Source organism: Rana temporaria, chromosome 1 (assembly GCF_905171775.1).
Source record: "Rana temporaria chromosome 1, aRanTem1.1, whole genome shotgun sequence".
In the NCBI taxonomy this organism is placed as follows: Eukaryota; Metazoa; Chordata; class Amphibia; order Anura; family Ranidae; genus Rana; species Rana temporaria.
Window position 1 is genome coordinate 328,476,936 of NC_053489.1, and position 144,179 is coordinate 328,621,114.

Here is a 144,179-nt window from a genome sequence, read left to right on the forward strand (position 1 = left end):
ACAGATGTTTCAGGAAACTGTCTGCAAGTGTTTTTGGGTATCCTGCATGCTCATCTCTCCTCCCTGTATTTGTTCAAGATCTGCAAATAAAAACTAAAACGACCCCTGGACTGAATTAGAATTTTTATAAATATGTTTTTTATTGAGATTTTCATTGTAAAAATGTATAGAAATTTACAAAAGAGAAAAAATAAATACAATTAGCAACATGGAAATATACAGTAAAGCCCATACAGGAGGTACCCTAAATTTATTTAGTAGTATACCCAATTAACATTAACATAGATTGCCATGAAAAATATTAACATTTACTTGCAAGTCCACATTAAGGATTAAGCATTAACCGCTTAAAGACCGCTCCACGTACATTTTTTCCTGCGGCAGAGCGACCCTTAAGCGCAAAATAACGTATCTGTACATGATTCCTTTCTTTGGCTCTGGGGTGCACGTAGGCGCTGCCCGAGCCCTGCCCGGCAATCGATCAGAGAGAGGCAGAACGGCAGTCTGCCTTTGTAAGCAGGAATACAGATTTCTTTCTTTCTTCAGTTAAACCATCCCACACACAGTAAGAAAGCACTCCCAGGAAACACAGTTAACCCTTTGATCGCCCCTGATATTAACCCCTTTCCAGCCAGTGTCAGTGCAGCGACTGTGCATTTTTTTAGCACTGATCACTGTATTGGTGTCACACAGTCCTGCTAAAAATCCCTGATAACCACAATTATTAGTAAAAAAAATGTAATTCAATTAAAAATTGATAAATCTCCACTGTGCGGTAGGAACTACCATAGCCTCCTCAATTCCCATGGCACAAGATACGTCATGGTGTATTAAAAATACTATTCTCTCCTACCCTTCTCACTGTCTAGATATCAACGTGGCTATCTATCTAATAGTGCAACAGACAATATCTCTGCTCTGACACCTTAAGAAGCCCACAAAGCTGTCATTCGGGGCAGATCGATCCAACAGGCAGCGTCCCTTAAATGGGACCGTAACATTTTATTTAAACAACTAGAAGCCAACTTTAATGCATTCGATACAGCATTTCAGTCCACCTCCCACGGTAACATCAATGCACGTCTAGATAAAGCCTGACTTGACTTATTCCTTACTGACTCTGCTGATAAACGTATCTGCAAACGCCAAAATATATCCTACCTCAAAGTCAACAAACCAGACACACCTATGGCATGCACATTACAAGTGATCCTTCACCCTAAGACGTCTATACGCCTAAAAACGACTCAGTATATGTACACCAGCAGCCATGTTAAAATCCTTGAGGTGTTCCATTCTAGCCTTCCCAAACTTTACTCCCCTTGATAGAGACTCATTAATTAATTGATTTCCTGATACAATCTCAGGGCTACCCATTCTGCCGTCTGATTCAAATTACTATGGTGAAATATGTGCAAATCTATGGAGGAAACATCTCACCGCTCTCTGCTTCAATCCCAACAGGAAGGCCAAACCCATTTATTGGTCTTTTTATAAACAATATGACATCACACACACAAGCACATTTGATAGGTCAGTCCATACATGGTGGTTTCTTATTACACGCCCATTTCAGCTCTTCTTCATACTACAAAACAGTTTTCGTTACATAAAAGTTCCTTCCAAAGTCACGAGACACAAATTCCTTCAGTGATTTGTAAAGACAGGATGAGGGGGGAAGGGTGACTTCCTCTTGAAAATTCACACAAGCCTCAAAGAAAAATGTCCAGGAATCCAACATAAAGGAGGGGCCGTAATTAGGAGTGAGGAGGTTCGAACACGTTTGAAACATATTGATAACTTCTTTGCCTTCATTTCAAACAGATTTGTAGTCGTAACTTTAAAGCATTATCTGTTTCTTCATGTAAGGATAATAACAGTATTGATCATTCTCATACATACATATGCATATATAAAAAGAAATATGGAAATATAAACCGAGAAACATTTTAGTGGTTCTAATAAAAGAATAAGCTCAACTCATCAAATATGAATTTTTTTTGCCTAATCCACCACAATCTCCCCTAAAATGTCTATTTGAGAAGTAACGTCCCTACATTCTCTTTGTTATTCTTAACAGACAAGGACGGTAATGGAGGACATGGTCAATATAACAAAACATTATCGTAACCAATATAAACAAAATTGCTATACCTGAGCACAAATGTGTTATCACCCAAAATACTGTCCCCAGGTGACATTCTAAATGCACCCCCCTTGTTTACTAGGCCATATGTTTAGGGTCATGCAATTTTAACAAAGACGTTTGTGAAGTGGCCTCTAGGTGTTCAGTAATATACTGGAATGCATCCTTGTTTATAGTTAACGAACCTCTGTTGACCATAGCAAACATAATTTATCCAATCTACATTCCCATTACTAAGTTACATTTCATAAGCATCCGTTTCACCTAATTACTATATTTTCCTTCATAAGCATTTTAATTTTATATTGGGCTCTTCCCTAAATATGTTATTCCTAAAGGAACTTATTCATTACATTACACTAGTTTTCAGAACTGATCATACAGCTTGAATACTCTTGTCACATGAATGTTTAAACAAACATAGCAGCCTTTGGTTCAGTCTTAAAGATTCATTGTGTCCCATATTGACCCTTCTACAAAAACACAACACCCCTTTCCCACTGAACACATTCGTCACTCCAAAACCTGGAAGAGGACCTTTTAATCCATAAATATGGCTGTATCATGTATTCATGTTGTATCTTCATTTTTAAACTATTTTATCTGACCTTTCTTAAACTATGCAGATTAACACCATATTTCATTCTCTTTGAAACGACACCCTTAAAGTAAGGTATTCTTCAAAACAAATGGTGCAAACACCCACAGTTTAGTAAAATATGAGAGAAAGAAAGAAAGAGAAAAAGAAAGAGAGAGAAAGAAAGAGAGAGAGAGAGAGAGAGAGAAAGAAAGAGAGAGAAAAAGAGAGAGAGAGAGAGAAATCTCTATTTCAAACAAAATCTATTTTATTAATAAGGGCTTTCTTTCAGATCTTCAAATGATTGTGTACAAATTACCTTTTATTATTAACCACTTCAATACCGGGCTTTTATACCACCTCCATACCGGGCCTATTCTGGCACTTCTCTCCTACATGTAAAAATCATCATTCTTTTGCTAGAAAATTACGCAGAACCCCCAAACATTATATATGTTTTTTTTAGCAGACACCCTATGGAATAAAACGACGGTCATTGCAACGTTTTATCTTGCACGGTATTTGCGCAATAATTTTTCAAACACCCTTTTTTTGGAAAAAAAATTGTTTCATGAATTAAAAAAATAACAAAACAGTAAAGTTAGCCCAATTTTTTTGTATTATGTGAAAGATTATTTTACACCGAGTAAATGGATACCCAACATGTCATGCTTTAATTATGCGCACACTCATGGAATGGCGCCAAACTTTGGTACTTAAAAATCTCCATAGGCAAAGCTTTAATTTATTTTTACAGGTTACCAGTTTTGATTTACAGAGGAGATCTAGTGCTAGATTTGTTGCTGGCACTCTAACGCACGCGGCGATACCTCACATATGTGGTTTAAACGGCGTTTACATATGTTTACACACAAGCCTCAAAGAAAAATGTCCAGGAATCCAACATAAAGGAGGGGCCGTAATTGGGAGTGAGGAGGATCGAACACGTTTGAAACATATTGATAACTTCTTTGCCTTCATTTCAAACAGATTTGTAGATCGTAACTTTAAAGCATTATCTGTTTCTTCATGTAAGGATAATAACAGTATTGATCATTCTCATACATACATATGCATATATAAAAAGAAATATGGAAATATAAACCGAGAAACATTTTAGTGGTTCTAATAAAAGAATAAGCTCAACTCATCAAATAGGATTTTTTTTCCCTAATCCACCACACCCTGCACAGGACTTTGACTCTGCGAATGCTGACGCCCTCTTCTCCTGTACAGCCCTTCCAACCCTTAATCTGGAACAGCTAGATTTACTTGAGCGCCCTATTACACACTTGGAAGTCACAGCAGCCATTAAAGCGTTGAAACCAAATAAAATACCAGGACCGGATGGGTTTTTGGTGGCTTACTATAAACAATTTGCGCCCATTTTGATGCCTATATTGACTAGAGCCTTCAATTCTCTACTAGCAAGCACTCATTTCCAACTGAAATCCTAACCTCTATAATCTCTATGCTACCCAAACCTAAATTGAAATCGTAATCATGGACCAATTACCGTCCTAGCTCTCTCCTTCACCTAGACATTAAATTGCTAGCCAAGATAATTAATAAACAGTGACCAAACGGGCTTTATGCTAACCCATCAAGCAGGTGACAATGTTAGACAAGCCCTCCTGCTCTCCCACGCAGCTAAAACTAGATGCATCCCAACCTGACTCCTATCCCTTGACATTAGGAAAGCTTTCAACTCGGTCACCAGCCCATATCTACAATACACTCTACAGCGATGGGGTTTTGGAAACCATTTTCAGACCTGGGTCTCCTCCCTATATAACAACCCGAAGACATACATTAAATATGCAGGCTACAAGTTAGCCATGATCAATATTAGGAGAGGCACTAGGCAGGGGTGTCCCCTTTCCCCGCTGCTATTTGCCTTACTCATAGAACACTTGGCACAACTAATTAGGTCTGACCCTAATGCCAAGGGGATAGAATTGGGTGGTCACCATCATAAAGTGTGCCTCTTCGGACAATATTCTCATCTTCTTAGCATATCCCCACATTTCCGCCCCTAATCTGCTCGTTATATTAGATAACTTTGCCTGGAACTCTGGACTGCATGACAACCCCAAAAAATCGAATGCATTCCACATTTCCTTATCACAATCAGACCTCCAACAAGCTAGGTCCTCCCTGCCATTCACTTGGGTGACTCATCCACTCCCTTATTTAAGGGTACAAATCACAGCCTTGTTAACTGACCTCTTTGCGACTAATTACTTACCTCTCCTACGACAGGTAACTAGTCTCATGATGCAATAGCCCTCCCTTCACTTATCCTGGCTAGGTATGGTCAATGCCACAAAAATATTGATTTTGCCTAAATTCTTATATCTTTTCAGGGTGCTCTCCATCCCAGTACCATCATATTTTTTATGCCTAACGCAACACAGAGTTATGTCCGACAAATGGGGTGTTACCAAACCTTGTATCACTAAATCAACTCTATACCTTCCTAAACTAAGCGGTGGTTTAGGCATTCACAATATCTCATCTTTTTATTATGCAGCACAACTCGCACAACTGCCCAGGTACCACAAAACAGCACAAATGCCACTGTGGGTAGCTGACGAATCAATCGACTGCGACCCCATTTCTGTAGCAAACATGCTGTGGCTACATCCGACAGACAGAGCTTGCATCTCAAACCCTGTTACTGAACACTCCCCAACCACCTGGGACAAATTTAGGGACACTCACAATCTTCAATTCCCTCATAACCCTCTCCTTCCTCAGTAATCCAGCATTTTGCCCAGCTTGGGAATCTCCTACGGCATTCACAGCATGGTCTGCCGGGGACGTATTCAGACTTCACAAGTTGGTCTCTAACTATGCTATTCAAGCGTTTCCTACCTTATGTGAGACTTTTGGACTCCCTAGATCTGAATTCTTCCGAACCTGCAAATATTTTTTTTTATATGCCCTTCCTTGGAACAGGATTACCACTGAGTCAGCTGACACAATTCAGACGCGTTTGCAAAAGTGACCCACACATCAGGGGACTAATATCAATCCTATATCAACATCTAAATGCAAACCCTAACAATGCACAACCATCGTACACCACTAAATGGGCACAAGATATGGAGTGCACATTCAAAATCGCAGATAGGTCCACTATCTGGATGGCCACTAAGTCCTCCTCTCCTAATTGCTCGGCATTTGAAACTAACTACAATGTCCTAGCACAATGATATCTTGTACCAGCGAGAATCACAAACTTTGTCTTATCTTATCCAGGGAGGCCAAACAAACAATAGCTAAGGCATGGAAATATCAGACTTTGGTTGTGGCTGAAGCCAAACATAGAATGAATAGGGCCCTTATCTTTGCTAAAATTACAGCGATTGAATCTGATAAATGTAAGAAATTTGAAAAAATATGGCAACCTTGGGTTAAGCACTGCTTAACTACTTGCCGACCAGCTGCCGCAGTTCTACGGCGGCAGGTCGGCTCCCCTGCGCAAGAGCCCGTAGCGAAGCTAGCCACTAAGGGCGCGTGCACGCCACCAGAAGCGCGCACGCCCCCCGCTCGTCCCTGACTCCCGTGCGCGTGCCTGCGCGCGATCGCCGCCGGGCACCCGCGATTGCTCGTTACAGAGCGAGGTCCTGTCAGGGGAGAAATGCCTGACCTACAATGTATGAACAGCGATCAGTCATTTCCCCTAGTGAAGCCACCCCCCCTACAGTTAGAACACACCCAGGGAACATACTTAACCCCTTCCCCGACCCCTAGTGTTAACCCCTTCCCTGCCAGTGGCATTTTTATAGTAATCCAATGCATTTTTATAGCACTGATCGCTATAAAAATGCCAATGGTCCCAAAAATGTGTCAAAAGTGTCCGAAGTAGCCGCCATAATTTCGCAGTACCGAAAAAAAATCGCTGATCGCCGCCATTACTAGTAAAAAAAAATATTAATAAAAATGCCATAAAACTACCCCCTATTTTGTAAACGCTATAACTTTTGCACAAACCAATCAATAAACAACGTTTATTGCGATTTTTTTTTTACGAAAAATATGTAGAATACGTATCGGCCTAAACTGAGGAAAACATATTTTTTTTATATATTTTTGGGGGATATTTATTATAGCAAAAAGTAAAAAATATTCATTTTTTTCAAAATTGTCGCTCTATTTTTGTTTATAGCGCAAAAACTAAAAACCGCAGAGGTGATAAAATACCACCAAAAGAAAGCTCTATATGTGGGGAAAAAAGGACGCCAATTTTGTTTGGGAGCCACGTCGCACGACCGCGCAATTGTCAGTTAAAGCGACACAGTGCCGAATCGCAAAAAGTGCTCTGGTCTTTGACCAGCAATATGTTCTGGGGGTTAAGGGGTTAACCCCTGACTTTGACAAGTCTTTACTATTGCCTTGGTAAATTTTCTGCACTTCTAACTGCTTAGAGCGTTTCCTGATCGAGAGCAGCACCACTGTGGTGGGAAACTTCTCCCTCCCCTTTTTCTCTCCCCCCCTCACTCTCTCTACGTCTGACCCCTTAAATGCGGGCAATGTATGGAAGCACTTGTTGCCTATGAACTTTGGTGGAACCCTACCCTGGCACACACCCGCATTTTCTTCTTTCACCCCCCTCACTTTCCTACTTTATCCTTAACCTATAGCATATCTATATGGGATATCCTTTTATGTTCAAAGCCTGTTAATGAGGTTGAACACTTACCAATCTATCACACGTTATCGATTGAGACTTACACACCCTAGTACGATACATAAGGATAGGTAGTGGTACACGTGGCATACCCCTATAAACCCTCTTTCCTTGACTAACCCTTGTCGAGGGCGAGATTGCTTATACGATTATTCCTTTAGACAATTGATCTATGAGGGTAGCCTGTTAATTCTGTACCTATATGCCTCTTGTATCACACCTACTTTTTTGGAGAAGGTTTGAAATGCAATATGATGGATATGCCCCCACCCATTCACAGTTTTTTCCCATCAGGGGTGTTCGGGTGGACCCGAGGCATATTCAGCATTTCTCAGGGACTGTCACAGTCTTTGTTCAAGTCTTGTTTGGGGTCCAATTGTTTTGATCCTTCATCGATTGCTTTGTTTAAGTTCATCCGATTGCATATGATCTTGCTTGTACCTGTATACATAATGTAATTATCCCATCTGAAGGTTTGTATACTTACTGTCCTACTCCTGAAATTTTCAATAAAAATATTGAACAGAAAAAATTTATGAATCTATCCCATAGTTTGTAAACGCTATGGGCCAGATCCTCAAAAGGGATACGCCGGCGTATCTACTGATACGCCGTCGTATCCCTGTTTCTATCTTTGGAACTGATCCACAGAATCAGTTTCCCAAAGATAGACAGAAGATCCGGCATGTGTAAGGGACTTACACTGCCGGATCTTAGGATGCAGTACCGCATCCGCCGCTGGGGGCATTTCGAGTCGAAATGCAGCTTCGCGTATGCAAATTAGCACTTACGGAGATCCACGAAGCGGTTTAGCTTCGTGAAATCTCCGTAAATAATTACGTTGCAATCGTAAAATTAGGGCTGCTTTTACAAAGTGTAAACTGTTTACACCTTGTAAAAGTAGACCCTTCTTTGCAGCGACGCAGATTTTTTTTTTTTTTTCCGCCGTATCTTTTTCCCGACGCAACTTTTTTTACCCGGCGCAATTCACAAAACACGGCGTAACGTAATTTCGCGATATGCCCGTCGGGAAAATGACGTCACGAGCATGCGCAGTACGTCCGGCGTGGGAGCGCGCCTAATTTAAATGGGACTCGCCCCATTTGAATTGGGAACGCCTTGCGTCGGCCGGATTTAAGTTACACAGCCGAAAATTTCTAGGTAAGTGCTTTGTGGATCGGGCACTTAGGTAGAAATTTTGCGGCAGTGTAACTTAAATCAGAATATTTAAGTTACGGCGGCTCTTTGTGGATCTGGCCCTAAAACTTTTGCACAAACCAATCAATATACGCTTAGTGGGATTTTTTTTTACCAAAAACATATAGCAGAACACATATTGGCCTAAACAGGTTTTTTTTTTATTTATTGCATGTTTCCTATAGCAGAAAGTAAAAAATATATATATTTTTTTCAGAATGGTTGGCCTTTTTTTGTTTTTCTAGCGCAAAAAAAACAAAGCAAAAAAAACACAGAGGTGATAAAATACCACCAAAAAAGCTCTATTTCCCTGTTCTGCCTAGTGACATGACAGGGATCTACTGCTCCCTGTCATCGGGAGCAGTGATCGCTGTCATGTCAGTGGTAGCCCATCAATCCCACAGTTAGAATCATGCCCTAGGACACACTTAACCCCATGATCGCCCACTAGTGTTTAACCCCTTCCCTGACAGTGTCATTTACACAGTAACTAGTGCATTTTTATAGCACTGATCGCTGTATAAATGGCAATGGTCCCAAAATAGTGTCAAAAGTGTCAGATGTGTCTGCTGGAATCGCAGATCCCCGCCATTACTAGTAAAGAAAATAATAATAATAAAAATGGCATAAATCTATCCCCTATTTTGTAGACCCTATAACTTTTTTGCAAACCAATCAATATACGCTTATTGCGACTTTTTTTATGAAAACATATCGGCCTAAACTGAGGAAAGAATTATAATAATAATAAAACATATGCAGTGCTGGTGTAATATGCAGAGTATCTCACAGGAACATATGCAATGCTGCTGCAATTTGATTTGTGAAGCAGGACTGACTCCTATATATTTCTCTCCCTATAAGAACAATCAGGAACCTTTGCCTAAAGTATCTAATGCAGAGTATCTCACAGGAACATATGCAGTGCTGCTGCAATATGCAGAGTATCTCACAGGAACATATGCAGTGCTGCTGCAATATGCAGAGTATCTCACAGAAACATATGCAGTGCTGGTGCAATATGCAGAGTATCTCAAAGGAACATATGCAGTGCTGGTGTAATATGCAGAGTATCTCACAGGAACATATTCAGTGCTGGTGTAATATGCAGAGTATCTCACAGGAACATATGCAGTGCTGGTGTAATATGCAGAGTATCTCACAGGAACATATGCAATGCTGGAGTAATATGCAGAGTATCTCACAGGAACATATGCAATGCTGGTGTAATATGCAGAGTATCTCACAGGAACATATGCAGTGCTGGTGTAATATGCAGAGTATCTCACAGGAACATATGCAATGCTGGTGTAATATGCAGAGTATCTCACAGGAACATATGCAATGCTGCTGCAATTTGATTTCTGAAGCAGAACTGACTCCTATATATTTCTCTCCCTATAAGATCAATCAGGAACCTTTCCCTAAAGTATATAATGCAGAGTATCTCACAGGAACATATGCAGCGCTGGTGTAATATGATTCCTGTAGCAGGACAGTCTGACTCCTATCTAATTCTCTCCCTCAGATCAGATCAGCAGCAGCCTTTCCCTACCCTATCTAAAGCAGAGTGACGAGCTGTGCTATGTCCCTCTAGCTTATATAGATTCTGGGTCACATGCTGGGTCACATGCTGCACTGGCCAATCACAGCCATGCTATTAGTAGGCATGGCTGTGATGGCTTCTTAGTCACAGGAGTAAAACAAATGGTGATTGGCTGCCCTGCAGCCCGCCATTACATTGCCGAACACCGGACCCAAACCCGAACTTACAGCAAATTGTCCGGGTTCGGGTCCGGGTACAAAAACCCAAAAGTCCGTACCGAAATTTACAGTTTGGGTTCGCTCAACCCTAGTCATGGACAGATAACACTGAAACTGCTTTGCGTCAGGATGTCCCCAAGGAAAATATAATTAAAGCCTTGGAAGAGCTTAGGCTGTCGGCAGACTTTGTTGGGGTAGCAGCCATTGACATGATCAGGTGCTTGGCAAGATCCATGTTGCACTCAGTAATGGTGAAAAGAGCCTTGTGGCTGAAACCCTGGATGGCTGACCTTTCCTCCAAACAAAATTGGTGCAAGATCCTATTTGATGGGAAAGCACTATTCGGAGACAAAATGGATAGGGTGATCTCCAGGCTGTCAGCAGGGAAGTCTGGTATGCTTCCACAGGATAGAAGGATACAAAGTTTCATAGGCGGTCCCTCTAGATTCTGCCGTTCAGATCCGAGGGATTCGGGGCAATTCAGAGACAACAAAAAGGTACTCAGCAATCCTTCTTGAACAGGAAGATGAAGGCCCTTCCGGCCCCTTTGGGAGCAAAAGCAGTCTTTTTGACGACCAAAATACCCCAGCCACTCCCGGTGGGAGCCAGGCTAAAAAATGTTGTCCCAGTCTGGGCCACCCACTGCCAGGACCCGTGGGTTCTGTCTACAATTCAATGAGGGCACTTTTGGAATTTCTCTCAAACCCCACCTCGAAGCTCTTTCAAGGGGACAGAAATTCCATCCTCTCCACTGAAGGCTCAAGCTCTGGAAAATTTCCAAACGTCACTCCAGCTTCAGGGAATGGCTAGTTCCCTCGGCGGAGCGATTCGCAGGTTTCTACTCCACCTTATTTCTAGTCCCAAAAAGGACGGGTGGGTGGAGGCCTGTAATAGACCTGAAGAGGCTCAATCAGTATATAAACACGGAAAGCTTCAAAATGGAGTCCCTGCAGACGATAATTCAGGCAGTCCAGCCATCATATTGGATGATTTCAGTCGATCTGCAGGACGTGTACCTACACGTTCCAATCCTGCCTGCATTTCAGAAATACCTAAGATTCGCAGTGGGACAGACTCACCTACAGTTTCAAGCCCTGCCTTTCGGGTTGTGCAGCGCACCTCTCCCAGGGTGTTCACCAAGATTCTAATATCTGCTCTGGCTCCCCTATGGGAGAAGGGCTTGAGAATATATCACTATCTGTACGACATCCTACTCCTAGCAAGCAGTCTGGGTCAGTTGGTATGTCATCAAGACACTCTTCTGCAGACACTAAGAGAGCTAGGGTGGTTGATAAATTCAGACAACAGTCAACTTACACAAATGCAGCAAATGATCTACCTGGGTGCAGCATTCAACACTCAGGAGGGGACAGTGTCATTACCACCAAAGATAGCGATTGTCATCCAGAGAATGACCAAGGTCACCTGGAGCATGTTTCTGACGGCCTCACAATACCTAAAGCCTCATTGGCACAATGTCTTCCTGCATACCCATGGTGCTGTGGGCCCATTGGCCCCTGAGGTATTTCCAGACTGGTTTCTTGGCGCAGTAGAAGAAGCAAGGACTGTCCCAGACGATCCTGCTGACGGGAGTGATGCGCGGGAGTCTTCACTGGTGGACAATTCCAGAGAACCTCTCCAAGCCTCATCACTTGGGCTCCCTTCATTGGATCACAATTACGTCCGATGCAAGCGGACAGGGCTGGGGAGCCCATTGCGGGGAAACCAGAATACAAGGGTGATGGTCATGCTCCACCCAGGGCTTGGTATCCAACATCTTAGAGATGAGGGCAGCCTTTCTGGCACTGACTTCTTTGGCATCCCAGACCAAAGGCCAGAGGATACTTCTATGCCTAGACAACAGGGCAGCTGTCGCTTATCTACAGAGGCAGGGAGGCACGCGCAGCAGGTCACTCCTCAAAGAGGTAGAGCCAATCATGCTCTGGGCAGAGGAGAACCTCCTGAACCTCCGAGCAATGTATCTGCCAGGCAGATTGAACACGGAAGCAGACACATTGTCCAGAAACTTCTTGGACAACGAGTGGGCTCTCCACCCCCGGGTATTTCATTCGATTTCCAGCATTTGGGATCCCCAGCAGGTAGACCTGTTCGCCTCCCTGAAGGACTCCAAACTGGACAGATTCTTCTCTCGGTTTCCGCATTCGCAAGCCAAAGCAGTGGATGCCCTGTCATGCCCCTGGAGGTTCACCACGACATATGCCTTCCCTCCCCGGTCATTAATATTCAAGTTCCTCCTGAGACTCCTCAGGGAGTCGGTTCAGGTGGTGGCGGTACTTCCATATTGGCCGAAGAGACCTTGGTTTCCGCTAGCCATGCGCCTCATTGTGGGCCCTCCAGTCAGGATCTCTCCTTTACCTCAACTTCTGCTGCAGGGCAGTCTACTTCATCCAAACCCTCAGAGATTGGACCTTCGAGTCTGGAAGTTGAAAGGCGAAGGTTCGAGTCCCTAGGGTGTTCTCCAGGAGTCATCTCAACCCTCTTAAAGGCCAGGAAGCCTACAACGAATGCCATATATTCAATAATCTGGGACAAGTTCCTGTCATTTGCTCCCGATAACGGTTTTGATCCAAGTCTTCCCTCTACAAGCCATGTTTTATGATTCCTTCAGACGGAACTTGAGCTGGGTCTTAGTCTGAGCTCCCTCAAAGTGCAGGTAGCTGCAATCTCAGCCGCAACAAATAGGAGATGGGCAGAGGATCCTTTAGTAATCACTTTCCTCAGAGGCGTTTTGAAGATCTTCCTACCTGTCAGACGATCCTTTCCTAAATGGGATCTGTCCTTGGCCCTCGAAGTTCTGGCGATCCATCCCTTTGCTCCAGTGGAACAAGTAACAATGTGGAACCTGACATTGAAGACGGCTTTCCTGCTAGCCATTACATCTGGAAGAAGGATCTCGGAACTCCACTCCTTAGGGATAGGGGACGACCACATCTCCTTCTTCCCTGATAGAGTGGAACTTTGCCCCCTTCGGGGGTTCCCGCCGAAGGTCACTAATCCAAGCCACCTGTCGGAACCCTGGGCTCTGCCAGAATTTACAAACACAGATTCAGAGTCCTGTCACGAGCTGGACATATCCAGAGTGCTTAGGGCCTACCTAGAAGCCACCGGTCCCTTCAGGAACTCTGAGGGACTTTTCATCATACCTTTTGGTAAATACAGTGGCAAAGAAGCTTCCATCAGAACTCTGGCATCCTGGGTTGTAAAGTTGATACAGCAGACCTACAGGGTGAAGAATATGGAGCCTCCATCCCGAGTGAATGCTCACTCTGCAAGGGCAGTCTCAGCTTCCTGAGCAGCAAGGGCTAATGTATCGCTGGAGATGGTGTACAGGGCCGCCACTTGGTCTTCTCATAACACGTTCCTTAGGCACTACCATATCGACCCAGGAGCTCTTACTACGGTTGAATTTGGAAGAAGGGCAGTTCAGGCTGCTATGTCCTCTTCTAATTAAACATTTATTATTAAGCATTATCCCACCCGTGTCAGCTAGTTATTTATCACAGGTATGCTGCCATGGAGGCACCAGGAAAACGGAAACTTGCATCATACTTACCAGTAATTTTCCTTTCCTGGTGCCTATCCATGGCAGCATATGCTCCCACTCTCAGTATTCTATATTACGGAGAATGTTGGGGGAGGGACTATGCCTTTAATTTATGATATTCACTAGTCCTGAAGGAGGAGTCGAGACGGAGCTCTATCACAGGTATGCTGCCATGGATAGGCACCAGGAAAGGAAAATTACTGGTAAGTATGATACCATTTTCCATTTTTGTATACAATCTCCAAATACGTATGACATATAGTATGTGGAAACAGACTGATATACAGTATACATATCAACAGTTCTGCAGCTTTCATAAATAATTCTTGCTACAATTTGTAAACTTCTAAGGAACTTCTAAGGAAACGTTTTACTTTTTCATCAAAATGGTATTAACTTGTGAAAAAGAAATCATGTCAAAGCACATAATACAAACACAAAGACAGAAAATCTACCATTAAGCCAGTTGTGCATGAAATTTCCTCACATTGTTTTATAATCCTCTCTCAAGTAGCACAAACCTAATATTTAGTGTTCTCATATAATACTGTTTGAATGACATCTGCATAATCATTTCTGCAAATCCATTGTTATTGGTACAAGTGAAGTGCTTGACATGCACAATATTTCTCAAATCATACATTAATTGCACTTGGATTTTTCAATATTAGTACAACTATAATTAACTTGAAGCTTTTATGTTAAAAAACGGATATGAGTTCAATTTTCCCCTTTATTTATGTTTTGTTTAAATTCAAAAGTATATTCTTTTTTGAGTCATAGGGTAGGATTATCAAGCAAGGCACTGACAGAATTCGAAAACTAACTTAAATCTTGTGGGCCCCTGTAACACTAATTCCGTACAGCTACTGAGACTGTTTTGGAAACATATGTGCGGTATTTATTGTGATACTTTTTAGATTGTAAGCTCGCAGGAGCAGGGCTTCTCTAACCCTCTTGGTTTGAACTGAACTGTTTGAACTGTACTGTTGGTGTAGTTTCTCCCTGCATTGTAAAGCGCTGTGCAAACTGTTGGCGCCATTTAAATCCTGTATAATAATAATAATACTAAAACAGAGCCAAAAAAATATGGTAAGATGCATGTTTTATTTATATTAGTGCAGTGCTTTGACTGAGCAGTAAGGTTACATTTATCATTCAGAATGCATTCCCATAGTAAATCCCATGGCATGCCATTGTTCCTCTTATGTACTGCCTTGCTATAGAGAAAAGTGAATAAATACCCCCCCCCCCCCCCAAAGCTTTAGATGATTGGTTCTGTGTGTTTACAGTACCAAATATACAAGCATTTTGATATTTTTATCAAAGTACATGTAAAACAAACAAGTGTAATAAAAGGAAAGACAGATAAAAGAGTGTATGTCTAAAAATGTGCTATTCTGGTCATTTGTCCAATTTTCTCCATATGTCTGATTTGCAGCATAAATATCTGCCATAATTCATATATTTTCCTCACTGTTCGCTCACATAGGGTTGCAGTGTTTTTCATTTGGAAGATCAAAATAAAAGTCGACTTAAAAGAAGACCTTTACTTTTTGGACCCTTCAAGCCCTGTAAGATCAACTAGCAGCTGTGGCAAACTTATGAGCAAATTAAAGGATTCAGTTGCAGTGCACATAGTACATGGAGGCAAAATATGGGGATAATAGTGGCACAGTTTGATAGTGATAGAACAGCAGGGGATTATATATAAATAACACGCTCCTCTAAACCAACAGAACTGGCCTGACAATTTGTAGGCAAAATGGCAATCCTGACAATACAGGGACAACAAAAGTGTAATTGTTACAATACATGGCATTCATCATAATGCACTTTAATTTGTACAATATTTAATGTCCTGTTACCAGCTAATGAAGTACAGATTCAATATAGTTGAAAAAAGATTGCATTGCTACCCGAGAGTTATTTAAAACCCATCACAACCCCTCTTAAAAAAACAACAAACACCAACTTAAAGTAATTGTAATGTATTGTTCTTTTCTTTCCTTAAAAATAACAAACATATTATACATACCTGCAGTGGATTTGCACAGAGCAGTCTCGATCCTCCCATTTTTTGGTCCCTCTTCTGTGCTTCTGGCCCCTCCCTCATGTTGAGTGCCCTAACAGCAATTAGCTTGCTATGGGGGCACCCGAGCCAATCCGCACCTCCCCTGTGTCTATTCAGACATGGAGCCGCGGCCCTGTCCCCCTTTTTTCCTCACGTGCTCACTGACTTTTAGAGCCCTTTCACACTGGGGCATTGTGAGCGTCGGCGGTAAAGAGCCGCTATTTTTAGCGGCGCTTTACTGTTTTAGCTGCGCTTTTCAGTCGCTAGGGGGGTGATTTTAGCCCCCACTAGAGGCCAAAAAGGGTTAAAAGCGCCCACAAAGCACTGCTGCATCAATGCTTTGCAGGCGCTTCGGTGGCGCTGCCCATTGATTTCAATTGGCAGGGGGGCTTTAGGATCGGTTTGTACACCGCTCTTACAGTGCCTCAAAGATGCTGTTTGCATTACTTTTTTTGAAGTTCTGGACAGCACACCACTTCAGTGTGAAAGCCCTCGGGCTTTCACATAGGAGAGGCGCTTTACAGGCAATATTTTTAGCACTATAGTGCCTGTAAAGCGCCAGTGTGGCAGGGGTCTTATTGACAGCAGCAGCAGTCAATGGCTCAACGCTGCTGTTCCCTCCTCATTGTCTCCTGCCAATGAGGAAGGGGCCCCCCACAGCTAAGTCTCTCGTGCAACATCACTGGATCTAGATAGACCTCAGGTAAGTATCAGGGGGGCTGAGGGGGCTGCTGCACACTGAAGACTTTTTATGATAATGCATAGAATGCATTAAGATAAAAAAAAACTCCTGCCTTTACAATCACTTTAAAGTGAAGTTAAAGCTTCCCATTATTTAATTAAAATAATAAACATGTTATACTTACATGTTCTGTTCAGTGAATTTGCACAGAGCAGCAATGATCTTCCTCTTCTTGGATCCCCCTCCTGGCCCCTCCTCCACCTAGTGCATTAACGGTTGGCCTGATGTGAAGCCACCAGGCTTCACAGCTGGTTTCTCTTAGTCAAGATGCTGGTGCGTGGATGTGCAAAAACAATAAGGATATGGACAGCCGCACTCCAGTAACTTGAAAAAAGACGTGCCCTTTATTGGGTACAGGAAAAAATGCACTACAGATATCAGCACACAGTGGGATAAACAGCTGACGCGTTTCGCATTGAGTGTCAATGCTTAATCATAGCTATAGATAAAATAAAAAATAACAGGTATACATATACACACAGAAATCTATGCTTAATTGGACCCACCCAGCATGTGATTGACTACAGCAATTAGCCAGTATCCAACACACATGCGGGGGGTGGGGAGAAAAGGCATAGGTGAAAAAAAGCACACATAAAACAAACTGGCTTGCAAAGTGAAACAAATCTGTGAATACAAGTGTGGACAATAATAATTGTGACCAAAAAGGCAACACATAATTATGTAAAAATATAAATAGTAATCAAAGACATATTAAAAGCTGAGGTATGACAGGGATGTGGTGTAAATATAAATGTGAATAAAGAAAGTGAGTTGATGATTAATAAAAATGTATTATAAGCATGTGCTAAATGAAGACCGACAAGCCCATATAATCGAAGCATGTGATGTCACTTATATTTAAAGCAAGAACAGAATGATGTGAGCAAGGAACCAATTGCAATATATATTATGATAGAAAAAATTGTGATTATTATGTTATGTTAATAAGTATGTATAAAATGTGAAAAGTATACATGGGTATAAATACACAAATATATGTGTAAAAGATATATATGTATAAAAAGTGTCATAAAACTAATAATGAACCAGTAAAAGATTATATAAATGCAAAGGTGCCCAGTAGTGTGTGGTGTTGGAAAAAAGTAATAAGTAAAAGAATAGACAGAATTTCGAAAGGTACATCACTAAAGGGATGTATCACCTCCCTCAGTGTATGTGTATATGTATAGAGGTCCATTACTGTGTGCTGTGGAAAAGCCCAACAAGGGCAATAAAAAATATATATGTAAATAAATACATATATATATATGCACAGAACGTATGATGGCCGTACACATAAGGAGAGGGGGGGAAAGGGGTACCAAATGAAATGTGTCTTTGGAAGTAGTGAAATTTTCCAGATAAATAAAACCATGTTTTCTTCATTTTTGAAATTATAAGTAAAATATTAAATGAAAGTAAAAATGAATGAGTAGAACCCTCTGAAACCAAAATCGTGTAAGTGGTAGGTATATTGAAATATTGTATAGATGATGTAAAAATTACAACACGTATATAAAACCATACCAAATAGACAATTATGGTGGATAACCTGTAAATCATGAACCGATGCCAGAACCCAATAGGTACATGAAATGAGATCTGCAGTTAATCAGGCTAGTGATGGATATATATATATGCACATGAGGGAAAACCAAAAAAACCTCCAACTGCACATGTATATAATATGCATGCATGTGAATGCATGTGTATATGTGCTCAGCTAGGGCATATACTAGTCCTTACTGCCAATGATATCTGATATTGAGGCGCTTGACCCCACTAGTACTAGAACAAGTGTGAAAGGACCCTGTGTGAAAGGGCCATGTGAAAAGAGGTTACATATGGGAATCGCGTCTAAGCAAAATCTCAAAGCATGAAGGGTTGGAGCGGGGTACAAGAGCTATATATAGTATGTATGGTGGGCTGAATAACCACACACATGAGTACCCACATGCAGATTAGTAAATACTGCATGCGGACAGCCATTTTAGTACTAGTCATAAACCGTTACCAAAACCCAATAGGTACATGAAATGAGATCTGCAGTTAGTCAGGCTGGTAATGGATATATATATACACATAGGGGAAAACCAATCGAAAATAAAAATGAAAAGCTCCAACTGCACATGTATATAATGTGCATGGATGTGAATGCATGTGTATATGTGCTCAGCTAGGGCCTATACTAGTCCTTACTGCCAATGATGTGATATATCTGATGTTAAGGCGCTTGAACCCATTGGTATTGAAACAGGTGTGAAAGGACCCTGTGTGAAAGGGCCATGTAAAAAATGTTCAGTGAATTTGCACAGAGCAGCAATGATCTTCCTCTTCTAGGATCCCCCTCCTGGCCCCTCCTCCACCTAGTGCATTAACGGTTGAATTGAAACCTGTGTATATACACACACAATGACCTACTCTTACTGCATACTAGGGATGCACTGATACCAAATTTTTAACACTGTGTACGAGTACAGATACTTTTCTTTAAGTACTCGCCAATACCAATTACTGATACCTATCAACTAGGAGTAGTGGGTAGAGGGTTGGTTTTGGAGGTGGGGGGGTTAGGGAGTTGATTAAGGCTGGGGTGAAGGCAGGGTGGGGGGGAATAGGGGTTGAATGGGAGCAGGGAGGGGGGGTGAGCTACAAGTGACTCTAGGAACACAAAGGACAGAGAGAGCAGCACCATCTAGGTGCAGTATGACCACAATTTAATGTATAAAAGGTAAGAAATACACTCACAAGGTAAAAAACTATTTCCCTCATCCTCCTGCCCCTGGTTTGGTGTCAATTACCCATCTTCTCATGCCCCTGGTATCTTGCCAGTCCCATTGTCCTCCCACCCATGATGTGCTGTCAGACTATCCTTAGCTTCCTTCCCCAGGTATGGTGCCAGTCCACTGCTGCCTTTCAGTCCCTGGTACATTGCCAGTCACCCCCTCCCTTGTACCATGCCAATCACCCTCCTTCTTCCCATATCATTTCCCTGGTATAGTGCAGGTTCCCCCCATACTGGGACTATAATGATGCCAATTCTCCACCACCTTTTTTGCCCCTGGTACAATGACCCCCTCCTGTCCCTGGTATGGTGAAAATCACCTGTACCTGTGGTACAATGGCAGCCCCCATTACCTGGTTCAATGGCAGTCCTGCTTCTGGTATAGTGGCAGCCCCTCCAACCCTATCCTGCCCCCCATATGGTGCCAGTTCCCCCATCATTCTGCCCCTGGTATTGTACGAGTCCCCTCATGCCCCTGGTATAGTGCCCCCACCTTCTTTTCTCTCCCTGATACAGTGTCATTCCTACCCCCTAGTGTAGTGCCAGTCCCCTTGCCCCTTGGTACTGTGCCAGACCCTCTTCCCCGTATAACCCAAGTATAGTTCTTTTCCACCATCCATCCCCTGGTATAGTATCAGTCCATCCCCTGGGACAATGCCCCTCCTCCTGTTTGAATCATTCTTCACCCCCTTTCCCCTGTCTCTCAGATGGAGCCCCAGGCAGACGTCACTTACCCCTTAGCAGGTAACCCAGGCCACAGAGCAGCAGGCCCCTCAGCACGGCACTCCACATATTGTATTACCAGTGGAGCTCGGACATGGTGGCGGCTCCTCAGTGCTCCCATCTGCCCCTCTCCGGCCTCTCCATGATTAGCGTGAGCTTCCTCTCCTCCCCCTCTCCTGCCTGGTTCCTCCCTCCTGTCATGGACTGATACTTCCCCTTAGATGGATTGGATGGACAGCGCTTACAGGATATTGATAAAAACACAATTATATAATGTGTCCAAAAAACATTGACTGATACTGATAAGGATGGACTCTCAGCTTTGCAGTCTGGGATCAAAAAAGCTGTGATCTATGTGATCCGGTGTATGAGGGATGAATTCTCAGAAGCCTCTCCATAGCGGTAATCCATCCCTCATACACCAGATCACATAGATCACAGCTTGCAAAGCTGAGAGTCCATACTTATTGGTGAGTGGGGTCACAAGAGGGGAGTGTGGCACACTGACAATGTATATCTCTTGAAGCACTGATGCACTTTTTTGGAGGACTTGAATACAGACTATAATTTTTTCATATGTCACAGTCAATGTTTTTGGGCAAGTCATATAATTGTGTTTTATCAATATCCTGTAAGCGCTGTCCATCCAATTAATCTATTTTTAAGGTTTTAACACCTTTGTGATAGCCTCTGCAGTTACAGCATATTTCATATTATTATATATTTATTTAATTCACATTTTTGTTGGCACATTACCTAGCGTGATTTTTAAATCGTATATTGATATTACCCCTTGTCTCATGGTACCATCCACTCCAGGAGCTGGTGGCTCATACTGTACTTCAGGACAGAAGGTTGACAGCTATAAGGAGGGGAGGAGACAGTGGGAAGGGGAATCCCATGGACAGATAAAATATCATTGGTCTATAAGCATGCGGCGGGACCGCACCTTAACAACCAATAATTGCAGGCATTCTTTTCTTTACATTTCAGCTGTTAGTGGGGAAATCCCATTGACAGTTGAAATAACCGAGCCAGAAGGTATCAGTTTCGGGTATCGGTGCATTTGCAAAAGTACCGATACCCACGCAAATGCCTAATATCGGCACCGATACCGATTCTGGTAACAGTATCGGTGCAACCCTACTGCATACATTAACCAATGTTTTGGTGATGAGCCTGTTGAAAGCAAATACCCATAAGTACCTCAGATCTTTTGTACCTCTTTTTATGGTTAAATTCCTGATATGTACAGTATGTAAAATAGAATACATGAAATGAGGAGTTTGGTTACAATGCAGCAAAAAACTGTGCTCATACTGTATAAGCTAAATAACCTTATTGTGGAAGGAGCATCCCATGGCAATGCTCCTTTCTCCAAGTCTTAAATTTAAATGAACATTTTTAATAGATCTGTATTAGGAAAGACTATTTGAAGTGATAAGCCATGTTTTTCTTTGTAAAACCAATTAATGTTTGATATGAGTGAGACAGGCATTTGTACATTCAAAAAGTTCCCCTAACCTTTCTAAAGAAGCTTCTTTATTACAAAGAATAAAAAGAATATTAAATAAAATACCAGCTTGAATGTTTCTTGACCTCAGTATACCTGTAAAGATACCTCTCTATGGAACCATTATGACTTTTATTTTTAAACCATTTCTGATTAAGCGTTGAAGTAAATTTTCTTAGAACTCTATACGTCTATTTAATGGGCAACGTCTCTTAATGGAATGCTAATAAAAATGTACTGTACATGTTCATAAATTATTGGCTTTACACATATTTATGCCCTGTAAAATAATGAATTTACTAAACTATTACTCTTTTGGTGTTTCAAAAGATCATACCTTAAAAGCACTTTAAAACTTCATAATGACAACAATGGGTTTGGAAATAAGGATATTTAAATGCATAAGCATATTCAGTATGCTTCCCAGTGGAGCATATGAGCAGCATTCATCCATAGATTTTAAAATAAATTGGCTGTGAGTTTTGTTGTGCTATGTAAAAGAAATATGCAGTAGAGTTTTCTCCAATGTATTTCAAGCTAATATTGTCTGCTGCTTGTTGCATCACATTTGCCATCTTAAAGAGAAACACAAACCTCCCTTTCCCTTTTACTGGCTTAACTAATGCAGTATACAGTGACACTTTAACAACCAACCCAGTCCCAACCTAAAGCAATACCTGAAGCATGTAAATCAGAACAATGCTTAAATTAGAATTGTATATTACACATAACACATCATTTATAGTAACGCTGTCCATCTAAAAAATACCTACTAATAGTTTCCTGCAATTGAAGAAGAAGCACCCTCCAGTGACTCATGTCCAGTATCACTGTTCTCTTCCTATGATGCAATCTGCATGGAGTTTTCAACATTTAAAACTTCAGGGAGTGTTGAATGCCTGTGTCGCCCACTATGCAACCCCTGTGCCATAACAGGGCACAGTGAGGTCATGGTGGCACATGTCTCTGTCTTGGGGCTTCTGGCATTTGTGTATGGTTTAGATATTTCTCATTTAACGTCTACAGGTTGCCAAGTACATCTTTGATTATAAAATTATTCCACAACCTTTTAGGCTGTATGTACAATCTGTTTGTACTGTCTCCTATGGATCTACCACTAATGGATTGGTGCATTTGGGTTTATCCTCATAATGCACAATGTTGGCAATTGTTCAGAAATTGTACAATAAGATTACATAATGTATGGCTTGTACTTTACACATATTAATTTTTAGATTTTTTTTTATTTATGTATTTATTCTTATTAGTTTCATATTTTAATCAGTATTTAGTATTATTATTTTAATCATTTCTGTTTTTAACTCATGAACTAAAATGGTATGTTTTATTATTTATATTCATACTAGGGATGAGCTTCGAGTTCGAGTCGAACTCATGTTCGACTCGAACATTGCCTGTTCGCCTGTTCGGCGAACAACGAACAATTTGGGGTGTTTGCGGCAAATTCGAAAAGCCGCGGAACACCCTGTTAAAGTCTATGGGAGAAATCTAAAGTGCTAATTTTAAAGGCTAATATGCAAGTTATTGTCCTAAAAAGTGTTTGGGGACCTGGGTCCTGCCCCAGGGGACATGTGAGTTTAATAATGCTTAGAGTGAAACAATAAAAGTGAAATATTCCTTTACATTTCGGACCTAGGGGGGGAGCGGTGTAAATTAAGCATGTGAAATAGCGCATTTTTCCTGTACTTATAACTGTCCCTGCACAAAGTGTCATTTCTGAAAGAAAAAAAAGTCATTTAAAACCGGACTCGCGGCTATAATGAATTGTCGGCTCCCGGCAATTCAGAGAGAATTCATTCATAAAAAAAAAAAAAAGTGTGGGGGTCCCCCCAAATTCAATTACCAGGCCCTTCAGGTCTGGTATGGATATTAAGGGGAACCTCGCCGTCAATTTAAAAAAAATGACGTGGGGTTCCCCCCAAATATCCATTCCAGACCCTTCAGGTCTGGTGTGGATTTTAACCACTTCAGATCCGCGCTATAGTAAAAATACGTCTGCAGCGCGGACCTGAAGTGCCAAGTGGCTGTGTTTAAACGGCCTGCCGTTTCTCTGCTGAAAGTGCGTCCCCGCGAGCGCGCTTCTGCAGAAAACTGTGTTGGCCGTGTCCCTCGGACACAGCCAATCACAGATCGTGCTGAATGGCCAATCACAGCGGCCATTCAGCACTCGATCTAGCCGTCCAATGAGAGATGATCTCAAATGTAAACAAATGAGATCATCTCTCATCGCTGGCTATCTCTCCTCACACACAGACCGCGTGTGAGGAGAGAGAGATCGTACAGTAAAGATACAGTGAAAAAAAAAACTAGTGAGTGACACAAACACTGCCCACAGTCCCTGCCAGTGCCACCTTCCAGTGCCACCTTCCAGTGCCATCAGCCAGTGCCACCAGCCAGTGCATTCTCATCAGTGCCACCTGCCCCTGCCATCAGAGCCACCTGCCCCTGCCATCAGAGCCACCTGCCCCTTCCATAAGTGCCACCTGCCCCTGCCATCAGTGCCACCTGCCCCTGCCATCAGTGCCACCTGCCAGTGCCGCCTGCTCGTGCCATCTGCCATCAGTCCAATCTGCCATCAGTGCAATCTGCCATCAGTGCCACCTGCCAGTGCAATCTGCCATCAGTGCCACCTGCCAGTGCCACCTGCCAGTGCCACCTGCCCGTGCCACCTGCCCGTGCCATCTGCCCGTGCCACCTGCCCGTGCCATCAGTGCCATTAGTGCCATCTGCCATCAGTGCCATCTGCCATCAGTGCCATCTGCCCGTGCCACCTGCCATCAGTGCCACCTGCCATCAGTGCCACCTGCCATCAGTGCTACCTGTCATCAGTGCCATCTGCCCGTGCCATCTGCCAGTCCCATTTGCCATCAGTGCCACCTGTCAGTGCCATCAGTGCCACGTGCCATCTTTTGTCATTGCCAATGATGGCTAAAAGATCTTGTTCACTTAAGGAGGCGTACGAAATGATTGCGGCCGACGAGAGCAACGGGGAGCTCTGCGATTCGGATTCCTCCGCAAGGTCAGACGCCGAATCTGATGTTGACTATGAGCCGGTAGTTAGCAGTGAAGAGGAAGAGGAAAAAGAGGAGGAAGAGGAGGAAGAGGAGGAAGAGGAGGAAGAGGAGGAAGAGGAAGAAGAGGAAGAAGAGGAAGAAGAGGAAGAAGACGAGGAAGACGAGGAAGACGAGGAAGACGAGGAAGACGAGGAAGACGAGGAAGACGAGGAAGAGGAAGAGGAGGGTCCGCCCGCCAGACGAAGGCGTATTGCTAAGGAGGCAGTGCCATCCACCAGCACTGCTGTGCCATCCACCAGAACCGCTGTGCCATCCACCAGAACCGCAACACCTCGTCAAGCAAGGTCACGTACCAGTAGGTCCCATGCCAGCCTTCCCTATTCCCTTCAGAACCCCTTGTGGCTTCCTCCTAATTCAGGAGAAGCCAACATTCCCCCTTTCTCTGCCCAGCCAGGAGTCCAGGTGGACACAGAAAATTTTGGCCCAATAGATTTTTTCAATTAAATTTTTACTGAGGACATGCTTGCCTCAATTGTTTCCCAGTCCAATCTCTATGCCGAACAATTTATTTCCAGTCACCCCACATCCTATTATGCCCGTCCCTTCCAATGGAGACCCCTAACAGTGAAAGAGTTTAAAAAAATTTTGGGCCTTGTATTCTGTATGGGACTAAATCATAAAAGCCAAGTACGATCATATTGGTCAAAACGCCCCATCTACCACATGCCCATCTTTTCCTCAAAAATGCCCAGGTCCAGATATCAAATGATCATGCGATTCCTACACTACAGTGATAATACCCAGTGCCCTCCCCGAAATGACCCAAATTTTAACAAACTTTATAAAATTCGGCCACTACTTGATTATTTTTCCCACATTTTCCCCCAGTTGTTTACCCCGGACCAAAACATATGCGTGGATGAGTCCCTTATAAAATTTTCTGGCAGGCTCAGCATAAAGCAATTTATTCCCTCCAAAAGGGCCCGCTATGGAGTGAAGCTCTATAAATTGTGCGACCGAGCCACCGGATATACGTATGCCTTCAATGTATACGAAGGAAAGGACAGCCAGCTACACCCCTAATTGCCCAGACTATGTAGGAACCAGCGGGAAAATTGTTTGGCAACTCCTAAACCCACTCAAGGAGAAAGGCTACCACTTGTATGTGGACAATTTCTATACAAGTTTGCCCCTTTTCCGAAACCTGTATAGAAAGAAGACACCAGCATGTGGCACAGTACGGACGAACCGGAAGGGCTTTCCTCAAAGCCTCGTCACCAAGAAGCTAAGAAAAGGGGAGACGGCGAGTTTACGGAATGAGGAAGTTCTGGCCGTGAAATGGAGGGACAAAAGGGATGTGTAAGTGCTTTCTACCATCCACAACAATACATGCGTTACCATCAGAAGGAGGAATGGGCAAATCCAGAAACCTAAATGTATCCACGAATACAATAAGTTCATGGGGGGTGTAGATTTCAATGATCAAATGATCGAGCCCTACCTTTCCACAAGACGATCATACCAGTGGTATAAAAAAGTTTCCATTTACTTATTCAATTTGGCCATATACAACACCTACGTATTATATCGAAAATCCACTCCAAGACCCAAATCCTACCTTTATTACCAGGAGGAAGTCACCACTGCCCTTTTATACCCCAGCAACCCACCAGCAACCATTCGATCCGATGTGGTAAGCCGACTCTACGAGCGCCACTTCCCAGATAAAATCCCTCCCGGACCAACAGGCCGAAATTCCCAAAAGAAATTCCGGGTGTGCTCCAAAGAAGGAGTGAGAAGGGACACCTGTTTTTATTGTGCCCAATGCCCTTCCCAACCAGGCCTCTGCATAGTTGACTGTTTCCGCCGTTATCATTCCTTACTAAATTATTAGTCACTTCCTGCCATTTACCTTTACACCCCTTATGCCTCTGCTTGCTCTGTATTTGACCCTGGCTTGTTATTTGACCACGATTCTGCCTACCGATTCTGTTTATACCTCTGCCTGATATGGAACTGACCCTGGACTGTTATTTGACCACGCTTATGCTTACCGATTCTGTTTATACCTCTGCCTGATCTGGAACTGACCCTGGACCGTTTAACCATTCTTTTTGCCTGCCTCTTGGACTGATCTTTTACCCTGCCAGTGGACTAATGGGATTCATAGCACAGGGGTCTCACATGTGAGGGGCTCCAGAATTGTTTTTCTGGATGAAGAAAACTATTGTTTTTGTTTTCTCATTCTAGATTAGGGTCTGGTTGCCCGGAGGCTTCAAAGAGATTTGGGTGGGAGAAGCCTCTACCCCTGTCCCCATTCTGTCCTGAACGGGGCCCTACTTCTGCCTGCTGCCTGTAGGACCTATGCCATCATGCCTGTTGCCTGGACAATTGCATTTTCTTTTGCTGACCAAGTCCCTGCCTGCTGCCTGGACCAGTGCTATCCTCCCGTGGACAACTGCGCTACTAAAACCACAGGTACATTTTTTGTTTACCCTTTGCTTAGCATAATGTATTTTGGGGTGTAATTCTTGTCATGTGTATGCTATGTGTCCCTAGAACACCTGTTGGTGTTCCTTGCATGTTGGGCCTCTGTATGTGGTCAGGCTGTGAAAAAGTCCCACACATGTGGTATCGCCATACTCAGGAGTAGCAGAATGTATTTTTGGGTGTAATTTTTGCTATGTACAGGCTATGTGTTGGCAATATCTTATAAATGGACAACTTTGCATAAAAAAATTGTGTTTTCATTTTTTTTCCACATTTTCCAAAATTGTTTGAAAAAAAATGAATCGTTCAAAAAACTCATTATGCCTCATAGATTATACGTTGGGGTGTTAGCTTTCCAAAATGGGGTCACTTTGTGGGAATTTCCATTGTCCAGGTGCTCCAGGCCTTCAAAAGTGTAATAGGTAGTCAACAAGTTAGATGTGTAATTTATGCTCCTAGAACACCTGATGGTGCTCCCTGCATATTGGGGCTCTGTATGTGGTCAGGCTGTGAAAAAGTCCCACACATGTGGTATCGCCATACTCAGGAGGAGTAGCAGAATGTATTTTGGGGTGTAATTTTTGCTATGTACAGGCTATGTGTTGGCAATATCTTATAAATGGACAACTTTGCATAAAAAAATTGCGTTTTCATTTTTTTTCCACATTTTCCAGAAACGTTTGGAAAAAATGAATTGTTCAAAAGACTCATTATGCCTCATAGATTATACGTTGGGGTGTTAGCTTTCCAAAATGGGGTCACTTTGTGGGCATTTCCATTGTCCAGGTGCTCCAGGGCCTTCAAAAGTGTAATAGGTAGTCAACAAGTTAGATGTGTAATTTATGCTCCTAGAACACCTGATGGTGCTCCCTGCATATTGGGGCTCTGTATGTGGCCAGGCTGTGAAAAAGTCCCACATATGTGGTATCGCCATACTCAGGAGGAGTAGCAGAATGTATTTTGGGGTGTCATTTGTGGTATACACATGCCATGTGAGAGAAATAACCTATTACAATGACAATTTTGTGAGGGGGAAAAATAAATTTAAAAAATATTAATTTTGCAAAGAATTGTGGGAAAAAATTACAACATCAAAAACCTCATCATGCATCTTACTAAATACCTTGGAATGTCTACTTTCTAAAAAGGGGTCATTTGGGGGGTATTTGTACTTTCCTGGAGTGTTCAGGGCCCCAAGAAATTAGATAGGCACCGGTACAACAGGTGTGATAATTTTTTTATGATTTGCACCATAGCTTGTAGACTCTCTAACTTTCACAAAGAGCAAATAATATCCACTAATTTGGGTTATTTTTACCAAAGATATGTAGCAGTATAAATTGTGGCCAAAATTTATGAAGAAAAATTAATATTTTGCTAAATTTTATCGCATAAACTAAGAAAAATCCTTTTTTTTCTACATTTTCCGTCTTTTTTCATTTATAGCGCAAAAAATAAAAAGTCCAGAGGTGATCAAATACCACCAAAAGAAAGCTCTGTTTGTATGAAAAAAAGGACAAAAAATTCATTTGGATACAATGTTGTATGACTGAGTAATTAACATTCAAAGTGTGAGAGTGCTGAAAGCTGAAAATTGGCCTGGGAACGAAGGGGGTTTAAGTGCCCAGTAAGCAAGTGGTTAATGGGAACTCCACCCCAATTTTTTTTAAAAAATGGCATGGAGTTCCCCCAAAAATCCACACCAGACCCCTTATCCAAGCATGTTAACCTGTCCGGCTGCAGAAAAGAGGGGGGGACAGAGTACGGCCCCGCCCCTCTCCTGAACCGTACCAGGCCACATGCCCTCAACATGGGGAGGATGTCCCCATGTTGATGGGGACAAGGGCCTCATCCCCACAACCCTGGCCGGTGGTTGTGGGGGTCTGCGGGCGGGGGGCTTATCAGAATATGGAAGACCGCTTTAACAAAGGAGACCCCCAGATCCTGCCCCCTCCCTATGTGAATTGGTAATGGGGTACCCCTACCATTTCACAAAGGAAGTGTAAATAGTTGTAAAAAGCACACACACTGTAGAAAAAAGTGCCTTATTAATAAAAAAAAAATAATCCAGCGGTGGTAATCCACTCGGTCCCAGCTCCCTGCTCCAACGTTGTCAGTATCCAACGATGGGTGATCTCCTCTCCGGTCCAGCGATGAGAAGATCGTCCAGGATCCAGAGCGCAGCATCGCCGACCGCCTCTCTCCACCGGAGACAACCCGGCGAATGACGCTGCTGAAGCTGTGACATTTCTTATATTGGTGAGGCGGGGCCACCCATCACGTGGCCCCGCCCCCTCTGATGCAAAGGGGAAGCCAGGCTTCCCCAGTGACGTAGCAGAGGGTGCGTCAGAGGGGGACGGGGTCACGTGATGGGTGGCCCTGCCTCACCAATAAAAGAAATGACACAGCTTCAGCCGTGTCATTCGCCGGGCTGTGTCCGGTGGAGAGAGGCGGCCGGCAATGCTGCGCTCTGGATCCCGGACAATCTTCTCATTGCTGGACCAGAGAGGAGATCACCCGTCGCTGGATACCGATAACATTGGAGCAGGGAGCCGGGACCGAGTGGATTACCACTGCTGGATTATTATTATTTTTTTGTATTAATAAAGGACTTTTTTCTACGGTGTGTGTGTTTTTTACAACTATTTACACTTCCTTCGTGAAATGGTAGGGGTACGATGTACCCCATTACCAATTCACATAGGGAGGACCAGGATCTGGGGGTCCCCTTTGTTAAAGGGGTCTTCCAGATTCTGATAAGCCCCCTGCCCGCAGACCCCCACAACCACCGGCCAGGGTTGTGGGGATGAGGCCCTTGTCCCCATGTTGAGGGCATGTGGCCTGGTACGGTTCAGGAGAGGGGGGGCCGTACTCTGTCCCCCCTCGTTTCTGCAGCCGGCCAGGTTAACGTGCTTGGATAAGGGGTCTGGTGTGGAATTTTGGGGGAAAATCACACCATTTTTAAAAACAAATGGGGTGGAGTTCCCCTTAAAATCCACACCAGACCTGAAGGGTCTGGAATGGATATTTGGGGGGAACCCCACGTCATTTTTTTTAATTGACGGCGGGGTTCCCCTTAATATCCATACCAGACCTGAAGGGCCTGGTAATTGAACTTGGGGGGACCCCCACTCTTTTTTTTTTTTATGAATGAATTCTCTCTGAATTGTCGGGAGCCAACAATTCATTTTTAGCCGCGAGTCCATTTTAAATGCCTTTTTTTCTTTCAGAAATGACACTTTGTGCAGTGACAGTTCTAAGTACAGGAAAAAGTGCTATTTTACATGTTTACTTTACACCCCCCCTAGGTACGAAATTTAAAGGAATATTTCACTTTTATTGTTTCACTTTTAGCATTATTAGATTCACTGCTCCCGAAAAAACGTCTGTTTAAAAAAAAAAAATTGCATTGATACATGTCCCCTGGGGCAGGACCCAGATCCCCAAACACTTTTTAGGACAATAACTTGCATATTAGCCTTTCAAATTAGCACTTTAGATTTCAAATGTTTAATTCCTATAGACTTTAACGGGGTTCTAAAGTTCACACAAACATTTGGTGTGTTCGCAGGTTCTGGTGCGAACCGAACAGGGGGGTGTTCGGCTCATCCCCAATTCTCACCTTTGTCTGAAGTTTTTGTTTATTGGTTATGTATTCTATGTTACCCAACTTATGAATTTTTATACATTCAATACTATTGACTATTGGATATTTGGTTTTAACTTTGACCCTGAGGAGGGGATATTGTACTGCTATTGTTTTGATATGCAGATGTCCTTATGTTACATAGAAACATAGAAAAGTACTGAGTAGTCCATCGAGTCTGCCCCCTTTTTGTATATACATGTTTTGTATTTTTTTGTTTTTCGTTAACTTACAGGTATAGATCTATGTTTGTCCCAAGCATGTTTGAAGCCATCTACTGTTGACTGTCTCACTACTTCTGCTGGAAGTCTATTCCAAGCATCAATTCATCTTTCTGTAAGATAATACTTTCTTATGCCCCATACACACGATTGGATTTTCCATCAGAAAAACCTTGGATGGTTTTTCCAATGGAATTCCGCTCAAGCTTGGCTTGCATACACACAGTCACACAAAATTTCTCTGAACTTTCGACCGTCAAGAACGCGGTCACGTACAGCACTACAACCAGCCGGAAAAGTTCAATGCTTCCGAGCATGCGTCGAATTGTTTCCGAGCATGTGTCGGAATTTTGCACGTCAAGATTGCTACAGACGATAGGAATTTTTTCCATCGGAAAAAAGTGAGAGCAAGCTCTCAATCTTTTGCTAGTGGAAATTCTGCTAGCAAAATTCCGATGGAGCATACACACGGTCCAAATTTCTATTCAAAAGCTCACGAATCTCCGATCGTGTGTACAGGGTATAAGATTCAAAACAGTTTTGAACTTTCCTCCAGTTAATTTGAGGTCATGTCCCTGTGTTCTTGATTTTGATTTTATATAAAAAAAACTGCCCTCCTGAACCTTATTCTTCCCCTTGATGTATTTAAAGGTTTAATCATGTCTCCCCTTCCCCTTCTTTCCTCCAGACTGTACATATTAAGTTCCTGAAGTCTCTCTCGATATGTTTTATCTCCCAGACCTTTCACTTTTTTTGTTACCCATCCCTGGAAGCATTCTATCTGTTCTTTCTAACCCTGATAAAGGGGGTAGTTTGGGACTCCTGAAACACATTGGCTACTCTTTCACAACCTAGAAACAACCCTGCCATTACCCTGGGGGAAGCCGTCTTAGGGTTGTATGGTACTTTAAGCAACCTGGTCTTTTGCGGCCCTAGATCTAATTTAGTGGTTACAGGCTCAACAAGGATTACCTTATGTATGACTTAATGTTAGGAAAAAATATCATGTGTGGCATAATCATAGGGCAAAATATCATTCTCCTCAGACCTTCTCACCACATACACCCCTGTGGGGTAATCCCACCCTATTTCATCTATGTAGTATCCCAGATACTAGGCTGTGAGCGGTCCATGGAGTAGTCAGTCTGAAGCAAATTATTTCAGGCAAGAGAGTTATAGGATTTTCTGATCTTATGGCTAAATATTATCTTCCTAATAGTATGTTTATTAGGTGTTTGCAGTTGAAACATGAGGTCCAGGTGCAATTCCCTACTCCTATTACTACTGAGTTTCTGCTCACCTCACCTATGTGGATGAAACTATTCTTCTCCTTATACCTTAGGCTCTAACTAGCTGATGCCACTAACGTGACTCGTACCTATCAGATATGGAAATCAGAACTTGAAGAAGGATGGGAAAAATAGGGATTGTGACAGGGGCAGAGTGTCCCTTAGCCAGCTAAGTCAATAGCCTCCCGTTTTGAGTTTCAGAGGTATGAAGAAATATTACCTCTGTAAGTGCTATCTGTAGGAACGAAAGACAGGGGGATCCTGAGTCTGTGTATAGGTAAGTTCTAAAGTCGTCACCTTATACCACAGGTGTCAAACACAAGGCCTGCAGGCCGAATCCGGCCCTCCAGGCCATTATGCGGTCCTTCTACAGACCCCTACTTTCTGTTTTCAAGCAATGCATCCAGCTTCTTCCCAGCAGCAGCATAAGGTAAGGGGGTGCACTGTGATGTAAGGGAGAGTGGGTGACTCGACTTCTGATGGTGGGGTGGCTCTTGATATCTAAGTTAAGGGGAGGGGATGCACTGGACATCTAATCTTACAGATTCAATCTGCCATTTTGAGGACAATCATAATGCTGATGTGGCCCACGATTAAATTGAGTTTGACACCCCTGCCCTATACTCTTCCTAGCTAAGTTCAACTGTTAATTATTTCCTGACCCCTCCTATAATGGTTGAAAGCATCCCCTTGAAAAAACATCTGTTTGTGCATTAAGAGACCAGTATTCTGACATGTCATGTCTGTATGAAATATCAACCCTCTGGTCACCCAACCAAAATCTAAACTCTCACCATAACTCTGCAGATGGTGTCCTGGATGTAACCAAAGACAAAAAGATGGGGGCATGGTGCGATATCCCCCGTGACAGAATTATGATTTCCTTGACCCAGGGCAAGACAGAACACTGCCCAAAAACACCAGATTGATGCTGGAGAAGGCTTTATAGGTAAATATCTGCTGAGAAAGATGCCAAAATTTCCAAACATCAGTGAGGCAGGACACTACAGCCCAGGTCACAAGATCAGAGAGGGCATATCTGGTGCCATTCTGTCCACACCAGGATCAGGAACCCTATTAAAGTCACCCAAAATAATATATGTAGCAGGAAGAAACATAGAACAGGAGGCCCTGAAAAAATATACTTGAAGGACAAGTCTGCATGAGCCAAGATACAGAACAAGACAGTCACAAAAGGTCAGGGTACCAAAGATATTGAAGAGCAAGTATAGCACATGGATATTCAATAGTAATGCTAGGTAGCCATGGATAGGCAAGAGTCATGCAGGCCTCCATAGAGTCCACCAAATACACCTTAAGTCAACAGCAAATAGAATTTTAAAAACATTTATTTAGATTGGGACATGTTTCCTAGCGCAGTGCCCCACTCCCTATGCGGTTTTTGACAACCTTTTGGCTATTAGCCCAGAAAACAGGCATTTTTGATTTGACAGAAATTCACTGAACCTAGTGGCAATTGAGGTAAAATGAGTCAAAAGCAAGAGGAGGGAGGCAAAATGACACTAGGCAAAGGACCTAGAGTGACATTTTTCCAAACCAGCAAATGCATACAACAAAGTAAAAACCATGGACTTTCTAAGTTGACAGGAATATAGGGCCAGATTCACGTAGCCCGGGCGCAGCGTAACGTAACCGATTTAGGTTACACCGCCGCAAATTTTCGGGCTAAGTGCCCGATCCACAAAGCACTTACCTGAAAATTTGCGGTGGTGTATCCTAAATCCGTCCGGCGCAAGGCGGGCCAATTCAAATGGGGCGGGCACCATTTAAATTAGGCGCGCTCCCGCGCCGGACGTACTGCGCATGCTCCCAATGCAAATTTCCCAACGTGCTTTTCACGAAATTACGACGCGCCGACGTTTTGTGAATCGCGACGTGAAAAAAAGACTTGCGCCGGAAAAAAAAAAATAAAAAAAAAATTAAAAAGCGACGCGGGAAAGACGAGTATACTTTTACATGGTGTACTAATTTTACACTTTGTAAAAGGTGCCCTATCTTTGCGACGGCAAACTAACACTTGCGGCGACATAACGACGGGAAAAAGTTTTGTGGATCGCCATAACTGCTAATTTGCATACCCGATGCTGGTTTACGACGCGAAATCCCCCCAGCGGCGGCCGCGGTACTGCATCCTAAGATCCGACAGTGTAAGTCCATTACACCTGTCGGATCTTCTGCCTATCTATGCGTAACTGATTCTATGAATCAGTCGCATAGTTAGAAACAGGGATATGACGGCGTATCAGCAGATACGCCGTCGTATCCCTTTTGTGAATCTGGCCCATAAATTCAAAGCAAAAGTATAAAACCATTTTCAAACTTATTATTCACATCATACACAAGTTTACAAGAATTACATATGATGCTCAGTACAGTGTTTTTTTATTTAGCCAACTATATATATTTGCACTATACTGTGTCACAGAGGGCAGAGCACCAGCTGGAGGCGACTTGGCTACACAAGATTACTGTTTGTACTAGTGTTGGTGGAGACAACTCAAAAAGTGAGTTTTTTAAATGCTTTTAAAATAAAGGAACTTTTTCGACGATTTTACACTATGGAAGCTTCTTCTCTTTCAACTTCTTACTTCATGCGAGTGTGGAGTTTATAAGAGTGATAACTGGTAATTGCCTTTGAAGTGGAGTCAACAGCCACAGAGTTTATCCTTCATGGTGTATGGCGCAGTGATTGAATTATAATTTGACCAGCATATATCTCTGGTGAGTTTATTTAGTATTAACAATTGAGGATTACACTAGGTGTTTTTGGTGTACAACCGAAAGGATCTTTTTGAGAAGAATCTATTCACATTTATTATTGCACAATCAATGACTTTGGGACTTTTTCTTGCATGAAATATATGGATTTTTTTGCACATATATCTTTGCATACTTTGTTTCACACACACACACACACACACATATATATATATATATATTGCACTAAGTACTTTATTGTACACAAATTGTATATAGAATTATTTTTATTGTATATTAATTGCACCTGGTGTTTTCACACTATTAGATCTTTATGTGGGATAGCGCTGTCTATTCTCTAATATTACTAGGATTTGACGATATATCAAAATTAGGATAGCAGCTCTCCTTCTTAATATTTTTTTCTATACAGTTGGTATTATTTTTATTGGTATTTAAGTCTGTGGTGTAGTTTTGTCTGAGCTCCCTTGATATTGACAGTATATACATAATCCATACCTATATGTCCCCTGGGGTCACTAAAGAATGGCAAGGATCTCTATTTTGACCATAAGAGAAATAGCTCAGAACTACAGTAAGTATTTCCCAAGGGGCATACTGCATCAAAAGCATCAAAAGCACTTATACGAATTAAAATACATTAATAAAATTCATTAAAAAAAGGACCGGATATGACGTGTGTGGACCATAAAATAACAGCTAACATATATCCCAAACTACATATAAGGGTAAAATATATTACAGATAGCGTAAATAAATAAAAAATATATACCGGTATATGTATATAAGAGATATATAAACATATACAGACCACTATATAGTACTTGTATGTATGTACTTACTTAAAAGGAGGAGAAAGGAAGAATAAGAGATGGCTCAAAAAGTTAAAAAGTTAAAAGTCACTGAGGAAACACTTAAGATAGAAATCTATATTCAAGCCCCGAGGTGCAAAGGTGTCAAGGGTAAAAATCCAATGGGATTCGAGCTGGCTCGAATGTTCAAAACATTCTTAACCCCCCTGACGGTAAACCCGAGCGCGACTCGGGGCTGGTTTTTTATGTTACTATCGGTTAGTCCGAGTCGCGCTCGGGGTGAATGTGCAGAGAGCGCAGCGGTGTTCCTTACCTTGTCCAGGCGATCCAGCGATGATCTATCATTGCTGTGATCGCCGCCGAGACACACACCGCGCCGTCCATCGGTCATCTGACTTCCTGGTTCCGTTCCCTGCACCGCAATGGTGCATGGGAACGGAACTGGGAGGGAAATTCAAATGTTGCACCAACACAAACACATAAAAAGGTGGTGATACAATGTAATCTGAGAGGATTACACTGTATCACTTTGAAAACTGACACAGTGCCCTTTCATTGCCCCTTGCCATTGTCATTGCTGACATATATAACCTTATCAACCATATAAAAAATGGCATCAAAAAAGCGCTGTACTCCAAATGCGCTTTTGGACCAGCTGAGCGACAGCGATAGCGGCAGCGACACGGAGTTGCTCGCAGATCAGAGCGACAGTGAATCATATGGAGATTTATCATCTGGATCTGACACTGACACTGATATAGAAAGTGACGCCGCAGATGATCCCGCACCTGACCTGAGTGATGTGCGCACTTGGTGCCCTATAGATATCGATGCGGACCAGACAGCGCCCCCGAGGTTCCGATTTACTGGATCTCCTGGGATGAAGGTAGATGTGGAGGCCGACAACCCTATGGCGTATTTGAAACTCTTTTTATCTGAGGAGGTCATTTTACAAATTGTGACGGAGACCAATCGCTACCACGATCAGCAATCTGCTACGCTGCGTGGCAGATTTTCCAGGTCCAGAAAATGGGAACCGGTCACCGAGGAGGACATTTGGAATTTTTTGGGACTCATCATCCTTCAGGGGGTGGTGGGCAAACCGCTCCAGAAGTGGTACTGGACCACCAATAAGATGCTGGCCACTCCGTTTTTTGGCACTGTGATGTCCGAGTATCGCTTTTCACTAATAATGAAAAACCTGCACTTCGCCAACAACGAAGAATTTGACGAGGCCACACATCCTGCGCCAAAGCTGAAAAAAATCTGGGAGGTGTGCCAGATGATTGTTGCCAACTTTCAGCGGACCTATGTGCCAGAAAGGGACGTAAGTGTGGACGAAAGTCTGATGGCCTACAAGGGACGCCTGAGTTGGATCCAATTTATTGCGTCCAAAAGAGCGCGCTTTGGAATAAAATTTTACATGCTATGTGAATCATCCACCGGCTATATATGGAATTCGGTAATTTACACCGGGAAAGGTACCAAATTCAATCCCAGGTACAGCCGCTATGGGATGGCCACATCTTCTGTCCTGTCACTGCTGGACCCATTGCTGAACCAGGGATACTGCGTGACAACAGACAATTTTTACACGTCACCAGAACTTTATGAGGTTTTGCTCCTCAATAAAACGGACGGGTATGGTACCGTGAGGCCAAACCGGCGTGACATGCCATCTACGTTTGGCAATAAAAAAATAAAAAAAGGAGAGATGGTTGCCTTTCAAAAGGGCAAAATGATGGCAATGCGCTGGCGAGACAAAAAGGACGTGTGTCTCATGAGCACCGTGCACAGCACCTCCACTGCCATGGTCCGCACAAAATACGGAAACGAAGTGCTGAAACCACAAGTCATGATCGACTATAACCACACAATGGGAGGTGTCGACCGAGCCGATCAGGCGATGACTTTTTACCCGGCGATGCGAAAACAACAAAAGAAGTACTATAAAAAGATTTTTAGGCATCTCCTTGAACAATGTCTTTGGAACGCCTATATCCTTTACAAAGAAAACACGAACATACCTCTTGTTCATTCGGACTTTATATGGAAGTTGGCTGAGCAGATCTTTATCAATCACCCGACGGCATCAGTGTCTGCTAACAGACACGGACGACACTCTGTTGACGTTGGGAATCCAGAGCGCCTGACAGGTCGTCATTTTTTGGAACCTGTACCGCCAACCGCACGAAAGTTAGCGCCTACCAGGATGTGCGTCGTTTGCTGCGCCAAGAGGGATGAAAATGGGAAAAAAGTCCGAAAAGAATCAAGGTACTATTGCCCAGATTGCAATGTCGGACTTTGTCTATTTCCTTGCTTCAAAGTGTTTCACACTATGGATGTGTATTGAATTTCTTTCTTTGACTAATTTCTTTATTTTTCATTGCTTTGTTGAATAAAATTATATTATTGATTAATTATAATTCATGTGTTTGTGTTTCAAATTTATCACATCTGGAATGTCTACTAGAGTCTTGTTTTGGTCAGGTTTAAGTAAGTAATTACTAAGAATTGCAGGCCTATAATACATATCACCAAATTTCCATGAAAAAAAATGTACCGCTTTTGGTACGTAATTCCAGACAGAATCATACCGCCAGGGAGGTTAACCTCCCTGGCGGTCTTCCCGAGACTGACACGGGGTTAGATTTTCTTGCTACTATCGGTAACCCCGTGTCAGTCACGGGCTTGCCTCGCTAGATCCACAGGCATGGTTTACTTACCTTGTCCCTGGATCCAGCGATGCCACCGCGCTGTGTGAGCGAGCGGGACCTCGCTCGATTCACATAGTGCCTCCGTGTGACGCCGATCTCCGTTCCCTGCGACGTTACGACGCACGGGGACGGAGAACGGCGCCAAATTCAAAAACGTAAACAAACACTATACACACAGTATACTGTAATCTTATAGATTACAGTACTGTATGTAAAAAAAACACACCCCCCCTGTCCCTAGTGGTCTGCCCAGTGTCCTGCATGTCATTTTATATAATAAAAACCTTTTTTTCTCCCTGCAAACTGTAGATTGTCCATAGCAACCAAAAGTGTCCCTTTATGTCAAAAATAGTTTTAGATCAGCTAAAAAACAGCGATAATAAATTATAATCACTTGCAGAATTGTGCGATAGCGATTTGTGTGGAAATTCGTCATAAAAAAATAAAAGTAATGACAGCGACAATTCTGCAACTGAGCAAATTTAAGTGATTTTGATTTGATTACATTATTGAATAATTTTTATTATAATTATATTATTATTTGTTATAATTATTTATAATTATTTATTATATTATAATTTATAATTTTGTTTTTAAAAAAATGTAATACATGGGATGCCTATTAGAATCTTGTTTGGTCAGATTTAAGTGAGTTATTTTTAAAAATTACAGACCTACAGTATAAAACGCCAAATTTCCTTGCAAATAATGGTACCGCTTTTAGCATGTTTTTTCTGAAAGAATCATACCGCCAGGGAGGTTAAAGAGGGAGATCACCCAATTATGTTTTTTTTTATGTTTTCCCCTCGTTTTGCTCGTTTTGTCTAGGGGAATCGGCTAGTTGTTTTAAAATATGAGCCGTACTTACCGTTTTCGAGATGCATCTCCTCCGTCGCTTCCGGGTATGGGTCTTCGGGAGCGGGCGTTCCTTCTTGATTGACAGTCTTCCGAGAGCACTCCACATAAGCTGTGGATCTCTGCAGCTCCTTCAGAGTTACCATGGGCCTCTTGGCTGCTTCTCTGATTAATGCTCCCCTTTCCTGGCCTGTCAGTTTAGGTGGACAGCCATGTCTTGGTAGGTTTGCAGTTGTGCCATACTCTTTATATTTTTGAATGATGGATTAAACAGTGTTTCGTGAGATGTTCAAAGCTTGGGATATTTTTTTATAACCTAACCCTGCTTTAAACTTCTCCATAACTGTATCCCTGACCTGTCTGATGTGTTACTGGGCCTTCATGATCTTGTTTGTTTACTAAGGTTCTCCAACAAACCTCTGAGGGCATCACAAAACAGCTGTATTTATATTGAGATTAAATTAAAAACAGATGGACTCTATTTACTAATTAGGTGACTTCTGAATGCAATTGATTCCAGTAGATTTTAGTTAGGTGTGTCAGAGTAAAGGGGGCTGAATACAAATGCATGTCACACTTTTCAGATATTTATTTGTAAAAAAAATTGAAAACCATTTATCATTTTCCTTCCACTTCACAATTATGTGCCACTTTGTATTGGTCTATCACATAAAATACATTTATGTTTTTTTTTTGTAACATGACAAAACGTGGAAAATTTTAAGGGATACAAATACTTTTTCAAGGCACTGTAAGGAGAGCAAGTGAAATTTCCCTCTATCAGATAACATCAATAAAGTCAAGTGGCTCTATTTTTGCTTGTAATGCTACATTGTACATATACTGTACATAAAGGCATCTTGCTTCTAAGCTTATTCTGTTATCATGTCAAGCAAGTTACTTGAAATGCAGTGTGGAAGTCTGTGCTTAATGGGGTGGACATCAGCGGCCATGTTGCAGTGTTTTTTTTTTTTTTTTTCCTCATAATGGTTTTCTTGAACAACATGTGTGATGTGTCCTTTTTCAAGCATGTAATGTGGTAGCAAACTGTAAAGTGAATGGAACTTGGTTTCACCTTAAACACCCAGTCATGCAAGGGGCATTTGATAATAATAGAGCGTTTTCTTCTATATGCTTTAAGTTATTACAAGTTTACTTACCATTATTATATATATATATTTTTAAATTGTAGTCAAATGATAACAATGGTTATTAAAGTAGTTACAATTCTAGGAAAAGAACTAAGGCTGGCCATACATGGATCGAAATTCGGCTGGTTCTATTGATTTACTTCTCAAGAACTGGCTTAAAATGTATAGTATATTGCAAATACCACCCACTATTTAAAATAACTATCCAATATAACCCTAAATAAGTGATAACAATTATTACACACTGAGAATGGGCCTGCTCCAAAACACTAATATGTGTTCCCACACCATGCAAAATACATATAATACAAACAAATTTAGAGCTGCCCACTATTTGCTCATTAATTGTGAATAGTGGTGGAAATCTCCCATACAAAGTGTGAGTAGTGGTGGGAACCTCTTATACAGATAACAAAGTGTTAATCATTCCCAATTTCATTATAAAGTAGTAAACACCATTCCAATAATGCACCAGGGTGGTGCAGTAAAAACATTTTTATATTTTGTATATGTTATTGTAACATGGCTATGTCTATGTGTTATTGTAACATGTATATGTCTCTATGACATATACCTAATAAATGAAAAATGACCCATATATACACAAAATGAAAGTAAAAAGTACAATGATGAACATAAAACTAAAATTGCCTCATTCAAATAACTTCTAAATAATGCAAATAAGTGCATGTAGTGTATTACAAATTTAGGGCCAGATTCACAAAAGAGATACGACGGCGTATATCCTGATACGCCGTCGTATCTCTGAGAGTATCTATGCGGCTGATTCATATAGAATCAGTTATGCATAGATAGCCCTAAGATCCGACAGGTGTAATTGACTTACACCGTCGGATCTTAGGATGCAATACTTCGGCCGCTGCTGGGTGGAGTTTGCGTCGTTTTCCAGCGTCGGGTATGCAAATTAGCTTTTACGGCGATCCACGAAGGTATGCGCGTTAGTTACGTCGTCGCTAGTCGGTTTTTCCCGTCGCAAAGTTAGGCCTGCTTTTTCATGGCTTAACTTTAGACGAGCCATGTTAAAGTATGGCCGTCGTTCCCGGGTCGAATTTCAAATTTTTTTTTTTTTGCGTAAGACGTCCGGGAATACGAAAGTACGTTACACACGTCGCCATTCAAAAAACACGTCGGGGCGCCGTAATTTCACGCAATGCACGTCGGGAAATTTCCTAACGGAGCATTCGCAGAACGTTCCGTGCGGGAACGCGCCTAATTTAAATGGTACACGCCCCATTTGAATTAGGCGGGCTTGCGCCAGACGTCTTTACGTTACTCCGCCGCAAGTTTATACTCAAGTGCTTTGTGAATCAAGCACTTATGAGGAAAACTTGCGGCGGTGTAACTTAAAGATGATACGTTACGCTGCCGCAGTTCTCTCTGAATCTGGCCCTGTGTTCTTGTCCCCTTCAATATAGTTTTCCCCTTCAATATACGTTTTCCACTGGTCGAAGGTATGTAGAAAATACATTTCAGCTCTTTCAACACACCGTTTTCTTCTTTTCAGCATCAACTGACTCCCTTTAACCTGCCTGGCGGTATCCCCGAGCGTGACTCGGGGTGGATTTTCGATGCTAGGATCGGTATCCCAGAGTCACGCTCGGGGTAGATGTGCAGAGTGTGCAGCGGCGCGGCTTACCTTCTCGCAGCATCCACAGACAAGTTACTCACCTGGGGCCTGATTCCCAAAAAAGCTGCCTAACTTAACTTTCAGCAGTTAAGTTACACTGACTTAAAATTTCTACCTAAGTGCCTGATCCACAAAGCACTTACCTAGAAATTTCAGGCCGTGTAACTTAAGTGCCTCCGTCGCTAGGCGGTCCTCCTCTCCGGGGGGTGTTTATAATTTAAATGAGGCGCGCTCCCGCGCCGGCCGTACTGCGCGTGCGTGTGACGTAATTTTCCCGACGTGCAGCGCGCGAACGTAATTGACGCCGGGCTTTGTGGATTGCGACGGGACACTAAAGTTGCGACGGGTGAAAAAAAATATACGCGCCGGGAAAACAAATAATTATAAAAAAAAAATGACAGCGTCGCTCAGCATGCATTCCTGAGAGGGAGAACTCCATGCCAATTGTCAAAGAAAAAACCGGCATGGGTTCCCCCCCCCCAGGAGCATACCAGGCCCTTAGGTCTGGTATGGGTTGTAAGGAGACCCCCCCACGCCAAAAAATCGACGTAGGGGGTCCCCCTACAATCCATACCAGACCCGTATCCAAAGCACGCTACCCGGCCGGTCAAGAATGGGAGTGGGGACGAGCGAGCGCCCCCCCCCCCTCCTGAGCCGTGCCAGGCCGCATGCCCTCAACATGGGGGGGTTGGGTGCTCTGGGGCAGGGGGGCGCACTGCGGGCCCCCCCACCCCAGGGCACCCTGTCCCCATGTTGATGAGGACAGGACCTCTTCCCGACAACCCTTACCGTTGGTTGTCGGGGTCTGCGGGCGGGGGCTTATTGGAATCTGGGAGTCCCCTCAAATAAGGGGGCCCCCAGATACCGGCCCCCCACCCTAAGTGAATGGATATGGGGTACATCGTACCCCTACCCATTCACCTAGAGGCAAAAAGTTAAAGTTATTAAACACACAACACAAGGGTTTTTAAAATAATTTATTATTCTGCTCTGGAGGCCCCCCTGTCTTCTTTATTAGCTCTAATACCAGGGGGGGCTTCTTCTTCCGCTCTCCGGGGGTCTTCTCCGCTCTCCGGGGGGGGCTTCTTCTTCCGCTCTCCGGGGGGGGGGCTTCTTCGCTCTCCGGGGGTCTTCTTCTATCTTCGCCGCTCTCCGCTGTTGACTCGGCGAACCCCGGTTCTTCTGCAGAAGTCCGGTGCCTTCTTCTTCAGCGCTGGCTGCCTGCTATCTTCGTGTATTAGCTCAATTACTAGCAGGCAGCCATCGCGGTCTTCTGTGACGTCATCTTCTTCTATTCTCTTCTTCTCCCTTCTTCCGATGTTGACTCGTCGCCTCTTGTCACTGCAATGATGGAAGCGCGCCTTGCATCCCATTTATATAGGCATCACCGTCCCATCATGCTCCGGCAGGTACCCACGTGGTGGGTGCCTACCCACGTGCACCCACCACGTGGGTACCTACCGGAGCATGATGGGACGGTGATGCCTATATAAATGGGATGCAAGGCGCGCTTCCATCATTGCAGTGACAAGAGGCGACGAGTCAACATCGGAAGAAGGGAGAAGAAGAGAATAGAAGAAGATGACGTCACAGAAGACCGCGATGGCTGCCTGCTAGTAATTGAGCTAACACACGAAGATAGCAGGCAGCCAGCGCTGAAGAAGAAGGCACCGGACATCTGCAGAAGAACCGGGGTTCGCCGAGTCAACAGCGGAGAGCGGCAAAGATAGAAGAAGACCCCCGGAGAGCGGAGAAGCCCCCCCCGGAGAGCGGAAGAAGAAGCCCCCCCCGGAGAGCGGAGAAGACCCCCGGAGAGCGGAAGAAGAAGCCCCCCCTGGTATTAGAGCTAATAAAGAAGACAGGGGGGGCCTCCGGAGCAGAATAATAAATTATTTTAAAAACCCTTGTGTTGTGTGTTTAATAACTTTAACTTTTTGCCTCCAGGTGAATGGGTAGGGGTACTATGTACCCCATATCCATTCACTTAGGGTGGGGGGCCGGTATCTGGGGGCCCCCTTATTTGAGGGGACTCCCAGATTCCGATAAGCCCCCGCCCGCAGACCCCGACAACCAACGGCAAGGGTTGTCGGGAAGAGGTCCTGTCCTCATCAACATGGGGACAGGGTGCTCTGGGGTGGGGGGGCCCGCAGTGCGCCCCCCTGCCCCAGAGCACCCAACCCCCCCATGTTGAGGGCATGCGGCCTGGCACGGCTCGGGGGGGGGGGGCGCTCGCTCGTCCCCACTTCCTTCCTGACCGGCCGGGTAGCGTGCTTTGGATACGGGTCTGGTATGGATTGTAGGGGGACCCCCTACGTCGAATTTTCGGCGTGGGGGGGTCTCCTTACAACCCATACCAGACCTAAGGGCCTGGTATGCTCCTGGGGGGGAACCCATGCCGGTTTTGAATTTAAAAATTGCCGTGGAGTTCTCCCTCAGGAATGCATACCAAATGCCGTCGCTTGAATGGGCCTTTACAAGGTGTGACTAACTTTCCACATTGTAAAACCAGCCCTAGTTTTGCGCAAGCAAAATCGGAACTTACGCAGAAATCACAGTGCTGAAAAGCGTTGTGGATCTGCTTAAGTCCTCATTTGCATACTCAAAGCTGCATTTCAATGAGAAATGCCCCCAGCGGCGGATGCGGTACTGCATCCTAAGATCTGACCGTGTAAGTGTCTTACACATGTCAGATTTTCTGCCTAACTTTGGAAAAAGCCTTTTGAGGATCGTTTCCAAAGTTAGGCACAGAGATAAGCAGGCTGAACAGCAGTTCCGCCTGCGTATCTCTTTTGGGAATCAGGCCCCTTGTCCCTGGATCCTGCGATGCATCCCCACTGTGTGAGCGAGTGGGACCTCGCTCGATTCACACAGTGCCCGTGTCCCACCGATCTCCGTTCCCTGCGACGTTACGACGCACGGGAGCGGAGAACGGCGCCAAATTCAAAAAAGTAAACAAACACAATACATACAGTATACTGTAATCTTATAGATTACAGTACTGTATGTAAAAAATACACACCCCCCTTGTCCCTAGTGGTCTGTCCAGTGCCCTACATGTTCTTTTATATAATAAAAACTGTTCTTTCTGCCTGAAAACTGTAGATTGTCCAAAAGTGTCCCTTTATGTCAAAAATGGTTTTAGAGCAGCTAGAAAACAGCGATAATAAATTATAATCACTTGCAGAATTGTGCGATAGCGATTTGTGGGGAAATTCGTCATAAAAAAATAAAAGTAATGACAGCGACAATTCTGCAACTGAGCAAATTTCAGTGATTTTGAGTTGATTACATTATTGAATAATTTTTATTATAATTATATTATTATTTGTTATAATTATTTATACTTATTTATTATATTATAATTTATAATTTTTTTTTTTTTTTAAATCATACCCGGGATGCCTACAAGACTCTTGTTTGGTCAGATTTAAGTGAGTTATTCCTAAAAATTACAGACCTACAGTATAAAACGCCAAATTTCCTTGCAAAATAATTGTACCGCTTTTGGTACGTAATTCCAGACAGAATCATACCGCCAGGGAGGTTAAAGGAGTTGTAAATAAAAAATAAAATTTGGCTGAAATGACTGTTTACAGGGTATAGAGACAAAAAAGTTAACTGATTCCTTTTAAAAACGATTAAAAATAGATAAAAATCAATTATATAATGTACCTGTAGTTTCTAGTTCCGTTTTTGCATGTTGTTTCCTGCCTCTGTGCTTTACAGAGCCACAGAGCCAATACAGGGCAGTGATGATTTGGAAAACGAAACTGATTGATGCTGTGGGGTTTTAGACACACAGTAATCACACCTCCTTAAATAGTGACCACAGAGAGAAATCTCCCGGTACTGTGGTGATCAGGAAAGAGACAACCAGGAAGTGTGGAGATCAGAGCAGAATTACAGCAACTTGAGAGCAAAAACGAACAATGAGGACATGAAAACAGCACTGCATTAAGGTAAAGGAAGCTATTAAGATAAAAAAAAAAATTCCTTTACAAACCCTTTAAGCACTGATTTAACTTTTGGGAATTCATTCACACATCCCTCGCTGAATCTTTTGTGCCACTCAAACACAGGCCGTCATTCCCATAAGCTATAGAAAGCATTTGAAAACATTTGGTTGGTGTTTTGTGCAATTTTACAAAAAATTTCGAAGCTACACGTTGTTCAATTTTAAAATTTAGCATTTTTTCGGAACTACACTACAGAAAACACCACCAAACAAAATCACAATCAACTGAACATGTTACTGTTTGTCATGCAGGTTCAAACATGTTCAAGGTCATCACGCATTCAGTTATAACCAGTTCTGACTGCTTTGTTCACTAGGTGGGATCACAGTCTCGTTATTTAATAGACACACCTCGTATAGTGGTGGATACCTCCTTAACCGCTTAACAATGTACATATACATCCACAGAATGGCACGTACAGGCAGATGGGCGTACATGTACGTCCCTGCCTTTCCGCGGGTCGGGGGTCCGATCGGGACCCCCCCCCCCGGTACATGCGCCGGTCGGTTCTTCCGTGGGAGCGATCCGGGATGAGGGCGCGGCTATTCGTTTCTAGCCGCCCCCTCGCGATCGCTCCCCGGAGCTGAAGAAAGGGGAGAGCCGTATGTAAACACGGCTTCCCCGTGCTTCACTGTGGCTGCTGCATCGATCGTGTGATCCCTTTTATAGGGAGACACGATCGATGACGTCAGACCTACAGCCACACCCCCCTACAGTTGTAAACACACACTAGGTGAAACATAACTCCTTCAGCGCCCCCTGTGGTTAACTCCCAAACTGCAACTGTCATTTTCACAATAAACAATGCAATTTAAATGCATTTTTTGCTGTGAAAATGACAATGGTCCCAAAAATGTGTCAAAATTGTCCGAAGTGTCCGCCATAATGTCGCAGTCATGAAAAAAATCACTGATCGCCGCCATTAGTAGTAAAAAAATAATAATAATAAAAATGCAATAAAACTATCCCCTATTTTGTAAACGCTATAAATTTTGCGCAAACCAATCCATAAACGCTTATTGCGATTTTTTTTACCAAAAATATGTAGAAGAATACGTATAGGCCTAAACTGAGGAAAAAAAAATATATATGTTTTTGGGGGATATTTATTATAGCAAAAAGTAAAACATATTGAATTTTTTTCAAAATTGTCGCTCTATTTTTGTTTATAGCGCAACAAATAAAAACCGCAGAGGTGATCAAATACCACCAAAAGAAATCTCTATTTGTGGGGGAAAAAAGGACGCCAATTGTGTTTGGGAGCCACATCACACGACCGCGCAATTGTCTGTTAAAGCGACGCAGTGCCGAATCGCAAAACCTGGCCTGGGCATTTAGCTGCCTAAAGATCCGGGGCTTAAGTGGTTAAATTAATAATAAAGTTCCGTGCATGGAATACATATAAATAAAAGTCTGTGGTAAACAATTCACTTACTATGCTTATGCTGCTTGCATGAACAATCCATATCTGGGACACTGCAGGGAAGATCCTTCAATTTAACCATCAATTTGTGAATGGGGAAATCGGTTCAGGTTTTTTTGCTCAGCCAGCTATGTCATGCATAGCCAGATTAACTTTGCACATATATTTGCAATTTACTAATATAATCTAAATCCAGTTCATATTTGCTACACTTCATAAGCATATTGCATATAATTTGGTTTAGCTTTGTGTTGTATAAACTTTTTAAGTGTGGAAAATACTTATTTGACTGCAACATTGACTGCAACATCTTGCCACTTATATAAAATTCTGCTGTTTAGCAAGGATGCCATACATTTTAGAAGAGTTAATGAAACCGTAGGTCATGAAGAGTTAATGAAACCGTAGGTCATGGGCGTAATGCAGAATTCATGATATTGAAGAACTACACTGAAATACTGGTTGTCCATAAAAATATAATATCTGATCATTAGTTATAGCATTAGTAAAGTGAAGCAGAGTGTTCAAATGAAGGTCTTATAAGGGTTAATTTGTTTGATCATAAAAGTCCTGCAGGCATATGTTCATCCATGTTTCAGCATTTACATGTTGAAAGTGTTCAGCGGGAATCCCAGATGTCCAGCCAGCAGGAAAGAGTTTGTCAGTATCGAGGGTACCCACAGGTCGTACATCCCTGGCATCCCATTTACATTAACATTTACATGAAGCCATAGCATATTAAAGAGCAACTAAACTGTGATATTCCAGCCTCAGCAAGGCAGAGAAAGTGCAGCTGCACAAAGCAGTTTATAAACACCTTCAGAAGGAAGCAGAACTTAAACTAATTAGCTAGTTCATCAAAGGCGCACTAAACTTCAAAGATTTACAGAACTTCTATGCTGCCTACAGTGCACATAGAAGAAGTGAGAGTGTTCCGTCAGTCCCAGATCAAAAGGCAAAAATCATAATTATAAATCATCATGCTCAAAATGTGTTAATAAAATAGCTGCCACAAAGAAAAATGCAACTGTGGCAATTCGCTTAGTGGAACAATAAACAGGTGCATCATCAGATGACATAACAGGAATATGAACATTTTATCAAAGCAAAGTGTGTTAAAACACCTATAAAAGATCTTTCAAGCGTTTAAAGTTCAAATCCATGTCTCCAATTAAAACTCACTAGAAAAGCTGGTCATGAACAGAAAAACACAGATAGGAGTTGAAATAACCTCAGCTTTCAGCAAGTAACTATACTATAATGAATATCATGGTATACATGGGATTTTCAACCACTTAAGACCTGGACCATTATGCAGGTTAAGGACCTTGCCCCTTTTTGCGATTCGGCACTGCGTTGCTTTAACTGACAATTGCGCGGTCGCGCGACGTGGCTCCCAAACAAAATTGGCGTCCCTTTTTTCCCACAAATAGAGCTTTCTTTTGGTGGTATTTGATCACCTCTGTGGTTTTTATTTTTTGCGCTATAAACAAAAATAGAGCGACAATTTTGAAAAAAATTCAATATTTTTTACTTTTTGCTATAATAAATATCCCCAAAAAAGATATAAAAAAAACATTTTTTTCCTCAGTTTAGACCGATACGTATTCTTCTACCTATTTTTGGTAAAAAAATTGCAATAAGCGTTTATCGATTGTTTTTTTTTATTTTATCGATATGGCATTTTTATTAATATTTTTTTTTACTACTAATGGCCACGATCAGCGATTTTTTTCATGACTGCGACATTATGGCAGACACATGGGACAATTTTGACACATTTTTGGGACCATTGTCATTTTCACAGCGAAAAGTGCTATAAAAATGCACTGATTACTGTGAAAATGGCAATGGCAGTTTAGGAGTTAACCACTAGGGGGCGCTGAAGAGGTTAAGTGTGACCTCATATGTGTTTCTAACCGTAGGGGGGCAGGGTTGGACATGTAACATCAGTGATCGTCTTTCCCTATATCAGGAAACAGACGATCACTGACATTGCCAGAATGAAGAACGGGGAAGGTCTGTTTACACACACCTCTCCCCATTCTTCAGCTCCGGTGACTGATCGAGGGACACCAGCGGCGATTGGGTCTGCGGGTCCCGCGGGCACAGTCACGGAGCTTTCGACCCCACAGCTGGGCCAGCTGGGCCTTAAAGAGAAACGTACAGAAAAGTGCTTTTGCCCAGCCATTCCATTCTGCCGATGTATATCGGTGTGAAGTGGTTAAAGAATAGCTGAGATTAACACCACAATTTTACAATTTTAAAATAAACTGTCACAAAGAAAATGGTGTTTGGAGGTCAATATTTCACAAAAATTAGAAAAGATCATTGTTTATGCTGAGTCTGTAATGCCGCGTACACACGATTGGTCAAACCGATGAGAACGGTCTGATGGACCGTTTATATCGGACCAAACCGATCGCGTGTGGGCCCCATCGGCTATTTATCCCTATTTTAAAAAAAAGCAATCTTGTTTTAAATTTAACCGATGGATACCTAACCGATAGAAAAAAAAACGATCATTTGTAAGCACGTCCATCGGTTAAAAATCCACGCATGCTCAGAATCAAGTCGACGCATGCTTGGAAGCATTGAACTTAGTTTTTTCAGCACGTCGTGTTTTACGTCACCGCGTTCTGACACAATCGTTTTTTTAACCGATGGTGTGTATTCATGACTGACCATCAGTCAGCTTCATCGGTTAATTGATGGAAAAATCCATCAGACCGTTCTCATCGGATGGACCGATCGTGTGTACAGGGCTTTAGTTTTGATTAGAAACTAATAAAAGTGTGTACTTTGTTGAATAACAAGTAGAAGAGAAAGAAAAAAACGATGTGCATGACTGAAAAAAACAGTATCATAACATGCTGCTCTACAATTAAGCAGAATGTGAGTGAAACATATCAGAGGGGCGTGACTGATGGGCTGGGATTTGAGCTGAGGCCTGTCTTTCATTTACATCACACTAGAGTTGAATACGGTGTGCAGTGAAAGTTGTATCCTATGGGGTAGATCCACGTACAACGACGCATTATTACGCCGGGCGTAGCGTATCTAAGATACACTATGCCGCCGTAACTTACCTTTTTTTTTCGAATCCTCAAAGAATTTGCGCCGTAAGTTACGTTTGGCGTAGTGTATCTTTGGCGGCGTAATGGCGCGACATTCAAATCTCTGTGATGGGGGCGTGTTTTATGTAAATACGTTGTGACCCGACGTAAACAAAGTTTTTTTTAACTGCACGGTCCGTGGGGGTATCCCAGTGCGCATGCTCGAAATTAACCCGGAACAAGCCAATGCTTCCGACGGTGATGTCATTCTACGCAAATCCCTATTCGCGAACGACTTACGCAAACAACGTAAAAATTTCAAATTTCTACACGGGAACGACGGCCATACTTAACATTGCGTACGCCTCATAACAGTAGCTTTAACTATACGCCGGAAAAAGCCGAACGCAAATGACGTAAAAAAATGTGCCGGCCGGACGTACGTTCGTGGATCGCCGTAACTAGCTAATTTGCATACTCTACGCGTAATTCGACAGAAACGCCACCTAGCGGCCGCCAAAAAATTGCATCTTAGATCCGACGGCGTACTAAGACGTACGCCTGTCGGATCGACCCGAGATGCCGTTGTATCTTGTTTTGTGGATACAAAACAAAGATATGACGTGGGAAATTTAAAATTACGCCGGCGTATCAATAGATACGCCGGCGTAATTCTTTTGTGGATCTGCCCCTATATTTAAAAAAGCAGTATATTAGACTGGGGGTGTACCTACAGATCTTTACTGATTAAATCGGTTTGAGTTCAATTCAAGGGCAGGTTCAGTGAGCAAAAATATACATTTTTGCTCACTAAATGGCTATCAGCATGTATCCCTTGGTACCCCTAAGGGCACCACATCCTAATAATATGAAACACTAAAAGACAGTAGAAAGATAGATTTTCTTGGTGCCAAACTCTATCACAACATTATTAAAAATTCACAATTTTATTACAAAAATCAAATAATTTAAAATTACCATTTATAGCTTCCCTTTACTAAATATTAGTTTGACAGAGACCCCCATATTAAACAGTAACCTCAAAATGTATGCTCAGGCAATTCAATATTTGCTGAGGGTGCGCCTCAATATGTTTGGCAGGAAACCCTGCTGCTTCAGGAGGAGTAGGCTTTAACAAACTTATATTGAAAATAAAATACAAATTACAAAATATATCAAAAAAATTTCACCATCAAATATAACTTAACAGTGCAAAAACTCACCAAACCATCTGGAGATCCACACATCAAAGATGGGAGAGGTGTCACAGACAAGGTAATACAATGCCTCCCTCTGGGTCAGTTGTGGGAGCAGATAAAACAACTCAGAAACTGTGGAATAAAATATGGTATTGTAAAGCCCCACTCTAACCTAAAGACTGCACATAATAGTGCAACCCAAAGGATAAAGATTACGGCCCAGATTCACAAAGGACTTACGACGGGGTATCTCCACGTACGGCGTCGTAAGTCCGATTCTTAGAATCATTTGCACTTGAATTCGGCTAAGATACGAGCGGCGTAAGTCTCCTACGCCGTCGTATCTTGGGGTGCATATTTACGCTGGACGCTAGGGGCGCTTCCGTATATTTCCGCGTTGAATATGCAAATGAGCTAGATACGCCGATTCACAAACGTACTTGCGCCCGGCGTATTTAAATACGCTGTTTCCGTAAGGCGTAGGACCGGCGTAACTTTACCCCTCATAAAGCAGGGGTAAGTCATGTTAAGGTATGGACGTCGGAAACGTCGGAACAGCGTCGTATTTTACGTCATTTGCATAAGTCGTACGTGAATGGGGATGGGCGTATGTTACGTTCACGTCAACTAAGCATTGAGCCGGTGTAACTTAGGGAGAAAATTTGACGTGATACTGAGCATGTGCGTGCATGCGCCGTTCGTTAGGCGCGTCATTTACGTGGGGTCACGATTCATTTCCATACAACACGCCCCCTACCAGGCTACTTTAAATTAGGCGGGCTTACGTCGGGCCATTTACGCTACGCCGCCGTAACTTAGGGCGCAAGTTCTTTGTGAATATGGTACTTGCCTTTCTAAGTTACGGCGGTGTAGCGTATATGAGATACGCTACACCTGCCTAAACTTAAGCCATTCTTTCTGAATCTTGCCCTACATACCTAAAATGTAGGAGGCTGAATGTCATTCAATTGTCCAATAAATAAATGGAAGTGTGTAAGGATATTGGTTCCCACAATATCCCAAACCCAGCTAGTGAATGTTATTTGAGTACATTCCTGACAAAACAGAGAACAAAAACATTTGTATAGGATAGGTGGATCGCGCTAACTTTTTTATATATATTTCCACTCTCTATAGTATCCAAAACCAACACAAATTAGTGTATACAGTATGTGATGTGAGCTCTGTGCTCTATAGGTATAGTATATCCAAACCTATTATATAAAACCTGTCATATAAATGCCAGTTCAAATTATGCATACCATGAACAACAATTCCAGTGATCTAAGTGCTTGTGCCCAATACAAAATAAATTAAATTAATAAAATATATAAAATATATATAAAATAGAAAACATATAGAAATATAAAAAAAACTGCCACTTCAAGAAATATAAAGTGCTTAAACAAAATACTATCAGCCAAATTCAGGTAGCTCGGCGCATCTTTGTGCAGGCGTAGCGCATCTCATATGCGCTACGCCGACGTAACTATTCACTATTCAGCAGTATTCACAAAGCACTCGCTCCCTATGTTGCGCCAGCGTAACGTAAATTGGCCAGCTTAAGCCCGCCCAATTCAAAGTAGGAAGGTAGTGGGCGTGATACATTTAAATTAACCGTGACCCCATGTAAATGAAGGGCCGAACGAACGGCGCATGCTCAGAATCACGTTGCATATACTCCCTAAGATACGACGGCTCAATGCGTATGACGTGAATGTAACCTACGCCCAGCCCCATTCACGTACGACTTACGTAAACGATGTAAAATACGACGGCTATTCCCTGGTCCATACCCTAACATGACTTACACCTGCTTTATGTGGAATAACTTTACGCCGGACGTACGCCAATGGGTAATAATAGGCAGGGTATTTGGGCAGGTTTGGTGTAATGGATGGCATTTATTATGCGCCTGGTCGCTTCCGAACAGTGAACAATTTGGGGTATTCGAGGCAAATTCAAAAAGCCGCAGAACACCCTGGAAAAGTCTATGGGAGAAATCTAAAGTGCTCATTTTAAATGCTTATATGCAAGTTATTGTCATAAAACGTGTTTGGGGACCTGGGTCCTGCCCCAGGGGAAATGTATCAATGTAAAAAAAGTTTTAAAAAAAGTCTGTTTTTTTCGGGAGCAGTGATTTTAATAATGCTTAAAGTGAAACAATAAAAGTGAAATATTCCTTTAAATTTCGTACCTAGGGGGCGTGTAAAGTATGCCTGTAAAGCAGCGCTTGTTTCCTGTGCTTAGAACTGTCCCTGCACAAAGTGTCATTTCTGAAGGATAAAAAGTCATTTAAAATCACTGCTCCTGAAAAAACTGCAGTTTTAAAACTTTTTTTGCATCGATACATGTCCCCAGGGGCAGGACTCGGGTCCCCAAACACCCTTTAGGACAATAACTTGCATATTAACCTTTAAAATTAGAACTTTACAATTCAAACGTTCGAGTCCCATAGACTTTAATGGGGTTCTGAAGTTCACACAAACTTTCGGTCTGTTCGCAGGTTCTGGTGCGAACCGAACGGGGGGGTGTTCGGCTCATCCCTACTCACTAAGCTTTACAAACATGTCCTATGGAAGGGCAAAAAAACTATATTCTCCAACTCTATGCTTCTCAAACACAGACAGGCAGGAGGAGCTGGCTCTTTAGATCTAGCAGACTACCTTGCAGCTACTCGCTTAAACTAACTTAGTTGCTGGTCTCGTCAAACCCTTTGGGTAGACCTTTGATCTGACCTTACTCCTGGAGGAAACCTCCATCACTCCCTGTTATTGGATGCTTTGGAGACCCTGGTTTACTTTACCAACTATTATAGTTCACTGCTAGCTTGGAGAACACTACTTAACCACTTGAGACCCGCGCTATAGACAAAAGACTTCCACAGCGTGGCTCTCAAGTGCCAAGTGGACGTCTTTGGATGTCTTTTAAAGTGCATTACCCATGCTCACCACTGGGGGGGGGGCGCGCAGCGGGTAAACTCTGTCCCGGCGCATCGCTGAAGAGCCGGTGCGTGTACCTGGCGGTCACGAGGTTCGCCGGGTACACGCGATCGGCGGGAACACAGCAGGGACGTGGAGCTCTGTGTGTAAACACAGAGCTCCACGTGCTGTCAGAGGAGAGGAGACCGATCTGTGTCCCTTGTACATAGGGACATAGCATCGGTCACCTCCCCCAGTGACCCCCCTCCCCCCACACAGTTAGAACACACCCAGGATACACATTTAACCCCTTCCTCACCCCCTAGTGTTAACCCCTTCCCTGTCAGTCACATGTATACAGTAATTAGTGCATTTTTATAGCACTGATCGCTGTATAAATGTGAATGGTCCCAAATTTGTGTCAAAAGTGTCTGATATGTCCGCCGCAATATCGCAGTCCCAATAAAAATTGCAGATCGCCGCCATTACTAGTAAAAAAAAACTATAAAAAAAAAATCATAATTCTGTTCCCCATTTTGTAGGCGCTTTAACTTTTGCGCAAAACCAGTTGCTTATTGCGATTTCTTTTTACAAAAATACGTCGAAAAATATGTATCGGCCTTAACTGAGAAAAAAATTGTTTTTTTTAAAAAAAAAATTGGGATATTTATTATAGCAACAAGTAAAAAAAACATTTTTTTTATAAAAATTGTCGCTCTTTTTTTGTTTATAGTGCAACAAATAAAAACCGCAGAGGTGATCAAATACCACCAAAATAAAGCTCTATTTGTGGGGAAAAAAGGACGTCAACTTTGTTTGGGAGCTACGTCGCACGACAGCGCAAATGTCAGTTAAAGCGACGCAGTGCCGGAAGCTGAAATTTCGCCTGGGCACGAAGGGGGTTTATGTGCCCAGTAAGCAAGTGGTTAAAAACTCCCCAGTCAGAATGCATGCCCCCCTAGTTACCATTCCCATTTACCTTTATCGAGTACAATATGCCATACTTCATGCTCATACTTGATCTAGTTGTATTAATTATTGGGAAGTTTACCTAAAAATAGCCCTGCGTTTGTATTACACACCTTACCGTATGTCTAATTGTTGGAAATAAAAGAAACTTCATCTAGTGTTCCAATCTCCCATGATTAATATTATCCACACCAGTGACAAGTACTATTCATACATAGGCACCAGGTCCTCACTTCAATCTTCCAGTTCCTTAGGTCAGGATCACTTTGGCCTCCTATCCATTGGGGTCTCCCTTTACAGTGCCTCCAGACATTAAATGGGTATGACCCCTTTATGGTTACTTAAGTATTCATGCAGCGATTATGTAGCTCTCAGTAAAAGAAGCATAAATAAAGGGCTCACACAGTGCAGCAACTCTTAAAACGGTCCAATTTATTTAAATAAAATATGCACTTACAATACAAATATATATACAATTTGTAACCACACAGAACCTAATAGGTCACTTCCGATCCACATCTACCTCTGCTCACGCCCTATGCGTTATGTCACGGTCATATGACCATCAGCCCCCTGATTTGCACTGATTATAAATGTTTATACAAATATGGTTAATGGTATTATGATGGTTTCAGACTGTGTATGTTTTTGCACTTTATTATTGATTTAGCAGCACTACACTTTCACCAATAAATAGCTATTTTATTTGTGGGAACACAAATTATTGTTTGCAGCGGCTGTTGTGCTTACACATACAGTGGGTTTAGAAAAGAATACCCCCCCCCCCCTCTTTTAAATAATCACGTTTTGTTGCTTGTCAGTATTTTGTTGAAACACCTTTTGCTTTTCACACTTATAACACAGCATAATGGTCTGAAATATGGGCAACAACTAAGGCACCCTTCCCAATTGTATTGACAGTGGAAGATAATTATAAGGTGCAGATATATTGGTACCTAGTCCCATTCAGAATAGCTCAATTCGCCCCCAGGCCACCCTGCTCTTTGCTTCCATGACTGCTCAGAACCCCAGCACACATATGCACATCTGGTGGACTTGCCCAGTGGTTCAGGTTTTCTGGAAGGCAATCTTTACAATAACATCTGAGGTGCTTGAAATATCCTTACCACCAGAACCGTCAACTGCCCTTCTCAATTTGAGACCAGAAATACTGACAGGCTAACAATTCAAATGTATAGCCTCGTACACACGGCCGAGGAACTCGACGTGCCAAACACATCGAGTTCCTCGGCCAGTTCAGCACTGAAGCCGCCGAGGAGCTCGGCGGGACGAGAGCTCCCATAGAACAACGAGGAAATAGAGAACATGTTCTCTATTTCCTCGTCGAGCTCCTCGTCGGCTTCCTCGGCTGAAAGTGTACACACGACCAGTTTCCTCGGCACAATTCAGCCAGAAACTCGGTCGGAAGCTGAATTCTGCCGAGGAAACTGGTCGTGTGTACGGGGCCTGAGATCCAGCTTCTGACTGCTACAAAGCAAACAATAGACAAAGCATGGAAATCACCCTCCTTAGTTGTGGTCGAGGTGAAACACAGAATGAACCACATCTTGATCCACGCTAAGATGGAAGTCCTTGGAAATGACCAGATATCCAAATTCAAAAACATTTGGCAACCATGGATCAAACATAAGTTACCACCAGACTTTGATGAGGCAGTGCTTATGCCATGGTAGTTGTAAGTCATCTTTGTGTCCTACCTGTTCTATCATTGTAAGTTGTGTCACCCTCTGGGAATTTCTCCTCTTTTTCTCTCTCTTTTTCCACCCTAGAATCTTCTCTTTTCTTCTTTTGACTCAACCATGCATGATGCTGAGGCTATGGACAAGGAGGCAGAATAAGCTGCTCTGGCAGCTGTGGTGGACTGCACACTAGTCTCTGCTTGGGTGATAGAGGACGAGGACGATGAGGATGGTTTAGTAAGCCAGTCCACCAACTCCTCTGCAATATGTGAATGGATAGCATGGGAAACATCACTAAACAGAGAAAATGGTGCCCTGCCTGAGGACAGACCATATCCACCTTTGCCTGTGGACACAGACGCTGCTGGTCACCTCACAGTGGCATGGGAGCATCTGCCTCCCCTTGTTGGTCTCTCAGACATGATAGGGGGCTTATTACCAAAATGTAATAGAGATGAGAAAATGTGTAACTGGATGCACTAATCAATGGAAAGTGGTGTTTGGTGCACTTTAACCACTTCCCGCCCGACCTATAGCAAAATGACAGCTGGGAGGTGGTTCATTTATCCTGACTGGGAGTCATATGATGTTCATCAGCCCCGTGGGGGCACGTGGCGATCAGTGGTGTGGCGTGTCAGTCTGACACACCGCTACACTGATCTCGGTAAAGAGCCTCTGATGGAGGCTAATCATGGCTAATCACAATGTAAACAGGAAGAGCCATTGATCAGCTTTTCCTCACTCGGCAGCTGACCTGACAGGGGAGTCTGTGCTGATTGATTATCAGCACTGCCCCCCCCACAGATGCCCACCAAGGACCACCAGTGATGCCACTAGACCAACAGGGATGCCAACAAAGGGACCCCAAAATGTATGCCACCCTGGACCACCAGGAAGATGGCAATCAGTGCCCAGGCAGATGGCAATCAGTGCCCATTAGCAATGCCTGCCAGTGCCATCAGTGATGCCTATCGGTGCCATCTATCAGTGCAGCATATCAGTGCCCACCAGTGTCACCTATCAGTGCTCATCAGTGCCCAGCACTGCCACCTATCAGTACCACCTATAAGTACCCATCAGTGCAGCCTTTCAGTGCCCATCAGTGTTGCCTATCAGTGCCACCCATCAGTGCCGACTGTCAGTGCCCATCAGTGCCACCTCATTGGTGCTACGTTATCAGTACCCGTCAGTGCTGCCTTATCAGTGCCTATCAGTGAAGGAGAAAACGTGCTTATTTACAAAAATGTATCACAGAAAAAAATGAAAAACATTTTTTTCCCCAAATTGTTGGTCTTTTTTTATTTGCTTAGAAATAAAATACCTCCAAAGGAAATCACCATTTGTAGTTACAGAGTAGCATGACTGTGCAATTGTCATTTAAACAGTGACAGCGCTGAAAGCTGAAAATTTGCTTGAGCGGGAAGGGGGGTAAGTGCCTGGTATTGAAACGGTTAACTTGAGAACTGCCGCTGACATAAATGTCAAAACTATAAAAAAAGAAAAAAAATGGATGAACAACAGCACCACAGTCAGAAAAACTGCAGCTTACAATTTTAAAAAAAGAGGGCAGGCACAGGATAAAAAACAAAAACAAAAAAATAACATGCAGCAACCCCAAAAAAGGGGGGTTACGGCATTGTATACAGCACTAAATATTATGTAATGTGTTTAAAACTCTACATTACACAGACACGCGCTACTGACACACTATAATATACTGCAGTAAAATGTCACTGATGCACTACAATATATTGCAGTAAAGCTGCACTGACACACTTCAATATACTGCAGGAAAACTGCAGAGGCGCTACAATATACTGTAGTAAAACTGTACTGATGCACTTTAATACACTGCAGTAAAGCTGAACTGATGCACTACAATATACTACAGTCTAACTGCACTTATGCACTTCAATATACTGCAGTAAAACTGCACTGATGCACTACAATATACCGCAGTAAAACTGCACTGACGCCCTTCAATATACTGCAGCAGAACTGAATTGACGCACTACAATATATTGCAGTAAAACTGCATTGACACACTTAAATATACTGCAGTAAAACTGCACTAACGTACTACAATATACTGCAGTAAAACTGCACTGAAACACTTCATATACTGCAGTAAAACTACACTGACGCTCTACAATGTACTGCAGTAAAACTGCACTGATGCACTACAGCAGGGATATGCAATTAGCCGACCTCCAGATGTTGCAAAACTACAAATCCCATCATGCCTCTGCCTCTGGGTGTCATGCTCGTGGCTGTCAGAGCCTTGCTATGCCTCATGGGATTTGCAGTTCTGCAACAGCTGGAGGTTCGCTAATTGCATATTCCCGCACTACAGTATACTGCAGTAAAACTACACTGATGCACTTCAATATACTGCAGTAAAACTGCCCTGACACATTACGCTGACACACTTCAATATACTGCAGTAAAACTGCATGGACGCACTACACTGACACTACAGTAAAACTGCACGGACACACTACACTGACACTACAGTAAAACTGCATGGATGCACTACACTGACGCTGCACTATCACTATATTAACACTACACCAATGCTCTACACTCACAATAGACTCCCAATAGCACACTGTAGCACACTATGGCCCAGATCCACGTAGCGCGGCGCATTTGTAAGTCTGGCGTATCCACAAAGAATTTGCGCTGTAAGTTACGGAGGCGTAGTGTAAATGTGTCGGCGTAAGGGCGCGCAATTCAAATCACTAAGTTGTGGGCTTGTTTAATGTTAATACGTCTTGACCCCACATAAATGACGTTTTTTTTTAACGGCGCATGCGCCGTCCGTGGGGGTATCCCAGTGCGCATGCTCCAAATTAACCCGCAACAAGCCAATGCTTTCGACGTGAACGTAATTCTATGCAAAGCCCTATTCGCAACTGTTTTACGCAAACGACGTAAACAACGGAAAATTTGACGCTGGCCCGACGTCCATACTTAACATTGGCTACGCCTCATATAGCAGGGGTAACTTTACGTCGGAAAAAGCCTTACGGAAACTACGTAAAAAAATGCACCGGCCGGACGTACGTTTGTGGATTGGTGTATCTAGCTAATTTGCATACTCAACGCGGAAATCGACGGAAGCGCCACCTAGCGGCCAGCATAAATATGCACCTTAGATCCGACGGCGTATTAAGACATAAGCCAGTCGGATCTAGCCCAGCTTCAGGCATATCTTGTTTTGTGGATACAAAACAAAGATACGCCGGAGCAACCTAGAAGTTACGTGGCGTATCAATAGATACGCCAGCGTAACTGCTTCGTGGACACTGTAAATGGCTCCTCTGGGAAGGAACCTTTTATAGTGTGGGGTGTGTCTATGAGCAATGAGCCATGATTGGGTTAAGTCATCATGACTTTCTCCAATCATGGCTCTGACAGTGCTCCGAATGCTTAGCAATGATTGGGCTAAGCCTTCATTGCTTCAGCCAAAATAGGGCTTAGAATACACTCTGTGGCGTGCAGTGCATTGTGGGGCATTTGGCGGTCTGAACAAACGGTTAAACGCACTGTTAGTTCGGGTATTTGGGCCAAACTTTTGCACGGCCCAAACCTTCTGTCCAACACTATTTGGTAGTGCAGAGCTTTTAACCATTATAATTTGACTTTAGAACAGTTGCAATGTTCACTACCATAGATTAACAGTTAAATTATGGATATAATGCATGGATAGTCAACACCTGGATTTCAGCCATTGTGAAACTAAAAATCCCAGGAGGCATTGCAAGACTCTGACAGCCACAAGCTTGACTCCCACAAACAGAGATATGATGGGATTTGTAGTTTCACCACAGCTGAAGTGCTAAGATTGCATAACCCTGATCTATTGTATTGTCTGCAATTGTTTTTTAAAAGTTGTATCCACCTTTTGGGCAAAAACATAATTAGACTTAGAAATGGCATAGCAATAAATCCCAATTATATTTACCGAACAATTCTAAATAGTTTTTTGAGCATTTTAGGTGACAAATCCTACCATTTTAATGACAGCCGAAAGGGTGATTTCACGTTGGTTTGATTCTGCTTAGAAAACCTCCTGGAGCCTTGATAAATTTCCTCTACCTGTCTGTAATAGGCAGATTAGTCATAATTGAGGGAAGTAGATGTTGCCTCTGTGTCTCGCAAGCTCCTTGCTCACCTCTCACCCCCTGCTGAAATTCTCACAAAAAATAACTAGTCTATAAAAGATGTGTTTGGAATATATTCGGAACAGATCCCAATCTGAAATAAAGTTTATGAATATACTTGCAATATGTTCAGAGGAAGAAAGTTAAAGAAAGTTTTAACTCTTAATATACTCAACTTCTCAGGGCCCCTCCTCTCTCCCTGCACTTTGTCATACAATAGACTTACTGTAAATAAAGCTCTCTGGCAATACTTGCTGTGCAGCTTATTTGGTGTCACTCAATAACTCTTCTGTATCTTCTTAGTACTGCAGCTCATCTCTAGTGTCTGCATTGCCCAAACTTTATTTACTATAAGTGGAAAGTCCGCCAACCACTTGCTGAAATGTGTACATGCTTTCCATTTCTGTGCTTGGAGTCTGAATCCCTCACTAAGGTTTAGTAAAATCGCTCAGGCAGGCCAAACAGAAGAGATAGAGAGCTATATTTCAGGTATATTATACAAGAAAAAAGCCTGGGGAAAAAAGGAGGACAATGAAGGTATTTGCTAAAAGCTTAATTCCAAAATAATTGACTGTTTAATGTAATACATGTTAAGGCACAGCATGAGTGGGTATGGCAACACATGGCAGTGCCCCACAAAGGTGTGAAGGAGGGCCCTTAATCTCTGTGAAGGGGCTTCTTTAACCAATTCAATACAGGGCTTTAATACCCACCTCCATACCGGGCCTATTCTGGCACTTCTCTCCTACATGTACAAATCATTATTTTGCTAGAAAATTACTCAGAACCCCCTTAGATTATATATGTTTTTTGGGGGGGAAAAAAATGGTTTCATGAATTAAAAAATAACAAAACAGTAAAGTTAGCCCAATTTTTTTATAAAATATGAAAGATGATGTTACGTCGAGTAAATAGATACCTAATATGTCATGCTTTAAAATTGTGCACACTCATGGAATGGCGCCAAACTTCGTTACTTAAAAATCTCCATAGGCGACGCTTTGAACGACGTTTACATACGTGGGTGGGACTTACGTGTGCGTTCACTTTTGAGCGCGAGCTACCGGGGACAGGGCGTTTTAATTTTTTTTTTACTTATTTATTAATTTTTTACACTTTTTTTTTATTTATTTCGCTTTTTTTAATTTATTTCTCTTTTATTCCTATTACAAGGAATGTAAACATCCCTTGTAATAGGAATAGTGTGTGACAGGTCCTCTTTAAGGAGAGAAAGGAGAGATGCAGAGAGGTCAATAGCCTCCAGGCTGGAAAGCATGAGATTGTGAAAAAAATTCACATATCTCATTCTTACTAGCCGCAATTGCGGTTTGTTTACTTACGGGTACCCAGGTGTGACGTCATCACATCGCGCCCGGGCCTCCGACGGTCATAGAGATGACTGGTGACCATCTGGTCACCAGTCATCTCTATGCTTCCCATCCGGAGCACGGCAATCATCTCTCCGGGCCCCCGATGGCCCGGGAGTGCCTGGAGAAGCACTGGATGGCGGCGGGAGGGGGGGATGTCTATAAGAACGATCAATCGGTGGAACCGCCGCTATGATCATTCTTATGGTGCGGAGGATCGCCACCGGAACAAAATGATATCTGAATGATGCCTCTAGGTGCAGGCATCATTCAGATATCAACACACAAAGTACAGGATGTCATATGACGTCCACCCAGGATAAGAGATCCCCTTTGTGGACTTCATATGATGGTGTGCGGTATTGAAGTGGTTAACTGGGTAAAATATATTTGTTACAAACATTATATAAAATATGGTCAAGTAAATGTAATATCTGTTATAGCGCAATGCTTTGCAGACCCTAAAAAAATCACTCCTGATTAGACCATATTGCACTTGAAATAACTATTTTTTGAAAAACAAGTAAATAAGTTAATTTGTTTTTTAACAAAGCAGGCCAAGCCTACATCAGCATTGTTGGAACACCTACTGGTAATTTTACTTCACAGCAAAAGTTAAAGCACTTTTTCCTATCAATTATCTTGATTGTTTTAGACATATTTTCTGAAGATAGGGCAATGTAAAATGACATGCTTTTAGAAAACAAATATGCATTTTTTTTTACAATGTTATGCACCGTCCCATTTGAAATTAAAAGAAAATAAAGACCCTTCAACAACACAGGGTAATAGTACAGAGTTTTTAATGAACTTGTTTTATTTTAAGATAAAAGTTTATTATGACTGTCAGTCTATGGTATATTTGTAGTTGAAAACAGAACAACTTTTGTAAGTCAGATTCCATATGCCTGAAGTGTAAGAAAACAGCTAAAGACAAAGCAGAAAATTGTCTGTAAACTATATTACATATAACATCTTGTAACTACTTCAATACAGGGCACTTTTTCTAAATAAAACAAACAAAAAAAAGCTCCACCATCAACTTAGGCAAACCGCTGAATGCCTGGCTTGCCATTTGCCAGTTTTTATATAGGTAAGGGGTGGAACCACCTGACAATATCACTTGGTGGCACCTCCCCCTTGTGACATCACCGGTGCATCGGTTTGTGATGTTACAAATGTTCAACAGTGAATGGACCTAGATACCAGCTGGTGTCCCCTTTTAGCTTATACCCAGCAGCTGACTTCTAGCCCCCAGGAAGGGATTTAGAAAAAACAGTCCCTAGGATCCCGTCAGGGGGTCTGTGCTCACAAGGTCCTAATAGCAGGTCACTTTCCTCCGTGATACCAAATAGGATCCATGAACCTCCTCCCTCAGTCAGTTTTCAGGACAACCCTGGGTTTCAGAATTTAGCTTTCACATGTGCTCCCCCAAATATAAATACCAGCACCCAGCATGCTCAGGGGCAGCACACCCTGTAATCGGCTGAGAGGGCATTCATATTCATCCTTCTGCTCTATATGGGTCACTCGTGTTCATCCAGCAATTTCCAAAGATGCGCGGGTACAGAGGAGCCAATCACAGCAGCAACAGCAGCACTGTGACTCACAAAGGATACCTCCACTAAAAAATGATGGCTTTCCGTTAGGCAGACAAGCTAAGATATTTTACTTTTCATTCTCCTGTAAAGCAGGAGACCATGCTATGAACTATCTAGATTTTAGAACCTATCTAGGAGGGTGCTACAAAAACCTGAAAACAGCTGTAAAATAAATTTGTCAATGCAGTACACTTATTCTAAAAAATACAACGGTGTACTGTATGTCACAAGCATTGTTCTTCATAGTGTCAGTGTTCAAGACTGTAAACGTTAATTTTAAATACCATTCTACATTAATTAGCTGGATCTGCAAATGTTCATACTGTGAAATTTTATAATTAGAAAAAAAATGCTGAAAGCAAGCAAATTAATAAATCCCACACATTCATTATTTTTTGATAGAGATGCAATTTAGAAAGGGATCAAAAATTACAATAGTTTAGCTAAAAGTTTAGATAAAAGCATAAAATAGATAATTTTATATATATAAATATATATCTTATATATATATATATATATATATATATATATATATATATATATATATATATATATATATATATATATATATATATATATACATATATATATATATTTTTTTAAGTACCAGTAATTAGTGTACATTACCACAAGGACAGTACCATTGATTGACTGCATCAAGAAATGCCATGTTTGGACAACTACATCCTTGAGCAAAGCAAGAAGAGTTACATATTCTTTCTTTTTTTTTTTTTAATATAACATTTTATTGATTTAAAAAAAAAAAGAAGGTGTACAAACATCGTCAAAGGTCAAACAAATATACCTAATGCTGATAAATACACCAATAACATCTGAAGAAACAAATAACAAGCATTTTCTTTCCTATGTCAATCCATAGAAGACAGAAGTAAGGGAGAGATGAGGGATTGAAAATGCAGCAGGTAGGAGCCATGGATTAGTGGTAGAGAGAAATTAAGAGAAGAGGTATAAGTTTAGAGAAAAGTAGAAAGAGGAGAGGGAGGGTATCAAAGGACAGTCGATGGGGAACATCAATTAACTGATTCCCCAGCGACAACCCCCAACACAATCCTGTTTCACTCACCTGTTATTACAGGTGTGTGAAAAGCAAAGATAAATAACAGATACAGCCCATAGGCACAGGCTTCCAGTAACCTGTGGTTCTTCACATCTCCAGGATGGGTAGAAAAAAGTCCTACTGATGTGTGTTGAAAAAGTAGAAAGGAAGAAAGGTCCTAATTCTAGAAGCATTCGTATCACACATGGAAGGGATGCTCATCGTGTGTGGGTTACGCTCATTGTACAGTCTTTATTGGTGGAAATGAAAGAGAGGGAGAATAAGTTATGCTTTTCCGAAGGTGTCAGGCAACAATCGATAAAGGATGACCATCTCCTGTCAAATTTAGCAATAGACTGTGTGGGATGAATTGTTAAATCCATTTTTTCTCTGTAAAGCAGGGCTTTCAGGTTTCTTATCGTTTCCGAAGGGGTTGGGGGGGTAGACGAAATCCAATGGTTAAGAATGTTCCTGCAAGCAACAAGCAGCTTAAGGAGTATTCAATGACGATTATCTTGAGGTAGCATCTTATGAGCTGCAATGCTCTTTCCTTTTTGTGGTGGACATCCAAACAGTAGCAGCATGGGCTCCTTGTCCGGTATAAAGTTTGTTACGCTATGTATGGATTGCAGAATTGAGGACCAATAAGCGTCAATAAGAGGTCAGACCCAAAGACGATGCAGCAGAGATGGCTTGTGTACTGAGCACCATGGGCAGACGGGGCCTATGTCAGGTGAGTGGGTCGTCGAGAAAAGGTAGTATGCCCTATGCATTATTTTGAATTGCGTTTCCCTCCAGGATTAGCAAGGAGTGATGAGTCTAGTTATCTTGTAGCCCCTCACTATGTTGTCTATGTCTGCCTGCTCAGGTAAGTCTGTTATCCAAGAGGACATAGAAGTGCTGTGTAAATGTTTCACAAATTTCCCACTTAGGGGGCGATAAATGTCCGAAATAGAGTGGCAGTTTTCTGCCAATAGTTTGTCTATGAAGGAGGCCTGGAATCTAATAGATTTATTTGGGCAGGTTTTGCTGACAAAGTCTACATATTGCATGGCATGAAAGAAATGGTGTGAAGGTAGGGAGAATTCTCCCGTTAGTTGCGGAAAGGATTTGGGGTTGCCAGACGACTCATGGAATAGAGAGCACACCTGCGTTAAACCTTTATCTCTCCATTTAGAGAATGGCTCATATTGTAAACTAAATGGAAAAATGGGGTTACCTTGGTTTGGAAGAAACTTGGATACATAAGGTGACAAACCTAATTTTTTCCTCACCTCCCTCCAGGCCACTATTGTGTCTCTGAAAAGTAGATTTTGTTTAATGGATTTAGGCAATTTCTGTAACGAACTATGCAGGAGAGCGGCCAAGTTCATGGGGATAACCATAGCTGATTCCAGATCATAGTTGGAGTACCAGGATGACTGCAGGATCCAGTCCATTCCTATTCTCAGTAGACAAGCTAAGTTATACACTCTAATATTTGAAAGACCTGCACCACCCTCGCTCTTCGGGAGATACAATTTAGTCAATGCTATCCTTGGCCTGCCCTTCTTCCACAGGAAGGTCATAATTGCCTTATTCAAAATCTGAATATCTTTATGTTTTAAAAGTAAAAGGTAGGGTTTGTAAAGGATAAAGAAGGCGGGCAAAGCCGATCATCTTAAATAGCGTGCATCTCCCAAAGAATGACAGCGGTAAATTTGCCCAAGCTTTCAGTTCACCTACTATTTTTGCAATCAAAGGTGGATAGTTGAGACAGTAGAGAGAGGATGGTTCCTTGCCAATTTTTAGACCCAAATAAGTGATGTGTTGTTCAGTGGTACGGAAAGGGGAAGGCGGAAGCCAGGAACATGTGGGTCTTACACTGAGGGGTAGGTTCTCGCTCTTAGTAAAATACATTTTCAGGCCAGAGCATTTACAAAAATAATCGAAAATCGTTTGGATGGCGGGGATGTCTGTTTGGGGAGAAGTGGAGAAGACTAAGATGTCATCTGCGAAAAGGGCTACTGTCACGTCTTCATGTCCGAACGGTATCCCATAAATAAAGGGAGACGCGTTGAGGTGACGTGAAAGGGGTTCTATGGCTAAATTAGAGTGCAAGGGGGAAAGGGGGCATCCTTGCCTCGTACCCTTGTGCAACCGGAAGGGATTCGATTGTATCCCTGCTGCTATAACCGTGGCTGATGGGGCAGAGTACATGTTATGGATAAAATTACAAAAGGGGCCTGTCAAACCAAATGTTTGCAATACCAAGGACACTACATATGCTTAAACAGAGGATTCTTTTTTTCAGGTTTTTGGTCAGCTTGCTTTTGTCTGTATAGTTGTTCCATGTAACCCTCTGGTCTTCTGTTTTGTTATCTATGTTCTTTCTTCACGTACAACTAAAGGCTCATAAACTAAACTAAAGGTCTGACAGTCTAAACAAGTACCAAATCCAGTTACTATGTAATCAACAATTCCTATAAAGTGTACAAAAAAATTCATCTGACCAGTACCTCATCTGACCAGTAAATCCAGTAAGCAGTGGACAGGACTGAAGGTGAAGGGCGGGGCATGAAATGTCCCCGCCCCCACCACCTATGGGATTGTGTCATACCAAGAAATTAATTACAGTTTAAAAAAATAAAAATAAAAAAATGAAATGTTTTACTTAGCTATGATTGATGGAGCTTTTGTTGACAGTTGCCCTTAACAACGATCCTCTAGCCCTATAAAAAGAATGAGGATGCGTCATCTGGGGCAGAAGACCGGAGATGTTTGGAGAAGCACATTTTCTGCGTTTACCTGTCATGGAGCAGTTACTGCGTCAGATGATGGACCGGGCCGCGGCTGTGAATGGGGATAGCTGGATGCGTCAGTGCCTCTCTCTCCCCGGTTCTTCCTCCGTGCTGTCTCCTCCTCCCTCTTCTGCTGGCCGGGAGGTATTCGCTTGCCCTGCGATCCCGAGTATGTCCTCTTCCGTGGCGCATCCCTGTATCATCCCTCTCGGACCTCCGGTGCTTGGTGCTGGTCTCCCCACTGCTGTTGGCAGTTCCGCGGTGTCTCGCCGTCAGATGGCATCGCCCCCTCCAGCGTCATCTACTGCTGGCCTGGCCTCCTTTCCCGAAGTAGTTCAGCTCCCCTCGGTGGGCGCTGCTGGAACTGGCATTGGGCGTCCTGCTAAGCCTAATCAGCGTCTGCTTAAACGGCCCCGCAGGTTCGAATCCCCGCCTGGACGAGTCACTGGGAAAAAGAAAAATTACAATGCTGTTGTTTCAACTGGCCAAGTGAATGTTTCTAGTCCTGCACAGCTTTTAAATCCGGTTGTCGTGGCAACAGCTGCCAAACAGATGCCTGGGAGGAAGCGTCTTGGTAAATCCACAGCTCCTCCTTTGTCGACGGATCCTGTTGACGTTGAGCCTGGTCAAGAAATGGAATCTCCTGATTTTGTCTTTTCCCCAAATCTGCTGCCAGCAGGGCCTGCGACTGCCTCAACTTGGATGGATTCTGCACCTGCTGGTGAGTCTAATAATTCCACTCCCGTTGGGGAATTTCTTTCTTCTTTTTCTAAATTTATGTCAATGTTTGCTGATTCTTTTAATTCTGTTACTCAACCTATATCAACTCCTGCTTCTGTATGGTTGGATCCTTTGTCAGACTCTCATAGTGGCCCTGTATCTACCTCAGTTGCCATGGCGACTGTTGTTCCTTCTGCACCGGATGTTTTAATTCCTCCTTTGGTCCCAGAATCTTGCTTTAGGGAAGTGCTGGCGTGCGATTTGTCTCCCCTAGGATTTCATTTGTCCGGTGCGGTCAAAGACAAGATTTGGAAAGGGGACTATGTAGAAATTCTCACTTTGCTTCCATCCAATCATGAGCTTAGGGTAGTTAAGAAAGATGGTGATCGTAAAGACGAGGATAAAAGAAGATTGGCGCTACGCTCCTTTAACAACTGGCTGCAAGCATTTTGCATTTCTGCTAGCGTGCTAGGTGAACAGTGCCCCGATTTGTGTTCTGGCTTGTTCCAACATGTAGAAATAATTTTGGAGGCGTACCAAAATTTTCAAGGTTTTTCTTGGTTTTATTATGACGAGGCGTTCCGCCAGAAGTTGTCTATACACAAATCTTTAAAGTGGGGTTCAAAGGATGTGGGTCTATGGCTCAATCTTTTATTACCTCAAAAGCCAGTGGTTAGAACTAATGTTGCTACTACCAATACTGCATTTAAGAAAGGGGTGTGTTTTAATTTCAATAATGGCGTGTGTAAGTGGCCTAATAGCTGTAAATATAAACATGAATGTAGTCTTTGCGCAGGTTCGCACCCAGCCTCCCGGTGTTTTAAGAAGTTGTCTTCTAATGCCTCTGCTCCCGCTAAGGAGCTTTTTCTTAAAAGCCACCACGCCGGTGAACATTCTAAACATGCTACCTTGGCTTCAAATGTATCCAGACAGTCAGAGGGCAATCGTCCTGCGTGATGTTTTTTTGTTTGGTTTTAATTTACCTTCTTTTTCCGGAATAGGTTGTCAGGTTTTTCCTAATCTGCCTTCTGTTTTTGCTAATGTAGCTGTTGTTCGTGAGAAATTGGATAAAGAACTATGTGCGGGTAGGATTGAAGGTCTGTTTTCTTCTCCTCCCTTTGTTGACTTTCGGGTTTCTCCGCTTGGTGTCATCCCTAAGAAAGAACCGAATACTTTTAGGTTAATACACCATCTCTCGTTCCCGTTTGGGTTTTCCTTGAACGATCATATTGACCCCTCTCTGTGTTCTGTTCAGTATTCTTCGTTTGATGACGCTTTATTTAAAATCAGGAGGGTTGGTGCGTCTGCTTTGCTCGCTAAAGCCGATATTCAATCGGCTTTTCGGTTGCTTCCTATCCATCCTTCCGCATTTAACTCTTTGGGTTTTTGTTTTCAGGATGAATATTACTTTGATAAGTGTCTCCCAATGGGGTGTTCGCTTTCGTGTTGTTATTTTGAACTTTTTTCGACGTTTCTTGAATGGGTTGTCAATTTTCGTACTGGTTCAGATAACTTATTGCATCTGGATGATTTTCTGTTTATTGGTGAGGCGGGTTCGTCGGATTGTTTGTATTTATTTACCGAGTTTCGGATTGTGTGTCGTGAGTTTGGTGTTCCATTGGCTGAGGAGAAATCTGTTTATCCCACGTCTTGTCTTGACTTTCTGGGTATTCAGATTGATACGGTTTCCATGGAGTTCCGTCTTCCAGCTGACAAGATTGTGAAGATTAGGATTTTGTTGGATTTCATTCTTTCCAAGATTAAAGTTAGATTGAAGATTTTGCAATCTCTTCTTGGTTTGTTGGCTTTTGCGTCCAGGGTTTTGCCAATGGGTCGGGTATTTTCTAAGAGGTTGTATAGGGCTATTTCAGGTATTTCATCTCCTTTGCATTTTGTAAGGATTACTTCTGCAATTAGGGAAGATCTTTGGGTTTGGCGTCGTTTTTTAGTCCAGTTTAATGGAAATTGTTTGTGGCAGGCTCCTTTTTGTTCTGCCTCTGCTCTTCATCTGTATACAGATGCCGCTGGATCTTGTGGGTATGGTGCTTATTGGGACGGCCATTGGTCTACTGATACTTGGCCTGAATCTTGGAAGGTTTCTGGTTTGACGTCTAATATTGTTTTGTTGGAGATTTTTCCGGTTTTGGTGGCTTTGGAATTGTGGGGTGATAATTTCGGGAATCGTTGTATTTTGCTTTTTTCCGATAATAAAGGTGTAGTTTTTGCTATCAATTGCTTGGCATCTAAATCTCTTCCTGTCATTGCTATACTTAGATTATTGGTGTTTAAATGTTTAGAGCTTAATATTTGGCTTAAAGCAAAATATGTTCCGGGACGTGATAATCTGATTGCTGACGCTTTATCCCGTTCCCAGATCCAGGAATTTCGACGGTTGGTGCCGGAAGCGGATCCTGTTGGCCTGTTTTGCCCTCCACACTTATGGGACCTTCGATGAATCCAGTTTTTGATGCCATTAAGTGTTCCTTGGCACCCTCCACGTGGGCGTCTTATAAGGCCGCGTGGACTTTGTGGTGCTCTTTCTGGTGTTCTTCTGGATGTGCTCGACCCCTTTTTTCTGAAAATTCGGTTCTGTGCTTTCTTAATTTTCTAATGTCTCGCAGTTATTCGTACTCACATATTGTTAAGACTCTTTCCGGTGTTTCCTTCTTTATGCGCATGCAAGGTCTTAGGTCTTGTATGTCTTTTTTCTCAGTCAAGCACGCCTTGCTGGGCTACAGGAAGAGACATTTGGTCGCTGATGATAGATTGCCAATCTCTGTTGGGCTTTTGGGTCGTCTTTGTGACGTTTCTAAGGAGGTCTGTTTTTCTCCTTATGAATCCCTTTTGTTTTCCTTGGCTTTTTGTTTGTGTTTTTTTGGGGCCTTTCGAGTTTCGGAATTGTTGCCACGGAAGGTTATTGATGGCTCTGGTTTGTTTTTCGTGATGTTTTTGTTAAGTCGGATTCGATTCAGATTTTGCTGCGTAAAAGTAAGAATGATCCCTTGGGACATGGTAGGTGGATTACCTTGCGGGTTGATCCCAGCTCTCGCTATTGTGTTTGCTCATTACTTAAACGATTTTTGGAAGTGAGACCTGTTTTTCAAGAGCAATTGTTGATTCATGTCACGAGTGCTCCGTGACTATTTATCAGTTCCAGGCTGTTCTGCGTAGATGCCTCAAAGCATTACGGTTAGGACACCTGCGGTTCTCATCTCACTCTTTTCGTATCGGTGCAGCCACTACAGCAGCTATGGTTGGTCTTAATGAAACTGTGATTAAGAAAATTGGTGGTTGGAGGTCTAATTGTTATAGATCATATGTTAGACCTAATTTTCAATTTTAATTTTAGATGCCAAATATAATGTGTGGATCATAGGACACTCTTATGTTTACTGGGCTCAGAAGAGAGCTGAATGGAGAGTTTATGGCAAGAATTTGGGTTTACCACATCATTACTTTAATGTTTATTGGTTTGGGCTTCGGGGTATGCTTTGGTCCAATTTGCGTTCTGTTTTGTCTCGTTTGCATATTTGTTGGCCAGTACCTCAGATCATCATTTTCCACCTCGCTGGTAATGATCTTGGTAAACGCAAAGCTTTAGAATTAATTTCGCAGATTAAACTCGATATGTTGTGTCTGCATTCTGTTTTGCCTGATACGGTTTTAGTCTTTTCTGAAGTTATCCCTCGATTGGATTGGTTGCTCTGCTCTGTGCGTAAATATTTGGAAAAAATCTATGGCTAAATTCATGCCTATGGTTCGTGGTATGTCTTTTAGGCACGTGCACTTTGAGGGCGGTTTGCCTGGTTATTATAGACCAGACAAGGTGCATTTATCCGATGTTGCCATTGACATTTTGAATTTAGAATTTCAAACCTGTGTGGAATTGGCTGTCGCCTTGGTGGGGTGCCATGCCCCTTAATTTGGGGCCTGGCGTGTGGGATGATATTTTCATTTTATTTAGCTTGAGCTTAAATGGCTGAGCTAATTTTATTAAAGTGAGTTAATATATTTAAAATCGGTTATTTAATTTTTGATTTAAGAATTGTTTGATAAAATACAATTCTTTTATACCTATAATAAAGGCCACGGCCATTTCATACCGCAGGTATAATTGTAGTATTATTTGTTTATCAATAGTAATATTATATTGGTTTTAAAGGGTTATGACTACAGTCCCATGAAGGTGAAGGGCGGGGCATGAAATGTCCCCGCCCCCACCACCTATGGGATTGTGTCATACCAAGAAATTAATTACAGTTTAAAAAAAAAAAAAAATGAAATGTTTTACTTACCTATGATTGGTGGAGCTTTTGTTGACAGTTGCCCTTAACAACGATCCTCTAGCCCTATAAAAAGAATGAGGATGCGTCATCTGGGGCAGAAGACCGGAGACGTTTGGAGAAGCACATCCCACCCTCCCTCCCTGTCGTGGCCTTTTTGTGAGGTTTTAATCCCTTCTCGTAAGGGGATGATATTTTCTTTTTATTTAGCTTGAGCTTAAATGGCTGAGCTAATTTTATTAAAGTGAGTTAATATATTTAAAATCGGTTATTTAATTTTTGATTTAAGAATTGTTTGATAAAATACAATTCTTTTATACCTATAATAAAGGCCACGGCCATTTCATACCGCAGGTATAATTGTAGTATTATTTGTTTATCAATAGTAATATTATATTGGTTTTAAAGGGTTATGACTACAGTCCCATAAGTTTGGCCAGGTGCTGACTGACAAGCTACAGTTTTTCGAATTCAGGATCAGTGAAGCATTATTTGGCCCTTTTTTTTTATCACAGAAAGCTGTATTAGGTGGACTTCACTGGCTGGCTGAACAGTTACATGAGGGGCCTTGCAAATCAAGAAGTGACAATGCAATTATAATTAAATGCTGAAAAACATGTTTTTTTATATACAGTATATATATGAGACCATAGTCCTACTGTGAGTGTCTGTCTATTTCTGATAAACTTCTGATCTTACGCTTGTTTTTTTTTTTATTGTGTCTGTGTCAAGTGTCTGTGTCAAGTCTTTCTCTTTTAGGATGACTGTACAGTGGTGGTCAATGTTACTCCACATATCTAGCAATGACTGTGTTTAGTGTTGATTATTCCCCTTCCTTCATTTGTCAATCGCAATCATATTGCACTTGTTTCACAATCATATTGGACGACGCAATATGATTGCAAAACACGTAAGGCAGTACTGGACGATGTAAGCACGCCACAATCTATGGACCTTTTATCATATTCCTTGTCTATTATCCATTCACGGAAATGTGAGTGTACTGAGTATATATATATTTTTTAATAGTGTTTTTAAGCAATATCACCTTATTGTGGTGCTCTCACATTTTTTGAGGATAAACGGCTACTGTATATCCATATATACATCCACTTACCTGGAGAAAGTGCTTCCTGGGCTGGGATTATGTTTCCTATAGATGATAGGAGCTGGAGTGAGGCAGTTACGGATGTTCATCTTTATATCACACACGTTCCCTGACTCTTTAAAATTTGAGAGTCAACTTCCTCTGGTAAGTAGGATTGCCTCTACACACTGGTGGTGAGGAGTGTATTCAACCCCTTTTCACACTGCTGGTGCTGGGACTTTTTCACCAGCCTCTCATCCATCATTTTTGGCGATTTTTGAATAGGACTGTTTTTCAACAGATTTTATATTGCAATTTTTCCTTATTGGCGCTGCACCCTCATATATATATATATATATATATATATATATATATATATATATTATGGCCCGGATTCACAAAGCACTTACGCCAACGTATCTCGAGATACGCTGCGTAAGTGTAACTATGCGCCATCGTATCTGTGCGCCGTGCCCACAAAACTAGATACGCCTGAAAAATAGACTTCCTACGACCGACGTATCTTGCCTACGCCGTCGTATCGAGGGCGCATATTTACGCTGTGCGCATTTGCCGCTCCCATTGATTTTCTATGCACATATGCAAATGGGGGAGATACGCCGATTAACGAACGTAGTTGCGCCCGGCGCATAATATACGCGTTTTGCGTAAGTCGTACGTCCGGCGTAAAGTTATTCCCCATATAGGAGGCGCAACTCATGCAAAGGTATGGACCAGGGAACACAAGCCGTCGTATCGTTTACATTGTACGTGAATATGACTAGGCATAGGTTAAGTTCACGTCGTAGGCAGTGATCTGTCGTATCTTACGGAGAAGTTCCGACGTGATTCTGAGCATGCGCACTGGGATGCGTTCACGGGACAGCGCATGCGCCGTTCGTTTTAAGTACTTCTATGGCCCTTGGCCCATCATTTGCATGGGGTCACGCCTCATTAGAATGGCTCACGCCCACTTCTACCTATGCTGGCTTACGCCGAGGAAACCCAGCGTATCTTTGGGAGCGAGTGATTTGTGAATCCAGTGCTTACCTCTGTGCGCTGCGTCGGCGTAGCGTATATTAGATATGCTATGCCTGCATAAATATGCGCCAATGTATGTGACTCTGGCCATGAATATATATATATATATATATATATATATATATATGTAGTGGATGATTATAAAATCCCTATTTTCAAATTAGGCTAATTCTTTTTATTATTAGAATCACTTAAATGTTGCCAAGTGTTGCTTTTCTTATATATTGTTTTTATATTCATTATACTGTTTATTTGTTTTTATATGCATTATGCATATGTATGTATGGGAATGATCAATACTGCTTATTTTCCTTGATAAGTTCTATCAGAGATTGTTTTAAAGTAATGAAGTCAGCATTGAAATTGAAGGACAAGCCTGTTCTCCCATCCCCCACTGCATTTCCTGTATAGCTTTCCATAGCTTCAAGAAGCAGCTATTCCCCCCCCTTCACTCCTAATTACGGCCCCTCCTTTATGTTGAATTTCTGGATATTTTCCTTTGAGGCTTGTGTGGACCTTTTCGAGAGGAAGTTCCCAGCCCCCATTGCATTCCAAAATTAACTGTGAGCCTGTGTGACTTTTGGAAGAGCTGAAATGAACTTGTGAGGAGAAACCACCCTTCTATATGAACTGGCCAATGACAGCCTCACAAGGGGGTGGGTGAAATGGGTGTGTATGTTTTGTGATATTCTGTGGTTTAAATAAAGAACCAGCAGGTTTTGCTCTTCCTGTTTGGGATCGAAGCCGAGAGGTGAGCATCATGTGGTCTGTTTTTTTTATTGCATTTGTTTCACCCATAGAGATTTGGGTCTTCTGGAAGAAATGGGTAACCCTGAGATTGTATTAGGAAATTAATTAATGAGTCCACATCATATATATATATATATATATATATATATATATATATATATATATATATATATATATATATATACATACATTTTTAGTGGTTCTACGATCATAACCTTTAGTGCTGGCTGGATTCTTATTTTTATCTGTTTTATTAGCCAAAGTGCAGATATTATTTGTTTTTTAAATAATACAATTATAGATAATTGAAGATGACAGAGCAGATAACAGCATACAAACAGGAATTATAAAGAAAAAAGCAGCGCTATAAGTGAACCTGTATGGCACTCACTACCATACTTACATAATCATAAGAGTACAAAAGTGATTTTTTTTTATGTTTTTTCACATTTGTACTCTTATGATTATGTATGTATGGTAATGAGTGCCATACAGGTTCACTTATAGCGCAGCTTTTTTCTTTATAATTACTTATTGGTGTTGTATAACATTTCCTGTTGCTGCTTGATCCAGGTTTTTTTAATTAGCGCAGTACAATTTTTGGTTATAAAAATAGGAATGAATAGTCACACAATTTAGTTTTGTCGTACCCTTCAGTAAATCAGTCTCTATGTATATACTCTACCTTGTCTGCGATGTACAGCAGCAAATGATCAGCACATCATTGTATAAAGTAAAAGGATTACTGTTTTGCTGTTTCAGAAAACAAAACAAAACATGTAATCACAACATTCTGTGAGATTGCGACACATTTCTGCTGTGCTTTTATTCTGAACACCATGGGGAAAAAAAAACTTTTGTGAATTGATGTGCTGATCTTTTGCTTGAAATGAAAGTCCCTGAGAACATTGTTAATCTCTTTACCTATTAGAAGTGTTTAATAATAATGTTTGCTAATTGCAACAACAACAACATACTAATAATAATCAAATTATGAATTATTATTGTGGACCCCTAGTACCCTTTGACACGTATTGTGTGTCCTTTAGGACCCCTGCAGACAGTAGTTTGAGTTGTGGTGCTTACTTAAAGGGTCACTAAAGGAATTTTTTTTTTAGCTAAATAGCTTCCTTTACCTTACTGCAGTCCTGGTTTCATGTCCTCATTGTTCGTTTTTGCTTTGATGTTGCTGTAATTCCTCTCTGTTTTGGACACTTACTCTTTGTCTGTTTCCTGATCACCACAGTACTGGGAGATTTCTCACTGTGGTGACTAATCAAGGAGGTGTGATTACTGTGTGTCAGCACCAATCCAGTTTCGTTTTACAAAGCATCACTGCCCTCTATTGGCTCTTTGTACATCAAAGAAACCAGGAAACAACAGCAGCAACGAAACTAAACTGCAGGTACATTATATGATTGGTTTGTATCTACAGGTATTTTTAATCATTTTTAAAAGGAATCAGTTAACTATTATGTCTCTAAAACCTTGTAAACATTCAGCAAAAAAAATGTTTTCCTTTAGTGACCCTTTAAGTCAATAAATTAAAAATATTTGAGAGAGTGTTTTATAACAGTTAATGGTTTGGTTTATTTATTTTATATTATTATTGTTATTGTCATTAGTATTTTTCATTTTTTTTTTGCCATCCATTCTATACTTCTTTTTATATTTTGTTTTTCCTCTGGCCTATTAGGGGTGGATTCTTCTAAAGGTAGAGAATCAAATGTTGCACGGGTAATTTTAATTAAAGGATTGCAAAGGGATTGTATTAGGTCTTCATTTAAAAGTACATTGACCGCCACTGTTGTAGTTTATGATTGTCATTATCTGGGGTCAATTATTCTTAATGTCCTGTCTGGTCTGGTACATTATTGTGCTTGTGTCTCAATCCCTATGCCTTTTTGTGATCCCTGTGTCCAGTGATGCTCTGGTGATAATAATGTTTAAGGTATTATATACACACACAAAACAAGTACCGTATTTGCCAGCGTAAAAGACAACCTTTTGTACCTAAAAATTTGGCACAAAAATCGGGGGTCGTCTTATATGCCGGATACAGACTGCGGGCGTCCATTTTTTAAAAGCCGCGCCTCCTCCTCGTGCTGTTCCGTGATAGGCTCAGTGATCCGCCTATCACGGACATCGTCTCGTCCTCAGCCTTGGACGAAAGGACATCCGTGATAGGCTCTGCTGGGAAACTGAGTGTTCCGCCTATCTCGGAACACCACGAGGAAGAGGCGAAGCTTTTAAAAAATGGATGCCCGCAGTCTGAGTCACGCCAGACAAGTAATTAGGTGAGGCAATGGCACGGTGAGGCAATGACACAGTGAGGCAATGGCACAGTGAGGCAATGGCACAGTGAGACAATGGCACAGTGAGATAATGGCACAGTGAGGCAATGGCACAGTGTGGTGAGGCAATGGCACAGTGAGGTGAGGCAATGGCACAGTGAGGGGTCATCTTATACGGTGAGTATATCCCAAAACCAATATTTTAGCTGGAAAATTAGGGGGTTGTCTTATACGCCCAGTCGCCTTATACGCCGGCAAATACGGTATAATGGCAGCCTATATAAAAAAAGTGTGGATCTTCAAGTTTGTATAAGTATCTATTTTTCTCTCAAAGCATTTTAACACCACGAAAGGACAAATTTCCAAGATGTTTTACAAGATGTTTTTGAAGTGGTGAAATGACCTTTTAAAATGTTCTGCATAATATAAAAGTACAAAAAAAAAAATATTTATTCATTTATTGTCTTCAGTTATCAAGATCACATTTATAGCTCTGGATTTTTAAACACAGAATTACAGAAATCAATGTTTTCTGGCCGAAAGTTGTTTTATGCAACTGGAAAACTCTAGGTTGAAATGAATTACCAAAATGTTGCCTTAGGCAACCCACAGGGAATCAAATACAACTATCTGTGGCAGTACAAGAAAGCAAAAGTCAAGGTCAGGGGTTACATCAAAGGTAGCTTGTGTGCATGTGTCCTTCTGTTTCTCTTAAATTCTATTTTAGCTCCAGAACTACAAGACAGCTAGAAGGACTGTAGGAGAGTGGAAAGAAACAGTATGACTTGCATAACAATTATCAGTTATACGCCAAAACAGAAACCTATATCCCAGGGAGAGATATTGCCAGTGGGAGACAGAAAAAGATGAAAGTAGAACATGCATTATCTTTTCATATTCTAGTACAAGAGCTCTAAGAAATGTGTTTTCTCTATGAAAACCTAGGGCCAGATTCAGCAAGGATTTACGCCGGCGTATCTATAGATACGCCGCGTAAATTCAAAGCTGTGCTGGCGTATCTTCTTTCTGTATTCAGAAAGCAAGATACGCCGACATTAGCCTAAGATCCGACTGACGTAAGTCTCTTACACCGTTGTATCTTAAGGTGCATATTTACGCTGGCCGCTAGGTGGCGCTTCCGTCGTTTTCAGCGTAGAATATGCAAATGTAACTTAGGAGGCAAGTGCTTTGTGAATACAGCACTTGCCTCTCTGACTTACGGCAGCGTAGCGTAAATACGATACAATGCGCCTCCGTAACAATGCGCGCCCCTACCTGAATCCGGCCCCTACTCTCTCCTATTTAGTGAACATCTGTTCATTGTGGTGGCTTTTCACTGTGTTCTTATGTGTCCCCAAACAGTGACAGTAATTACTGATGACAAAAGTGATTTTCAAATCAGGAGAATTCATTGAATTTGCATATATGTGTAGCGCCTGGTCAATTTAGATATCGGTGCTATTCAAATTTAGAGCGAGATCAGAGTGTATTTAAACTCTGATCCAAATTGTTATGTGCAAAATAGGGTCTCTGTCTCAGCTTGGCTGTGCTGTGGGCTTATTCTGTTGTGCTGGGGTGTTCTTCCAACCTCTGTGCAGTAGGTGGCAGCAGTGGAGTCAAGGTTTGGGTGCTCTTCCCCAGCAGACAATCAGGAGGGTCTGGCCTCGCTGTTCATGCTAGGGGAGGGTATTTATGGGGCAGACGCCATTGGTTCTGGGTTCTCCTACGTCTAGTGTGACACCCGCCTTTAGGGTGGCCATATCACGGCGCCCTGGCGTTATGGCCGGGGTGTGCGTGCCACGCGGTGTTCCTGGTTCCGGGGCCATGTTGGCCTGGAACATTTGAGAAGCGACGGGGACCCAATGAGCGACTGGGTTCCCACTTTTGAGGATCCCAAGCGGTAGTGCTGTTCGGTGGGGAGTCTGTCTAAGGAGCGCAATTGAGAGGCTGGCGATCAAAAAGGGCCTCGACAAACCACCGGGGATCAAGGTAGCCGGACACTGAAGGATTGATCACCTGTCAGTCGGTACCTGGGCGACAAGTTAAAGGAGATCCAGGCGTAATTCACCCAAGGAGGATCTCCTCCGTAACTACAAATCAGAGAGGGCCTGTGGCTAGGGTTGCCACCTCATCCCTTTAAACCCAAACTCATAGTAAGTACACAGGTTCTGGGGATAATTTAATGTCGATAAGGCACCAAGTGAGTTTAATTAGCATCTTAATCAGCCAGATAACCTGTGTAATTAATTTGTTTTAGGTTTTAAAGGGATGAGGTGGCAACCCTACCTGTGGCAGAGGTGTCTCCCTGACGTTCCACAAGGAGGGTCTGTGGCAGGGACTTTATCCTACAAACGTTTGAGTGATACTCCAGCTGCCAGGTCAGTGAGATAGGCCTGTCCGGGTACGCTAACCCCACTCAAGCAGGAGTGGTGCAGGGAAGTGTTACGCTTGGGAGCAGGACTGTTTCCCTATCATTACGCTTGAATTTTCTATTCTCCTTTCTTCCTTAAACTTTACTTTCCTCACCACAAGTTTTATTGTTTTTATCTGTAATAAAAAGCACAGCAAAGAGCACCTGTTGCAGACATTCCTTTCTACTAAATGCACCCTGCACCCCTAGGAATTCAGAAGAGCCACAAGGTAAACGTGCCACCCAAAACAACCATCAGCTGCTCCGGGGGTAGTGCTACACGTGGGAGCTCGTCCGGGATATGCTGTTACCTCGAATACCCGAATTCAGAAGTTTAATCCGCCAATAATTCAAGGAATTGTCATGTGTTAAATTGTGCCTGGTGAGGAAGGAGTTAACATTGCCATTGAAGTTAGGCACACGTGAGGCGAAGCCACATTGCCATTGAAGTTAGGCAACGTTGCCATTGAAGTTAGGCACGCGTGAGGCGCCTGCAACGTGTAAGATAAAGAAGGAGTCACCCACCCCTGCGTGAGACGTAGAGTTAATTTGGCGCCAAAGGACAGAGTGATTGCCCGCCCACGACAGAGAGTCGTGCAAGCATGTCTGTGCCATCAACTACTGTATATTTGAAAGGCTGCGACCCCCGATGTCAGTTCCGGGAGTCAAAGCAATGTCTGCTGCTGCTGGAGTCCCCCTGACAGATACTGGAATTCGAATGCGGACCCAGGGGAAGTTCGTCCCGTTTTCCAGCGGTAGCGTGGAGGCCCTCGGACTGTCCTGCCCCCGCTGTTCGGAGCTGGCCATTCGAAATTTGGCTTTTGCCTGGTGCAAGAAGTGCCGGGACTATTTGTTTCAAGTAGAGCCACCGACTGAGTCTCCCCGGGAGTACAAGGTGGACTGGATCACTTCGAACCGTGACTGCGGAAGAAGAGGCCCCATGGCCGGAACCCTCTTCAACTACAGTGATCGCTGATCCAGGGATCGTAACTGTCTTGTCTACACTGACTTTGCCATCCGCCATTACCCCAATTGTGTCACCGGAGGTAAGCGATGCGGATGAAAAAGAATGTGTGCCTATTATGGAAGAAGATGCCGTAACGGAGACAGCGCTTACCAATGTGGTCTCTGTTTGGCACGCTATTGGAAAGATGGGTCCTGCTCAGGTCTCCCACTGCTGTGGTAGAGGCCTGCCCTTTTGCAAACCTGACAAGATCGGTACCTTTGCCGGAAAGCGTGTGTGTTCGTCTGCTCTTTTGCCCGTGTTGAAGAGAGCACCTGATGCTATCGTCCTGCAAGGACTTGGAAACCTTGCCGGAATTGGCCCGCCTGCAATGCATCCTTATGAAAAGGGTGGCCATTGACTACAGGTGGGAATATCCCTATGTGCCTCCAGCTCTCATGCCCCTAATTGAGAAGATGAGAGAGGATTGGTACAAGGATGCCATTTGGGAATACTTGGGAGTACCCAAGACTGACCGCTATTCTGAACATGCGTTCAATTGCGTTGGCCAACAGTTTGAGGACTGCCTGAGGGACTGGAGCCCTGGTCGGTACATTTTCAGTGACAGAGTGGTTCTCAAATGTCCCGGGAAAGTGGATCAAGTTTTTTTGTTACCGCTACAAATCAGCGAATCAGCGTATCGTATTTCGTAACTTGGGGGGTAAATCCAAAAAAGATGTCCCATATTATCTACGGTTAAAAAGTAACGCAGGAAGAAAAACTGACTGCATTTTTTGTCACTTTTTTGTGTTTTTTTTTTCTTCTGTGTGTTGTTGGAGACTAATGAGTGATCAACCTGTCTTAATACACTTATAGTCTCACGAAGGAGGATTTTCCCTTTTTTTTTAGGGGGAAAGAAGTTTGTTTGGTATATGCTATTTAATTTTATTTATAGGAGACGCGAGGTCTAGCGGCTCTTTTTTATTAAATGTTTTTATATATTTTTTTGTGGGGGGGGGGGGTTGAATCAGAATTTCCTTTTTTTTTTACTATCCCCCCACCGCCTGCTTAGGATGTAGGGTCTACGCGAAGGTTAGGGGTATGAGACCTGGTATCATTATCCTGCACAATATAGAATTTAAATATAATTTAATAAATAAAAGATGACCTAAAAGATGGTATGAGAGGGAGCGAGGAAAATAGAATAGCAAAGTAATGGTCTAGATGGGAGAGAAGAGGGGGTATAAGATAAGATAGGATACACAAAGTCCTCATGCAGCAAAAAGTAGGTACACTGAGAAGGGGTAGGGTAGGGGGGGGGGGAGAAGGGATTATATTTTATTTATACACGTACTAAGAGGTCACACTCGATTGATCATCATGGTTTTAACACTAGTATTTATTTTGTTTTTTTAGATATACATAGAAGGGCTGCCAGATTCCATCCCACACAATACTTTAATAACACCCGCACAGGTTGTAGGGGATAAATATGAAAAAAATGGAAAACTCACAAAGGGGGATATATATATATATATATGTCACATACACTATTTTGGGAATGGATGAGATTAAACACAGCACACAGAAAGGGGGGCAGGGCAAAGAAAAGGGAAATAATATATATAGAGGTATATAGGGGAATGCTGGATGGGGAACCGGGTATACTCCTAGTCAGGCTTATTTAAGGATCCATGACCAGGAGGCACCCTACCTCCCCCCCCCCCCCGCCCTCTGATAAACCAAGTAGAAACAAGGTAGAAGAAGCTGAGTAGTAGACAGGCTAATGGAAGACGGGGAGAGACAGAGAGAAGGGACTGTGAGGTTACCAATAATTAGACAGGCGTAGAAGGCATGGAAGGAGGGATTATAATTTATTTTGTATTGCTATTTGAGAAGGTGTATGATGTTTATGAGGGTGACGGATTTTATATGTTTTCTTTTTTTCTGCTTTATCTTCTTTGTGTAGGAATATTGAAAGTGGACGATTAGTGTAATTATTACATATAGAACTAAATGTTTTATTTTCCAATCCACACGTAGAACGGGTGGATCCACAATTGGTGGAAAATCCGCTTACACCTGGATTGCTCACAGGGATAAACCGGACTCCAGGATAAATTTAGTTTTTTTGTCCTTTCTCTCCCCCTCTCTCCCCTGCCTAGCTCCACGTCATCCGCAGGCGCGGTGCCCCCCCCAATCCCTCACGGGAGGGAATCTTTGAATCTTTGAGGAAATAGATTTGATAGATCTAAAAAAAGAAGGGAAGAAACTCCTTTTTTTTTTTTTAAGACGACTAAAATAACTTTAACATCCTACAACGTGAAGGGCCTAAACTCGCCAGAGAAACGCAGCAAACTGCTTATGGAACTGGGGAGACTCAAGTCCCATATCATATTTCTCCAAGAGACACATTTTAGAAACATTTAAATTCCAAGATTAGGAAATCAAAAATCCCGATTGTGTATCATAGTGCATCACAGACTTCAAAAGCAAAGGGGGTATCAATTATTTTGTCAAACCAGATACCATGGAAATAATCAAAGACCCCTTCTTCCCATTTTTTTCTCTTCTTCTCTGTTCCAGAAGGAGGACACGTTGTTTACTGAAGTATTGAAGCCTCTTGCTAAGTTAAGTTAACTACTAGCCGACCAGTCGTCGTCATTCTACGGCAGCAGGTCGACTCTCCTGGGCGAGAGGCCGTAGTATAACGTCGGGTCTTAGAGCGGCCACTAGGGGCGCGATCGCCGCCGGGCACCCGCGATTGCTCGTTACAGAGCGGGGACCGGGAGCTGTGTGTAAACACACAGCTCCCGGTCCTGTCAGGGGGGGGGGAATGCTGATCTTCTGTTCATACAATGTATGAACAGAGGATCAGTGTTTCCCCTAGTGAGGCCACCCCCCCCCACAGTAAGCACAAACCCAGGGACATACTTAACCCCTTCCCCGCCCCCTAGTGTTAACCCCTTCACGGCCAGTGGCATTTTTATAGTAATCCAATGCATTTTTATAGCACTGATCGCTATAAAAATGCCAATGGTCCCAAAAATGTGTCAAAAGTGTCTGAAGTGTCCGCCATAATGTCGCAGTACCGAAAAAAAATTGCTGATCGCCGCCATTACTAGTAAAAAAAATATATTAATAAAAATGACATAAAAATATCCCCTATTTTGTAAACGCTATAACTTTTGCGCAAACCAATCAATAAACGCTTATTGCGATTTTTTTTTACGAAAAATACGTAGAAGAATACGTATCGGCCTAAACTGAGGAAAAAAAATGTTTTTTTTATATATTTTTGGGGGATATTTATTACAGCAAAAAGTAAAAAATATATATTTTTTTCAAAATTGTCGCTCTATTTTTGTTTATAGCACAAAAAATAAAAACCGCAGAGGTAATCAAATACCACCAAAAGAAAGCTCTATTTGTGGGAAAAAAGGACGCCAATTTTGTTTGGGAGCCACGTCGCACGACCGCGCAATTGTCAGTTAAAGCGATGCAGTCCCGAATCGCAAAAAGTCATCTGGTCTTTTGGCAGCAATATGGTCTGGGGGTTAAGTGGTTAAGAGAGCCATGTGAAGGAGGAGACTGCCCATACAGTGGAGACCCCCAATCTCCCTCCCTCACTTTTTTTTTTTTTTTGGGAACCCCCTTAACTGGAAGGATTGAAAGGACTTCTCCTCCTTCTCCCTCCTTTTGTTTTTTTGAGGGGGGAGGTGGGAGTGGGGTGGGTTGTATGTATTAAATAAAACAAATTTGGATGGGGTATAAATGATGTTTTTTTTTTTTTTTTTCTTTTTTTTTTTTTGGGGGGGGGGATTTTTTTTTTTTTTGGGGAGGTTTTTGTGGGTTTTGGGGAGGGGTTTATTTGGGGAGGGGTTTATTACCAAGGGGTGAATGGGAATATGGGTTACTTCAGGTTATCTCTGGAACCAAGGTATATTTAATACACAACACTAACATAATGATTTCACAAAATTTCCACATAAAAGTATAATAGGGAAAAGTGGGGGGGGGGGGGGGAGAAAAAAGGGAAAAAAAAGGAAATAAAAAGGGGGGAGGGAAAGGAAAGGGAGGGGAAGGGGGGAAAAGAGAAAACACTTAGAATAAAACACAACACAGACACAGATAATTGATTAATTGATTATATTTAAGGTATAAGACGACATAGGACACAATAGAAGGCTCAAATAAGCTTACTAGGTGTAGGGGTATAAGGTATAGGGGAAGAGGGAGGCCCCCCCCCTTTGGGGGGAGGCCCCTAGGTTTGGGGCACTGGAGGGGTTTTAAAAAAAAAATTTTTTGGGGGGGTGGGGGAGGAACAGGAAGGAAGATACCGGTTAGGACTAGGTCTAAGGGGAAGCAAGGAGGGGAAAGACAGGAAGAGGGCAGTAGACAATTAACATGGGGATAAATTAATAATGGAATAATAAGAGTAATGAAAGTGGGGGAAGGAGCTGCGGTGGCTCAACGCGATTGGCACTGCGCTGACAAGCCATTCACCTCTGCAGCTAGGGGTTCGGATCCCGGTCTCGGCTACATGTGAATTGAGTTTGGTGGTCTCAGCCCGGCTCCCGGTGGGTGTGCTATGCGAGGTAAGCCTGCGCTTAGTACGCCCACCCCCCTCCCACAAAAAACACCACACTTACATGCACTCGAAATTGGGTTAACATCACGCACTTTGACCACGCGGTCTCTAAAAAGAGAGGCGAAGGACTAACGGGGCTGGTTGAGCGGGCTAATCCTCTCACTCCCTTATAGGGAGTCCCTCTGCCCCGTTGGGCTTCAAAGCGGAGCAGGTAGGGCGGGCTGTGTGGGAGGACCCCCTCACACACCTGCCATTGCCACCCGGGGCATGGAGAAAGGTGGCAGATTGCCTCTGGGGGAGGCCTGCCTACTCCCAACTCCTGCAGTCCGGCTCCTCTCTCGAGTACACGCACAAAATACACTTAAAAAAAAATAAAAAAATAAAAAAAAAACGAAAGAGGGGGAACTGAAATGTAATTAATAAAGCAAAATCCACCCCACCTTCCTCCACACAGCGGTGACCACACGGAGTCCTCCCCGATCCTCGAGATGGCCCGTAGAGGCGACAAGGAAGCGGCAGCGGTGGTGGCCCTGGCCCTCCAAGATGGCGCCGGCTCCGTCCTCCCTCAGAGAGCTACGCGTGGCTGGGAGACGCACAAGGAGACGGGTTAAGACCCAAAAACAGCAGGGGAGGGAGCAGCCCAAAGACATGCTGTATTATGCCCAAAAGCTACAGGGCCCGAGCTGCTCCCCTTCCCCTCAGCTATTACATGAGGCCGGGGGGCAAGATGGCGCCTCTGCCCTGGACGACACACTACCCCTTGAGGTGTCCCAAGAACAGATAGCAGACCTGTTTGAGAGGCCAGACGATGCTCCACAGCCCACGCTGAGTGAGATCCTGCAGGCAGTGCAACGCTGCACCACGTCTGTGACTGCATCAGTAGACGGCCTAAAGCTGCAATTTGGGGCCCTGACGGAAACAGTGTCATTTATCCGGCATGACATCCAGAAAATCAGAGAACGCACCACGGCGGTGGAGGGGTGAGTTAGCGAGGTGGAGGACCAGATGCCCCCCCTCATCAGAGATACCAGAACAGCGCTGCAGCAAGCGGGCCAGGCGAACGCAAAGACGGATGACATCGAGAACCGCCTCCGAAGGAACAACGTCCGTATAGTTGGGCTCCCGGAGAAGGTGGAGGGACGGGACCCCACGGCATTCGTGGAGTCATGGCTCCAAGAGATGTTTGGTGCAGAAGCATTTACTACACTTTTTGCGGTGGAGAGGGCACACCGCACGCCACCCAGACCTCTCCCGCCGAGTAATCCGCCGAGGCCCATGCTAGCCAGGCTCAGGCTGGCGCGGGAGAAGGGGACTGTACACTACAATGGGGCAAGGGTCTCATTCTACCCGGATTTCTCTGCAGAAGTACAGCGCAGGAGAGCTAAATTTGCTGATATAAAGAAGCGCCTACAAAAAATTCCAGTAACATACGCCATGCTGTATCCAGCCAAATTGAGAGTCACAGTCAGAGGCCAGGCCACCTTCTTTGAATCCGCAGCGGACGCTGCAGATTGGCTGGACCGCAACGAACAAGATTTGCGCAGGAGGAGGGAAGTAGACGAGGGGGACTGAAACACCAAACTACACTCTGTGGACTAGGTATGACACCTGTTGTGGGAATTACCTGTTATTGTTATCTTTAAATGCGGGACATTGCTATTTTTCTTTCCAGCTGTGTTTTGGGCAGCGTGAGCTCAGAGCTGTTGTACAATGACCCTTCCAAGGTTGGAATCAGAGCGGCAGCGGGGGAGGCCCCCCCTTTATGTCGCGCACGTTAGACCACGACCTCAAGGTCGGGAGTGGACTGTTAGGTGCCAGGTTGGCACGGAGTCCCGGAGACAATGTTGTCTCACTTATGTTTTTCTGCTGTTTTTTGCTCACTTCACTACACTTTGTGCTGCTTCCCCTCCCCCTTATTATACTTTATATGCCTCCACCCACGTTGCACATGGACTGTTACAAATGGGCGTGCATCATTTTTTCTGGACCCCAGTGTTCGAAGAGGACTTGTGACACTGCCGCCATGCGGCGTTACCGTTAATCCCCACCAGATATGGCTACCACAACCATAGTATCATGGAATGTCCGTGGTGTCAATGATCCCTTGAAACGTACTATGATTGGCTCATGCTTGAGGAAGTTCCATCCCGCGGTGGTAGGTCTCCAGGAGACGCACCTCACGAAGGACACCATTGGGTGCCTAGGATTTTCCTGGGTGGGCAAGGCATACCACTCCACACACACCTCCTACTCACGGGGGGTGAGTGTTTTGGTTCACAAATCCTTGGCCTACCAGGAAATAGATTCGGTAATAGACTCCCAAGGGAGATATGTTTTTTTGTATTGCAAACTCTATACTGTGACAATGATACTTGCTTTTGTATATATTCCCCCCCCTTCTCTAGAGAGGTTATACAATGTCTCCTGTCATACTTAGCAGATAAGCCTGATATGCCTGTTGTAATTATGGGGGACTTTAATGGATGCCTGGACCCTAGGCTAGATAGACATCCGCCAGCCATACCACCACTGGGGGGCAGAGGCACCATTTTGAGCCGCCTGCTAGCGGAGGTGGGCTGGATTGATGTTTGGAGAGCCAGACACCCAACGACCAAACAATTTTCTTGCTTTTCTAAGACCCATGGGTCGCTTTCACGCATAGACCTTTGCGTGGGGTCCACCCAGGTTCTGCACATGGTATCCAAGTTGGAATACCTCCCTCGAGGAGTATCAGACCACTCACCCCTGGCAGTACACCTTGTTACCCGCCCGGCCTCCTCCTTACCCAGAGCCCCCTGGAAATTGAATGCATTCTGGTTAAAACTCTTCACCTCACATGAGCGAATAGGGCAGCAGATAGGAAAATACTTTGCGGAAAATGGCCAAGTGGGTGGCGCAGTCGAGGTGTGGGATGCATTTAAGGCCTGTCTTAGGGGCACATTCATAGCTGAAATCGCAGCAGTTAAACGTAATTCCGCAGCACTTCTGGAGCAGGTCGGGGATCAGGTGCAGAGACTGGAACTACAGTACGTGACAGACCCCTCGGACTCCGCGAGGGAGGCTTGGATGTCGGGCCAGGATTCCCTGGACCGGCTGAGAGCGTCCACCGCGGAAAAAAAAACGCTTTTTCACCAAACAGGCTTACTACGAGGAGGGGGAAAAGACCGGCAGGTTATTGGCCAGGATCGCCAGATCCCAGCAGGCGTCCCCGGCCATTGGAGCGATTCGTAACTCTCAGGGGCGGCTAGTGAATGATCCAGAGCAGATAGTCGCCGAGTTGGCGACCTTCTACATGGATTTGTATAAACCCTGTGACGACTACCCTGATAGTGAGCTACAGACGTACATAGACGATGTGACCCTCCCGGTGTTGTCCCGACAAGCACGCGCTGCGATGGACGCTCCCCTGACCCTTGACGAACTAACGGAGGCGGCCGCCTCCTTCCCTACCTGTAAGGCTCCGGGAGACGATGGCATCCCTATGGAGGTCTACACCCAATACGGGGGGGAGATTCTCCCCAAGCTGCTAGAGGTTTTCAACGCTGCTTTTGAACAGGGGAACCTCCCTCCATCCATGACAAGGGCCAACATCATTCTTTTGTTAAAACCAGGCAAAGACCCCCTTGACCCAGGCTCGTACAGGCCCATATCCCTGCTGCAGAGCGACGTAAAAATTCTAGCCAAAGTACTGGCCATGAGGGTTAATAAGATCATCCTATCCATAATCCACCCAGACCAGGCAGGTTTTATGCCTCGCAGCTCCACCGCCACCAATCTCCGCCGCTTGTACCTAAACATGCAGACCCCCTCGGATTCCGTCGGCCAAAGGGCACTGTTGTCACTAGATGCCAATAAGGCTTTCGACAGTGTCGGCTGGCGGTATCTGTGGGCGGTATTGGCCAAGTTTGGCTTTGGCCCCAATTTTCTAAAATGGGTGAGACTATTGTATGACGCGCCCCAGGCGGCCATACGGTTGTCGGACCGGATGTCTCCTGCCTTCGCTTTGGGCAGGGGGACCAGGCAGGGTTGCCCCCTGTCCCCTTTGCTCTTCGCCCTGGCGATTGAGCCCCTGGCGGCTCTGGTACGGGATTGCCCAGCAGTAAAGGGCTTCCGCTACGGAGACATGCATGAGAAGCTCATGTTGTATGCAGATGACATGCTCCTGTTTTTGGAAGATGCTGGGGACTCCCTGAGCCAGGTGATGTCCCTTGTGGTGAGGTTTGGACATTTCTCGGGCCTCACCATAAATTGGACTAAATCCGCGCTGATGTTCTTGGACGGACCTCCTATGACCGAGGGCGGCCCCTCAACCCCCGTCCCGATAGTGCCCTCTTTTAAATACCTGGGGGTGCATGTGTCCCCCAATGTGACTGACTATAGCAGATTGAATATCTTTCCCCTATTGACCAGGTTTAGAGACAAAATCCACATATGGAATAGGTTGCAAATGTCCCTCGCGGGTAAGACTAATCTCATCAAAATGATCCTGATGCCGCAGTTACTATACCTGCTCCACAATTCCCCAATAGTTATAACCCTTAAAACTTTTAGAGTGGTAAACTCGCTCTTTAGACAACTGCTATGGCACACTATAGCCCCCAGGATAAAACTGGAGCAATTGCAACGCCCCAAGGAGGGAGGGGGGCTGGCACTTCCTAACCCATGGATCTACTACCTAGCTGCGCAGCTACAACACCTGATTGGTGCCATGTCCCCGGTCCCGGCGGGTTCCTCGGCCAGGCTTCTGCTGTTTGGCACTGGGGCCCGGTCGATACCGGAGGGTCTAGAGGCTCAGCACTTTCAGAAGCCCAATAGGAAAATGCCCACATATGTACTTACCCAGAAGGTGTGGAATAAGGTGAGGCAGCTGCAGGGGGTCACAGGGTTTACTGAATTTAGCCCGATATGGGATAACAACACGTTCACTGAACTGGCCAAACTGGATCAGGGTCCCAGGTGGCGCCTTAGAGGTGTCGCCCTCCTCAAACAGATTTTTCATAGGGGCACACTGCTCCCATTTGACACTTTAAGGTCCAGGTATGCGCTTCCACAAAACATGCTCTTTTACTACGTCCAGCTGCAACATGCAATAAGGGCCCAGGGGAGTGCGGTGGAGTGGGCTCAGTCCCCCACTCCGGTATTCCGCATCCTGCGGGACGCCTCAGAGACAAAGGGCATTATCTCGCAGTGCTACAATATGCTACTTGACTCATTCTTAGAAGGACACCCCATGAAGGTGGCAGATCAGTGGGAGGCGGACGTTGGGCCATTGACAGGAGACATGTGGGAGGAGGCGATGCAGGTGGTAAACAGGTGCTCCCTAAACGTTGCACAAAAGGTATCGCAATTATACATCCTATTACGGGTCCACTACACCCCGGTGAAGCTCTTTAAAATGGGCAGGGTCCCCGACCCCCTGTGCAACAGGTGCAGGGTAGGAACGGGTGACTTGATCCACCTGCTCTGGCGCTGCCCCAAACTCCATAGGTTCTGGAGGGAGGTCCTGGACACGCTTAACTCTGTCTTCCAGACTTCCATTCCCCTGGAACCGGTCTATTGCCTGCTAGGAGTATTGGAGGGAGCGGTGGCGGAGGAGATGACTAGAATGGCATTTAATAGAGCTTTATTCCAGGCCAGAAAGGTCATTCTCTTGAAATGGAAGCTGGAGGTACCCCCCACGTTTAAACTATGGGTGACACATATGGGCAAGATGCTCGTGATGGAAAAATATATATATCAGCACAGGGGTAGGGCGGGCAAGTTTGACAAAATATGGGATGCATGGCTAGCCACACCAGGTCTGAGCCCTGTGGAGCTCGTCCAGACGAGATTGCTAGGAGGCAACTAAACCCGTTAGAACTGGGAGAGTGGGATGAGAGGGCGCAATATAAAGCAGACTGTATTCATGCATGTTCCGAACGAAGAGATGTAAGTGAAGTGTAATGTTTGTAACCTGTATGAGATGTCATACTGTTGTTTTCTTGCTTGTTCTGTGAGCAATAAAAACTTTTTTGATTTAAAAAAAATAAAGCAAAATCATGCAGGAAGAGATGTTTTCAGGGGGAAGGGAATAGAGACATGGGGAGATAAGAGGAAGATAGGAGGAGGAAGTCATGGCTATGTGGGCCAGATGAGTTCTATAAGATTACAGTATACTGTATTGTATTGTGTTTGTTTACGTTTTTGAATTTGGCGCCGTTCTCCGTTCCCGTGCGTCGTAACGTCGCAGGGAATGGAGATCGGTGGCACAGGAGGACGCTGTGTGAATCGACTGAGGTCCCGCTCGCTCACACAGCGCGGTGGCATCGCTGGATCCAGGGACAAGGTAAGTAAACCATGCCTGTGGATCTAGCGAGGCGAGCCCGAGTCTGACTCGGGGTTATCGATCGCAGCATGTAAATCTAACCCCGAGTCAGACTCGGGAACACCGCCATGAGGGTTAAAGGGGTTTTAAAGGTTTGTGTTTTTTCACCTTAAAGCATTCTATGCATTAAGGTGAAAAAACACCTGGCAATGACGGCCCCCCATCCCCCCGTTTTACTTACCTGAGCCCATTCACCTGCTGTGCGCGTCCCCCAGTGTCCTCTTCTGCACGGAGTCTGGCCGTTGATTGGCTAGATTGGATAGATTGATAGAAGCGCAGCCATTGGCTCATGCTGCTGTCAATCGCATCCAATGATGCGGGGGGCGGGACCGAGTCATACACGTCGTGTCTATAGACACAGTGTGTATGACAGGGAGTGCGCCCACAAGCTAACCCCCTTGGGAGAGAGCTTCCCAGAAAGGGGTTAGATCTTGTGGGGAGGAGCTGAGACAGCTGCCGAGGGACCCCAGAAGAAAAGGATCTGGGCCACTCTGTGCAAAATGAACTGCACAGTGGAGGTAAGTATAACATGTTTGTTATTTAAAAAAAATAACAAAGCCATACAACCCCTTTAAGGTGCTACATAAGGTACACTCTCTTTTGATGCAGACTGTAGGGCAGCACGGAGCATAGAATAGTGATATTCTTCTGCATTCTAACAACCTGCCACCCCCTCCCACACTCCACTCAGGGCACACGCCCCTCCTGCCCCCCTGTACTGGCCTTGAGCTGCATAGTGTAGTATTTGCTGTTGGTGGATACATCACAGTTCTACTGTATGATATCCCACTTAAGGGTGAAAGTATGCAAGCTACAGTGCAAAAGAAAGATACTCATGTGATTATGTTTAGTGTTTAAGCTTGCTTTGGTTTAGTAAAGGACAATATATTGTGTCTTATTGTTATGGACATTCTATAAGGACTTTACTACCACGACAGTGATGCTTTTTAAGTCACAGATGATGCATACGTCACACCGGCGCATTTGCAGTACATGACTTAGAAGTCAGCAGCAGCCATCTTTGTTTGTGCTAACAGAACGGTGCTCTGGACTCCTGACAGCGCTACATAGCGTCCAGCAGAATCCCCATCCAGGTTACCTGGAACGAAGAAACACTCCAGCTGTACAAATCCCATGCAGTGTGTGACTTTCAGCCACCTGTGGATCTGAATGGAGACATTGTAATACCTGTTCCAGTATCAGTGCTCCTTATGCATTCAGGCTGGGTGAGCAAACCGGTGGTCTATGTGATTCTGTTCTTATAGTGTAAATAGTATACCAAGCCTGCTCTGTTTTGAGGCCCTCGTACTCAGCTGCTTACCATCTGGGACTGCGCTCTGTCTGCATCAGTTTTGCAATATCTGTTTTTTCTAGCGCTTGATTACCTGGACTGTCCAACTAATATCTGGCTATATGCCTTTTTCTACACAGGATCTAACATCAGTCAATCTTAACTAAGAACCAGTCATACTAGCATTATACTATCCCAGGGACTTCAAGTGTACAGCTAACTCCATTATTATCCCTATATATCCCACAGCTGGTGGGCTCGCAGAGCACTTATTACTGGTTGAGCAAACTGACCAATGGTGTCTCACACCGGGTCTGAGCTAATTACCTGATATCTGCTGTTAGGTAGCTCTGTAGTGGATAATTGATGCATGCATGTGACATAGTTGTTTTCATTCTAGACAACGTTGTCTTGCTATCTTTTTAAATTTGTTTAAGTGTTGGTGATGGGTATTTAGTGCCTGTAATACGTACAATAATTTTTTTCAGTGCAATAAAGTAATACCTTTTTCAAGCAGACTGGTCCGCCCATAACTATTTTTAGAGGGTTTCTTTTCTCTCTGCTTTTTCTTTTGAGTTTACGATTTATCTTACGGAGACCGCACTATTAGTGGAAATAGTCTGCAAATTAAGGGACACCGCACCAGAAATGCACGCATCTATATGGTGTAGCGTTAACCTAATAGTGAGTTGATGACCTTCATTCTTTTTGTAATATAAGGACTTTATATTTCTATAGTACCTTCTATTTTTCTTGATCCTAATGCAACAAGATAACCCCAAATGTTAACATAGTTGTAGTTTGAAAATATATTTCTCTGACCTAACCTGACTGGTACTTCTTTTAGAAATGAATCAGCGATAATTAACATTTTTATGAATAAATTAAACAAATCCAAAACACACGATTCCAACATATGTGAAATAAAGGAATATACCATATGCATCAAGTGTCAGTACAAGTCCACAGCGCTATCAGAATATACTAATATTCAAATCTAAATACATCTAAGTGTACAATGTGATATCACAATTATAAGTGAATAAACTCATAAAAGATGCAAGCATGCAAATTAGATGAAAAAAAGTCAGTGATGCTACAAAAAAAACGTGAAGTATTAAGAGGAAAGTCCATATAACTAAATATAGTTGATCCACTCTTCCAGGGCTTCCACCACACCTCAGTGTTCATTGCTCTAATCCCCCCTCACAATGGACACTCACCACAATACTATGCCTCCCACTCTCGTGTTTGGCTAACGAGCTTGTAATCAAAATATCTCCGATGTGTCGCCAATATGTAAACTCCGCTGTTAGATTCACAGATGTTCCAAATTGCAATGCAAAAAAAGGGAGAAGTGCACAATAGTGTAAAAACGTAAGACCAGTTTAATTAAAACACTCAAAGAAACCTCCAAAAATTGCACTCACAAACGAAATCAAATGAAAAGCTTTGTGTAATAACAGATCGCTGCACACTTCAAATCTTTAGCTGAAGACAACAGTGGTCACGGCGGACCCTCGATCAACTAGACACTCTCACCGCAATCCTTGGCACAGCACCCCACTCAAACGATACTTCTTAACTCGGAACTCCAAAGCAGCTTAGAGTTGGCTGCAGCTAGTCCTAGATGTAACTTGGTACTTCAGACATGGATTCCAACATATATCAAGTCAAATAATTGATATCAGCTAAGACCTATAATCATCTAAAATAATTTGTATATGACTGAATCCAAGTCTTAAAATGGCTCTGTTTGTTTCATTTAATAATAGTCAGAAATCCTGACTAAATGGTATGATTTGGTGTTGTTCTTTTTTTTCTGCTTCTTCTATTGATTTGCTGTGATTTTTGTATTTATTACCAATATCAATGTTCAATATTGAATTTCACTTATAAGGGATGACAATAAGACCCATTTTTGATCCTCGGGAAGTTGTATTTGTATCTCTTTGGGGTTATACATCAATGACAGCACCACATAATGCCAAGCATGGTGTCATTTTATTCCTTGACTGCAAAAGCATAAATAGGATCCCGAAAGTACATATTTCCTGCAGTCACTTTTCATATTTAATGACTTTATGTACATTTTATTTAGAAAATACCAAGACAGAATATTCATTTTTGAGTGTGTACACTTTATAAAGATACTTTTAATATGGTTCAATGTGTTTTCTAACACACGCTCTTATACACTCTAAATTGCCACATAATAGATATAAAACCTTTCCAATATAAAGTTCTCTGTAGCTCATTTGCCACCATTTGCTGGACCATTTATCCAGTGTAACCTTACAAACTATCCACTGAATACTAATTTCAGTTTAATGGAACTCTCATACACAGCCAAAGCAATTTCCCCAAATGGCACTTTATATATCCTGTCACACTGTGCCGAACTGCAGGAACTGACATTTTAGTGCATATGGCAATATCAAGGATACACAGTAACAATCTGTCTGTTAACACCAATTTTAGATGGCTAATCAAAATGGTTGCTCCAAGCAGATACTACATTATTTAAAGCTTGCATCTTTGACTATCATAGGTTGCATTAATTAATATGCTTTGCTTCTTTTTTATGATAGCAAGGATTAGGCAACCAGTTACAAACTGCAGCCAGTGTTGTTGTGTTTACAGCTTTTATATATTCAACCTTCGGATTTTGTCACATTTAATCCTTTGATAAAGTGAAAATTGTTCAATGTTTTAAATGATGGAGTTTTTTTTTCAGTCAAATTTATCCCTGTTGCCCACGATTAATACTAAAAACAGAAAGCATGTTATACAGCACAATGCTTGTGCTGTGTCATTTGGCCCCCTGTATACCCTAAAAAACCTGGCTGATCCTGCCTGGCAATACCCCCCCCCCCTGCAAACAGACCACGATAATCATGTCTGCTGAGCCCCTGACACTGTGGTTTTGTGTGATTCCGTCAGCTGCAGCCCTGTTTTCTGCAGCTCTCCTGTGTCCGTCTCCTCTGTCCTCATCCCCCCACCCCTTGTACCCCACCACTCCTGCTTCTCTCGTATCTGCTCTTAAATCTTCTTATACCCTCTGTACCTTAATAACATGTGTCCCTGTGCCTGTGTAATCTAAAATATCTGCCAACCTGTACCTTGTTTTATATTTTTCTTTTTTTATTGTTTATTTTATGTTCATCTTTTTATTTTTACGCTTTCTCTTATTTTTTTTATTGCTTTTATTACCATTATAGGAATTATAGGAATAGGGCATGACAGGTCCTCTTTATGGATAGATCTGGGGTTTATAAGTCCCCACATCTCTCCTTTAGGCAGGAAAGGCTGAGATTAAAAAAAAACAATGATCTCGGCCTTTCCAGCCAAGTACACAACAGTATTTACAACTGCCAGGCCGAGTGTGACGTCATAACGTCGCGCCTTGGCATTTTCGAAGATCATAGAGACTGCCGGGAAACATCTGGTCACAGGTCTCTATGTGAACTTATTGCACTGAAGGATTCCTTCTCCTGCTCGCTGATCGCACGGGCGAGCTCATAGAAACTTCAGAGGGCTGCAGGGGGCACGTCACAGCCTGCCGCCTGTAAGAATGATCAAGCGGCTGAACTGCCACTATGATTGTTCTTATGGTGCAGGGAATCGCCAGCTGAAAAAGATGATATCTGGATGATGCCTGCATGCCACTCAAAATCAGGATGTCATATGATGGCCTTGGGTGTGAAGTGGTAAAGTAACAAATGCACATAAACTCAAATGCCATTTTATACTCATCTAAGTCCATCGTCCTCTTCCAGGAGAGGGGACTGGTAATCCAGTGCTGCAGTCCAGGCCTGCCTCTCTTTGGTCTTGTTGCTGGTTCTTGTCATGACATCATTAAGCTTGGAAGCTCCAGAGGACATAGTAAAATGTTGAATATGGGACACATACCAATCCTTAAAAGTAATTTGTGGTGCATACTCAAAATTGTTAAAAGCAGTTATGTACAGAAGTGATGAACGCAAGATTTTTTTTGGCTGTTTGGGCATTTGTCCAAACACCCGATTATTTTTTTATTTGGAATTTCTACCACTACTATATATAACATCTTCCTACCTGTAGGGCATCTGCTGTGTCCCAGCAACCAATTATGTCACTCTTCCCTATTCATTTGCTGCCCAGAATTCCAGACGTGTAAGGAAAAACGGTGGGGGGCGTGGCTTGGCACTAGGGGAGAATGGAAATTTGAAGAGGGAGCGCCACTGTGGCAGAGGGCTTTTTCCTGAGTTCCAGTTTCTCAACCCAGCATCATGGGCAAAATTGATAGAGCCAGGGGGGGGGGGGCATGCACGGCGCTGATCGGGATGGACGCTTGAGGCTGTAGCTCCGCTCCACACGGGACCCCGATCGCAGCTAGAGGGTCATTAACGCTGGATTTTCTTGCTTATTTTAACACCCCTCTAGCCACATCCGAGTAGTGCATGCCGCCGAAGAGGAAAAAGTCACAGGGCCCGGGTCAGCACACTCTGACACATTATCTCCTCCGCGCACGGGAGCAGGACAGCATGTCACAAGATGGCGCCGCGGATGACCCAGGCCTGCACGCCGTACAGGCCCCATCCCCGCAGCCGGCCTCTGCTTGGCAACTCGAGCCTAACCGTGAGTACCAATCTGCGCTCTCAAAGGCAGACCTGGATGCCAGCCTGGAATCCATGTATGAGAAGTTGGCCACTAAATTCCAGACTGAACTTCATAAGACTTCACACACTCTGTCTCAGGAGATCGCGGCCTTGGGCTCAAGAACCGATCTCCTAGAAACAAAACACGACGAGCTAGCTCTGGCCTACGGGGATTTAAGTAGGGAATATGAATCACTCTCGTCTGCATTTGTCCAAATGCAATCCCAAATTGAAGACCTTGACAACAGAAACAGGCGCCATAATCTGCGCCTGCGTGGTGTCCCTAAAAACAGAAACTGAACTGATTCCCACTGTGATTAAGCTCTTTAAATCCCTGCTCCCTAACTGTGACTCTGCTGCATTTACTTGTGACCGCATCCACAGGGCTCTTAGGCCGAAGCCTCCCTCTGACAAACCCCCGAGGGATATAGTCCTCTGTATGAAAGATTTCCTCATCAAGGAGGAGATCCTAAGAGCGGCACGGATGAAGCAGAGAATCATGTTAGATGAACATGTTATACAGATCAATCCGGACATTTCGCCCACAACCCTTGACAGACGCAGAGGCCTAAAGGAAGTCACGTCTATCCTTCAGTCAGCTAGGATTCGTTACAAATGGGGTTTCCCCTTCAAGCTGACGATTCCCCACAACGGCTCTACATACTCTGCAACTTCTCTATTAGAAGGTCAGGAAATCTTGGTGAAGCTGGGCCTTTTGGATCCGGGTGCGATTCGCCGCCCCCCGTCTACTCCTAGGCCCGCTCCGATCTGGCAGACACCCCCTCCCCGCAGGGATAGAAGACGGATCAGGTATGATCCAGGAGATAGAAATTTCAACTGATGGCTGCCGGTTGCTGTGCTTCGATTCATTCTCCGTTTCCTCTTTGGCGACTACTACATTTTGCGATGGAACTGATCATCACTTACCTTTTGTTGAATTTTTTTTTTTGGTTCTGTTTTTATCGATCTTCATGGCTCTTCCTCTTGTGTTGGTCCCACGGAGCCGTGTCATGTCCTCCCCACCCGGCTACATTCCTGACTGTTTGCTTCTGTGGCACTTCACGGATTTGGACCTGCCGGGTTCGAGACCTGGTTGTCTTGCTACATTTTGGTTCTCCGATTATCAGGTTTGATCCTCGTAGACCTGATCCACCTTCTATGTTTTACATTTTGAATTTTCTGCTTTTTTTTATCTTTTTTTGTTTTATTTTTTTGATACGGATTTCTCAGGACTGTGCTTGTTTTTTTTCGGGTCGTATACATTCCATTGACACTACCTATGTCTATGTCTACATGATACATTATGCTATGCTTATGCTTACCTGGGTTGATATTCTCCTGATGTATACTACTGTGGTTGGGTACAGAATTATGGTGGCGCCCCTGACAGTTGCGGATACTAGGTTATTCCCCCTCATGGCTATGGTCCATGATCCAAATTTACATTTAATGGTGCTTCTCTACTTTACACATGCCAGTCACATGTATATCACATAATGTGAAGGGATTTAATTCCTCTGTCAAGAGGCGTAATGCGTTTGACTTGTACAAATCTTTGGGAGCCAAAATTCTCCTTATTCAGGAGACTCATTTTGCTCAAGCTTCCCACCCCAAATATTTCCATAGGCAATTCCCCCAGGCATTCTATTCTCTCCACTCCTCTAAGTCAAGGGGCGCTGCCATTTTCTTACACTCCTTTTTCACTATGGAGGTTAAGCAGACCGTTAGAGATTCAGAGAGTAGATATGTTATTATAAAGGGTACGGTAAACAACAAAGAACTGACTATTGCAAGTGTCTATGCTCCAAATGAGGCCCCAGCCTCCTTTTTTAGTTCCTTTTTTGCCCTCCTAACCAAATACCACTCTCCGCATATGATAGTGGGAGGGGATTTTAACATGGTGGCCAATGCTACTTTAGACAGGTGTACCTCTGCTGCCAGCGCCAAGGCTTTCCCCAAGACCCTAGCAAAATCCCTGTTAGATCATCAATTGGTAGACTCATGGAGGGCACATAACGTAGGGGTTAGGGAATTTACGTTTTATTCTCATCCTCACAATAGCTCAGCTAGGCTGGATTATATCTATGCCTCGCCAGTTCTCTTGGCCAACTCCTCGTCCTCCAAAATACACCCCTGTGTCTGGTAGGACCATCAGGCAGTTTCCTTTGCCATGAAGTTCATTGGTTTGGCCCCCGCCCCCTTTTCCTGGAGGCTAAATGAGGCACTCCTGTCTGACACCGTGGTGGAGGCGGAGGTCGCGAAGGCTGTTGAGGAATATTTCACGCTTAATGCCATTCCAGACACCCAATTTGCCACGGTATGGGTTGCCCATAAGACAGTGATCCGGGGAGAACTTATAGGATTAGCCTCTGCCCGTAACAAGCTGATTAGACAGAAAATGTTATCACTCTCAGCGGAGTTAGATCTTCTTTATAAGAAAGTTGATTCCCTCCATTTGGACTCAACCAGACAGGTGATTGACCAAAAACGCCTGGAGCTGGATACTTTGCTCTTGGATAGGGTTGAGAAGACTCTGAGATGGTCGAGGGCGCGGTTACTGCTTCATAGCAATACGGCCTCGTCGATGTTTGCGAGGAAATTGAATCAGCTAACGCGCCCTCCACATGTCTATAAGCTGGATGTGGGTCCAGGTCAGTCCTCCTCTCACCCACAGGTAGTGCTTCGACACTTCACTAAGTTTTACTCCTCTCTGCTTGCAGGCCAGACCCTCTAGCCTTCGGTACAGGATGACCCCTGGTTCCGGGCCCTCCCTATCCCTTCCCTCTCGACCCTACAACGTGAGAAACTGAATGCCCCAATTTCATCTGCGGAGGTCCTAGGGGTTATTAAATCCTTGAAGACAGGTTCTGCCCCAGGCCCCGATGGATTTTCGTCGGTATATTACAAAAAATTCACCGAACCCCTTTCCTCTAGACTAGTCCATCTTTTTAATTTAGTGTTGCAGGGAGGTAGTTTCCCTGAGGAAATGTTGCTCGCCAATATGTCCCTGATCCCTAAGCCCAACAAAAACCATGCTCTCCCTCAGAATTGCAGACCCATATCGGTCATAAATAATGACCTCAAAATCTTCTCTAGAATTATGGCAGATAGGCTTGCGGGAGTGATCTCCTCTCTTATCTCCCCCTACCAGTCAGGTTTCATTCCCCATAGGCTCATCACGGACAACATTCGTTTAGCAACAAATATAATTCAGGATGCCAATTTATTTTCACGAAAACTTTTTTTGCTGGGCCTTGATATACACAAGGCATTTGATAGTGTCTCCTGGAACTATCTGTCCGCGCTTTTACCCCGAATGGGTCTCCATGGTGAGTTTTTTCATGCTTTTCAGGCACTATACCAGAATCCCAAAACTCTTATATGAATCCCGGGGTGCAGCTCAGAGTTCTTTAATCTGGGGAGGGGGACTAGGCAGGGCTGTCCGCTTTCCCCTCTCATTTTTGCGTTAGCCCTTGAGCCCCTGGCTATTGCAATTTTGAATAACCCTGACATTCGCAGGTACACTAAGGGGGCTTCTACTTATAAGTTCTGTATGTATGCAGACGATGTTTTGATGTTTGTCACGGACCCCTTGCTTACCTTGCCCCCTCTGTTGTCCACTTTGTCAGACTTTGCGGGGATCTCTGGTCTCTCGGTCAATGTCACAAAATCGGTGGCCCTCCCTGTCGGCTTTACCCCCGAGGAGATTGGGCATCTAAAGCAGGTATTCTCGTTTGCCTGGACGGTTGACTCTCTTTCTTATTTGGGCATTGATCTGACCGGAGATTACCGCAAACTGTTTCACGCAAATTACCCTAAGATGCTGACTAAGCTTTAGGTGCTGCTCCCAGCAGGGTTCCTTTTTTCACCTTTTTTGGGATTGCGAGAAATTACAGCCAACATGGAAAGCTGCCCTAGACATGATTGATAGGCTGGTAGGGGAGCATGTAAATTTGACGTTTGAGCACTGCCTGTTTTTCCAAAGAATCAACGCTATTTCTAAACAAACTGGGAAATTGATTCACTCCATATGCACAGCGGTACAGTGGGCCATCGCCCTCCATTGGAAGAAGCAGGTGGTACCTTTTCCCCCAATAATTGCTCGGATAGATCAAATGATGCTATCAGAAAGGATATTTCACACTCTACGTGATTCAGTCCCAATTTATGATGCTAAATGGACCCCATGGTTTCTATATAGACTCCAAGTATAACTGACCTTGATTATGATTCCTTTGGTTTTATACGTCCTGATGTTATTTGTTTATTTATTTTTTTATGCATGTTCTTCTTGCTATGTTTTCTTTGATCTACTTTTTATTTCTTTTCATTTTTGTGCACTTTACATTGGCTTCTGACACATTGGTTCAGTTAGTTTACTAAGGTATGTGGTCTATGCATTTGTTTTTGCGGTACACCCGGGGCTCTGGGTCGTGCCACAAACTGGTTTTCTGTCTTCAGATTGTGATGAGTTATTGCAGACTTGTACGGATTGCAGTTACCTTATATACCAATGTATGTTGGGCATTATCTATGTCCTCTGTTGTTATACCTGTCTATTCTCTAATAAAAAACTTTTTGAAAACAAAAAAATTGATAGAGCCATACATTTTACTAAGACCCCTCATTCGCAACTTGGACGCAACCTCCCCAAAATCTTCAGGACACAGTTGACAGCCACTCCATACAGCTAACCCTCGTATTCCTCTCTGTCTGCCATGTAGAAAAAGCAGCCCAGGCAGCCAGCAAGACAGAAATCGAGAATATATGTGGATACGGTTCTTGAGCTCATCCAGCAGGTTCCCAAAATGGCAGATTACCAAACCATAATTTCAAATATCAAAACCACCCTGACAACAGCCATTACAGAATTCAGAGAGGAACTCCAAGGAGTGACAGGTCAACTGGGGGCAGGATGAAAAGACAGTGGGTTGTCATAATTCCAACATACAAGAATTGCAGTTGCATTCGGGTCAAGACTACAATCATCTTATTGAGTTTCAACTAAAGCTGGAAGATTTTGACAACCAAAGATGCCGATAATCTGCTGGAGAGGCCCCAGGACTCGCCAGTGGACTTTAAAAGAGACCATAGTGCTCTTCAACCTCGAGGATGAGACATGGATCCCCCTGAGATATTTTATGCTGTTTTAGGTGGTGATTCCTGTTCACCCTTTGTTTCACTAGGGCAGGTCATTTTCCATTCCAACTTCTGTTGATCTGCCACAATTTTTTGAGTCCCTGACTGGTACACGGAGTTCCAGATCCCTGCTATTTGGCAAGAACTGCTACCACAGTCAACTGAACAATGTACTCCACACCATACCATAGAAGAAGGCAAGAGGAACCTGCGTGAGCTTCCCGAGGACCCCAGGAAGACATGTGAACTGTCTTTATAGTTGCCAAAATCTCTCTGATGACCAAGCGTTGTGTCAAAATTAGCAGTAACTGTTCCTGTTTCTTTTCTCTTACTAAGCTAAGCTGTTATATTTTTTATAACAGTAACTATTCTCCCAAATGCCTCATCAAGTCTTACATTGCACCCATCCCCATTAGAAGGAAAGGGGCGAGGAAAACATGATAGCACTGACCAAATGTACCTGTTGGCTATATTTGGTCAATGACATCACCGGGGAAACCCCACCCACTTTGTCGCATGAAAAATATATATAGTGAATCTTTAGTGAAAAAAATAGTAGCGCTCTGTTTCATAAAACAGTACTAGTAAAGTGATTATATTAAAATAACATAAATAAACACATACAAATTAGCACATAAAAATTAACAAGTGAAAGTGAATTAATAGTGCATGTGAATGATCCATAAACATATAAAGAAAGTTGAAAAGAAAATAAATTCATATAAAAGTGTCCATAAATCACACCAATCTGTGATGGTTTGATAAATCAAAGTGATTAAGCAGTGATTGAGCAATGAATGGTATCTTTCTTGAAGAAATCTTGATACAAACTTTCCACCACACCTCATGTGCTTGTGAATCCACTCCCAAAGGAAAAAAACTCACCAAAACAATATGCCTCACATTCACATGTTCGGCACAATAGCTTGATAACCCACATGGGTTGATTGACAATTCCAACAGTGATCACAAATCAATCAAATTCACATGAAAAAAATAATTTAAATGCTTCCAATGGTGAAGTATCTAAAACCAATTTATTAAAAAGTGCTCACAAATCCTTACTCATTGTACTCACATGTTATAAAATTCACACAGGCACTTCAATCAAAAAAGTTCTCTAATGAAGGAGACTTGCAGTAAGAGGTTAGGTTATTGCGGTCACGGAGGACACAGAACCCCCAGCAGATCTCACCCTCCACTTGTTCGCTCACTTCCCCAGCTGGAACACCTACCTCCCTCGGCGGTGATAGTATGTATAGCGATCACAAAAATTTGCCGTGCAGGCCCCGCCCAGACATGTTTCGTCAGTATAGACTTTTTCAATGGGAAAAAATATAGTTAAATGTATTAATGTGCAAAAAACACAATAGAATAGCCATTTTTGTATGGTATAACGGATAAGGTTGTAAAAAGATACCAAATATGTCAGGCCTCAAAATTGTAATTGAAATGAAGAAAAACTTTGGTATCTGAAATTCATAGATGATACTTTAAAAGGCTTTACAAGTTATCAGTCTAATGTTGACCATGAATTATTGCCCTAGAATTATTGCTCTCACTCTGGCTTTAAAGGTAATACCACACGTGTGGTGCAATTTATGATAACACACACATCTTATGTGCATGATTGCATTGGTGTGTGCATGGAGGTAACAGGGGTGCTTTACATTTTTTTAAATATTCATTTTATTATAATTTAGTTTTTTAACACTTTATTTATTGAACGTTGTTGCTACACAAGAAAGCTACGAGCCCCCTATGTAGTAGCATGTGACAATAACAGGTCCTCTTCATGGAGATATTAGGGGTGTATTAGATCCCCAATGTCTCCCTGCTCTCACTCTGGCTTTAAAGGTAATACCTTACATGTGTGGCGCAATTTATGATAACACACCCATCTTATGTGCATGATTGCATTGTCGTGTTCATGGAGGTAACAGGAGTGCTTTAATTTTTTTTTAAATATTCATATTTATTTTATTATAATTTAGTTTTTTAACACTTTTTTTATTGAACGTTATTGCTACACAAGGGAGCTATGAGCACCCTATGTAGTAGCATGTGACAGTAAGGCCCTGTACACACGATCAGTCTAAACCGATGAGAACGGACTGAAGTTCAGTTTCATCGGTCCAAACCGACCGTGTGTGGGCCCCATCAGTCCGTTATCTTTCGATCCAGAAATGGAGAACTTTCTTTAAAATTGAACTGATGGACTGGTAACCAATAGGTCAAAACCGGCGGTTAGTATGCAAAAGCATCGGTTCCAAACCCGCGCATGCTCAGAATCAAGTCGACGCATGCTTGGAAGCATTGAACTTCGTTTTTTTCAGCACGTCGTTGTGTTTTACGTCACTGCGTTGGACTCGATCGGTTTTTAAACTGATGGTGTGTAGGCACATCGGACCATCAGTCAGCTTCATCGGTTAACTGATGAAACTGAACTTCAGTCCGTTCTCATCGGTTTAGACTGATCTTGTGTACAGGGCCTAACAGGTCCTCTTCATGGAGATATTAGGGGTATAATATATCCCCAATGTCTCTCTGCCCACCACTGGAGCTAATGAAGCACAGGCAATGCTTGATTGACTGCATTTTCAGCTACAATAGCTGAGGAATGACAGCTCTGAGCCTAAAAGTGACAAGACCTCCTAATTTTGGGTTTTTTTCATTGTTAAGGCAGTTTACTACAGTCCCAGGTGCACCAGAGGAATTTAATAACCTTGGAATCAAAACAGGTAGCAGTGGTGGGGGAGGTTCAGTAGAGTTCTGTAAGTGATTGGGCTGCTCTAGAACTGAAGATGCTTAGGCAGCAGTGGGGAACAAAGGATAACAGAGCCGAGAGTGCGACAGGTCTTTTTTAGCTATGTTCCTTAACAGGTCATTTGTTGTTTATTTTTTGTTGAAAGCTATAGAGTTACTTTAAGCTAGCAGACCAATTTTTCTTGTGTATTCACGTCTATTTTTAAAACTTAGGCCCCGTACAGACGAGCGGACAGTCCGATGAAAACGGTCTGCCGGACCGTTTTCATCGGACATGTCCGCTCTGAGATTTCGGTCTGATGGTTGTACACACCATCAAACCGAAATCCGCGCGGACAGACAGCGCGGTGACGTGGCCGCGCCGTCGCCGCAACGATGACACGGCGACGTGCGCGACCCTGGAAGGTCAATGCTTCCACGCATACGTCGAATCACTTTGACGCATGCGAGAGATGGCGGCCCAGCAGACATGTCCGGTAAGTCGTACAGACGACCGAACATGTCCGACGGACAGGCTTCCAGCGGACATGTTTCTTAGCATGCTAACAAACATTTGTCCGCTGGAAACCTGTCCGATCTGCCGGACATTCAGCGGACCAGTTTCAGAAGACATGTTCGGTCGTGTGTACGAGGCCTTAATGTAATAGTGCCTATAACTGTATACTATTTCTAGCCAGCTGTTGCAAACAGATTACACATTTTTGGGTTCACTGTATACATTTTAGAACCATATTCTTTAATGTATAATGTAATAGTGTTGTAAAGTATACACTAGTTCAGCAATTCAATTCAATTAATTTAGTACATAGTGGGTCACATTTTAGAACAGCACTGAAGTTCTAGTCAGGCAGAAGCTGGTGAAACCAGTGTCTTGGAAAGACCTGTGTTATTGTACACTGCAAGTCAGTAGGAGTGTTGGGGTTCTTCATTTCTTTGGGTACAAATTAAAATTTGTGGGTTTGAGATTTACTGTCCTGGCTAATTTATTGTGCAGATTCACCCAGGATGTTTTTTATGTTGTTTTTTTTTTGTTTGTTTTTTTTAAACATAATGTATGGCCTTTGAACAATGGACAGCAAGCTTAAAAGGGACAACAAAAGGGCTTTGGATAAACCTTTACTTACTGTATATCACACCAACAGTATGTTATGTGATGTGACGTGCCTTCCCTATGTGCTATAATGTTGTTGTGACAGGCTCTCTTTAATAAGACATCAAGGGTCTTTTAGATAGTTGGCTTGTGATATATACTGCACACACACACAGCTGGTAAAATAACAGAAAAGTGACAAAAATATGTGGCAGTTAAAGGGTTAATTGACATGCACTGGTTTGATAAATACAACATACTGCAGAAAACTGAAATCTTAAAAAAAATTGTGTGCTTAAAATGACAGCAAAACAACAGCTCCCAGCCTATTCATTCTATGTGTAAGAAAGTCACTGGGGATTCCATCTATTTTCATCTATGCCTGACCCTTATCTTAGAGGAGGATCTAGTATAGATAATAATGGGGTACTTTCATGCCCAACAAAAACTGCATGTGGTTTCCTCATAATTTTATACTACGCCTTGCTTGGTATGGATTTTAAGGGGAAACCTAAATAAGGTCCCCCTCAAAATATCCATACCAGGCCTTTATCTGAACATGCAGCTTGGCAGGCTAGAAAAAGGGGGGGCGGGCATACCCCTCCCAAAAACCATGCCTTTGGGATACCTTGCCAGAGTGAACCCTCTGGCAAAATACCTTGTTCCAATATTGATGAGACCTTTCTGGCCCTCCAGGCTGCAGTTCATCTCTCCATCTACAAGATGTGCTTTATTATGGCCATGGCCTGGATATTATCACTGTCCTGCTCTTATTAAATCTACATTCCTTACTATGCTCCTGTGGTAAATCTGGGGTGCAACAATCTAGGTCTGCAGCAAATTTAGTTTTTTGGCATCTTTTGTATATCCTACACTGTTACAAATTGCAACAGTGCTAACAAAGTAAGCACAATTTACCATTCATATTGCTAGTTGTTCTCGCCTACTTTATATAGAGGAGAAAGAATGAAAAAAAGACCCTAGTTTCAATTTGCTTCTGTATAGATGCTTGAGGTCAATGCCGCAGGAAAATTGTGCAGGTGTAAATGGAATTGGACTGGGATCTCTATTATGTGTGATAGAAGTAGAACGAAATAGAACAAACGTACTGTTACATTTCACACTAGCTACTTGACCTCAGCTCACACACAGCCAATTATGATAGTTTTGGAGCACTTTATTTAATGTTGCTACACTCTTTTAAACTTTCAAAACATGCCTTTGAAGTCTCTCGTGTATCCACCACTTGGTATTGCTAGTAAAATTTGTTCACGTTTAACTGTAATTTTTTCTTTAACCACTTGAGTCCCAGTGCCATTTTTATAATGGCACCAGGACCCAGCAGTTCTCTCAGTTCTCACTCTGAATCCACTGACTCTCAGTGAGAGCTAGGGTCCAACAATTTGGTATACAGTGGAACCTCAGATTGCGAGTAACGCGGTTAACGAACGTTTCACAATATGAGCACTGTATTTTGAAAAATCCAAACTCTGTTTGCGAGTGTTGTCTCACGAAACGAGAAGGATTCAAGCCAAAATGGTGTGCAGTTTACCACATTTGGCCTGAGGTGGGGGGTGCCGAACCCGAACGGCGCTGATCGTAGTCGATCGGAGCCATTCGGAAATGCTTGAAAAGACATGGAAATACTCCGTTCCCGAGCCTTTCCAAGGTTGACTGAGGTCAGCCAAGCTGTCCTCGGGCCTTTCTGGCTGTTTCCGAGGCTCTCTGGTGCCACCCAACCTCTGGCCACAAGCGGTATTGCGTGCCATTAAAGTCAATGCGGAACAAATTATTTCTGTTTCCATTGACTTCAATGGGGAAACTCACTTTGATATGCGAGTACTTTGGATTACGAGCATTCTCCTGGAATGGATTATGCTCGTAATCCGAGGTTCCACTGTACATTAAAAAAAACATTGAAAAGCCAGTGTTGAGCAGCGATAAGACTATTCATTATTAATTACAGTGAAAAATTCATAGTAAGATATAATAAATACTAATATGTCTGGTAGGAACTAAAAACAAGGAATATTTAATTCCTTTTAACAAATGATCTCTCAGTATAGGTACACAGAAAGTGCCTGGAATATACGTGCTTAACCACTTACCCCCCGGACCATATTGCTGCCCAAAGACCAGAGTACTTTTTGCGATTCGGGACTGCGTCGCTTTAACAGACAATTGCGCGGTCGTGCGACGTGGCTCCCAAACAAAATTGGCGTCCTTTTTTTCCCACAAATAGAGCTTTCTTTTGGTGGTATTTGATCACCTCTGCGTTTTTTTTTTTTTGCGCTATAAACAAAAATAGAACGACAATTTTGAAAAAAATGAATATTTTTTACTTTTTGCTGTAATAAATATCCCCCAAAAATATATAAAAAAACATTTTTTTTCCTCAGTTTAGGCCGATACGTATTCTTCTACATATTTTTCGTAAAAAAAATCGCAATAAGCGTTTATTGATTGGTTTGCGCAAAAGTTATAGCGTTTACAAAATAGGGGGTATTTTTATGGCATTTTTATTAATATTTTTTTTACTAGTAATGGCGGCGATCGGCGATTTTTTTTTCGGTATTGCGACATTATGGCGGACACTTCGGACATTTTTGACACATTTTTGGGACCATTGGCATTTTTATAGCGATCAGTGCTATAAAAATGCATTAGATTACTATAAAAATGCCACTGGCAGTGAAGGGGTTAACACTAGGGGGCGGGGAAGGGGTTAAGTATGCCTGGGTGTGTTCTTACTGTGGGGGGGGGGGGTGGCCTCACTTGGGGAAACACTGATTTTCTGTTCATACATTGTATGAACAGAAAATCAGCATTTCCCCTGCTGACAGGAACGAGAGCTGTGTGTTTACACACACAGCTCCCGTTCCCCGCTCTGTACCGAGCGATCGCGTGTGCCCGGCGGCGATCGCGCCCGCCGGGCACACGCACGGGAGTCGGGGGGCGAGCGGGGGGCGCGCGCGCGCGCCTCCGGCGGCGCGCGTGCGCCCCTAGTGGCGGCTAAAGGGTAGGACGTCCATTTACGTGGTCTCGCCTAGGAGAGCCACCTTGTGGACGTAAAATGACGGTGCGGCGACGGCAAGTAGTTAACCACTTAAGACCCGGACCAATATGCAGGCTAAGGACCGGAGGTGTTTTTACAATTTTTGCACTGTGCTGATTCAACTGGTAATTGAGCAGTCATGCAATGTTGTACTAAAACAAAATTTGCGTCCTTATCTTCTTGTGGTCACTGCGATATATATCCTTTTCTCACTAACAAGAACATAACTCCTCTACCAAACGGTACAATTCATAAACCTAAATTTCGTATTACCTGTCAAAGAGTAGGTGTTGTTTATTTAGCCAATTGCCAATGTGGATGTTTTTGCGTTCGCAAAACAAAGAGACAATTTCTGAAGCGTGTTAGGGATCATGTCAATCCACTATATAAAAAACTAATGACCACGGCCCTCAACCGACATGTGGGCTGTTTACATGACTTTGACACGAACACCTTAAACTTTTCAGCCTTGGAACATGTACCTATGCATGTCCGTGGTGGTGGAATTGACCAAACCCTGCTCCAACTTGAAACCAGGTGGATACACCAGTTAGATGCCACTAAATTTCCCGACCTAAACGAGTACATTCGTTTTAAGCCTTTCTTATGAATAGAATTCATTAACGATAATTAACTTTGGCATCCGTACTTGTGGTCGACCTATGAGAGTTTTCTTGGGTTCAACCATCACCCTCTCCTCCTAGACACTATTCCAGCATGTCCCTTCCCTCTAATCTGACCATAGGGTGTTCCACCTGATAACCGACTATTGCCTCTTTCTCCATCCATGGGGCACCTTTTGATTTGGGCTGACAAAACTGAGTTATCCCCTTTGACTGGGGATTACAATAGAAAGAAACAACAGAACTCTTTTTGTTTTGCCCTCTGTGGAATATAGCTTATATTTAATGCATTGTTAGACTCATATTGTTATTATTTATTTATTCTTTGACTTGATGTTGTAATTCACTGTACAATTTTTGTATTGAATTAATCAATTTTTGTCAATTATTGTGTATTTTGGCTCGAATCTATGATTGGGCGTCATTACCATTATCTGGGATCTCCCATAAGTGGGAATGGGTTGAATCTGGGCTGGTCCCTTGTCGGGCGCCTGTATGTCCCTTCTTGTTTCCTCACGCCCCCATACATCCATAGGTATCTGCATGCCCTGGCTCTTTATCTCTAGCTTAACAGCTTTCCCTTTTATCTAGAACTATATTAGCAGGGTAACATAGCCCCGATTTAATAATAAAAAAACAATTTCCCTTCCCTGTTGGTGTGCCCGGCGGCCGCTCCGCCCCACGCTGTTTATTGTATCGTGCCTCCTCCATTTGCAGTGGAGAATAAGTACGTCTCCCCTTATAGCCACGCAACCTATCAGCTGGCGTCTTCCCCAGATTCGCCTCTGGGCTGCAAAGCATTATGGGGGCTGTAGGCTTTACGACTACATGTCGTCACGTGACTCGGTGACGCTGCCGCGCCGCCTATCAGCGGGCGTTCCTTCATGATGCGGCCTCTGGGCTACAAAGCTCCATGGGGGCTGTAGGCGCTGCGACTATACGTCGTTAAGCGACGTATTGACATCACTAATGCGCCGACTGCCTATAAAACGGCGCTATCGGTTTTTGAGATCTGTCACTGCTAGGGACACTGCAAGAACCCTATCCACAAGCGCATGGTAAGTGTGGAGGTTGTAACCTCTGACCAAGGGAGCTTACTTGCTCTAACGCTCCAACTTATACCCTCTTGTTTTTTCCTTTTTTTTTTTTTTCTCCCCGTAGGGATTCTATCTGACATCTATTGCAGATCTTATTCCTCATTTCACATCTGCCGGCGCTCAGGGTGCTCTCAGTGTGTACACACTTTGATGACTCAGTGTCTCTATATTCACTGTCAGCTGCCTTAGATCCGAACTTGATTTCATCATCGGGTTCTCAGGTAGGCTCAGCTGTTGAAAGGTTTCTTACTGAATTTTTTTTTTTTTGCTGCTATGTGTTTTTTAACCATTGGCTTTGGTACTAAACTAGTGATATGAGTTTACTATGTGGCCTTATTTGATGGTAATATTAATATATTAATTATTTGATATTTTGCTTTAGCTGCCATATTGGGGTCAGAATATTCCATCATCCCCCTGAGGGGTTACCTCACCAGGTTACATGCAGTACTTTGGGTAGGTGTTTTTTCTCTACCCCTATGGATGTCTGTGTCCCCCCTTTTCTCCTTAGGGTGGTCCAGTATTTGGGTTAGTGGGGACCCTTGGGTCATGCTTTGGCACCCTTTTCTTTTGGGACCATGGTTTCTGACGCCCAACCTCTTATCCCAGCCAAACTCTTTATTATCTAATACTGATTGTTAATTATAAATCTGTTTATATGATGAATTGTTAAGACTGTTTTGTTTCATTCTAGAGCCTTCTCTTGAGACGATCAAGTCCTAAAACCCCTGAGGAAGCCTAAGGGCGAAACTAGTAGGGTAGACTTGTTCAAGAAAATTGTCTCTACATATAGCTCCCACCATTGAATGTTGTAAAGCTGATTTTAACCTTTGTATGAATTGAATACAATTTTCTATTTTTGATATAACAATACGTCTGGTTTTTATAACTGGCACCGCAATAATCCTCCATCCTCTCAAAACCCTTTATTTAACCTACTTGGGATGAGATGCCATATGTTTAAGAGGACCTTCGATCACTAACCCCTCACAGATGGGTTTTAATCTTTCTCCCGAAGGCCAAGTGGTCCGACTCAAGTCGGATGGTGGTTGGTAGTGCATTCCACAGGCGGGGTCCTTGGACTGCAAATCTTCTATCTCCTTTGGACTTGTATCTGGCTTTGGGTATCTGGAGGAGGTTTTGATTAGTGGATCGCAGAATGCGATTGGGGTTATGGGCTTTTATTTTTTTTGCATAGATATTCGGGGGCGTTGCCTTGAATACACTTATGTATTAGGCAGAGTGCCTTGAAAGTGATTCTGTCTTTTACTGGCAACCAATGAAGGGATCTCAGTGAAGGTGAGATTGATTCCCATGTTTTTTTCCCAGTCACTAGTCGAGCGGCCGTATTTTGAACGACTTGCAGACGAGTGATTTGGTATTTGGGGAGTCCTAGATAGAGGGCATTTGCGTAGTCGAGTCTCTAATTGATGATTGTTCCCACCACGACTGCAATGTCCTCTTTCGGGATAAAGGGCGTGAGTCTGCGTATGTGACGTTCCTGTCTTGATATATAATTTGATTAAATGGATCTCAGCTGTGGAGGTTTCTCAGATGTAAACCAATTAGTCACTCTATATATGTTTAAGAGTTAAAGGTTTTATCTCATCACAACCTCAAGTGAAGTACCAACATAATCAAAGAGCTTATTAACTCATAAGCTTGAATACTGCAGTATAGGTTTGTGCCAGACTATGTGAGTGAGCTTGTAATATTTGTCGAGGGTTACAATAATACTAAGTAAAGTCTCTGGTTTCAATCAGTGCTATAGAATCCATTAATTAGGCATACAGCTTATACACACGTATCTTCAGGCAGATCTCATCTAAACAGGTAAGGTAGTATGACAGGCAAAGTTCCATGAGATTACAGCATACTATAGCTTGATTACACTGATATGTTTAGTTAGAGATACTTGCGGTACTGCTGGTTAACAGATGAGGAAGATGTAAGCTGGTGTCCTGGGTGCAGGCTGTTAGGAATCCTCCCTGTAGGCAGTTGGTAGGCTGGGATGTAATCCCTGGAGAGCTGGAGCCTGGAGATGTTCAGCTGGTTCCTGGAGAGGGTGAGCTGGTGCCTGGAGAGGGTGAGCTGGTGCCTGGGAAGCGTGAGCTGATGCCTGGAGTAGGTAGGTTCTCAGGGATCACAGTACCAGGTCCTGGGTGACGGCAGGGGTCCAACAGAATAGCGGAACACCCTGCCGTCAGTGTAATGGGTTTAAATAGCCCGCGGAGCTCAGGAAAGAGACAGCCACGCTGGACGCACTTCCGCGTTCCAGCGTGGAACGCAAGCGCGGCGCGCCGGAAGTGACGCTGGGCTAGCCAAGAGAGGAGCGCAGCTGAAGGAAGTAAACAAGGCTGCGCTCGTCTCACAGTGAATAACGCCAGTGGCGTTACATACTCCCCTCCTCAAGGGGGCTACACCAGTGCCCCTATTAGAAGATGGACGATTAAATTGCCTGATCAGGCGAGGAGCATGTAGATGTGAAGAGTCTTCCCAAGAGTCTTCAAGTTGCGAGTAGCCTTTCCATCGTATTAAATATTGAATTACAGAGCCCCTCTTTCTAGAATCTAGAATTTTTCCAATTTCATATTCAGTTTCGCCCATGACTTCAACCGGAGGAGGGGGCCGAGATATTCTGTTGGGAAATGGGTTAGGTATGAATGGTTTGATAAGGGAAACATGGAATGAGGGATGTATTTTCCAATCAGAAGGTAACTGTAATCTTACTGCGTTGGCATTAATCACATGAGAAATAGGATAGGGTCCCATGAATTGACGTCCAAGTTTTTTCGAGGGTATGTTTAAGCGTAAGTTTCTGGTGGAAAGCCACACTAAATCACCCACCTTGTAGTCTGGAGGTATTGATCTGTGACCATCATAATTACGTTTTTGTCGTAACTGGGCAGTTTCTAAATTTGAACGTAAACTAGGAAGAACCTTCTTTAAATTAGCGAGGTAATGTTCTACTGCAGGAACATTGCTAGAGAGGGAAGAGGATGGTATACTATTTGGGTGAAACCCGTAGTTCGCATAAAATGGTGAAAATTGGGATGAGGAGCTGGTAGAGTTATTGTATGCGAATTCCGCGTGGGGAAGCAGTTGAAACCAATCATCTTGGAGATGGGTGCAATAGCAACGTAAATACTGCTCTAAGATCTGATTAATGCGTTCCGTCTGTCCGTTTGTCTGCGGATGGTAAGCAGTAGACATACAGTGATCGATCCTTAAGGTATTACATAGAGCCTTCCAGAATTTGGAGATGAACTGAGATCCTCGGTCCGAGATAATCTGAGAAGGTAGCCCATGAAGTTTGAGAATATTGTTAATGAAGGCTGTTGCTGTCTCAAAAGAGGTTGGTAGATTTTTTAATGGAATAAAGTGTGCCATTTTTGTAAGTAGATCTACAGTGACCATGATGGTGCTGGCACCATTTGATCTAGGAAGATCGACTATAAAATCCATTGACACAACCTCCCAAGGTCTATTTGGTATTGGAATAGATGCCAAAAGACCGAATGGAGGTTTTCTTGAAAGTTTGTTAGTGGCACAAATCTCGCAAGAATTGACGTAGTCATGGATCATTTTAGCTAAATGGGGCCACCAGTAATGTCTTTTCACGAGATGAATCGTTTTAGTAATTCCCGGGTGCCCAGCTAATGGGGAATCATGTAGATGTTTGAGTAAGGTCAACTGTAATTGTGGAGGTACGTATAACTTACCCTTGTAGGTGTATAAACCATCTGATGCCTTTAGGATTCCTTTAGGTAGATTAGATGCATCCTCAGAGATGGACTGAGAGAGTAATTGTTTGAAGGAGGTGGTTACTCCAATGAAGCGTTTTGAGGGTATGATGGGGAGTGGTAGAATTTCAGTGGTGTCATCTTCATTCATGCGAGATAGGGAATCAGCCTTTTAAGTTTTGTGAACCAGGCCTATAAGAAATGTAAAAGTCAAATCTGTCGAAAAATAGACTCCACCTCACCTGTCGGGCGGACAGAGTCTTGCAAGCTTTTAAATGTTGTAGATTACGATGATCTGTCAGTATGGTGATTGGGTGTGTAGATCCCTCGAGAAGATGTCTCCAGTTGGCTAGCGCATTTCTAATTGCCAAGAGTTCTTTTTCTCCAATTGGGTAATTTTTTTCTGCAGAGGTTAGAGTTCTAGAATAGAAAGCCACTGGGTGTAAGGGATCAGACAAAGTTGATTGTTGGGAGAGTACTGCACCCAAAGCGAAGTGAGAGGCATCTACTTCCAAAGTGAAATGAAATTGAGGGTTTGGTAGTTGGAGAATAGGAGCCGTAGTGTAAGAAAGTTTTAGTGAATCAAAAGATCTTTGTGCTTCATCTGACCAACTGAAAGGGGTGTTTTTGCTAGTTAAAGCATTTAAGGGTTTGACAATCTCTGAGAAATTCTTGATAAACTTCCTGTAATAGTTAGAAAATCCAAGGAAGCGCTGCAAAGCTTTCCTTGAATGCGGAATAGGCCAGGAGAGAATAGAATCAACTTTGGAACGGTCCATCTGAATGCCTTCGGGAGTGATTTGATATCCGAGAAAGGAAATAGATGTCTGACTGAAAACACACTTTTCGAGCTTGACATATAGACAATGAGTTCTGAGTCTACCCAAAACCCATCTTACATGTTTAGTGTGTTCTTTGAAAGTGTCGGAAAAAATCAAAATGTCGTCCAGATAGATTACAACACAAATGTCTAATAAATCACGGAAAATGTCGTTGATGAAACGTTGGAAAGTTGCAGGTGCGTTACATAACCCAAAAGGCATTACCAAATACTCAAAAAGTCCATAACGAGTCTTGAATGCGGTTTTCCACTCATCCTCTGGACGAATCCTGATTAAATTGTATGCACCTCTGAGATCTAGTTTTGTAAAGATCTTGGAGGTTTGCAACCGTTCTATCAATTCTGGAATAAGAGGCAGGGGATAACGATTTTTTACCGTGATGTTGTTCAATGATCGATAATCTATTATAGGTCTGAGGGAACCATCTTTGTTTTTTACAAAAAACATGGCAGCACTTGTCGGAGAAGTGGAGGGTCTAATGAAACCCTTTTTTAGGTTATCGTCGAGATAGTCCTTAAGATGGACGAGTTCTGGCTGAGATAATGGGTAAATTCTAGCAGTTGGAATGGGCCCATCTGGAATAAGGTCAATGGGACAGTCATATATTCTATGAGGTGGAAGTATCTCTGCATTAGTTTTGCTGAAAACATCAGAAAAGTCATGTAAATAGGTTGGAAGACCCTCACAGTTCACACTAGCTAAAAGTATGTTATGGATGGGAAAACAACTTTCTTTACAAAACGTAGAATCTAGGGTAATTGCAGTATCGGACCAATGAATAGTTGGGTGATGAAGATGTAACCACGGTAGGCCTAACACTATTGGAAATAAAGGTGATGGAATGACATCAAAAACCAAGGTCTCAGTATGTGTATTACCACAAGTAACCAGCAGGGGTACAGTTTGAGATTGGACTGGGCCAAAAGAGGAAGTAGAGCCATCAATGAAAGTGACAGACAGCGGGGTTTGCTTTACCACACAAGGGATTTTATTTAAATTAACAAAACGTAAATCAATAAAGTTGCCACAGGCACCAGTGTCGACCATCGTGTCAATGGTTGTCCTATATTGGTCCCACTGTAAGGTAAGGGTGAGATATATATAGTTATTGGTGGTAGATCCAGATGTAGTACTAGTTACATTGAAATTACTAATGTTAAAGTTATTACCTTCAGACCGATTCTTTAGGATTGGGCAAGAAGACACCATGTGGTCAGGGGCGGAACAATAAAGACAGAGATTCTGTGCTCTTCTTGTTTCTCAGCTGGAGATAATGGGCCTTTAATAGTACCAACTTCCATAGGAACTTCCTTTGGGGGGGATCTGGACCTCCTAAAGGATGTAGGTTGATAGGAAAGGGCACGTTCAGCCTTCCTTTTCTGAGACGGCGATCAATAGTGAGAGAGAGATGCATAAGATCCTCTAAGGATGCAGGAATTTCGACACGAGCGAGTTCATCTTTCATAGACTCAGACAGCCCAAGACGGAATTGATTTCTGAGGGCTATATCAGTCCACAAAGTTTCACGACACCAGCACTTAAACTCTGAAATATAGTCCTCTACAGGTCTTTTCCCTTGCTTAAGGTTGCGGATAGTATTTTCTGCAGTTAGTTGTTTGTTAGGATCCTTGTAGAGGAGAGACATCTCATCTATGAAGGTGTTAAAAGCACCCAGAAGATCACCGTGCTCTTCTACATAGGCATCAGCCCAAACTCTTGGTTCTCCTTTAAGGTATGATATCAAAGTCAGGATTCTGACTCTGTCAGAATAGTAGGTGCGGGGGCGTAACTCAAACATAAGACGACAAGAACTAATAAATTGGCGGAAATTTTTTCTGTCACCTGAAAAAGGTTCCGGAGGGCAGTCCTTGGGTTCAGGTCGCTCCCTAGCTTGAGGAAAATTTTGATTACGGAGAACCTCATTCTCTAAACGGAGATCATTCAAATTAATGGTGAGAGTGTCCACACGCTGTGAAAGTCCCACTAAGTGGTTTGTAAGCTCCGCTGGATCCATTATTTGTTATAGGTTTCCGCTATTATGTGACGTTCCTGTCTTGATATATAATTTGATTAAATGGATCTCAGCTGCGGAGGTTTCTCAGATGTAAACCAATTAGTCACTCTATATATGTTTAAGAGTTAAAGGTTTTATCTCATCACAACCTCAAGTGAAGTACCAACATAATCAAAGAGCTTATTAACTCATAAGCTTGAATACTGCAGTATAGGTTTGTGCCAGACTATGTGAGTGAGCTTGTAATATTTGTCGAGGGTTACAATAATACTAAGTAAAGTCTCTGGTTTCAATCAGTGCTATAGAATCCATTAATTAGGCATACAGCTTATACACACGTATCTTCAGGCAGATCTCATCTAAACAGGTAAGGTAGTATGACAGGCAAAGTTCCATGAGATTACAGCATACTATAGCTTGATTACACTGATATGTTTAGTTAGAGATACTTGCGGTACTGCTGGTTAACAGATGAGGAAGATGTAAGCTGGTGTCCTGGGTGCAGGCTGTTAGGAATCCTCCCTGTAGGCAGTTGGTAGACTGGGATGTAATCCCTGGAGAGCTGGAGCCTGGAGATGTTCAGCTGGTTCCTGGAGAGGGTGAGCTGGTGCCTGGAGAGGGTGAGCTGGTGCCTGGGAAGCGTGAGCTGATGCCTGGAGTAGGTAGGTTCTCAGGGATCACAGTACCAGGTCCTGGGTGACGGCAGGGGTCCAACAGAATAGCGGAACACCCTGCCGTCAGTGTAATGGGTTTAAATAGCCCGCGGAGCGCGGGAAAGAGACAGCCACGCTGGACGCACTTCCGCGTTCCAGCGTGGAACGCAAGCGCGGCGCGCCGGAAGTGACGCTGGGCTAGCCAAGAGAGGAGCGCAGCTGAAGGAAGTAAACAAGGCTGCGCTCGTCTCACAGTGAATAACGCCAGTGGCGTTACAGCGTAGTAGGCGCAGCAGATGGTGGGATCCGCTGACTACTGACCATATTTTTGCATCCATTGTCATGTAGGTATCGAAAATGACTCTGAGAATTTTGACTTCGGTGCTAGGGGTGATAGTTTTACCGAGAATGGGTGGGGGAGTCCATGTTGACGCAGGGTGATTTTTCCGGTTAGCGTGAAACAGGAGAAGTTCTGTTTTCGAACCATTGAGTTTAAGATAACTGTTTGTCATCCAGTTATCTATTAGAGTGAGGCATTTCTCTAGTCCAAGAGAATGATCCTTTTTGTTGCAGATGCGGAAATAAAGTTGTGTGTCGTCTGCATAAGAGTGATAAAGTAACTTCTGGTTACTGATGATTTCAAAGAGAGGGCAAAGATAGATATTAAACAATACGGGCGATAAGGGAGATCCCTGAGGGACTCCGCATGACACCGTATGTTTTTCAGAAGTGAAAGACCCCAGTTTCACTATTTGTGATCGGTTTTCCAAGAAGGAGGAGAACCAGGGTAAAACACCTTCAGCGACTCTGGCTACTTCAGCTAGCCTAGCCAGTAGTAGTCAGTGGTCTACAGTGTCAAAAGCCGCGCTTAGGTCCAGCAGTATCAGGAGACAAGATTCTCCTTCGTCTGCGGCCTCTAGAGCATCATCCCATATTTTGAGCAGCGCCGTTTCTGTTCCGTGACCCGGACGGAAGCCTGATTGAAACGGATTGAGTAATTTATGGGTGTCTAAATGCAGTTGCAGCTGTTGTACAACTACTTTCTCCATTACCTTGGAGAAGACATTTAGAGCTGTTATGGGCCTCCGGTTGTTTGGGTCTTTGGGGTCGAGGGTAGTTTTTTTTTTAATTGGTTTTATTGTACCTTGTTTTAGCAAGGTGGGCACCATGCCCTCCTTGAATGATTGGTTTATGAGCTGCGTGATAGCTGGTGCCAGTATATCGTCACTTTCTTTCAGCAGTTTAGTGGGGATGATATCATTGGGTGCTGTGCTATTACGCAGAGTCCCGATGATGTTTTTAGTGGCATCGATGGAAATGGGTTTTAGAGTGAATTTTGGTGATTGCGGCAGATTTATGTAGGTATTAGGTTTGTGATTTGGGGGGGAGTTGGTGACGGTTCCATTTTGCTGAATACTTTCACAGATTTTTTCAATTTTATTAATGAAATAATCTGATAATTCGTTGCAAAATTCTTGTGAATCAGAATTGGGGGCCTCTAAACAATCTGGATTCATAGTCTGAGTGACCAGCTTGAAGAGTGCTCGGGGGCGGTTAAGGGCATTTGCGATGATGTTGGAGAAATTATTTTTTTGGCCGTGAAGATTTCTTTGTGATATTTCTTTGTTATTATCTTGTAAATGGTGTGGTTTTTATCTGAAGAGCACCTTTTCCACGCAGCTTCTGCTCTTCTACGCTCTTGTTTTAGTAACGTCAGCTGGTCATTAAACCAGCTGGAGTTGTTTTTCCGGATGCAAGTTTTGCGTTTTGGTGCTACTAAGTCAGCTGACTGTAGTAGCTCCTTGTTGATGGTGTCAAGTGTTTCTGTGGCTGTTTGTTTTTGTTGGGTTGTTTTTATTTTGTTCCCTAGTGTTGTTTTGAAGAGTTCCGAGTGGAGCTTCTTCTGAGATCTAGTCCAGTGAGTTGTCACCGGTTTTGTTGTTTTTTTTGGGCTGGCATTTTTGGTGATTGTGAATTTGATGGCATGGTGATCGGTCCATGGTTGCGGCTCATTTCCCAGGACGTCAATTTCCAAATCTTGTTTGAAAATGAGATCGAGCGTATGGCCTGAGGCATGAGTGGGGCCTTGTATTAGTTGCTGCAGACCTAATCCTTCCAGATGGTCGATGCAGGCGTCGGCTACAGGGTCCAGAGAGGAGTTGGCCCAGAGGTTGAAATCCCCAAGCACCAAAAGGTGTTTGATGTTTAGGGTATATGTGGAGATGAATTCCGTCAACGACGTGAGAAGGTGCGTTTTTGGGCCTGGTGGTCTATAGCAAAGTAGCATATGGACCGTATCTTGGGGATTTGTTTGCAGCTGCAGAGTGAGGGTTTCCATGAATGGAAGCGAGTTTTGAAGGACTGGTTTGGTGATCGAGAGGTGAGTCTTGTGGATCACCGCCAGGCCCCCCCTCTTTGCCCCACTCTGTTTTGCATTTGAATGCGATAATTTGCTGGCACCAATTCTGTTAAAATGGTGTTGCAGTCGGCTGTCAGCCAGCTTTCTGTGATGAATTAGCAGTCTAGATCGTGTTGAAGGATGAAATCATAGATTTCTTGTCAGTGTTTTACTGCCGATCTTGTGTTGACCAAAGCGCATATTATGCGCTTGGGCTGGAGTACCTGCGCGTAGTTTTTGACTGTTGATCGTCGATTGATTCTCAACAGTCTCTCATTCCTTAGAGCTTTTTTGGTGACAACTGGGAGTAAAGAGGCAAATGGTTTTAGTTCCCGGATAGTTTCTGCAGAGTATTTTAGGTAACCCATGGTCGCAGAAAAAAACGCAGGGAAGTAATGTTGATTGGGGGGGTCTTATATGATGATGGGCGGAAGACTGTCCAAGTGAGCCGTCACTCGTTGAGTCTTCTCTCCCCGATTGGTCCAGAGGAAGGCGAAAAACGCCAGGCGTGCTGTGCCAATCTGCAGCGACCGGGGAAAAAAATTCCTTCCTGACCCCTCAACGGGCGATCGGTGCAACCCTGGATCAATTGCCGTGGGGGGGGGGATATGTACCCCTGTGTTAAACTATGGGAGTCCTGTTTTTTTGTGCTGTGTCTGCAGCAGCCGAGATCTGGGAGGAACCTGCCTGGCTGCACTATCCCTGGGGAGAGCCGACTCGTTTGAGAGCGTCCTGCTCTCACTATCCATGGGGTGAGCAGACTAAGGTGAGAGCATCTGCTGCACCGCTGAATCTATATATCAAGAGTTCCAACTTTACTAGCTGCAAGCTTGTTCTGGATCAGTGATTGAAAAAAATAATGAAGACTCCTGTCTTACCTCCTGTTTTAAACTCCTGGTTTTTAACTCAGGCACTTTTGTTCAAAGAATGTACTTCTGGTCAGAGAATCCACATGTGAAGCCACCATCAACTGGGAGCCAGCTCCTCTGGGAGTTTGTACAGCCACTTTATACTCACCTGTGAAGACCTGTGAACAAACCCACACCTGTGAACAATTAAACCCTCCCCTTAATTAGCAGAAAGGAAAAAGAAAAAAAAGCTGTTTAAAAAGTGTCAGAGTAAAAGAGGGGAAAAAAATCAACCCTTGCAAGCAGAAGCAGTTAATAGCAAACTCCTGTCTTACCTCCTGTTTTAAACTCCTCAGGCACTTTTGTTCAAAGAATGCACTTCTGGTCAGAGAATCCACATGTGAAGCCACCATCAACTGGGAGCCAGCTTAGCGAACCATGTTTTCATTGTTTGTTCACTTTGTTTTTCAACTTCTTTGTTTTTACTGGGAGGGACCCAGATATCTCTGGGACCTGCCATGGAGTTATCTCCACTGTGTCTTTTTAATATTTTCTTTTAATAAATTTTTGGAGCATTTTTAAAAAACATATTACGCTATGTGGATCTCCTTTCTTCCATTTTGAGTAACACACTACATCACTGCCGCCCAAGATACACACCCCCCTTTTTTAACATCTCTGAAAAGCCGCACGGAACACAGACACCGCTCAGGACCCAACAGAGAGCACTGTGCAACAGGAGGGAGCAAGGTACCATCACCAACCGCCTTTTGCCCCATTCGGGGTACTGACATCTGGTGAGTGGGGACCTAAGCGGGGGAGCACAACAGTCACCTATTATTGGACTGCGACAGATCGGCACTTTAAGTCACTTTTATATGTGTCATTTATTTACCAGGGATTGCATCTATGGTTTGAAATTTGATCTAATTATCCCTATCAGGAACAGTGGGATCCATAGTGTTCATATTGTTATTACCTCTGTGGACTTTATTACTCCCAGGTGGAAACATAACCCTTTCACCTCTGTTGGAGATTCTATATCTGGTTAATTGAGTGACCTGGTTAATATTTCTGTTTATATATATTTTTTGACTATATTATTCAACTGGTCTGCCACCACCTATCAGCTTTTGGGAATTGGCAGGGTTTATTTGGGCTGCTTGGCACCCCGGTTATACCCTATGGACTGTCACAAAGAGTGGATACTCTCACCACTACTATGAATGACCTCCGGTTAGAAAATGAGGCCCTCCGTAACCAGAATTTTGCTCAACCTAGGGACCGACCTGAACCCAAGGTCTGCCCTCCGGAACCTTTTTCAGGTTCTGTCTTTTCAGGAGACAGAAAATATTTCCGTCAATTTATTAGTTCTTGTCGTCTTATGTTTGAGTTACGCCCCCATACCTACTACTCTGACAGGGTCAGAATTCTCACCCTGATATCATACCGCAAAGGAGAACCTAGAGTTTGGGCTGATGCCTATGTAGAAGAACACAGTGACCTCTTGGGTGCATTTAACACTTGTATAGATGAGATGTCTCTCCTCTACGAGGACCCAAATAAACAACTAACAGCGGAAAACACCATCAGGAACCTTAAGCAAGGAAAAAGACCTGTAGAAGACTACATCTCCAATTTTAAGTGCTGGTGCCGGGAGACCTTGTGGACCGATATTGCCCTCAGAAATCAATTTTGTCTTGGGCTATCTGAGTCTATGAAGGATGAACTCGCCCGTGTTGAAATTCCTGTTTCTTTAGAAGATCTCATGCACCTTTCTCTCTCCATTGTTCGCCGTCTCAGAGAAAGGAAGGCTGAACGTGCTAATTCCTATCAGCTTATGCCTTTTAGGAGGTCCAGATCCCCCCCAAAGGAGGTACCTATGGAAGTTGGCGCAATTAAAGGTCCGTTATCCTCAGCAGAGAAACAAAGACGAAGAGCCCAAAACCTCTGTCTCTACTGTTCTGCCCCTGACCATATTGTGTCTACCTGTCCACTCCTAAAGAACAGGTCTGAAGGTAATATTTCTAACATTAGTAAATTCAATACACCTGGAACTACACTTGGATCTACCACTAATCACTATGTCTTTCTCACTCTTACCTTACAGTGGGACCAAGATAGGACTACCATTGATGCGATGGTCGACACTGGTGCCTGTGGCAACTTCATAGATTTAGGATTTGTCAAATCAAATACAATTCCTTGTATGATTAAGCAAACTCCCTTGTCTGTCACTTTCATTGATGGTTCTACTTCCTCTTTTGGCCCAGTTCATTCTCAAACTTCACCTTTGTTGGTTACTTGTGGCAAAGGTCATACTGAGACCCTTGTATTTGACATCATTCCCTCACCTTTATTCCCAATAGTATTGGGGTTACCCTGGTTACTTCTCCACCAACCAACCTTCCAATGGTCTAATAACTCACTTAGTCTACATTCCACATATTGCAAAGAAACCTGCTATCCCATTTACACCATTCTCTTAACAAGTGATTGCTGTGATGCTCTCCCAACATATTTAAAAGATTTCACTGATGTCTTCAGTAAAACCAATGCAGAGATACTCCCACCACATCGAATATATGATTGTCCAATTGATCTCATACCAGATAGTCCTATTCCAACTGCACAAATTTATCCATTATCTCAACCTGAATTAGTTCATCTTAAGGACTACCTTGATGATAACTTAAGAAAGGGTTTCATTCGGCCTTCTACCTCCCCAGCAAGTGCCGCCATATTTTTTGTAAAAAACAAGGACGGTTCACTCAGACCTATAATTGATTACCGATCCCTCAACAACATCACAGTGAAAAACCGCTACCCCTTGCCTCTCATCCCAGAACTTATAGAACGTCTCCAAACTTCCAAAATGTTTACAAAGCTAGATCTCAGGGGTGCCTATAACTTAATCAGGATTCTTCCAGGTGACGAGTGGAAAACTGCATTTGAGACTCGTTATGGCTTATTCGAGTATACTGTAATGCCATTTGGTTTATGTAATGCACCTGCAACTTTCCAACGGTTTATCAACGATATTTTCCGTGATCTATTAGACATTTGTGTTGTAATTTACCTGGATGACATTTTGATTTTTTCTGACACCCCTGAGGAACACATCAAACATGTACGATGGGTCTTGAGCAGACTCAGAACACATTGCTTATACGTCAAGCTTGAGAAATGTGTTTTCAGTCAGTCAAGTATCTCTTTTCTTGGATACCAAATTACTCCTGAAGGAATTCAAATGGATCGCTCCAAAGTGGAATGCATTCTCTCCTGGCCAATTCCCCATTCAAGAAAAGCCTGAGGCCCCATACACACGGCCGAGGAACTCGACGTGCTTGGCACGTCGAGTTCCTCGTCGAGTTCTGGGATGAAGCCGCCGAGGAGCTCGGCGGGACGCCTTCTCCCATAGAACAACGAGAAAATAGAGAACATGTTCTCTATTTTCTCGTCGAGCTCCTCGGCGGCTCCATCGAGCCAAAACTGTACAGACGACAGAGTTTCTCGGCAGAATCCGGGTTTTGACCGAGTTTCTCGGTGAATTCTGCCGAGAAACTCTGTCGTGTGTACGGGGCCTTACAGCGCTTCCTTGGATTTTCAAACTACTACCGGAAGTTCATCAAAAATTTCTCAGATATAGTCAAACCTCTGAATACTTTGACTAGTAAAAAGACACCTTTCACTTGGTCAAATGAAGCACAAAGGTCTTTTGATTCACTCAAGTCTTCCTACACTACTGCTCCTATCCTCCAACTACCTAATCCACTGTTTCATTTCACTCTAGAAGTTGATGCATCTCACTTCGCTTTGGGTGCCATACTCTTCCAACGTCCGACCTTATCTGAACCTCTCCACCCAGTGGCTTTCTATTCTAGGACTCTAACATCTGCAGAAAAGAATTACCCTATTGGGGAAAAGGAACTCCTCGCAATAAGAGATGCCTTAGCAAACTGGAGACATCTATTGGAAGGTTCTACACACCCTATCACCATCCTTACAGATCACCGTAACCTACAACATTTGAAGGCCTGTAAAACTTTGTCCGCCCGCCAAATGAGGTGGAGTTTATTCTTTGACAGATTTGACTTCTATATCTCCTACTGCCCAGGTACACAAAACGTAAACTTTCATTGGTGTATCCACTTCTTTTCGACAACTACTTTCGGCTTACCACCCTCAGACAAATGGACAGACGGAGCGTGTCAATCAGACTCTAGAACAATACTTACGTTGTTATTGTACTCACCTACAGGATGACTGGTTCCATTTGCTTCCCCACGCTGAATTTGCGTATAATAACGCCACCAGCTCGTCCTCTCATTTTTCACCATTCTATGCTAATTACGGTTTCCACCCAAACAGTTTACCCTCCAGCTTCCTCTCAAATAATGTTCCTGCAGTAGAACAATATCTCTCTAATCTAAAGAAGACTCTGGGAATTCTTTGTTCCAACTTAGAAGCTGCCCAGCTACGACAAAAACGAAATTATGATGCTCACAGATCATTACCACCTGTTTATAAGGTGGGAGATTTAGTCTGGCTCTCCACCAGAAATCTACGCCTTAAATTACCCTCAAAAAAACTTGGCCGACAATTCACTGGACCTTTCCCTATTTCACATGTAATCAACCCTAATGCTTTTAAACTACTTTTACCGCCTGATTGGAAAATACATCCCTCATTTCATGTCTCACTCATTAAACCATTTATACCAAACCCATTTCCCAACAGAAATTCACGTCCCCCACCTTCGGTTGATGTCATGGGGGAAACTGAATATGAGATTGAGAAAATCCTGGATTCCAGAAAGAGGGGCTCTACTTTTCAATATTTGATACGATGGAAAGGCTACAGTCAACTTGATGACTCCTGGGAAGATTCTACACACCTCCATGCTCCCCGCCTGATCAAACAATTCCATCAAAGATATCCTACTCGCCCTTGTCCCAAAAGGAGCACTGGTGGTGCCCCCTTGAGGATGGGAGTATGTAACGCCACTGGCGTTATCCTGTATACAACGTGCCTCCTCCAGACAGCTGCGCTCCTCTCTTCAATCCGATCGCGTCATTTCCGGCGCGCCGAGGCTTGCGTTCCACGCTGGAACGCGGAAGTGCGACTCGGCGTGCAGGGCTTTCTCCCGCGCTCCACGGGCGATTTAAACCCCCAGTAATGACGGCAGGTTGTGCTGCTATTTTGCTGGACACCTGCCGTCACCCGGGACCCGCTGACTGCTCGCTGTCTATGCCACAGACCCTATTGCTGCATAGGAGATTTACTCCTCCCTACAGCCTATCTCCCACCAGGAACTGCACTGACTGGGACCCTGCCTACCAACAGCCTAGGACACCCTGGATGACCTCACTCAGAGTGGAAGAATCACTCCACTGACCAACAGAACTGCAAGTATCCTGAAGCATACCTTGACAATTCAAATGTGATGTGACTATAGGGATTCTCTATGGACTATGCCAACTAGCTTATCTCCTGTTTAAGTAACACATGCCTAAGTTTGATATCTGAGTAATGTGGAGTTAACTACTGTGGGAATAATTGCTAATGACATTCAGAGACTCTTAGAACAATAACTACTGTTGCTATTAGGTCACAACCAAACGTCTTGATTACCTTTATAACCAGCAGGTTCTTTCTCTCATTAAGATACATGTACGTATCAAGCTTATGAAGGAATAAGCTTCCAGGTTTAAGTTGATTTTCTAAATAGAGGTTGTGATGATTTAAACCCTAAACTCTTTGATCATACAAGAGAGTGTGGTAGTGGTTTATACCTGAGAAACCTCCGCAGCTGAGATTCAACTCAATTTAATTAACTGATAGCAGGATCGTTACACCTGACCTCACCCCTGGTACCACTTTGCACACACCACTAATTTTAATTTTTATCACTCCTAACACAATTCTGGGAATCAACGGAGGCCGTTGTCCTCACCTAGCCAGTTTTGACACATCATTCATGAAAGTTTTTTTGCATTTGTTGACATTATAATTTTGATCATACTGGTGCACTTCAGGATCTGGGAGCTAAATGAAAGTCTTTAGCTTCTAGGCACACTAGGAATTGAGTCACAGAGGTGTACACGTCAGTCATAGCTATATCCAGCATCTGCTGGCCTGCACAGGATCCTGTCCACTATTGTTTTTCTCTTTTAAATATTCCATCACCTTTATATATATTTTTTTTATTTTATCTGATAATTGGATACCAACTTAGGCTGGAGGTCCAAGCTTAGCCATCCATTTGGCAGTTAGTTTTATTTGGTACCATCAACGGGGCAACCTACACACACCTCCATTTTTCCAGTGCGTGATCCTAGGGTGTCCACCCATCATTGGACGTAGCCCTATTTCAGGTTACCCAACACAGACCCATTACTACAGGATACCCACAATCTGTATATATATTACCTTGGTTGGTTCAAGCAGCGCCACTATCCCATTTTTTGTTTATCATATCTTCCGGTCTCTATTGAGACCTTCCAGGGAGGCAGCAGCTTTGTAACACTTATCCTAAGCATGGATTATTTTTAAGTTTTGATCATACTTGTTATTTACTGTTACTGTTGTCGGCTGCACACTACCCATTAGTTACTCTCTTCTTTTGCAAACCTTGGCTTGTATCGAAGGATTGACTTTTATATCTAAACATTATCTGTATGTCTGTTTCTGCTCTTCTGCTGGAAAGATACAACCCTAATAAAGTTTATTATAAAAAAAAAAGAATAAACATAAAGACAATTGCCATAGGATATTTTGTTCACTGAGGAGATGTTTGCCCTGTTTATTTTGCTCATATTGGCCTGCACATATTTTGTTTTCACTAATGTTTACTAACATATGCTTTTCAGTATTAAACTTTGCTTACTGTAACATTTACTCAATTTTTTACTTTAACCTTAACCATGGACTGTCATGAATAGTAAAGTGGGCAGCTTCCTGAGGTTCAAGACACCAGGGGGATTATTAGAATGCTAAAAATGCTTTACCCTTCCATGTTCTCCATGATAAGTTGGTTTCAACTTTTTACACACAAAGCAAAGTTTGTCGGGTTCCAGTTGAACAGGCTGATTTTGGTTCTGTGTATAACGGCCTTAAGATGGCAACCTTCTTGGCTGTAAAGGGTTTAATACAAAGCTTTTCCTACTGGAGCATCAAAATATGTTGGTTCTCATAGAGTATCCTTATACCTTTTTACTAAACCACAATATAGTGATACAGTATCTAAGCAAAATCCTTTTCTGTCTTTGAGGAAATTAAGTTGATCAATCAATTAATCAATAAAATAGTCATTCAATTTCCAGACAATACAGAGAAGTATGTACAGTATGCTCTTAAAAATGTCTAGCTTTGCATCTTAACAATTCAGTACTATATAAACAGGGACATTACTTGGTAATACATGCAATTATTTATAATTGTTAGTAAAATTGGGAAAATTAATATGTGTCTCAATAATTATTTTATGCATCTTTTTTTAGCCTTACCGTATCAGTTTTTTTCTTAACCAGATCCTCAGAACAATTTCCATGGCAACTCATTTTCTGATTGCAGGTCTTTAAACATAAAAAATTAATATTTTTTGAGTATCTTTTACACACAGGAATAAAATAAATTGACCAGGATGAACACCTGTGAGGCCTAGAATAATGAAATATTAAAAAAGAGAAATGACCCAAAAAGAAACATAAAATAAGGACATCTAGCAGATGCAAACACTCTTGCTACTCTTAAAGAATAAAAGATGTGTGAAATAGTCTACTGTAATAATGTAAAATGTAGTAATATACCAAGATAAGTGTGATATAGGGGAGAGAGAATATATCAGATTAAAGAGCTAAATCATCTATCTGTATTGCTGTATCTCAGAAAATAAATGGCTTTTACATTGAGAACTTTCTTTTACTTACTGTTGATTTTTTTTTTACAAGATAGTGAGTACCCAAACAACGCAGTCTGGTGTGATCTCCACCGCATTTTAGCTGTTCAATTCTCTTTTCACATTCACAACTAACTTTTTTATACTTTCTATAATGAGATCAGCTGCATTAAAAGGCTCCATTACTGTATATTTTGAATTTTTAATATTCACCAACATTTGTTCCTCAATGAAAAATGCTGCTTATTGTGGCATTCAATCTATTTCTGAACTAGTCTCTCAGTTCCCATCAGACTCCACCCACTCAGTAACAAGTAATTTCCAAAATACGAGATTTGCTCATATTTGGGTAATGACATCAGCTGTATCCCTGATCCTTTTGCATACATATTGGGCCAGATTCACAGTGGCGATACGACGGAGTATCTCAGATACTCCGTCGTATCTCTCAGAGTATCTATGCGACTGATTCATAGAATCAGTTACTCATAGATATCCCTAAGATCCGACAGGTGTAATTGTTTTACACTGTCGGATCTTAGGATGCAGTACCGCGGCCGCCGCTGGGGGGAGTTTGCGTCGTAAACCAGCGTCGGGTATGCAAATTAGGAGTTTCGGCGATCCACAACGTTTTTTTGCGTTCGCTACGTCGCCGCTAGTCTAGTTTCCCGTCGCAAAGTTAGTCGTCGTTTTTGGTGCCTTAACTTTAGTCAGCAAACGTATTGCTGTCTAAAGTATGGCCATCGTTCCCGCATCGAAATTTAAAATTTCACGTCGTTTGCGTAACACGTCCGGGAATACGGAATTACGCTACGCGCGTCGCCGTTCGAAAAAAACTTGAGGTATCCATAGCAAAATGCAAGAAAAGAATCTTGGACAGGGCCTGCTCTTGGGCAGTACATTTATGATCAGAATGAAGGAAAGGCTTGTTTAATCATATAATGTAGTAAAGCTGGCAGAAGCTAACAGTATACTTCAATTTTAATTTACATTTTTACTTAAATCCTAATCATACAGTAACAATTTTAGTGCTTTCTGTGTCATTATAAGTGAAAAGAAAAAAATACTTAGACAGTTTATGGGAACTACAAATGCATTGTAATGAATGCAACTATTCTGAGAAAATGCTGTTTTTTTTTTAAATGTGAAAAATGAATTGACATGTAAGATTGTACTTTAACATTTGAAGGAAATGTGGACATAAGAAATGTACAAATCATATAATTGTTAGGATTTTCTGGTTTATGGTCATAAATGAATTTACCAAGCATTCATGGAAAATCATATTTCATGCAACCAAGTGAAAAACGGGAGATAAATGACCATTATTATGTAATGATTTTCCTGTACCCATTTTTCATTGCAATATTTTATCATCAGTTACATGAATTATAAGAATCTTTCACATTCCGTTTAAATGTTTAACCTAACTACTAAAGAGTTTGTCAAAGTGGTGCTAACATATAAAATCCTAAATCCATTGAAAAAGAAGAGTAATCTACAAAGCATATAAAAGGGGGGGAACCAATGCGCAAAACCACAACTAACCTAGGGTAACCTAACTAATAAACAAAGTGTATAAATAGATAAACAAATATATGCAGCAGCCACTACATGAAAGTGCTCACGCACCAATCAGCATATAAGAAAGAGGGGGTGTAGTGGCGCTTGCAGTAAATAAATAAATAAAATAGACAAGAAACGCACAGCAACGTGTGATAATGTCCAAAAAAATGTGTTCCACTCCAAATTCCTCTTTATAATCCTCTCGCATCAATGACTTAAGATGTGAAGGAGGGGATGTGTGAAGATAATGAGATCCAAACAATATTTATCACTCAATGTCTAGAGTTCATACACAATCATATATGATGAAGCAAAATGTGGATAATTGCATTTGTATGAGTGAATCCATGTAACCACAAATAAACGTAGTAAAAGGGTGAACCCAAATGACAGTACGTGCACTATAATACTATAATAATAGGCAAAAAAAAAAAAAAAAAATATGCACAGCAACGTGTGATAATGTCCAAAAAAATGTGTTCCACTCCAAATTCCTCTATAAACTCCTCTCACATCAATGACTATGATGTGAAGGAGGGATTGGGTGAAGATAATGAGATCCAAACAATATTTATGACTCAAAGTCTAGAGTTCATACACAATCATATATGATGAAGCAAAATGTGGATAATTGCATCTGTAAGAGTGAATCCATGCAACCACAAATAAACGTAGTAAAATGGTGAACCTAAATGACAGTACGTGCACTATAAAGTCTGTGCCTAAAAATATATAAATATATAATAAATAAATAATGTTCCAGTTAGGTGCACTAATTAACCACTTGACCACCGCCCCATGTCAAAAAGACGTCCTGTTTTTAAAGTTGAATATCTCGATAACGGCAGCAGCTGCTGCCACAACCGAGATATTCATCTTTTCAGGGGGTGGTGGTGTACACGATAACGGTGGTCTCCGCGGCGGATTCGCCGCGAGATCGCCGTTATCGGTGGCGGGAGAGGGCCCCCCCCCCTCCCGCCGCTCTCCCGCGCCCTCCGCCACTTACCGAAGCCGTCGGTAGCGGCGGAGGGGATCGGATGTGTCCGGCAGCTGAGTGGGGACGGGACTGAAGGAGAAATCTCCTTCACCCGTCCTCATAGCTCTGCTGGGCGGAAGTGACGTCAAAACGTCAGTCCCGCCCAGCCTCTTAAAGAAACATTTTTTTTTTTGTCATTTGAAAAAATGACATTTTTTAATTTTTTTATTTTTTTTGCATTTAAGTCTAAATATGAGATCTGAGGTCTTTTTGACCCCAGATCTCATATTTAAGAGGACCTGTCATGCTTTTTTCTATTACAAGGGATGTTTACATTCCTTGTAATAGGAATAAAAGTGATCAATTTTTTTTTTTTTTATTTCAGTGTAAAAAATTATAAAACTAAATAAAAATAAATAAGAAAACCAAAGGACCTACGATTAAGTGGCGTAGTTCAGCCACGCAACGCGTCAGGTGTTTGGAGAAGTGCTGTCGGTGACGTTATTTCCGCTCGCGGCCGAGAGCGGAGATTAGCTGTCTGTCATTTCGTTTGTCTGTGAACCATTTGCTGTTGCTGCTGGTGTTCAAAGATTTTAACTGTAAGTGATACTATGTGTTATTAAATGTTATTCCTACCTACTACACTATGGAGTTTTGCCTTATGCTTTATTGAGAGCGGCTGGGACCTTATGTGATGAAAATTACCTGGGACCTTATGTGATGAAAATTACCTGGGCTGCCCTGGATCCAGAGCTATCCCCTGCTGACCTTCATATTACCTAAAGGCTCTAATTAGCCTTTCATGAGGTGAGAGGCTAGTATTTACCTTCTGATTCTGCACTACTACACGGAATGGATCGTGCATTGGATTGCAGCATCATCCTCTAACCTAGCACTATTGCACTTTTTGGGAATTTTTGCATCAAGCACTTTATTATTTATTCCACGTTCACTGTGATACAATTATCTTGTTTTTTGCATGGGAATTTTTTCGGGACACTTTGATTACTGGAACATTATTTATTTATTTGGCACATTTAATTAGTGCACCTAACTGGAACATTATTTATTTATTATATATTTATATATTTTTAGGCACAGACTTTATAGTGCACGTACTGTCATTTAGGTTCACCATTTTACTTTCATGAATTTACAGAGCTATGTGAGACAACATATGTGCACTCAGCCAATGAAAAAAAGGCTACAGTAAATCCACTAGGGATAGCATAAAGCTATCCCTAGCTACAAACGATTGGTTTGTCTGATGAAAACAGACCGATGGACTGTTTTCATCTGAAAAAAAACGATCGTGTGGGGGCCCCATCGGTTTGTTTCCCATCTGTGAAAAAAAATAGAACATGTTTATTTGTGGTTGCATGGATTCACTCTTACAGATGCAATTATCCACATTTTGCTTCATCATATATGATTGTGTATGAACTCTAGACTTTGAGTCATAAATATTGTTTGGATCTCATTATCTTCACCCAATCCCTCCTTCACATCATAGTCATTGATGTGAGAGGAGTTTATAGAGGAATTTGGAGTGGAACACATTTTTTTGGACATTATCACACGTTGCTGTGCATATATTTTTTTTTTTGCCTATTATTTTAGTATTATAGTGCACGTACTGTCATTTGGGTTCACCCTTTTACTACGTTTATTTGTGGTTACATGGATTCACTCATACAAATGCAATTATCCACATTTTGCTTCATCATATATGATTGTGTATGAACTCTAGACATTGAGTCATAAATATTGTTTGGATCTCATTATCTTCACACATCCCCTCCTTCACATCTTAAGTCATTGATGCGAGAGGATTATAAAGAGGAATTTGGAGTGGAACAAATTTTTTTGGACATTATCACACGTTGCTGTGCGTTTCTTGTCTATTTTATTTATTTATTTACTGCAAGCGCCACTACACCCCCTCTTTCTAATCTACAAAGCACTTTTTTATTTTTAAAATATATAAAGATGTAAGACAGTGCTAAGCCAAATTCAAAAAAGGGAAAAATTTAAATGTGCAAATGCAAAAAAAAGCTTGCTGCTAAAATTGGGTGTAAAGCTCTAAGTAAAACAAGTGAAAAACAGTGCTAATTTTGCTTCAATAAAACAATTGATAGTGATACACTAAACCTATATAACATAGTACTAGTTAATAATAATAAAAAAGCATAAACAATTCATGAAAAGCATTTATATAAAAATAGAAAAAAAAAATGTATATATTTTTTTTCTGTGCAATCAATAATTAAAGTGTGTAGCAGTGTCCATTCCACCAAAAATCTATAAGCGTATTTCCATGTAAAGTTCAGTGTTCAGTTCAGCTTAAATGGAGAACTTTACATGGAACTACCCTTAATAATTTATGGTTGAATTGGTTATATGCACTTTAATTAATGATTGCACAGAAAAGAAAATATATATACATTTTTTTTTTATTTTTGTTTATATATAATTGTTTTTTTATTCATTTTATGCTATTTAACTATTAAAGTGGAGTTCCACACAAAAATGGAACTTCCACTTTTTGGAACCCTCCCCCCTCCGGTGTCACATTTGGCACCTTTCAGGGGGGTGCAGATACCTGTATAATACAGGTATTTGCACCCACTTCCGCGAATGACTCTCACGGGAGTCACTCCACTTCCCGTCCCCCCCGCTGCCTTCTGGAAAATACACTGGTCCCAGGAGACAGCGGGGACCACTGGGAAAGTTGTTTATTTGACGCAAAATTAGTGCAGCTTTTCACTAAATTGTTTACCTTTTTGTATGTATTTTAGGAAAAAAAACAGCAGGAATGAATTCTATGGATACAACTTTAACTGTTACCTTCCTCCAGTATTTTCCCCACTACTGCTTCTCATGCTTGGACCCCAATAAACTATAGCAATATTGCAAGGATAATCTTAAGGGTAAATATGTGGGGAAAATTAAATTACAATCCCCTGCCCTAGCCTGTGCTTTTTTTACCCCATTACACAATCCCTGCCACTGACCCTGCAAAGTCATCAGCAATTGCAGAGAATATTTTGTTGCACACATGATGCCCCCACTCACCTGTAACAGTCCTGCTGTCAGTAGACTGCAAATATTTTACTTGGCAAATTGTTAGTGTTTATGAGTGTTTTAACCATTAATGCATGTGTTTGAGTTTTTATACTGCTTTCCCGACTGCTTTTCCAAGCTTGTCTCCAGACCTAAACCCTATTGAGCATCTGTGGGGCATCCTCAAAAGGAAGGTGGAGGAGCGCAAGGTCTCTACTTTACGTTGTAGAAAAGTGTAATTTCTTCAGTCTTGTCACATAAAAAGATATAATAAATTAGTCACAAAAATGTGAGGGTTGTTCTCATGTTTGTGAGATACTGTATAACATTTAGAAGGATAGAAGGGAGTAATGCAGTCTATGGCGAGAAAAAAAAGGAAAATTTATTATCATACTTACCGTAATTTTCCTTTCCTGATGGACTCCATGGCAGCCTACGTGTGGGTTAATCCCGCCTCCTCTCCAATGTGATAGGACCCCATACCCATAAAAGTTAACTCACCAATAGACTCAGTGTTCCGTAACTATCCCGACTCCATAATTTCAGGGTGGGAACTCCGTCTGCCATGGAGTCCATCAGGAAAGGAAAATTACGGTAAGTATGATAATAAATTTTCCTTTTTCCTGACTGACTCCATGGCAGCCTACGTGTGGGAAATAACTAGCCAAACACACGGGTGGGTATGCTGAACAGAAATATATTTAATTTGTCCCGTCAGCCGACAAGACTGATAAACCAAAGTTAACAGAAGACAGTGCTGCAGGTTCAACACAATAATGGGACATAAAGGTGTTTATAGAAGACCAAGAGGCCGCTCTACAAATGACGTCTGGCGCCACATGACGGGCTGCTGCCCAGGAAGCTGCCATCCCTCTCGTGGAGTGAGCTGTTACCGCCTGCGGAGGAGCCAAGCCCTTTGCACAATAAGCCTGTTGTATCGTCTGGACGATCCAAGATGCGATTGTTCTTGAAGATGCCTTTTTCCCTTTGTTCTTGCCTGAATGCAGGATGAACAGGTGATCAGAACGTCTGAATGTAGATGTAGCTTGGAGATATTCAGTGAGTATCTTGCCCATATCCAGAGGGTGAGTCTCATCAGAATCTGGGTTTTTAAAAGTAGGGAGAACTACTTCCTGATTCTCATGGAAAACCGACGAGACCTTCGGTTTGGAGCCCAGCATAGGTATCAGAACCACTCTGTCTAGAAAAAAGGTGAGAAATGGCTCCTTGTGACCCAGAAAACCGATCTCGGACACTCTCTTGGCCGAGGTGATGGCGACCAGAAAGGCTACCTTGGCTGAAAAGTTCTTCAACGAGGACGGGGAGGGCCCCGACATACTAAGTCCATTCAAAAAGTCAAGAACTAACGGGAGATCCCATTTGGGGAATCTTGGTTTCCTCAGAGGTCTTAGTCTTGAGGCTCCACGAAAAAAACTGTTTGATTAGTGGATGGGCTGCCCAAGGAATTCCAGAAAAGGCTGAAAGTGCTGAGATTTGAACTCTTAGTGAGCTTACAGACAGGGGAAGGTCTAGCCCTGATTGCAGAAAGCTTAGGATGTTTTGGATTTCTGGGTTCTTGAAAGAACTGCCTGCGGTTAAAGAAAATTCCACAAACTTAGACCATATTCTACCGTACACTTTATTTGTGCTTCCTTTCCTTGAGCTCATAAGGGTAGAGATTACCCGAGAAGCGCAGCCAAGGGATTCTAGCCTTTCCCTTTCAAGAACCAGACCGCTAGTTTCATTTGAGCCGGACAGGGATGGAGGAGTGTCCCCTGGGAGAGAAGGTCTGGTCTGCATGGTATTAGAATTGGGTCCTGAAGACTCAGCTGAACCAGAAGAGGGAACCATGGCCTGTTCGGCCAGTATGGAGCCACCATTGTGATTTCTACTTCTTCCGCTAGAAGTCTCTTCAGGAATTTCAGAATTATTGGGATCGGGGGAAAGGCGTACGCCCTCTGAAACCACCACCGATCCGTTAGGGCATCTGTCCCGATTGCCTGGCTGTAGTAACCCCTCGTGTAGAATTTCTTCAATTTGGCATTGTTCGGGGAAGCAAAGAGATCCACTTGGGGATTGACTCCCAGGGATAATATCCAACGGAAGGACTGATCGTGGAGAGACCATTCGTTGATGTCCACCTGAGTTCGTGACAGGAAATCCGCCTGGGAGTTCTGAATGCCTGGAATGAAAACAGCCGTCAGGTTGACCAGGTTCACTTGGGCCCATTTCATAATGGGCTCTACTTCCTGGAGAAGGGATGAGCTCCGAGTCCCGCCTTGTCTCTTGACATATGATACTGCTGTGGTGTTGTCCATCCTTAGAATTACTGACTTTCCCCTCAGCAGTTGTGAAAAGGACTGTAGGGCACACCAGGCCGCTCGAAGCTCTAGGGTGTTCGAGCCTGGATTGTGGAGGCGAGTGTCCCACCTGCCTTGCGCCATACTTGTGCCGCACAGGGCCCCCCAACCGGAGCCACTGGCATCTGTCGTCACTGTGACCCAAGAAACTGGAGCGATGGAGTGACAATTCAGCAGATTCTTCGGTTGAAGCCACCAGAAGAGGCTGCCCCTCATTGACGTTGAAATGTGGATCCGTTGACTCATGCTCCCTGACTTCCACTGCCTGAGAAAGCCAGATTGGAAGGGACGTAGCCTCCATAGCGCCCATTTCACCATCGGTGTTGTGGATACCATTGTCCCAATGATCTTCAAGCATTGATGAGCTCTTAGATGGCGAGTACTCAAGGCCCGGGAAATCCTCTCCTGAATTACCGGAATCTTCTCTACTGGTAGAGAGATGGTCTTCCTTACCGTGTCGAATTGGGCCCCTAGATAGGTTAGACACTGAGTTGGCCCTAAATGGCTTTTTGCCAGGTTCAGGAGCCACCCGAATTCGGACAGGGTCGAGATGACCTGATCTCTCTGTGCCAGGAGAAGGGTTTTGTCTTGGGACAAGACCAGGAGATCGTCCAGATAATGGTACAAACGAATCTTCTTCAGCCTGATGAGGGCTACCAGTGCCAAGAGAACTTTGGTGAAGACCCGTGGGGATGTCGTTAGGCCGAAGGGTAGGCACACGAACTGAAGGTGTTCCTGGTTGACATAGAATCTGAGGAATTTGTGCAGCTCTGCTGCTATTGGGACGTGGAAATAGGCATCCTTTAGGTCCACGGAAATCATCCAGTCGCCCGGCTGTATTGCTTGTTGGATGGTTGATAAAGTTTCCATTTTGAACTTTTTGTGTGTTATAAATTTGTTCAAATATGTCAAGTCTATGACTGGGTGCCAGGTGCCGTTCTTCTTCTGAACTAAGAAGAGAGGGGAGTACACCCCAAGAAACTGTTCGTCTCTTGGGACGTGTACCACCGCCCCTTGAACCTTCAGGAGGTGAATGTAGTCTAGAAGGACCTGTCTCTGCTCCAGCGACCCTGGAAGAAGGGTGGAGATGAACTTTGGACAGGGAGGACTGGAAAAGGACCATGTGTGTCCTGAGGTCACGGTCTTGATGACCCAAAAGTCCTTGATTGAGGCCGCCCAGACGTGCCGATAAAGGAGTAGACGAGCTCCAACACGATCCGCTTGGGCGGGCGTTGTCTCAAAAAGATTTCCCCTTGTCGCGTCCAGTTGACACTTGAGTAGTTGGAGTAGGTTTGCGGTAGGAGCCTCTACCTCTACTCCAATTCCTTCTGTAGTTTCCGCCAGGTCTGTAAGCGCGAGCTTCCCTAGCGCGGTCTGGGCTGTATCGCCGAAATTGGGGTATTTTTCTTCCTGTTTGGCGCTTGTCCTGAGGAAGGAAACCAGACTTGCCACCCGTGGCTTTGGAGATGGCATCATCCAGCTTGTTGCCGAACAGGGTTGACCCTTCGAAGGGAATCTTGCACCAGTTCTGCTTCGATGATGGGTCAGCAACCCAGGGGCGTAGCCAGAGGGCCCGTTTCGCGGTCACAGAGGAAAGCATAATCCTAGCTAACAGGCGGATTAAGTCAACGGAGGCTTCACCCAGGAATGCGACCGCCAGTTTTAGCTCTGCAGTAGCTGAGTTCTTAGCTAGTTCTTCAGAGACGCCTTTGAGGAAAGAATCAACGTTTTCCGTCCAGGCTTCCATGGCCTTTGATAATGCCGCTAAGGCTAGAGCTGGTTTGCACGCCGTGCCTGCTAGGCCATAAATTCTCCTAAGGTCCTGGTCCATTCTTCTGTCCAGGCCATCCTTGAAAGAGACGGAGTCAGCAATAGGTAGCGTGACGTGTTTAGCTAGTCTCGTTACTGCCGCATCTACTAGAGGAACATTCTCCAAATGTTTGACCTCTTCCTGTTTGAAGGGATAGAGCCTTGAGGCTTTGTTAGCCATGGAAGATTTCTTGTCCACCTTGCTCCATTCCTCTTCAAAGATACCCTTTAGTTCAGTCAGGAACGGGAACGTAGGGCGTTCTTTCCCCAAGCGTTTAAAATATTTTTTCTGCTTGGCTGGAGAAGCGGGTTGTTCCTCCCATAGGAGAGCCTCTTTAATCGCTTTGACGAGTGGCGTCACCTGCGCGAAGTCAAATTCTAAGCCTTCTTCGTCACTCTCTAGGTCACCCTCAGGAAAAGCCGGAGTGGAGGCTTGAGGCTGGGAAGGACCTGGATCCTCTAGGATCTCCAAGATTGGAGAAACAGACCCGTCAGTGTTGGTCTGAATCTGCGTGTGGGGCATATTCTCTCTTAGAGTTCGTTGAACCACACGTTCCACCAGAGACTCGATACGATGACCTTCAGTCTCTTTTTCCCTAACCGCATGGGCGTAGCATCGGTCACATAATGACTTGCCCTCAGGGACACGAGTGTCACATCCCCAACAGGCTCTGCGATCAGAGCGACTATCATGGCGGTGGGAGCGGTGTCTTGAGGAGGAATGTGATCTTCTCCTCCGGTGGGAAGAAGTAGATGGAGATCTACGCTTGGACCTCGACTTTGAGGAGGAAGAAGTGCGTTGCGGTCTGGCAAGGTCTTCCGGTTCTGGATTGGAAGGGCTAAATAAAAAACATTTAGGGAGGAAACTGTCAACACACATGAAATGTGACTAGCAGCCCCAAACCCGAACCCTTTCCCGCACATACCTTGTGCGTGAGGGCTGGCCGCCTGTAGACGGTGACTGGTCCATAATTCCCGGACCTGCGTGTAAAGGGTGACGCTAATTCGGAACCAGAAAGGAACCTATGGTGCCGAATAATACAGGAAATGAATGAGTATACTGCCCCTTTAAGAGTAAGAAATTTCTTAATTCATCTGTGTTGTTTTTTTTTTTTTTTTTTTTTTAAATGAACAGAACCAAAATAAAATCAATGCGTATAAAACAATTAAATTTAGTGTTAGAACATAATTTAAACAATAAATAGAATACAATGTAGAAGGTGCACAGCAGGAAATGGTAAAATCAATTGCCAGAAGTAAAAGCATCTCTCACTGACCTGACAGCTTTAGCAGAGTATCACAGACGGTCAATCAGCTGCTTGCCTGTAGGAAACCCAAAGTACACAGGCCAGCAGCTGATTTTAAAAGGCCCGCCGGTGACGTCACACGTCCTCCACGTACGCGCCTGCGCAGTGGACCGCGAACCCACGGCGCCTGCGCGGCTGCCGCGGGAACCGACGGACTGCGCATGCGCGACCAAGCCTCGCTCTGGGAGTAGGTACAGCGCATGCGCGGGAGCTCAGGCGATGGGGAACCAGGAAGCCACAGGTGTGCTGGAACGCAGAAGCGCTCCAGCCGCCGCAAACAAACAAATAGACAACATATATAAACAAATAGGCGACTGCCATGGAGGTAAAAGTAAAGATGGACCTTGCCAGCCGAATCCTGTCTTCAGCACACGCCACAGCACATGACCAGATATGCTGGGCAAGCTCTCCACCCGCCCATGGCTGGGATCCGAGCTGCACCGCTTTAAAGTGTGCTCTTTCATTCCTTGAAATACTTGATCCATGGAGGAGGAAAAAAAAGGAACACTGAGTCTATTGGTGAGTTAACTTTTATGGGTATGGGGTCCTATCACATTGGAGAGGAGGCGGGATTAACCCACACGTAGGCTGCCATGGAGTCAGTCAGGAAAGAATGACTAGGGGAACAATGTCACAATCCTTTGGGCTGCCAACACAGCCAATCTCAGCAATCTCAGGGCTGCTGAGGAGCAAGGAGCTGTGAGGGAGTGCAAGTATGGTAAGTATAAGGAGTAATTTTAGCAGTGAAGATGCTTAAAGGAGTTGTAAATTTAAAGTTGTAAATTTAAAAAAAAAATCACCTTAATGCAATCTATACATTGAGGTGAAAAAATATCTGGTATTGACGCCCCCCCCCCCCAAGCCCCCGTTTTACTTACCTGACCCGTCGAAAGTCCCGTGCGGTCCTGATATCCTCTTCGCTGCTCAGCCTGGCCGCTGATTGGCTAGAGCGGATGGATGGAGAGCAGTGCAGCCATTGGCTGGTGCTGTTGTCAATCACATCCAGTGACGCGGCGCGCCAGAGGGCCGGGGCCGAGTGATACAGTGAGCGGCTATGGCCAGTCAGCAGAAATGGTGCTGCTTAGCTGTTACTGTGCATGGAGGGTCGTGACAAGGCTATGCTGTGTGGAAGGGGTGTATGTATCACAAGGGGCATGTGTATCACTGAAAATATTTTCTCAGTCTCCTTTTTCCAGACATTATACTTTCATGAATTTACAGAGCTATGTGAGACAACATATGTGCACTCAGCCAATGAAAAAAAGGCTACAGTAAATCCACTAGGGATAGCATAAAGCCCTGTACACACGATTGGTTTGTCTGATGAAAACAGACCGATGGACTGTTTTCATCTGACAAACCGATCGTGTGGGGGCCCCATCGGTTTGTTTCCCATCTGTGAAAAAAAATAGAACATGTTTAAAAATTTTCCTATGGATAAAAAAACGATAGAAAAAAAAACGATTGTCTGTGTGGAAGTCCATCGGTCAAAAATCCATGCATGCTCAGAATCAAGTCGACGCATGCTCTGAAGTATTGAACTTCATTTTTCTCAGCACGTCGTAGTGTTTTACGTCACCGTGTTTTGGCATGGTCAGATTTTTGACTGATGGTGTAGGCAAGACTGATGAAAGTCAGCTTCATCGGATATCCGATGAAAAAATCCACCGGATTAGATTCCATCAGATATCCGATCGTGTGTACAAGGCTTAAGAGTATCTTTCATTGGGCCAGCATCTTAGTACAGAAAGTATGGATGCTGTGTTGAAGAGAAGGTGCGATATTGGACTTCGACCAATATCTTAAGCCTTGTACACACGACCAAGGAACTCGACGGGCGAAAGACATTGTTTTCCTCGTCGAGTTCCTTGTT